Raw genomic sequence first — 141521 nt, forward strand, 5'->3', positions numbered from 1 at the left:
ACGACAGATGCTGCAGTTGAGCCTGTCATGCAAACACAGTATTTGAATATACACTTCATGTCTGTGCAAGCAACCCCACAGACATTTAGGACAGCCCTTTTGCCGTTGAACAGGACATGAGGAATGAGTAATGGCCCCCGTTGCCATAGGTGAAATGGAAATTTAGATAATGATATGACGGTACAGGAGTGAGCAAAAAGAGGCGACATGCCCGATAAAACTGGTAGCAAGAGAGAACAAAGACACTAAGACAAGTTTTGTTTGCTGGGCAGCGCTCTGGAAACAAAACATCACGTCTGATAAAAACATCTATTTTGAACAGAGGCATGCATATCGCAGCTGGTCACATACTGTGATTGAGTGTGACTCAGTGTTTGAGCGGAAAGCACAACACAGAACTTTTACCCTCCACACGCAATACTCTCCAGCACAGTAGTTGTCCAATGCCTGATCCCAAGGATATAAAGACTCGATATAATGTCACATGACTCAAAGCCTTAAAGGATTATTGAATGAGATGTAAAGGTTTTAAAGAGAGCAACCCTGGTGCAGCGAGAGGTCAATGCAGAACATTACCTCACGCTAATGAGGCACAGAGGGCCTGGAGGAAGCAGAAGCACATGCTTCTTTTATCTGTCACGTGTGAACACCTATTGAGGCACATACTGAACACACCATGCTTCTGAATCTGCACTCTGCATAGGAGTTCAAGCATCATATGAAGTACAGTCAGGGATTAATGGCAAGACATTAATGTTGATCTGCTTAATAAATATACAAAAGATCATTTTTATCTCGTTATTTCTACTTCAAGGCCATGCACACTCACTTAAAGCTATTGAGAATTCAGCTCAGGTCGATATTAGGCAGAGACAGAAATTGGACGACATCAATCAAGCGCAGTCAGTGTACACGCCCACACACAAGGTTTAACCAGGCCAAGTAAATACACCTGTGTGGATGCACCATGGGTATAAAGCTTAAAATTATGCACATTATTATTATTCTCCAACAAAGCTGATGAATGTTCATGTTATTAATGTTAGCTCATGTGCTTTTCCCATTATGACAAGTCAAAATGTCTGCTGTGAAAGCGGCCTATTCCATTTTGAGGCAAAGACTGTTATGTACATAACGTAAAACACAAAAGTCACACCTAAAAAAGGTCTGACATGTAATAATAACAAACCCACTGAAAAGTCTGAAATGAAAATAGAAAATAACAATAGTTCACTCTATAAGGATCTCCCCCAGAAAGAAATGTTATGAATGAGCCACAAATCTTATCAAAAGTGTGGTATTACACCTTTACTGTATATGCAAGTAGAGCCAGATATTTCAGCAACTGCTCATTGTGTCTTGACAATACATGTCGTCATCGAGCCAATAAAAACACACACCTGCTGATACCACAATGCATTGTGTTCACAACGACTCCTGTGTAAACACACTATGCTCGTACACAGTGAAAACCACTCAACCCATTCTATATCCTGTAATAAGGTTCCTTTCTGTAGAGACGTTGTATGAAACTTACAAACTGATATAATGGAGCAGTTAACCACTGTGCCAAATAAGGAGATTATAAATGTATCACTCTTGATCAAATGTTTTAACAAAAAAGGTTAACATTTCATAGTCAAAGCAACTAAACTCTCTCTATAATTCTCTATATAATATCGAGAATTCTTGACAGCCAGTCTTTCATTTGTATTATTCCAATGGCATTTCCTGATCTTTGAAGGACTTTTCTGCACCAAGCTCCTGTGAATTATGTCTGACCCTGTCAGTGCATCTGAGATCCAATGTCTACACTCTGCTCCACACTGAGCTATTCCAAGCCCTTAAACATCTGTGGTCTTACCGAGGCAACTGATAAGCGTGGCTAAGTATAGCTCTGATGATAGGCCACAAACAGAGAGAGTAGAGGGCAAGGAGGATCAGAGAGAAGTCAAAGTAAAATCAAGTGCACCACAACACACACAAATGAAAACATGCACAACACTATAAGCGCAGCGCATTAACTTGAGTGCCCCAGTCTTAAAGCATTTTAGGAACTCAGCTTGATCCCTCATTGATTTTGAACTATAGTCAGTAGGGTCCAGCATGTGCCAACAAAAACTCTGTACTGTTACAACAAATTAGGTGAGAAAGAAAACACAATACGCAGTAAACACAACAGTGTAAAGGATGCTAACAGCTCATGTCTGACAGTTTGAAAAGCTGTGTAACACTCTTTGCCAGACAAATTACTCAGCACTTTTCTGTGTTGTTAGTAGCCAATTTTAGCATCATACGAGCACACTATGCCATCTTATCTGTTGGCCTCAAGGTCACATTACAGTGTCTTGGAATGGCTACTAAGCACAGGGCAATGGACATAATGTGTATCTTCACAGTAGACACTGAGGGTTAGGGCACAGATAAAGTCAGGCAGACAACCGACACACAGTCTGGGAAAACCCTCACGTATTGAACTGCAATTTGGGGGGTCTTTAGCCGGCAGGCACATAGTGGAGACATTCAGCTGTTGTTGGGGGGGAATCAGATTGTAAACACACCCTCAGCCAAGGTGGCGCTACAGGACCTATATGCCAACAGGTGCCTGAGGAACACACACACATGGATTTGCATGTGTGTGTGTGTGTGTGTGTGTGTGTGTGTGTGTGTGTGTGTGTACGCAACCCCACCCAAACACTGAGCACACCAGGGATGTCCAACTTACACTAAGTGTAATCAGTCATGCCTTATCCTAATTTGTGCCGGCACGTTGATGCCATGGCGCTTTGCACCGTCTGGGCTGTAATAGATCACAGCCTAAAATGGCACACACACACGCTCACACATAGTTATGAGACTTGACTGACAGCAACTTCAGTTGCGGTATAAAAATATGAATATGTGAGGCTGCACTGCATGGTATAAAAACCCTGGTTAAATTTGAACTCCTGTCTGAGTGGAGCAGGAAAGCTTGCGAGTCATCTTAAGTTACCCTTTAATCCTGACATGTGCACGGGAAGCACACATCTCAGTGGTGCATCTACAAACACCGTAGAGCCACACAGAGAAAGACTGTGTCTGGCACAGCAAGAATCACTCCAGTAATCTCCCAATGTATCTACATTATGGTATCCGTGAGCACAATTGCTGTTAAAGTGTGTTATATAATATGCAACTTTGAATAGGCTCAATGCATAAAATGCCTGGTCATTGTCATTCATGGTACAGTAACTCTTTCCAGGGCATGTTATGACTGGTGTGTGTGTGTGTGTGTGTGTGTGTGTGTGTGTGTGAGAGGTGTGGGGGGCGGGGGGAGGGGAGGGAGGTGATGCTGTGACGTCAGAAAACACAGCCTCTTCTGCTCACTGAGGATAACTACTTATTTGTCTTAATCAGTATAATTTTAAAAATTCACAGCTAACGTTACCATCTTCAGTACCCAAACACACCCAATCATAGAAACGAGGGTTTATTACTACAATAATTTAAAAAGCAGTAAATATTGCCTCCACAATAAGTTGGATTGTTTCCCCATAATTTCACAATCATAACAAGGCATAAGTAACCTGAAACACTTACCTGAATTCAAGCATGTTTATAGCCTCAGCGACGAGTCAGCAGTCCATGTGTTCCTTCTCTTGCGAATACATGTTGTGAAGTAGTGAGAGGTAGTTAGTGGTTTCACTTTGAGCGTTAAATCTGTCTTTGAACGTGATGGTGCATTGGTGTGGTGATAGTTAACCCAGAGCAGTCGTTGCACAAGTTCAATGAACAGCTTTAACCGTGGTGCACGAATGTTTCCAACTATGTTCTGTACACTTAAGACGAGCTCACTGAGAAATAAACACACAACGTGTTGGGAATTCCTCGCATTTCCATGAAGTACTTCCACTTTAAGGTTCAAAACAGCCCGAGGCTACAGTGTCACCGTTAGTTTATCTGTCGCGACGTCAACAACTGATGATACCGAACACCGCCGGCTGAGGGAAACAAACTTGTCCGTAAAGCGACCACGGGAAAGCGTAAACGAACACGTGAACGCGGTGAAATCCTCATAGAAGAAGAAAAAACAGCCCCTAGTCTTCTTACACATGAAATGAGCGCAGCAGCAAACGAACAGTCGGCGGAGACCGACTTCCCAAAGCGGTTCACCGGTCTGACGTGACGTCGTGCGCTCGCGCCCAGCTGGGAGGAGCGCGCACAGACGTCACCTGGGTCTCAAAGGGTGACGCCGACTGACACGCACTTGTTTCGCCCGCACTTCGTGGACGTTGCTTAAAATGTCTACCGCTTATTCGGTCAGTTTATTAAGTCGAAGTGTTTCGAAAGAACTGCATTCACCGACTGTAAACTAGCTCGTGAACTAACTACGGCCATTGATGTGACGTCAGACCATAATGAGAGAGGCCACGCGTGCACGTGGTATCCGTGGCACAGCTGTCCACAGCGCAGACATGATCACAGAGCATAAGCGGTGATAGTACTCGTCATTTGTTTTACTTTAGTAATACAAAATCAAATCCACCGTGTAGAAATACTCTGAGTACAAGTTGTATCCTGCATGTAATACAGTATAGTGGCATTAACTATGGGCTACTTAAAAGCACGACAATGAGTATTGATTCATCAGTGTATATCACGAAACAACAGGTGAATGCGGAGCTCATTTAAATGTATTAATACATTTATTAATTATATACAGTATATATCAGAATGTATTTGTTGATTATAATTTGTATTATTAATCTGAATTCTCATTCACAAGCGTCCCAACAGTAACTAAAGTAATTAAAATCAACCCCTCTTTTTTCCATCCGTAACAATAAGTACACAGTATGCCATAAATATCATACAAAGATATACTATTGTTTAGAAATTGACCACACTGCATCAAAATTACTTTTAACTTTGGTACTTAAAGTAAAGGTTGATGCCAATACCTTTGTACGTTTACTTTCTTTAAGACATGTGCTTAGTGTAGAAATACAATATGTGGTATTGTTGCTATACTCTTCCTTACATAACTAAGTTGAGTACTTGAGTACTAGTAGTATCCTTCTTTGAGGAGTTCAGATGTTCTGATTACAATATGATTGTCCAATAGCAAAGGTTTTATAACCTTTTTATGTTTTACAAATTCATGTTTTTTTTCTTCTTTTTTTTCTCCTCAGTTTAATGATCCTTTCGTACTATGACAGGAGCTTACTCAGGGAAAATGTCTAAAGCATGGTTTCATTTTATATTTTAAGAGTAAAAAATAAATAAAACTTTAAATGATGGCTTCCCTTCAAGTAGAGAAACAACAACAGTCTGACTGATTACTTAGTTGCTTTAAAATTGATGTTGTGATTTTTCCTGTAGGCTCACAGAAGTTGGGCCAGTCATACAGTGAAAATGTTAGTGATCAACAAAACGCTAGAGGGCAGCCTTTCCCCTATTATTGCCTTTGAAAGTTCACACTGTCAGAGGTGTCCTTCCTCATTTCCTTTTACTTTGTATGCATGTGTCTGAAATATGAAGGAAAGTGAGAAAGACAGAGAGAAAAAGAAAAAGTGTGTGTGGCTTGTAAATCTTCCTGGAGTCCAGTGCCAACTCCAATGAAAACCACCCTCCCAAAAACTCACCCCCTCTCTCTCTGTAAGCGCTTCTCTTTGTACTTTTCCCTTACCTCAGCAACATTTAACTGCACAATGGCTTCAAGTATCACCGAGTTCAGATACCTGTGCACACACTAAGCTGCAATCACCAAGGAGCCAATGTAAATGGAGGAAAGTCAGACAGAGAGGAGGGGTTATGACAAGAATTTAAAAATAGATGGATCAAATGAAAAGTAAAGACTGCTGAAGAGGGCTGTACAAAAAGAGCACACCCTCACAGGAGCCGGTGAGACAGAGACAAAGATATTTGGCAACAAGGAAAGGAGAATAACAAGGGAATAACAAGAGAAGAAAGGAGTGACAGAGTAAGATTATTTTATTTCAAGCAGCACTGGGATGACTTGATAGACTATAATTACTTCCTCAACTTAATATCCTCTCAGTGTAATTCTACCCTCTGTTTCCTCTGTGATGGAAAATCATTGTTTTTCTGAGACTCAATGAGCTGCATTGTATGTGTATTCTTGTGTATTCTTTTTCTTTTTCAGTCTTTCAACTACAGCTATGTCTGCATGATCAGTGTGAATTAAGCAAATATTTTTCCTCCTGCAGGAACATTTGTCAATTTCTTCTTGTAGCTCATTGGATGTTTCAGCCATGAACCTGAGTTTGACCTTTGCCTTGTTTCTTCTCCCGAGTCTTCACTCTTGTACAACCATGGTGAGTCCAACTTTATCCGTGGCTTCTGTCTAAATTTGCTGAAAATTTGCAGAATATGCATTAACAACTTCAAACTAGTTGTGCACAAAGATGAATGTAAATGATCACCTGAAATAGTTTCATGAGCAGATCACATGGACATTTTGTAAGATATAGTCTTCCCCCAGATGTTTGTTCTTCCAGTCATCAGGAAAGTTTTGCGATAGGTGTGTAAATGGCGTCTCGTGACCTATTGAAGCGTGGCTCCAGTATTTCGGGTCAGCATTGCACCTGTTTCCTATCTCATCTGGACTTTGGGGGCAGATGTGGACTTGGCGTCAACTACAAAGTATATATATATAAGGATATATGGCGTATGAAGGAAAAAGGGTGTGATATAGAATGTATACCATTTTCATTGTAGTTTTGTTTGATGTTTTTTGTAATCATTCACAGCACAGTGATTGCACAAAGTTTATTCTGATTAGATAATAAACCTCTTCACCTGTGACACATCACTCTGATGAAAACAACAACATATTATCATGTGGGGACACATCAATTTGGCTCATGAACAAAAGTTTAAGACAAGTTTTACTTGTTTGCGACATGTTTATACTTGAGTTAGTGCATGCCTGTGGATTGACTTAAAGAAAATCTTGATTATGTAAGCTCTGCCTAGAACATGATAGAACACCTGTTTGTGTGTGTGTGTGTGTGTGTGTGTGTGTGTGTGTGTGTGTGTGTGTGTGTGTGTGTGTGTGTGTGTGTGTGTGTTTCTCAGGGAGGCAGAGCTCAGCGGAGACAGAGACAAGCTGAGGAGAGCCTGAGACCATATATTGGCAGAGTAGAGCCAGGTGAGACTTTGATGTATAGTACAGTGGAGGAATGCCATTCTCTGCCTGCATATATATCTTATAGAGATATAGGAGGGTATTTTTTCTTTTTTAGAAGTCCAAAAAATAAGCATCATGGGCTGCAGCAAATATTTTATGTTGTTTCAGAAAAGCTGTGTGAGCTGCTGAAATGCCACAGTCCCATGGGATCTTGGTGCCAGGTAGTTCAGGACAATGGAGTCCTCGTCCCCAAGTGTGTTTGTCCTCAGTCCTGTCTACGGTAAACACATCAAAATGTTCTGTATTTGACTGGCAAATATACTCAAACGTATCCTTTATAGTTTGTATGCATGTAAAGTTGCTTAATCACAGACTTTTGATTTGTTGATGGAACAAAAAAAGACGTAGATTTTGGGATGAAATCATGAAGGAGAGCAGTTTATTTAATCCAGCTACCTCGTATGTAAGCACTGGCTCATGTGATCAGGCAGAGGGCGCCAGTGTGCAGTGTTCTGGGCAAGACCTACGGAAATGAGTGTTTGCTGCATAAAGAAGCCTGCAGAAAGAGACGCCGCACTGGACTGGCTCACACGGGACCCTGTCTGGGTACACACACACACACACACACACACACACACACACACACACACACACACACACACACACACACACACACACACACACACACACACACTATAGATATTACACACAATTTCCACTGTGTACTGCAGCCTGCCAAATTAGCTCTGTCTTGATCAGTCCCAAAGGCTAAATGCACTGAGGAGGAGTTAAGCCAGTTTCCATATCGCCTCCTGGACTGGTTTCTGCTCCTGAGTCGTATGGGGAAGTCCTACGCACCTGCTGCCCCGCCCCAGAGCTGCCTTAGCCACGCCCACAGGACACACCTTGCACAGGTAGCTGAAACGTCATGCTCAAGTGAGCCCAAGCAGCAGATTAACAGACACCAAACATGATCCTTTAGCAAACTAAATATGATTTATGATGCACATTAAATCCACTACAAAATGTGATGCTCGAGAAACTATAGCCAGAAGAAGAATATGAGATCCCTTTTACTGCCAGTGTAACTAGACGCCTGAACATGGAGTTGTTTTTGACACCAGACACCGTCATCGCTGTCGCTCTTCATGCATTGTCCAGCAAGAAATCAATGCTAACAACCGACTGTAAGTGGCAAGTTCTTGTGTTGCGTGTGGTCGTCCACAGAATGAGACAGGGGCTCTCAAGAACACCATTTATGAATAGGATTTGGTCAATATTCACTAAATTATTCAATAAGATGACGAATGAAGGGATAACTTAACACCCTCACGCCAGCCCCCTTGACCTCCTGGCCTCCAATGCATTAAAATAAAATGCATTATTTTTGATGAAATTACATACTTCTTTTCAATAAAACCATTTTTGTGGCAATTCATACATCTCCAGCATTATGTGCATTGTGGCATAATTCAAGATTTTGTCTTTTGTCAGAAATGAGCTCTCTCTGTAAATACATTCAAACTTTCACACAATGACAATGCTAGCGTGCTGATGCTCAGCAGGTATGTTTCATAGTTTACAGTCGGCATGCTCTGATATATGAGCAAATGATCATATCATTTTGACCTGATGGTGACATTGAAAGAAAATGTATGAGAAGTTGCAATTGCAAATTTGAATATAGAATGTCAAATTGCATGCCAATCCATTCAATTGCTGCAGACCGTCAATGGCTAGCAAAGCATATTTGTTTCATCGATATGAATTCTAATATGCAGTGCAAACAATGACACATCCAACGCTTTAACTTATTTCCACCATTACTTTTTATCTTTCTTATTCTCTTTCTTTAGCAAAGATTTACCGAACTGGATAAGAACAGCGATGGGAAGCTGAGCCGCAGGGACCTGAGGAAGCTGCGTTACAAGAGGATGCCTCTGGAGCACTGTGCTTCACCATTCTTTCAGTCAGTCCCACCTTAGCGAACGCTACAGGGCACGCCTCCAAGAAGTTAGCTTTTCCACAACAAGAGCAAATTATAAGATTAACTTAGTTGACTCAACTTTGAATCAATTACACACAGGCATGTTTTTTCCTGAAAAGTCAGAAGCACATAGCATTCACATATATCAGCTAGTGATTCATTCTCAGTGTTGCATGTATTTTCAGGAAGCCAATAGCATGGGAGGGACAGTGATTGCATGGCCTATTTGCTAAGCAGGCAACATGATAACCCTCTACCAGAAGGTGACTGAGTAGTCATTAACGTCAGGGCAGTGTTGCTCACCGGGTTCATGTCACACAAAAGGTGTATAATGTGAACCTTCTGTCTCTTGCAATATGTTACGTTCCTACTAATTACTGAAACACCGAGGGTTAACACGGAGATGCATTTCGCCCCCGCTCTGTGACCAAGTTGCACCTCCCACCATGCTGTTCTCTCTGCACGCCATCTATCTATCCGTTCGCCCTCCATGCCAACACCCTCTTCCTGTGTCCTCCTCCCCTCCGATCTCATGACCGCACCATCTCTCCATCATCTTACTCCTCCTTCATGTTGAAGCACTTCTTTCCCTCTTCACTGCTTCCTACTTACTTCTTCAAATAGACTTATCCTCTGCCTCTTTCTCTTTCAATACTTCCTTCTTTTCCACTCATTTTTTCATCATTCCATCTCTCCCCCTTCTCTACCATCCGCTCTCCCAACCCCCCTTTCCCCTGCCAGTCAGCAGTGACAGGTTTTGTGGGAGTATGGCTGGCTGTGTCAATGTCAAGCCATTCCCAGCAATGATAATGTTTATTACCCACTGTGTCTCCCGCTGCCCATGGATTAACACAAATTGAAGAAGTACCCTTCAGAGATAACCGTGCAGGGTGAACTGAAAGACAATGGCTGTTGAAGAGCCCCAATGCAGTTGTTTCCATACACGTTATACCATCTGCATGTGCGTTTTTCATGTTGTGTAAGCATGTAACATGTACATGGTTCGATGAGAGCATGAATGCACGCCGTGTCATGAGGTTACCATGTGTTATACTGTGCTGTGTTTGCAGGTCATGTGACCGGAACAGGAACAGGAAGGTGACCCTGCTGGAGTGGACAACCTGTCTGGTGGATCGCTCCGAGGCCTGGTTCTACCGCTTCATGTGTTAGTCACAATGTTTGCCCAATTTTATTGTAATTCCTCATGGTGACAGATGAAGTAGATGAAGGTTATAGCTTACTTAAAGTTACTGTATTTATTTGACCAATCTTATTTCAAAAACAAGTAAATAAAGCCATTTGTCTGCAGCATTTTTTATTTGTCTCTACCAAACTGAAATTATGTGTTGTTTTGTTTGTTTTATTCACAGCAATGAGAATGGCTTCCCGCAAGCTGTGTCCTACAGTCAAAGAGAACTATCTTTGGCGTGAAAAACAGCCATGAACTCCTTCCTGCATTTCTTTTGAACTGTAAAGAACTCGCTGAAGACGACATCACCACAGTTACCTGATTTAAAAGCTACTGATGGCATCTCTACACACTGCTCTCACATCTGTTTCACGCCAGTGTTGCCGCTCGTAACATGGTGATTTATAACCTCATCAAGTTTGAAAGTCAGCTGGTTGTCTGTGCCATCATGTGTGTAAATAAATGTCTGAACAAATTGACCGCCTGTCTTGTTAATTACATTAGCTGACATTTGTATATTTGTATTGTAAAAGAGCAGAGACGATTGGCAATATTGAGTACCAAAGCATGCTTTGAATAACCAATTAGAAGGGAGGATGGCAGCAGTGCAGACAGACAGCGTGGTGTTCACTGAATGACAAACTAGATGGGAAATAACGATAAAGGGGAAAAGAATCGCTTCGTATGGGATGACGTGACCAAAGAAGAGACAAAGGGATAATAAAGAGGGTGAAGAGGAGAAGTAGAGGAAAGTGTTATAATGCACTGGAGGAGAGGAAGAGGGAGGGAAGCAAAGTGACTGAAGGAAGGAGAGAGAAGAATAAAGTGTGTTTGTGAAAGATGGGAGAACGTAATGCATTGTAAAGGGGGGTTGAGAGTAATGGAGTAATGCATAAAAAATGGATCAGAAATGAGGGAAAGACTAAGAACGGAGAGTGAGAGGGGGGAAGGGATGGCTGAGAAAGCGGGAGGAACTGAGGAGAAGAGGAAGGAAAAAGGTTCTGATGCTGCAAAACATTTCCTTTACAGTCAACTCTGTAAATAGCATCGCTGAGCACGATGCAGAATATACACTTGACCTCTGTCAAGGTAAAGAAAAAAAGAACTGCATGATTGACTGACTTTCTGTTCATGTGTGCATCTATAATACATGCTGCTCTAACAACTCTTGTTGCATCGTGTTTGTTTTGAGGGAGAATGTGTGTTTTACTCATGTTGGTGCTACAAGATCAATAGGAGGATGTGCTTGTGTGGCCTGCGGTGGTTTCTTTGGTGTGACTGGTTTCTCTGGACTAATTAGCCTTCACATTCACCATGCCTGAAGGATGAGGGGGGTGAGAGAGAAATACTTTGGGAGGAAGATGAAGAAAAGGGGTTGGGGGGAGATTTTAGTACTCGATGTGCGATGCAGATCAAGTGCAGACGCGAGGCAAGCGGGGACCGAGGACTGCTTGCTCTACATGTCGTGCAGAAAGAAAGTGCATCATCATGAATATCAAAACAAGATGTTTTCATTCCATCGGATTTTCACTCAAAAACTTTTGATAAAGTGGAGTGCCCCACTGGAGGGCTGCAGTTTGTCTTGGCATACGGAGGGAAAACAAGTCTAAACTGGGAGAAAAACAAGGCAAGAAGAAAGAACGAAAGCGGAGAGATTAACTGACATGGAACTTTATTTGCTAATGATGAGTGACCTGCGGAACGGCGAGCTGTTGGTCCTGTCCCGCCTCTGTGTGAAAATACAAAGTCCGTGCCCCCCGCTACCTCCTCCAACTAACATCTCTCCTCAATCGTTCCTTTCTTCCCCAGGAACTACTTCCTTTATCCCCAAAAATAAATAAAATGAGCTGCTGGGGCCACCCCTGGAGGTCCAGCATAGTCTACACACCACCTCCTCCTCCTTTCTTTGTGTGTCTTCATAACCCCCCTCCATGCGCTAATAGATTCCCTCTCATTACCTCTGGACCACCGTCTCCACCTCCTTCCATCCCCCCATCCAAACACAGAGAGGGCAGTTGTAGATTGATCCATCTAATCCTACCGTGCCTTTCTGTCAGACACACACACACTCCTACTGTCCTCCCATGTCACACCCCATTTGGATATTAGAGCAGAGACATATCTGTGTGCCACCCACCTCTCTAACCTTGTGCTCTCCCCTCCTTCTCCCTTTGGTGCTGATCAGAGATTTGATCTATGATGGCTGGCTTGCATCATTTCTCTCTCCCTCTCTTTCCCTCTCTCCCTCTCTCTTTCCCAAGGGACTCTGACAGCACAGGAGCAGATGGGCGGCTGGTGATGACATGTTGTTAAAAATAAGGATTCCTGTTAACCCGTTGTCAGCTCGCACACCCTCCATCATGTCCCCCCATTTCATCTCATCTCTCTCTGTCAATTTCTCATCATCTCTTTCTCTCACTGTCAGTCACTCTTTCTCTCTTTGCTTGTACACCACTGTTCATGTCGGCTATTACTCGGTGCGAAAGCCAACTAACTGTGGCAGTAAAAGCACGCAGCCGAGACCCCCCGACCCCCAGAACATGATATTTAATACATGGTTGTCATAAAGACGGCCCCGCTTGCATTATGCATGGCTTGTAAGCAGACATCCATAATAGATGAAAAGGCCAGTTTTGCAGTTTCTTTTCATGCAATTATGCCAAATGAAATTTTAACTCTCACTTTCTGTCGCTCTCTGTGCGGTTGGAGTTTGTCCGGCGACTGTACGTCCATCAATTATTTAAACGGCAACACAAGAGGAGAGGAGCTGTGCGGATCAAAAGAAATATTCAGGCCAGTCACGATGGCGGTGAAACAGAGAGAGAGACAGAGAGAGAGAGAGAGAGACAGAGAGACAGAGACAGAGACAGAGGAAGTGTGTGAGAGCTTGTGAGTGTGTGTCACCCAAGCTTGGGCATCGATTCCAGGTCTGACAGATGTCCGACAGATGTCCGAAGTCAGGCTACAACGTGTTTCTAAAATCACAAGAAAACTGCATTAAAGTTGTTAGAACGCAGCTCATACACAGAGTTGTAAGTGTGCAGTCATTTCTCAAAGGTTAATCACCATCCAATCTTCAAAAGCAGCCGCCGTATCATTCTCTGCCAGATTGCCGACTTTCAGAACTTCTTAGGGACTGCAAAGTGGGCCAGCGAAGAGAGAGGGATACAGACTGGTGGCTTTGAAAGAGAGTCCAGCAAAGGGTCCTCACTCAAAAAAAGAGAATATATATATATATATATATGTATATATATATATATATATATATATATATATATATATATATATATACCAGTTGTGATACAGTTATTAATAGCGCCACAATGTGCCACATTTTTTATTCTTTTTGAAGTAATGTTGAGGACAGAGAAAGAGAGGAAGGGAGCGAGGGGGTCTCTCAGATTTTAGCCTCCGGTCAGACAATATTCCCTCAGGGTGAAGTGGGTCCCATTCAGAGCGACCTCAATAGCCATTCACTGAAGTACCTGGTGAATGAGAGAGAAAAGGCCCCATCCCAGAATGGGAGAGGGGGAGTTAGCACACAATGTGGCGAGCCTCTTTCTATTTTCCTAATGATATTGATTAAAGAGCTCAGGAGAGAGAGGGAGCCATACATGAGGCCCACCATTGTGAAGAGATGGCTGGTGGGGTTAGGGAGCTACTGATATGAATGCTCCCAATCCCCTGAGATCTGCACTTGGCCTATAGGTGGAGGACCTCAAGCCTTCAATATGGATGTGCATATGCAGACTTTATAGGTCGTCTTTGTCCAGTTCAATACATTGTGCCCTCACGATACCATGCAGATGCACAGGTTTTTTAGTTCAACTCAACAGAGGATTCAGTCTGAAAGCAAGCTGACGCTAACTAGCTCCATGACTAGAAACAGTGGGAAACGACGAACATGGGGGCAGAAATCTCCTGAGGTTTAGGCATCAAAACTATCATTAGGTTTAGGAAAGGATCATGCTTTGGGTCCAAATAAACCCTTTCTAGCGAAAAGCCCTGAAGGCAAACTAGCATGGCACTCTCACAACCTGCCAAGAAATTGTCTTGCGCGTAACCCCCATTCAGAAGTTGTTACACTCCGGTTTTGTTCGGATTAAACAAACATATGATCAAGTGTTAATTAGTAGTGTGTTTTGTTACCTTAGGATAGAGACAGGCTAACTGTTTATGCCTGTTTCCAGTCTTCATGTTAAGCTAAGCTAAGCTAAGCATGATCTGTCTCCAGCTTCACCGTACAGATGTGAGAGGTGCAGTATTGATCCTGTCATTTCAATCTTGTGCTCAAGTCTATTAAGTTAGTTGCAGACTTGAGTTATTTAAACTATGTTTAACTGTATTTAATAGGATGAAATTAACCTTGTTTGCAAGCAAATTAATCTTGTATGCAAGATGACGGTTAAAACATTTTTTATGTTGCTGCAGCACTGTTAAACATATTAACAAAGTTAGATTTTACTCTTTTTATTTAACTTTGTACAGTTTATAATTCGAGCACAATAAATATTTGCATAAATCCATAAAGTCTCTGATTGGCTATCCTTCCACAAACAGTCTAAGCATCGATTAGGGCTCAAGGACAGTGTAACCTCGAGCATGCTGCCTGAAGCCCTCTCCTGCAGAAGTTATCAGATCAGCCAGACAATGGTTAATGTTGGCTATTTCACTTTTACATCCCCTCCCCTTTCCCTAATGCTGCTTTTTACAACTCTCTCTCTCTCTCTCCCTCTCTCTTTCTCCTCATCACCACCCCCTTTCAGCGACCTCACCGCCAGCCCCCTCACACTCACCCACTCGCTCCCTCACTCTCAGATTGCACATACAGATACACAAACACACACACACACAATCACACATGAGCCCATTTGGATTGCAAGTGAGCTCTGTTCACCACCAGTGGAGGGAAACAGAGGGAACAAGTGAAAAGAAAAGGAGGTGGAAAAAACAGTGGCGGAGGGAAAACGAGAAGAGAAGAGAAGAGAAGAGAGGAACACAGGCTCCACTGAACGGATGACATTCACAGTGTTTAGCAGGACAAGCCTCCACGTGTGAAGGACTGACAGACAGAGAGTGAGAAGAGTGTCTAGGGAGCCTTGCACGGCACCAGAGCTGGGACAGCCCCGGAGGTACACCTGAGCCCTGAAGAGACACCTCCTGAAGTAGGGAGTGAGCAGCATCCCGAGGGAGACGGAGTCAGAGGAACACCCAACAGCAACCTGCTGTCGCTCCTCCTCTCCTCACAACCGACTCTCATCCCCTTCTCCTTCTCCTCTTCCTCCTCCTCTTCCTCCTCCTCCTCCTCCTCCTCCTCTTCCCCCTCCTCCTCCTCCTCCTCCTCGTCCTCCATCCTCTCTCCCTCTCTCATTTGATCCCATCCCTCACTTCCTGCGCAGGAGAGGGAGAGCGTGCACTGAGACAAGGTAAGGATGCATGCATGTTGTTGTCCTTTCAGAGCATGTGTGTGTGTTCATGCGTGTGTGTGTGTGTGTGTGTGTGTGTGTGTCAGCGTCTCATATTTCAACTGGAAATTTAAGTCAGCAACTTGTTCTTTGAAACAGTTGTTTGTGTGTTTGAGTGTGTGTGTGTGTGTGTGTGTGTGTGTGTGTGTGTGTGTGTGTGTGTGTGTGTGTGTGTGTGTGTGTGTGTGTGTGTGATCACCAGAGGGTTTTTAAAAAGCTGAGACAGATGCAGGGCACTTTTCATTTGTTGCAGGATCGTTTTCATCTTGACAGCATGTTTGAAGGCTGTGCTCATCTGTTATGTGTATTTTATTGCTCACTGTGTCTGTCTTTTCTCTCTTGACTACCAATAATTATCTTTTCATTAGAAAGGAAGAGTATGTGGAGTGGGTCAGTGATCACAGAGCAAGAGCAGTCATACAGTATGTATTGAGAAAGGGCATGACACTGTACCAAAGTGTGAGAGATGCAGGCACAAATGGACAATGAAAGTAAGGAAGACAGGAGAAGGGTTAAAATATTCAAATGTAGATGCAGCAAGGTAGAATAGCCGTAAAATCCTATCAAGTTCCATTGCATTTTTCCCCGCCATCGTCTCGTCAACCCCCATCATGAACCACCATGGGCCAGTTCTTTGCTCATAGTAGTTTGGGGGGACAACGGATCTTGCAGGGACCACCCCATGCCATTTAATCTGTCCCTGCCCACAGATAACAGAAGGCAGATGGTCCTGCCCGAGCACAGGAAGATAGAAGATAGTGAATACAATGTGCAGACAGATCGCGCACAGCACTCAACCTGTACCTCCGAAACTGAGCCTGCATCAACTTTTAAATGAGGGGGCCAAACGAAGTGAAAAGCAGGCAGGAAAGGAAGGGCAGAAAGGGAGAGAAAGAAAAAGACAAACAGAGCAAGGTTGAAATATCAGTATTTAAAACCCAAACAGTATTTACGCAGTCTGGGATAAACATAATGGAAAGAGGAAACTCATCTGAAAGAGGGGGAGAAAAAGAACAGAGAGTGAGCGGGACCATCAAAGTCATGAGCTCCTGTGTTTAAAGGGGAGTGTGTATTTATTTATAGAGGGCGGTGGTTAAGTTCACTAAGCTCCCTCTCTCTGTGAGACCCAGCCTTTTTGCCTTATGAAAATTCAATTGGCCATAATTTGCTGAGGAGCCGTATGCATATTTCATCAGCGGGAGCGTTTTGAAGAAACAAGCCCGCCAAGCTGTTTTTTCTGTCTTCATTTTTATTCAGCCTGAATGAGGGGGAGTGTGAGGGTCTGGTAATATGTGACACACGAGACACATTCGACATGGGGGCTAAAGTAAACACCAATCAGCTTCATGTGTCTGGCTAAAACACCATAGCAAATGCATTGCGACCTTGTTGCATGGCAATGCCCCCCCCCCTCCCTCTGATTCCAATCTTCTCTTTTCCAGTTGCACTTTCTCCTCTTTTCCTCCCTCCGTCTCATTCCCTCTAATTATCTAATTACTGATCCAACATCCTCCTCTTCTTGCTCTCCATTTCCACAGCCCTCTCTTCCTCAGCCTCCCCTTCCTCTCTTCCCTCCCCTCCCATTGCAATCTGCCTCTCACCCATTGCATGTCTCTCAGTTAAAGCTTTATGGGTCGTTCACTCCCTCCCCACTCTTTCTTTGCAAGGATAATGAGCAGGCGCCTCCGTGTGACTTTGTAGCTGTGCGCCGGTTTGTGAGTTTGGATGTCTGCGCGTCCCGGGGCCCGAAAGACTCAGATGTACCTTCTGTAGCCGCCTCCATGGTTCCACTGTGATTGTCATCTGATCTATAGGGCACAGCACTGACATAATACACCGTGTTAGAGGAAGGCGGGGAGTGTGTTTGTGAAGACTCTGTGACTTTGAACAAATGTGTTTTCTCTGGGGAGAAAGAAGAACAGTGAGACCTGTAATCATCGTATCCACTATCACTAAATCACAGCCACACACAATCACACACCCGTATATAAATATACACATAAAAAAGAAAAGAAAAACAGTAAAAGAGTGTGAAATAAATAGAATAAAAGATAGAAAAGATACAGATACAGAAGAAAAAAAGCAGATACACGCTCTTGTTAGGCGTTTCATGCTGATTGGATCTGACTACATCTGAGCACCTCCAGGTGTTGTTTGTGTACCTCGCTCCACATCAGCATGGCGTCACTTTTCTCCTGATAAAATGGCTGCGAAGGCCCGTGATGAAAGATATTTGGGGAACAGACTGATTTGAACTGTACTGACTAAAAATAGAGATGTCGATGTAAAGGCATTGACTTCAGAGTGATCAGAAACCCACTTTTGCACTTTGAAAAGTTTATATTTTTTACAGTGAGTTTCAAACTGTGCTATACACACACACACACACACACACACACACACACACTCACACACACACACACACACACACACACACACACACACACACACACACACACACACACACACACACACACACACATCCCAGAGTAATATAGCAGTGGCAATTTCTATTCCTCTGCATGAATAATTCTGTCTGAATAGGAGAGGATGTTTCTTCAAATCAATGAATCATCAGCGGCCGCTACAGCTCTTTAGTGTCTGCATAGTACAGTATAAGTTTGACTGAGTGTGTGTGAGAGTGTGAGTGTGTGAGTGTGTGTGTGTGTGTGTGTGTGTGTGTGTGTGTGTGTGTGTGTGTCTGATTGATGTCCTTGACCTTTCCACCATGTGTTCTCAGAGCCCCGGAGATATCCAAGACGTGGTGACTGAGGAAAGTCAAAGAGCGAACGAAACCGACAGCAAGAACCAGCGATGGCTCTCATGTCCCTGTCCTGGTGTCTCGGTGCAGCTTTGGCTCTGTTTTGTGGCTCTCCGTGGCCCCAGGCGCACTCCGCCCTGGCCCCTGAGAACGAGGTGCCACTTCGCCCGACGACATGGTTCCCAGAAGGAAAGATCACATCTGTGACTCTCCCCAAAGGGCGAACTCGCAGGTAGGTTAACAGAGGGGATGAAGCAATGCGAAGCCAGGGGCTCTAGTTGTGAATGTGAGACTTATCTTATCCTTATACATCGTTGTTTATTTATTGATTATATTTTGGATTATTAATCAGAATCCGGAATAAGTTATCAAATAAAAAGTCAAACGTAGAACATTTCCCTCTGAAATTCGCTGGCGTAGAAATTGAAGGCACCATAAAGTACCTCAAAGCAGTATTTGTGTACACCACGAGATGAACTGTCCACCACTGGCTATGACTGACAATAAAGATGTTTTTTAAACCCAAGACGGCACTAAATTACTCCATAACAGTCATCAGATCAGATTGCAGTTCATTTAAGGCTTATGAATACATCTTGAGACCTGCTCATCAGATGTTCCCCTTTTTCCACTTCTATAACACGTCACCAGCCATCCGCCAACCACCTTTTTGGAGACGGTGGCTGATTCCAGCACCACTGTAGCGAGAGGGAGAGGAAGTGGAGCCCATTTGGCCTGAACCCTACCCAACAGTGCCAGTGCCTGCTTTCTGAAACTGGGAGCTGAAAATTGCGAAACGCAGCTCCCTGTGTGCTGCAGTCTGTCCACCGGTGCAGTCATGCAGAACCACACGGCAAATAATGGAGGGAAAACACTGATACAGAAACTAATCACTCTATTAAATAAGCCGCAAAGCGCCCTTGAGAATGACAGTGTTGCACATCTGTTTGGAACCGCCACCATCTGCACAGAGTCATAAATAATGATGTTTGTAAGGACGGACAACTAATATTTACAAACAAATAACCGCGCAGTTGCTTTTTTTCATGAAAGGTAACTGGCTGTGAAGAAATGACATGTTATATAACTGTTTGGGTCAAAGGGAGACAGGCTTTCTATTCAGGCGTCCTTTGGGGACGAGAACAGTTCAACATTGACTCATGAGTTAACAACGGTGATTATTCAAATTAAAATAAGACCAGACCACCGCAGCAGGAATGTTAAATGTCCTTTAACTGCCATCTAAAATGCAAATTTCGTATTCAACATGCAATAACATGTGATCACAAAAAGGGACATAGTAGTTTTCATGCAAAGCACGGTCCCAGGTAGTTACAGCAAACAGGCAGATATCCATCTGAAGCGGTCAATGCAGCCTTATCGTCTGATCCCCAGCTCACCTCTCCTGATCGGCTATCAAATGACTGATCAGCATGCTGGCAAATGGAAAGACAGCGACTGGCAACCGCTGCCACGTTGACATGTTCAAGCTTTTGGAAAAGAAAAAATGCTAACCAGCAAATCATCCAGCAAAATGAAAGAATGTTGCACAGTATGCACCGGAAGATAATTGTCTTCTCATCCGTCACCTCAGAGCTGAATGGAAACAGGATGTTATCTTTTTGACATTCCCTGTGATGAATCAAACAACTTCTTTGCGGTTATCTCGGGTGTTTCTCCACAGGCTATACTTCACGCTGAAGAAGAAGGCTCCGGCGATGTCGGTGACTGTCAGTCCCTGTGACCTCCCCATCGAATGGAGCTTGGCAGCCCGCACCCTGAAGGACAAACCCCTCAAGAGCCTGCAGTGTGAGTGAACAGTAAGACTACAAGCTGCACCTCCAGACACCTGCTTTACCACGGCTTAGCCAGACAATCAATTAGATATTATCATAAGAGATAGGGATTCATTAGAGGGCAAAGACCTAATCTTACTTTGTAGAAGAGCGTTTACTTTTCGGAACAAGTTGTAGTACAGTAGAAAGGATGATCAAACGATTCAACGTCTTATACGGTGTGTTGGTTTTGCATTGCTTCTTTGTCCTGTGTGTGCAGCCTGGAGGTCATAGCTTTAATTTACTGCTGCTCTTCTAACATTTATAGACCAATAAATGGATTCCCTTCATCCAATCATATAACAGCTGAGGCCTTTATTTTTCAAAATGCGATTGTCTCCAAATGTCTTTGTCACTTCTCGTAGATAAGACAGATGACACACATTGTACCAAATTGTTTAAACTCAAAAGCACAGGAAATGCTATACATTTATTCTAAATGCCAACCACTATCTCTGACAAGGACAGCTACAGTGTGATTATATCTGGTTGTCACACTGACACAAATGTTATATGAATCTTTGGATTTGCATTTCAGAAATATAACATTTAATTAAATTGAGCTCTTGGTCTGAAGTAGTTTGTACTTTGTAAATCAATCAAACCAATAGAATAAACTCAGAAAATGAAAATGTTCTATAGAGCCAGCAAAAAACAAAAACAAAGTCAGGGCAATATGTACTCAACATATATTATAGAAATCACATTTCTAAGTCGGTGCCGATTTCTGGAAAAGAAAACATACCTCAGAGTGTTCCATGAACACTTTTTCCAGGTTAACTTAAAAAGGCTTTTCTACTTGGTACAATATCATTATGAAGTTATAACATGAGACATGAATCATTCAGACAGTGGGTTTGTGGGTCCCCATCACCACCCTGAATTATTCACTTTGATTCTGTAACATTTGGTCTCATTTGAGAAGCTATTTCTCATCTCGAGAAGCGATGAACAGGGGAGACGAGTGGTGACATTTTATTTTTTTCAGGTTTATTTGATGGTTGCGTTATTCAAGTGAAGAGTGCGTACTTCAAAATGACAATGACTTTAGGTATGAATGGAAAAACTAGCAACCATTTTTGAAGTGGCATTTGACATTGCATTTATGTATTTGTTCATTTATGAGGCGTTAGGGTTTTCTTTATATCAGCCAGGTTCGGTGCGCTATGTTTATTGTTCTTGTTTTATGCAATTTGCAGTGCTTAATGTGTCATGCAACCCCCCAGAATCCTTTTTAAGTTGAAATATGTGTGATTGTACACAAGCATAACTGTGTTCACATACCAGATAACAGAGCAGAGAGAGATTTTCTGTAGTTAGGGAGGTCTTTGTCTGCACAGCGAAGACCAAGCATCCAAACAAAGTAGCAATACGCAACCACACATTGATCATTTATATGTGTAGAAATATGTTTTCAATTTATCTTTCTTTTCTCTCAGGGAGCACCAAAAAAAGTATCCCTGAGGTGTGGTGGCGAGGTCCCGGGATTGAGGAGAAAATGCACAGTTTCACGGGCAATGCAGTTAACACCTACAGGGGTCCTTCCTATCAACAGGCTTCCATCTACATCCTGAGGCTGCGCTCCAAACAGGAGAACACCAGAGCTACAGTGTACCTCCATGAAGGCGTGGGGCCCTCAGGCGCCTTCCCTCTCCTCCCAGCTGACCCCAGAGTCTACACATTAGGTGTAGGCATGACCAGCGTCACCCTCAGCTGGGCACCTAGCGCCTCCATAACCAGCCTCCCACAGACGCAGAAAGGCTATGACTACTGTGTCCTTGTCAACTCTCAGCAAAACTACCCCAGTCTTTGTGCTGCACAAGAGAGCACGGGAAAAAAGAAGGAACAGAATCAAGAAAAGAAGGAGAGGAAGAGAGTGACCGCGTGGCCGATTCTGAAAGAGTGGTGGTGGCAGCAGTGGGACTCTTATCCTGAAGCCCAGAGTCCGCCTTCCTCCCTCGCTGATGAATATGCGGATCTCCAGTGTGCGTGTCAGGGGACGGAGAGTGTTTGCACCGTCTCTGAGCTCCTGCCTGACACCCAGTATCACTTTGACGTCTTTGTGATCGACAGGCTGAACGGGACCAGCATGCCGTACAAGGGGACGTTCGCTCGAACGCACGAGGAGGCTCAGACGTCTATCGTCACTCTGAGAGAAGGGGAGCTGAGATGGGTGACCTTCCGCGACAGAGGCTCCAACTCGGAGCAGTTCTTCACTTTCCGCCCTCGTGGCCTGCAGCAGAGTGGCCTCCTCACCTTGCAGAGCTGCGCTGGAGGTGAAAAGGTCAAGGTCACTGTGTCCAGTAAAGGTCAGGTTTTGACCTCACAGGCTGTAGGGGGGGATTTAGTGCACATTTGGCTCCAGGGAAGTCTGTTCTATCTCATCCATTTGGAGAGAGAAGGAACTACCACAGACCCAGCTCTCCCAGGAGGTCTGATGGCTTCAGTCAAAATGCAGACCTCCTCAGCGTATCACCGCAAAGGGGTCCCATCTCTGCCCTCCACTTTGCAGATAAAATCCTTTAACCGGTTGCGTGGTTGCAACAGTGTCACCCTGGCGTGGATGGGCACAGAAGAAAGAAGTCTGTACTGCGTGTACCGCAGAAAGCTGGGAGACGGTGAAGCTGAGGCGGGGGGAGCATCAGCTCTAACTGCACCCTGTCTGGGACCAGAGTCCCGCTCTGACACCGAGAGGGTTCTTTGCAAATATTTCCAGGAGCTGAATCCTCGGCGGGCCGTCACTACAGCTGTGATCGGGGGCCTGGAGCCCGGGATGGCCTATGTGTTTGATGTCTATCTAATGAGACGCTGGGGGATCCCTATCAAGTATGCCAGTAAGATGGTGAAGACCAGAAAGGAATGCTGAGTTGCCGCCCCCTACAGGAAGTTTTTAGACTGTCCCAGTTTAGGGGAAAACGCATCGGCCATGGACATGCTGAAAAGACTGACCATGAGAACGAAGCCATTTGACTGTTGTGGAGAGACTGTTACCATAACAAGGAAATATTCCCCCAGGAGGACCAATGGTTTTATGCAAACTCCACTCGCACTATGCAAGTGGATGGAAAGCATATGAGAAGGATTTGCACACCAGCAGAAGTTCATAACGTTTATAATACAACTCTTGTGCTTTTGTCATTTTGTTTTTCATTGTAGACCATGGTAATGATGTGCCAGTTGTCCAAGTGCTTATTTTGTGTCGGAGTACAAAGGACAGATGAGGTTTGTGATGACAGAAAGTCAATACAAAAACAACAACAACAGGGACTGTGCCAAATATGCAACAGAAACAGATGGGGCAATAATTGGATAACATCTGAGAACGGGGGGAGGGGGGGCTTTGCAGTGTATATCTCCAGTGCTGCATCTTGTACAGGCTTATAAACACAGATGGGCGCAATCTACAGATGCTTAGTTCAAAGTCAGTGTGTATCTTTGTGTTCTGCTTTCGCATGAAGCAGTGAAAAATACTTAGTGACTTGCTTCAATGTCTTTGATGTATTCTTGTGCTGCTTCAAACGCACCAATAAACACTAGGGTATCTGTATGTTCTTGACTGAGTGATGCATGTATGGAGACTGGATTGTCAAATTAGATTTTCTTGCTACCACATTGTTTTTAGATAGCTCTCACTTTTACTGTAGTAGATGAAGCTTTGTGCAGCTCAGTGTCATATTAATATATGACATTAAATTCATTTTTGTATGGACTAAACTGTTGGTAACTAGATGGGGTTGCGTTGGAAAGACCCAGGTTGTAAAATATATTACAGGGTAACTAAAATACTGTATCCTCTGTTGCTTGAACCCTGCATTGTCAGGTATTTATCTTTCTGAAAGACAAAACTGTCCTTCTGCTGTAAAAGTATTTCTTTCTCTCTTTTTTTTACCAACAACCCTCGGCTGCAAAAGATACTTAAGTGAGTAAAGTGTGTCAGTAAAGAGTCATGATAGTGTTATAATATAGGTTACGTCATGTTCAGTAAATACGTTTAGGATCAATGTTACAAAAGTGTGAGTTTGGATTGTATTAATGGAGTCAGGAATAGGTTTAAAACAAAATAACGTTTAATTCATTAATTATTACCAGAGTCGACTGATCACATTTAGTTTCACTGAGTATAACTCCATGAAAATCAATATGAATATAAACAGTAAAGATAGTGGCGGAAACTAAATGTACACATTGTTTATTTTTAACAATGTTTAACATTTGTATTTCATTAATTAAATCGTTTTTCAGAAAACTGTTCTACAGTATTGTTTTGTTTATTATTATTATGGCGTAGTCTGACTAATGCGAACCAATAAGAGGGCACGTTCTCGTTACGTCATCACGTCGCAGGACGCACTAGCGTATGTGACAGGCCAGCGCGCCAAATTGATATCGCCAACAAAGGGACAGCAGGGGAAGAAAGAACAAAAACCTTACTTAACTTCTGGATATTTAGCCACAAAACTAAACTGTGAAACTAAATACCTTCCCCGGATTGAACTGTCGAGATGGGTCTGCTCGAGCGCTGCCACGAGCTCTTCAAGACCTCAAACCTGTACGAGGTGCTGGCCGTCAACAAAGAGGCAACCGAGGCGGAGATCCGGAGGAGCTACTACAAAGTGTCGCTGAAAGTGCACCCGGACCGGGCTCCCGAAGACCCGCTGGCCACGGAGAAATTTCAGGTTAACGCTCGTTGTCGGCGCGCGCACACAATGAACACAAACTAGCTTAAAAAGCTACTGTGAGCTAACACTGCTAAGCTAAGTGAAGCAGTGAGGAATCTCCTGCTTGCCCCTGTAAAGTCACTATCTCAGTTCAGATGATGTATCATAGAGGTTAGTAGGAAAGCAGGAGTGTTTTTGAAGGATGTTGTGGCCAAAGTTTTTATTATATACTCCTAAAATCCCACACAGCTAGATATTGTATCAACCAAAAGTCAGCAGCATATCCTTTTAGATGAGAAGATATGTAATATGGATAACATTTAAGGTCGTCTTTGTGTTTTTATATCACAATACCCATAAACTGTATAGATCACATACTCCTATATGCAGTTAAGTGTCTGGATTGTTTTAATTGTCCAGTTAATTAAATACCTGCCACATTGTGCTATATAGCATTGACAACCCTGTTAATCCAATATTGTCATGTTAAAAAATACCTGCTCACTAATTGCAGCATTTCCCACAATGTGCTAATCCAATCTGAGATGGCAAAAACAGACTATTGAGGAATTTCGAACGTCCCTTAGTGTTTTCCTCGTATCACTTAAACATAATATAGATATCAGATTAGCCTCTCTTTTTTTATGAGGCCTGCAAATGTGTATAAATTGAATCTCGCCTTTTCCCCTTCAGGTGTTGGGAAAGCTGTATGCGGTGCTGAGCGATAAGGAGCAGAGGGCTGTCTATGATGAGCAGGGGCTGGTAGATGAAGAGTCTGATGTCCTGAGTCAAGACCACTGCTGGGAAGACTACTGGAGGCTGCTCTTCCCCAAGGTAATGGAGCACAGCAAGCGTTTACTTTATTGTTATAAACCTGACTTAATAATGGGCCACTCACATTGCTTTGTCTTTGCCATGTGACACCCGGAGAGAGTCCCTTGTATTCCAAAAATTGTCATGCCATGGTGCAACAAATAAAAGCCTTAATTGTACTGCCTTGACCAGCAGCTGTCATACCTGCTTTTCCTCTCCCTCCTTCTCCCAGATTACGGTGAAGGACATCCTTGAGTTTGAGACTAAATATAAGGGCTCTGAAGAGGAGCGGAAGGATGTGATCCAGCTGTATGTGCAGCACCAGGGAAACATGGACGCCATCACGGCTTCGACAATGTGCTGCTCCCAGGAAGATGAGCCGAGGCTCTGCAGCATCATCCAGGCTGCCATTCAGGGCGGAGAAGTCACGTCGTTTCCAGCGTTTACGCAGGAGACTGACGAGAAGAAGAGGGCTCGTAGGAAGAGGGTGAGAAATGGGTTGGCGTTGAAGCCAAAAAGTTCACACTGCTCATATTCTCATTTTTCCAGATATTCTCTCACTATTGTTGGATTTTACACTCTTCTATGTATACCAATGTCCGTGATGTGATTTCAATTAACCTTCCAGGCTGCTAAGGAGGAAGAGGAAGCGGAAGAAATGAAGAAAGAGATGGGGCTCGGTGGTGAGGATGACAGTCTTGTCATGATGCTTAAGGTAACAAATGCAAAAGCACATGTATGAAGCGGTTGTTGTTTTTTTTTTTTCTCTCTAGAACCATTCTTTCATTCTTATTTTCCAGAAAAAACAGAAGTCCAGAGAGCAAAATTTCAACAGTTTCCTCTCCGACATGGAAGCAAAGTACTGCAAAAAAAGTGAGCCCAAAAAAGGAAAAAGAGGGAAAAAGTGAGACGATGTAGATGCTCTGGTTATTGCAGATGCAATGTATATAAATGGTGACACTTGTTCAAAAGAAAAACACTTTTAGGTTTGTGTTCGGCCCCATGAATGAGCAGCAGCTGTTTGACTGCTCCCTTCTGTATGTCCTTTATCTGGCCTCACTCGCTCTTCATGTGATATTTCTCAAAATGTAAATGCAACTTTTATTTCTTGTCTTTTTTTTGTCAAAATAAAAAATAAAAAAAAATTCATATTTATATACTTCATCAGTACACAGCTTTTTAATATTTTTTGTACAAAAGAAAATGCATCGAAGAAAAGCTTTGATTTTCAAGCTTTGTCACGTGTGTAACATGATATATTATTATATTAACGAATGAAGGGAAAACTACCCTTTGTGCAGTGACCCTGATGTTACCTGTCAAAGCATCCCCACATGGCTTTGCTCAGGTTATAAGGACAATTTACCTCAAATACAGTAATTTGTACAGACATGATTTAGTTATTTACAGTTTCTTCTATTCCTAGATTTATCTCGAGGTGTAGATGTAAAAGCATGTGGGCTACAGAGATGTTCAGCCACCATATTCCCTCTTCTGATTAATATGATTTTAAACTGAGTTGAACATTGTGTCCTTATAAAAGATACAGTACCAAACTCTCTGATGTAGCATCAGAGGGGAAAGAAAGTGCTTTGTATCCTGTCTAGGTGGATGTGTTGTTCCCTGCATAGTCATTTACCAACAACACACCACGGAGGATAATATACTGTACATTCACATAAATAGATATACATTCAGATCATACATACAAAGTACACATGTCCACACATACAGCTCATACTGCACATGACGTTTCTGTGTGTTTGGCAGCCACATAAGCTGATATCTGAAATACAAAAATAGGCCAAAAAATATATATATATTACCAAAGCAGCATAACATGAAAAAGAATCTGCTACTGATGTAATAAAAAAAAAAGGGGGCACAGATGCTGCGGATGGTTGCACTTTGTTGAGGTGAATAAAGATGTATGGCTGAAGGGTTTGGAAGCAAACTACAAGCCAGGTCTGCTGGCTCTGGTTGAGATGCTTCCCCTGGTGTAGGAGCGAGGTGGGAGTGACACAGGCACCAGCGTCGCTGTGGGGAAGAGGAAGGGTAAATAATAAAGTTAATGGAGATACTGACTTCAATCATCATACCAGCAGGTAAATCGTACTTGAAGCCAGCTGCTGCAACTTCTTTCATTCATAGTTAAGTCTGGAGGGGTTTCATCAGCCCTTTAATCTACTGACCTGGGACGGGGGCTTGTGGGTCTGGCTCCTCTTCGTCTTTGATGGGCGAGTGTCCCAAGGGGTGGTGGGAAAACGAGTCCAAGAAAGATGAGCTGCTGATGCCAAGACTGATGCCCGTCACACCGATGCCAAGCGAGTCTGGTGGAGTTAATTAATAAATGAATGAAGTGATTAACTGATGTACTACGAGATCCATATCTTATGCAAGCCCTGGGTATGTGCAGTACAAGTACAGGCAAATGAAAAGTAGAGGTCTCAGTGTACAGTATCAGGGATTCACAACCAAGGGATAAACATTCAAAACTATTTAGCTTAAAGTAATGGATAAATAGTTTAAATTATTTATGTTTTTTATATATATATATATATTTGGGAACCACCGTTTGTGGTATACCACATCCCATTTCCAGAAGCATTGTTCTGATTTGATATGCAACTAATGAGGATGAATTTCTGACCTGTGGCTACAGAGGCTCTGCCTGGCCGTCCCTGCCCGATGTTGTCCAACACTGTGAAGGAACGACGGTAAGGAGTGTCGGACTGAAAATAAAACCGGGGATCAAATACATGGTCTATGATACTCAAACTGCTAACAATAACATCGCCATTGATCATACAATTCAAAAGATACACTTTGCCAACTCATTACTTTTTAAAGGCCTAAACCTAATGGGTTTAGGTAATAAAACTTCTCTCCAGAGAGATACACAAAATCATTGACCTGCCTCCTGTGATAGTATGTGTATGCAGGACGTGTGACGATAAAGAGCACCTTACCCTGTATGTGTGAGTGGTGTTGGGCCGCGAGAAGACGTCCAGTAGGTGGTGACGATCCCTTGGTATTGAACTGCCGGCTTCGTCATTTATAGCACTGTGGGCGCGGCTGGATGGACCTCTCTGACGCTGATTGGATGGAAATAACGGACAAATACGCTGTTGGTCACATGTGGTTTACTGCAAGACAATAGTTTTTAGGCTGTATACTTGAAGACCTTCTGGTTACTGATTTACATCTCTTATCTATTCAGAAATCCTTCATTTAATCTGTGTATCTATTCAGGTGATGTAACACGTTTTTTATTGTCGGAGTAGTTATGCTTTAGTGTTGTTGTACTCTACCTGTGCAAGTTTGCGATGCTGCCCTGAGTGAGATGACTCTGGGTCTCCGGTGCTGATGGGGGGAAGCAGTGTGTTCCTGCTCAGAGGCAACAAGGGAGACGTTAGGCAGTCGCTGGCTGTGGGTCTGTGGAAGAAGACGCACACAAAGACAATCAGTACAGATAGATTATTCTATGGTTATTCTAACATTATCCTTCCTTCTGAAAAGGCTGTGGGAGCTGTGAAAATTCACAGCTTAGGTGTGAGGATGAAAGTCAAATGTAGGATTTTACTTTGTCCCAAAGCGTAGATACTTTTTAAATATAGAACAGACGTGAAGAGAAAATTGTAGATGTTTGTTCTTTAGTGCCGTAATGAATACTTTTGCCACAGCGCTATAAAATGTTGAAGTTATTCCTCCCCAAGATGCTACGGTGACAGTACTGTGATATTAAAGAAATAGTTTGACATTTTGGGAAATGAATGATGAGATGAGATTCAGATGAGATGATCCCACTTTCATATATGTGTGTTAAATATGAAGCTGGAGCCAGGTGACCCTTTGCTTAGCTAAGCATAAAGGCAAGAAACAGGTACAAACAACTAGCCCTGTGCCACCTAAAGATACAAAGCCACCTACCAGTGCCTCTGAAATCACTAATTAATGCTAATTAATGTGTTGTAACTTGTTTGTTTAATCCGTACAAAAACCTAAGTGTAAAATCAACAGGTTATAGTTTAACAGACGGATATATCTTTGTCTAGAGGCGATGACAGTAAAGCAAAAGGAAAGTAAAACCTCAAAGGTTTTTTCTTCCGACTCTGATCTTCTCAGCTAACTCTTTCCAGCAGAAAATGTCAAACTTGTTATTTTAAAAACCTGATGTCAAAAATGTCATAAACATGCACTCACTGAGTTCAACATTAGATAGAATAATTGACATTCCACGTGAAAGGAAAACTATGTGGCACACTTTAAACTGCTACTCTTTCACCCACAGTTCATAACAAGTTTATCTGTGAAGTTGGTTTCACACTTCCATCACGCCGCCTTCCCATGAGCCACAAGGCACACGTTGAAAGAGAGTCTGTTTTCAAAGTATTCTCACTCTGCCTCTTCACAACTTCAGAGAGCGCTTGGGAGAATGAGAGTAAAAAAGCGAGATGGCGGAGTTCCCATGATGCTAAAACTCACAGACGTGTCCCACGGATGACCTCATCCATGGATCCCGCTGCACACGACTGACTCAGACTGGGAACCAGTGGCAGGAGGGTTCGGGGAGGAGGGTTTCTACGTCGGGCAGACTGTGCCGGGCGGGACAGCGAGGAAGAGCTCTGCTCCAGGGCTCTGCGAGGGCGCGGTTTGCTGGAGGGGACCGCGCTGGAGACTGGTCTGTGAGACGCCCGCTCTTCTGGCTCCCTGTATGGGGAGGAGAGAGTGGAGCATAATCACTGAATGGTGCATTTCCACCTGCCGCCAATTGGCTGTGTACTCTGCCAAACAAGGTGTTAGGACCAGGGACAAAAACATGGCATGAGAGAGGCTATGTCTTTCTATAATGTGTTTATCTGTAAATGGAAAAACAAGGCCTACAAGACATCTATGTCTCTTTCATTCCCATTGAAGGATTGAAATCACATATTACGAATACACAAATGTGTGATTTTGCTTTTGTTTTTCCATTTTGGCACCAATGCTCATTGGTTGGAAGAGTAAAATGTGTCCATACTGGTTTCTTTCCAGCACAACAAGGTTCCTCTGCTGCAGAGGGATGCTGTGGATCACGATTAGGTCATTCAGGTTGTGCTGGGTTGTTGCTGCTCCTACTGGGACCCTTCCCGCCTGGAGAATGGTGTGAGATGAAGTAAGAAGGTCGTGTGATTGGAGGAGAGAGAGAAATGGAAAAAGATGCAAAAGGGCAGAAATGATTAGGAGAGATATAAGAGACCAGAGACATAATATAGGAGGAAAGACAGGTCAGATACAAATATTGTATTTTATTAAGGCCAGTGGCCACATGGTTAGTTCCTTTCATTTGTACAGCACATTGTCAAAGCATGCAGTGATGTCAGGAGGACCCCATATCTGCTATGCCACCAACCAAAAATAACATTCACAAAATGCAACAAAATCAATAATTAGCACCAAAAAGAAAGCATTCCAACATTATTGTTGTGACAGAAAGGAAGAATACAAAATAAATCAAAGTAGTGCATGTTGAAAACAAGTTGCAGTTAATCAATAAAAAAGCGGCGGTGAATCTTTTCTGGTTAATCAACAGGCACAAGCACATTTATTCTAGAGATAAAGATAATGAGCCAGCATGGACGGCGTGCACTCAACACACCACCATTTTGGCTCTAAGTGAGGGAGTTACATACAGTGGAAGGCCTTTTCTGCTTTTTGGATTTCCGTCTGGACTTGTGCTTTGAGCCCCTTGACTTTGTGTTCTTTAAGGAGAAAAAGGTATGACCAAAGGAAGATAGTGGATAAGGAAGAGAGGTGAGTAAAGAACATGAAGGGAAAGAAAGACATAGAGAGAGAAAGAAAAAGAGTAACATAAAGAAGTGAAAAATAGACAAAATAAACAAAAAAGGAACACAAAACATGTAGGCAAAGTAAAGGTCAGAGAGTAAAGAGGGAAGGAAAGAAAACAGTGATACAAGTTACTGAACTGGAAGCACTGAAAGACTGAAAGAGCAACAGGCAGGAGTGCAAAAAGTGTGGAACAGAGACACGTGACTAAAACCTGCTACGACCTCCCAGTGTAACGCGTCTTCGAGACGATTCAAGATCAACTTGACTAAGACGGGTCTTCTACAAACATAATTTTCTTTTCATGGTATTTATTGCAGTAACTTACAGCGAAGACATTTCAAGGTCAAATTTAAACTGTTGTTTAAATACAGCAATTTGTAGTGCATTTCATATAAAAGGTCACAATTATCATCATAATTGACTGCGTTTCATTGTTTCTTTTGAAAGCCTAAATAGACTACTTTTGTAAAAGGATCATTTTTTATATGTTTTTAGTTTAGAGTCGACCTCCTGAACTGCTGACAGTACTAAAAGTGAAATGAGGCTCCCAGTCTCCTCCCCCAGTCGCGGCCTGCTGCCTCCCAGTGCCCCTCAAACCACTAACCTGAAACTGCAGCCCAGCTGTGAGGGGGGGCACCTTGCTCTGGCCGAGTTTGGGCAGCATCGTCGGCAGTATGGAGAGCAGCATGAAGGGGTTCTGGGAGTCCTGCGGCACAGGGCTTAAGTTCCCAGAAATCTTTTCATCACCTGCCAATGAAATATACAACAACTTCCAAATACTGTGCGTAAGAATGGACAGTTGACGATGCAAGTTAGGTCCAGTGAACGCAAAATAGTTAAATTCAGCCCTACTTGAGGTGCAGCATTCCCAGTGGCGTTGAACCAGCTCTTTCGTCCAGCCAACCAGCTGCCGCCACACATCATCAAACAGCAGGTCCAGAACAGCTTGACGGCGACACCGGTATGGAGAGACGGGGGGCAGAGAGCGATGCCTCCGACCCGACCCCGAACCATCCTGCTCCCACTCATCCTCCCTGCAGAAGGCAGATGGAGAAAATAGTTTCAGATATAAATTCTGGCATTAGAACATAACTGTGCGACATAAGGTCAGTGAGTAACTCACAAGTCCCTGCTATCGAAAGCCAGGTATTCCTCCATCAGGCCTTCCACTTCAATCACTCTCGGCTTGTTGTGACTGCTGGAGCCGCTGGAGGTGCCAGGAGGCTCATCCGACTCTGCTGAGGAGGCCTCGATCAGCACCGCTCTCCGGCCCTGCACGTTCAACCTTCACACCCCAAGACAAGGGCACACATAGTTAAGCACCGAAACACGGACACATAAAATGGTACGCTCGCAGACACAAGCCCACACATCCTGCATGTTTTCTATCAATGAAGGATAAATAAACTCAACTTCGGGGGTGCAAAAGAAAAGGAAGATCCTGAGAAGAACTTTTGCAGTGTGCACATGCATGCACAAGCTCACACTCACACACTGCAGAGTGACATTAACAAAGTGGCCGTCACAAACTCCTTCATGTCAACTCAGTTTTAAACGCGACTATTCATCACAGCTACTCAACAACAAACTTGAATAAGAAGCCTGAGCATCTAGGTCACAAAACCACAGTCAGCCAGGACTCCTCTATAATTGAAGCCCTAACACCAGTCATCTGGACAGCTGACCAACAGTCACTAGAGATATAGAGGCATACTATTTCAAAATATATCAAGGAAATGTATCTAGCGGGTGAACTTGTGTGTCCTTTTGACATCAGACAGTCACCCAGTGCGGTTGAGACTTACTCTGTGCCACTCTTATCTTTCTCCTGGGACTTCACACTGCTGTCTTTGGCTGATGACGGGCAGCCAGCAGAGCTGCCTTTCCCTGAAGTAGCATACCACTGGAAGCCCTCATCACTGGGACACATCAGCTGATTCCCCAGGATCCTGAGTGACACACAGCGAATATTTTAGGAAAATAATTATGTTTTCATACAAGAGTGGATATTCTTCTGAGGTTTGTCTCCACAATCAGCGTTAATCTTTGATCCCACTTGTACCCTGACGTAAAGGGTCGGGAGGTCGGTAGGAAACCGTGGAAAACATACCGAAGATGTGGGAAACGTGTGGCCCACTGCTGACATTCCTCCTGCAGCCCCTGGAGTATCCCTCCCCCGCTGCCTCTCCCCTCGTACAGCTCTTTTTCGATCTCCTCAAACATCTGCTGCACCTGCCGTGACGCTGCCTTGTCGAACTCCTGTGGGACAGAAAAATGAAATGGAGACACAGGAAGGAAAGCTAGTCATTCCTCTGTTCTCATACACCGGCTCTAGGACAAAAGGCTGCTGCTTTTCAGTCTCTTCGTCAGTTATTGGTAACACATTGCAATTATTTATTTTTGAATCTCATGGCAAGCCTCAACATGCATAATAATGAGCCCCCATGGCCCTTAGAGATGTCTGTATGCGTTTGAGGTCAAGCAGGATTGTTTATATGCTACGACATAAAACAAGTAAGTGAGTTAGTTTGTGTCACAGAGTTTTATTTTTTATTTCTCAGACACAGCTTGAGGACAACTCACTAAATAAATAATTGTGTCCTGGAAAATGTTTGTAGGACCAGCTGAGGCTAGAAAGCACAGCATAATAACAAATCAATACCCAGTGGAACCACATCTTGCATATACAAAGAAGCAGACAAAGGAGGCATCTTCCACAGGTTTGTCAAAAGGTGACAAATGCTAGTAAGTAAACCAAAATATTTATATATTGTGTGTGTGTGTGTGTGTGTGTGTGTGTGTGTGTGTGTGTGTGTGTGGACTTACATCGTAGCCCCAGGAGAAAACAGAGCTCCTCTCTGTGGAGATGCCGGTGCCTGTAGAGCTGTGGATGCCTGACCAGGACTGGTTGGAGTCCACTGAAATGACGGTGGGACAGTCAGAGTGGCCCGAGGCAGCGGACGTCTCTGAGCTACAAAGAAAGGACAAGACGTTTTCGGAGTGTGTATACAGTTTGATAAGTAATGCTTCACCTCTTCTCATGTAGGGGATATAGTTCACAATCTTATGTTTCCAGCCATCACTCTACCCACAGCAAACCATCACTATATACCCAAAGAATTTACCAAGTATATACAAACACCATGACTCTCGATGACACAATATAAACCAGGCCTCTGGTATGTGGCTGCGTAAATCTTACTGATGGTGGTTGCTGACATAATCAAAAGGCAAGGTTTCAAAGTGGAAAATAGAGGGCAAATGTCAAAGTAATTGAATATTCCAACAGCCTGACTCATTATGTATTCTTTTAACTGCACATCTGAAGGAGGCAATGCGATATCAATTAATCCACTGCTTCTGGGTGTCTCGTTTCACATAGCGAGGGCCCTGAGAATCAGCTGTCCACTCAAGACAATATAAGATTACACACAGGCAAGAGTACATTCATTTTGGCCTTACGCTGGAAAAGGTTTGTCTCCCGGACGAACAAGTCAGGGCTGCCTGTCTGCTGAATGACCATGGACTCAGTTACCTGTTGTGAGCGGAGACAGCTTCCTGGAGGTCATGGAGGTAACGCTGAGGCGTTTGGTTATCATCGGCCTCCTCTGGGAGAGGGTGGTGATCAAGGCTGCTGCGTGACAACCCACGTCTACAAAAAAAGACAGATCGAGAACATCGATCAAAAAAGTCTATTGATAAAAGTGAGTTTGTGTACTCACCTCTTTGAGAGGCGACCAGACCGTGTTTGATCAGTGATGGATTTCCAATCCCAACATGACAAAACATCATGAAAATATAGTTAAAACAGCTGATTGTCCACATGGACTTTGTCATACTCTTGTTCTGTCTATATACTGGATCATACTGGTGGTTTTGGATTTCTTAGCTCTTTAAAACACAAGTACTTCACTTTACTTGCGGACAAAACATGACATCATGAAAACAAGGACATGTTATTCCTTCAAATAAAAGGGTGACATAGTAGTTTGGGTTTTCCTGTCTAAACCAGGTGACAGACCTTGATGTCAGTAGCTGGATAAATACAAACATGATTCCCCAGTCATTAGTCAATCACCCATCTCATTTGCCTCCAGTGTATGATACAAACCATCATCCTCTGACAGCTGGGATGCGTGTTTACAGAGCTCAGCTGGAAACGTCACAGTTACGAATTCAGCGCTGACCCCTTTTTTGTTTCTCTTGTACTCACATCTCTAGTTTGTGCGATACGGGTTTTCTATTGTACCGTGAAATCATTCTCCCTCGTCTCCGTGTTATGGGCTCAGGCCCTCGTCTCTCATACTCGGCTCCACGTCCTGGACTCGCTGGGGACTGTTCAGACAGAGGTCCAACATATTTCCTCTGGTCCGCAGATAAAACGCCCTGAGAGCGAGGCAGCTGGACGCGTCTTCGGCTAACATAAGCTCCCGTTGGGAGGACGCTGTAAGCTAGCTGCCGTTACGTGGACGGGACAGATAACACGTCAACAAGGCACGGGCAGCGGTGTGTATTCATGCATAGTGAGCGTCTCGTGCGGCCCAGAAGCTGCTAATCAATCAACGCTACGTTTTACATTTTAAAATATAACGTGAGCGGGGCGAGCTGTCGCCACCTCGGAGGCATTTCGTGCTAAAGTTAGCGCCAGCGACAACAATAATACGGCTGTCATGGATACGCAGCTCGCGTTGTCTCACGGGAAATAGATGTCGGACTCCCACCAAATAACCTTTGGATTATTGGCTATTACACGACAATTCCCAGAATGCACTGCGCAACGTGATTGGTGACCGGAAATATGAGTCTGTCAAAATAAAAGCCAAGGCAATCGAAGGGTTGTATGCAAGTGATGTAGCTCAATTAAAGTCATTTTTTAGTAATATATGTTTTTATTTTTTTACCACCGTGTTGTGCTGATTCTTGAACGATCAGAGCGGACACGGACCGTGATTGCGTCCCAGAAATGTACTCGCTCGCTGTTAGTGAATTCGACTGAACTAAAACTGCGAATAACAAAATTAATCATTGCATTTTTATTAACTTCAGTAGTATTCTTTTTTTATTTGGATGTACATTTGGTGGAGTACAGGTGGCTTTTTCATCGGCAGGGCAGCGAAAATAAGTTAATATAAAGTGTAGGAACTGTTATTTGTCACACGGTTGTTGTAGTCGAGTGGAGTTCACTGTCGGACCTAAACAGTGACAGACGGCGTGCTAGCAACGTCCGGGGAAATGAGAAAAGTTTAGTTTCTCTCCCGAATTGAAATCTCTCCGGACGAGATTGGCCTACCTTTTCACATTTAAACAACAAAATAAGGTAAGAATGAGAATAGATTGTGCTGTAATATATCGTGTGTAGTTAGCTGTTACATAACGTCGGCCTTTATTAAACGAATACTTCTCTCCTACTTGTTATTTGATCAGTCATTGAAACACTACAATGGACGACCTGCAGAGGAGGGTGATTCAGGAGGACATGGTTCAGTACAAACTCTTCTGGATCCAGACAGACAGTTCAACTTCGCAGCAGACTGAGGAACATCTCACACATCTAGTAGAGGAGATTTTGGCAAAGGTTGCCTCACTCCTGATACAATACATCTGGCAGCATCAGTCATTCAACCTCAAGTATCATCCTGAGAAAGGTATTGTGTTGGCAGCATCTCAGAGATTAATTTATTCCAGTATTGGTACCCACAATGATCTATACGTGCACGTGTTGTATTGACAGGTGATGTACCTGCTCACATTGGAGGTAGCACTCAGTTTGGGGACAATGTGGAGGACGAGTGGTTTGTTGTTTATCTCTTGCAACAAATCACAGAGGCCTTCCCACAGCTCGTAGCCAGGTAAGACACAATGCACTCTGAGTTTATCTTTTTAAAATAAAGAATAAATATTAAATGATTTCATTGCCATATTACAGTGCATACAAATGGGATCTGTTTCAGTTGTTTGTCATTTGATTCTCTGCTTTTAACTTCCATTTTGTGTTTGTGTGTGAAGCATTGAGGACAACGATGGAGAGTTTCTTCTGATTGAAGCAGCAGATTATCTTCCCAAGTGGCTGAGTCCAGACACCAGCAAAAACAGGGTGAGACGAACACGTGAGATATTTTTATTCTTAGCCTTTTAAGTACAAACCATCTTCCAACACATACCTTAGATTCGTTGATTGATATCACACTTGGGTTTTCAGTTATTTTGAGTAAGATGTAAAACATACATTTGAAACCTTGACTTGAAACCTTTTGGTCTGATTTGTAAATGCATGGTTAACATTAGTGTAAAGTATTTGTAAGTAACACAACCACTCATATGGCCCATTAAAAATATATTCCTCTTGTCTGAAGTGTAACCTTTAAATTGTTTCACTAATTCTCTTTGCAGGTCTTCCTCTATAGGGGAGAGTTGAATATTCTGCCGTGTCCCTCCAAATCCAGTCCAGTGGGGATCTCAAAAGATGAGGTTCCAAGTGTGGCACAAGCTATAGTACTGCTCTCCGCCCACCCAGGTGCCTGTCAGGCGAGCCCCAAGATCTGTTCAGCTCTAAGGAAGCGATTAGAGGGGTGAGAGGATGTCTCCCTGTGTTAAACTATATTTTTGAGACACAAATGTGTTGCAAAAACTTAATTGACAAGTTTATATGCTTTCCAATATGTATGCGCTAACCTTCATGACCTATTTTCTAAATAGTGGCTTGTTAACGGCCTCATAAATATCTTCTGCCGGTGGATGAAATAATAATTGCCTACGGTATCACCAGGTACTGTAAATGCATCACAAGAAAAAAAGCTAAATCAATCTCTACTCTCCACTTAGGTACCCGGAGAAGATTGAAACTGGCCTCCATCGTGTCCACTGCTTCATACCTTCAGGTATTGCCACAGTGTTGGCACAACGACCAGACCTGGTCGCCCCTGCAGTCTCTGCGTTCTACCTGCGGGATCCAGTAGATCTGCAGGCGTGTCGAAGTTTCAAGACCTTCCCTTCTGACACAAGAGTCCTCGCCTCGGTAAAAGGACTTAAAGATTCATGATCATGGCGTTCTTTTCAAAGAAAGGGAATAATTTCAAGATACTGCTTCTATGTTGTTTACTGTGATCACGTTTGTGTTTGTGTTTGAATTTTTTTAATTATTATGTTCAGCTTTTGTTTACTGTCTTCATAACCTTTATACAAACTGTAACCGTGTACTGTATTTATATGCATTTCCAGGTGACATTCACGCGTTGCCTGTACGCCCAGCTGCAGCAGCAACAGTTCTCTCCAGACAGGAGGAGCGGCTTCACCCTGCCTCCTCCCTCTCATCCCCAGTACAAATCCCATGAGCTCGGCATGAAACTGGTGAGCCATCAGCTGTTTTTCCTCTTTATTCTGATGTGTCTTTTGGGTTCATGAATGTATTTATTTGGTAGAATGCAAGGCAGCCCTTTAGTGATTATATGTCTGTTTCTCTGTCATTTCACACCCAGGCTCATGGCTTTGAGATCCTGTGCTCGAAGTGCAGGCTGCCCTCATCGGAGCCCGATGCCCCCGTCAGTTGTAACCCTCAGTGGAAAGGCTTCATGGACAGTCTGAAAAGAAACAGCTACTTCCGGGTTAGTCGCACTTTTTGAATGTTTAGGAAGCGGAATGGTAGCTACCTGAACACGCAACTGTAATATTAGGTTGGGCATAAAATCACACATTCTTAAACATGTAATATACATTTATCATCTGTGAAAATGTAACTTTGTTGTTATCAAATGCAGGAAGAACTGGAAGGTTCGGCTCATTACAGGGAACTGACGAGATCTGCGGAAAACTTCTTCAAACAGTCTGTCGCCTCAAAGTCAAGGTGAGGGCTTTGGCTGTGTGTGCGCGTGTATGGACATAGAGTGAATATGCCTGCCCGTGAAATCCAAGTATGTCTGCCTGAATCTACGTATTGTGTCTCAGTGCTTCGTCCCCGGGTGAGGAGGTTCTCCAGCTGCTGCACAGATGCAGTCCGATCAACTTGGAGGAGCTGAAGAAACAAGAGTCACAGCTCCCCCAAGAGGACAGTGAGTACAAATCTGTCTTTTGCGTTATGAAGCGCTCTTGGCAATAATTCGTCCAAAGTGAATAGATGCATCTTTTTAATCCTGCACATTTGTCTCAGTTATAATGGGGTAGAAAGGTGACCAGTCCTGAAGTATCAAAATGTCTGATCATAGAAAATGTTGACCTACATATTCAGTGTGTTGGGTAATGTTTGCTCGTGGAGATTGTACTACTTTACTAACTTACTAAAGTAGAGCTTCTTTATGATGTTGCTAGAAAGGATATGGCCGTTATCTCTGCTTCTTGGAATGTTCTGCCCCCTGCATAGTCCTTTTAAGTGTCTGCCCTTTTGGCATGCGTCCTCCATTCTATACTCTCTCACTTTACAGCATTTCCCTTAATTATGTTTTCCTTGTGCCCATCTCCAGGTGACAGCTGGCTGGATATCACAACTCAGGATTTGGAGCGTATGTTGCAGGAGAGGTGTGGGGGCAGAGCTGATGTTGGCAGCCAAAACACCAGTTCTACCAAACGGGCAACACAGAATGTCGGGGGTGCAGAGGAGAGGAGGAAGGAGACGGAGGACGAGAAGGAAGAGGAGGCAGGTTACAGCCTGGTAGCAGTCAGTCAAGGGATGAAGAACTTCCTCAACGCCATGTCGTCGCATGAGGGTGCTGAACTTCCCTGGTGAGACTGACGCTTTGGCCAGTACACAATATTTATTTTGACAATATTAAACCAAGATCATCAAAGGCACATTTGGGTCAATGAATACAATTATTTTTGGATCATTTATGTGTTGTTGTTTTTTTCTATGGGGATACTAAAAGGTAATGGACATAAAACATACCCACACACATGTTTGGGAGTACAGTAAATGGATGTTACACATGCATCGTTATCTCTTCATGGTCCATCTGGGCTCCAGATGTTCGTGCAGGCGCACTATAGTCAGTCTAGCTAATGTATTCAAAATGCATTGTCCCACCAGAAGTGTTTCAGTTCAGGTTTCACATAGTTTTTCTTTGTATTCCAGGAGCAGCTCAACTCAGCCTTTTAGTTTTGAGCCTGACTCCATGGCCAACGCACTGGACAGACTACTAGGTATGTTGACGTTTTGAAAGATGTGAAACGAGATGTAAAAATAACTATCAGAAACTTGCCATATCTTCAGACTGTTATTTTGTAGGAAGCAAAGAAGAAGCGCTAGATTCAGATGATCTTGATGATGAGGATGATGATGATGAGGATGATGAAGAGGGTAATGAAGAAGAGGTTGAGCAGGAGGAAGAGAAAGAGGGTCACACAGAGATGAACGGGACAGACACGTTGGACGGCCTCAGGCAATACATGGATCAAATGGATCAGGAGCTGATGGGCACTAATATCGGACAAAGCTTCAATCTGACGGTAAATTATATCATTACATATCCACATATGTTTAGCCTCAATTTTGAAACATGATTAATTTTCAAAACACGTGAAATAATGCATGTGTGTCATCCTGAATCTAGTTATGGAACTATATTTGTCCTTTCTGCAGAATTACAACAATGCGGGCTTGAGCAATGGCTCCCCTCATGCCTCTGCTCCTCTCCATGAAGAGGAGAGGGAGGAAGAGGAAGAGGATGAGATCCAGCCTCTGGACGTCGACCTGAATCTGATCACAAACCTGCTGGAGTCCCTCAGCTGCCAGTCGGGGCTGGCCGGACCGGCTTCTAACCTGCTGCAGAGTCTTGGTATACACCTACCACCCAACTCTGACCCCTCATAAAGGACAAGCAGCAGACTCCACTACTGAAACATGCAGCAAGGAGGAGCATCTGCAGGGGGCGAGGCTTCCCCTCCAAAGTCGTTTTGCCTTCATTCGCATTGACGATACAATGCACTCATGGATGTCGAGGATGTCCTGTAGAGCTTTTATTGAAAACAAACGGTTTACATTACATTTTTCTCACTGGAACTTAATGTGTGTGCTGTAAAACTGCATTCTTTAGGAATGAAAAACAAGTTGGGTGTGTTTCCTACATCACGAAACAAGAGCAAAAATTGTATTGAATGAGTTAAAACCTGCTTTGTTTGAAGTTTACAGTCGTTATAACATTTGTAGGATGTCTCCATCAATTATGTACGATTGGGACACGTTCATGGTAGCGTAAAAAGAAATGTATTCATCTTCAGTTTTGGTTGTAGTATAAATACCGATTGTATGTCGGTGTTGCCATGAATCTTCATGTGGAGTTTTAATTCACGTTCCTTAATCGAACAAACTAAGTCTGTGGCAGTGTTGTGTTGGTATTTAGTTGGACAATAATTTGGGGAACAGCGCATGCCATATAACTTCAAAGTCTCCAGTTCTATTTCAGCCGTGGGACCGTAGTGGCATGTCAAACCCTCTTTCTCTTTCCACAATTTACAGTCTCTCCTTCACTTAGCGTCATCAGATAAAGGTGAACAATGCCCTTTTTATAAAAATGCAACTGTTTGTTTGTTTGTTTTTTGACAGCACTTAGAAACAATAAATATTTTTGGAAAAATAAAGTTTATTTAAAATATCAGTTTATTAAATGTATACAGAGTCTTTATTAGAATATAATACATTATTTTATATTTTTGAAATACATATATTTTTAAATATAATGCATAGTTTGAGAAAGGTAATTGGTAAAATAAATAAAAGCATCTTATTAGATTAAGACAACTAAGCTTCTGGTAATAACTTACAGTAGACTCCAAGAGTTTGGTGTCGGCACATTGAACTCTTTCCCTTCTCATCTGACCAACAGTACCAGTCAGATTCATTCAAGGGCAACAACATCTACACAACTCTGGTTAAAAATGTATTCAGTCAAGGATCTGAGTTTAAATATGTTTAACACCGTTAAAGGAAGGCATTAAAGCGTGTTCAACACTCCGCCATTACAAATAAACACGTTGTAATTAATAAATCACTTCTCATCCTTCAGAATCATTCAAGGTTTTAAATATGTTAATCTTAAATACGGTTCAGTAAATAATGTCACATGTACAATTGGGTCCAAAAGTCTTTGTCTAATGTCACAAACACTTATCAGACAAAGATGTTACAAAAAAAATAGCTCCCTCGGTTTTTCGTGAATAGACATAAAAAGGATGCTTGTTAATATTTGGTTCAGCTCTAAAAGAAAACGTGTGTTTGACTCATGCTGCTGATCGGCTGACTGGTTTTATTGTCACTGATTTGGGAGCGGCTGCTCTCCCATTAAGGCCACAGTCCATCGATCATTGTTTAAAAAAAGTTCCTTAATGTTCTTTTTCTAACTGGAACAGGGCGATCTTTATTGAGGCGCTTTGTTCTGATGTTGTGTTGATACTGCGTCATATCCTGTGCAGATTAGGTGCAGTTATTTCAGTCCAATTGTCTTATCTCTGGATATATTTCACTAAAAAAGTCCTCAAAGTTCTTGCTCAGTATAAGCAACAGCAGAAGTGACACTATTGTGTCTAGAGAAATGTATAAAGAGCATATGGAGTACATGGTGGTGTTTAAAATAAATAAGTAGAGCAAAAAAGTATTGCAATGATGTCTTGAATACGGTAAGTACATCCTAAACCAGTTCTGTGTTTCCAATATGCTATTGTGTTTACTCTGCTGATAGTCTTTTTTGTTTTTTTACGTGGCTCAGTAGTCCAGGTTTCGTTATTGTAAACGGAGGAAAAAAACAAGACGTACCTTCAGTTTCCAACTACTTCTCATTCCAACTCGTCACATTCGGACGCTTCATGGTTGGGTTTAAAACACCTGCATAAAGTAATACATAAACGACATAACACAATTACGTCACAAACGCCAGAGAGCAAAATGACACGGTGGCCATTGATGTGGATTAAATAACAATGCGTGTATCTTGCGTTGATACACTACTAAGCAGTCAATCATTGTATTAGTCTTTTTTGAGTGAAACTACAAAAGCTGGAGGAACGGCTGCACCAGCTGCCTTGCTGAGTGCAGCAGCACAGCGGCAAACGGTGAGACGCACAGGGTCGACATCCCGACCAGGAAGTTCAACACCATACCCAGCAGGAGAATAGCAAACAGGTATCCATGGAAGAGGAGGCTTTGCCAGCTGCTGTGACTCAACACCTGCCAGGGACTCTCCGGGTGCAGCAGCCACAGGAGGCCCAGTACGCAGCTCTGGTTGACCAGCTGGGTGTAGTAGATGTCAAAAATGGAGGCTTGGTCGTCGGGGGACTGGCGGCGCTCGGCCTCAGACACTTTAGCCATCCAAGTCAGAGACAGACTGTGGAGGATTAAAGCCAGAGGTGCATACATGTACTCCAGAAGCCCGACACCTGACAGACCCCGGGAGGCTGCAGAGAGAAAGAGAGAGACAGACCGGATGTTAAATAGAGGCGAAGGACCGTCAGTTTCCACTCGAAATAACATCTACATTTTTTACCTGTGACGACAAAAGACGTTCCGCCCAGGATGGAAATCGGAGCCGAGATGTGCAGGGATGGAAAGGATGCCAGCTTCTGAGAGAAACTGAAACCCAGAGTTACCATGGGCAGCAGAGGCAGGATGAGAGAGAACAGGCCGACATTCGAGCTGTTAGCCTTGGCCCACATGGCCAGCACAGCATGGATGCTGCTGCAGATGGAAGGCACCAGCATCTTCTCACCCAGGGACCTGGAGTAATGCCTCAGAGGCACCAGGTTCAGGACATGGAGGAGATTTAAGACTAAGATAGAGACCAGGACCTGGAAGAGATCATGTAAATATAAAGAGTTACAGTATCTATAAAAACCACAAAGCACTCCAAACTCAAATAGAAGGCAGAAGTATTTAACTACTGAAATGAGGCTGCTAATGTGATGCTTAATAGAAGTTTGACAATCGATTTGAGCAGACTGTCTGGGAGCGTTAAGCATAGAGCAATCTCTCTTTTCAGAACTCATAAATCACAGGTGTACATGGCTTTGTTGGCCCTCTATAGTTACACCAATGGTAAAGGGGTAATAGGCATCCACACCCTTTTTTACTGACTGCTATTATTATTTTCTTTTTTTATTTGATTCACTATTATTCTTTATCATTTATATATGTATTTATTAATGTGTACATGACATGTATAGTCATAAGTATGTACTTTGTATGTTCTCAATTGTTTCCATGGTAAAAATCACATTATCCTTTTTTTAAAGCACTGCATTTACCTCATATCCACAGATAATGTATGTTTAGTTTACTGTCATCTGCACCCTGACACAAAGTATTTAGCTTGTTTCAACCTTTGAATGGGGCCACATGTTTCAGCCCTTGGTTAAACATCGTGGGTCCTAACTGTTAATCAACACTGAACCCTTTCTGTCACTGCCCACCACCAACACTATCACATGATGTGTCCTTCAAACCAGCACACTCACACACACACACACACACACACACACACACACACACACACACACACACACACACACACACACACACACACACACACACACACACACACACAGTACAAATACAGACAGAGTTACAATAGCCTGCAGCCAACACTTCATTGTAATTGTATGAAGTTAACTGCCCCAATGATTAACAGCAATCCAATAGAATTATTATTATTTTTCTCGAACAAATTGTCAATGAATGACACGTTATAATCGTTATTATTATTAATAGTAGTAGCATACTTTTTTTGGTTCAGCATTGTTTACCTAACTGTACATACAGTATGTGTGAGTTTGTTTTCATATATGTGGTAACAAACTAGTTGTTGTTTGACTTTTGCCTGTGTTGGCAGAAATACTAAAAAGGCACATGTAATCGTAGTATGCTCTGTCATGACACACAATACTTGTGTATACAGTACTTAACAGCAGATGAGCCATTGTGTGCAGTGTTGTCTTTCAAATACTAATTAAAATACGCAGGTGCTGGTGCTTAGACAAGGAGTGCCTCCATATTTGATTGATTAATTCAGAATAAAATGTGACTCATCCTTAGAAAGCAGCCAGACCTGGGCAAAGCAGAGCGCCACTGCGAATGGGAAGTGGTACTGAGGGATGAAGATGCTGGCCACAAAGTTTCTGAGTTTGTCGGCCAGGCCGTACACCATCACCACCGCCAGGCACAGGGTGGGAAGCAGGGCCTTCAGAGCATGAGTAACCCAAAGACTCTTCGACGCTGAGGCACACCATCCACTCCTCCAGCTCCCTGAACTGTGCACATGGGAACTTATTGTACAGATCACATAATAAACAACGGCACAGATAAAACATGTAACAAATTAAAACAAGAAAATGTCAAAACCAGCTTGTGCTTTAACTCTTTAACTCTGCTTTTGAAGGTTGCTTTTGTTTGGATGCCAGGTTGTCTGACAGGTTTACATATCTGCTGTAATAAATCAAACACAAGTAAAGTGCGGCTATAAAGTTTAGCTATGAAGATACAGTCGGCTTTATAATTTGCCTGCGTGGATCCCAGAATACCAGAAATATTCAAATAGATATGATGTATAAATAAAAGCAAGTTAGATTACCTTTTGCCTATAGACATGCTGTCATTGTGTTCAGATGTTGCTGTGTGGGAACAAAATGAATTCACATGAGTGTAACATTACAGGCATAGGCAATCCATATGTCCTCCAAAGAACAGGAATAAAAACCTGGGTTAACCATTAGCTGTCTCTTCCTCACTAGCTACTGCAGCTGAGCTATAAATAACCAGGTGACCTCTAAAATTATTTCAACATATATTCTATATTTATATATTCTATATCCAGGACTAAATCTACAACATTACCAGCAAAAACAGCTCCTGACTTATTGTGGTCCTGGTTTTATTTGGTTATAGGTGTTTTAATTAGGTGTATCTTAATGCTACTCATTTCTAACGTGTTTTCCTTTTTAATGTGTCCTTTTTAAAGTCTGTTTTATTGATGGATGTATCTGTTTTTCCGCCAAACGGAAACCCCGTTTATGATGACTAAATAACAGAATATCCGTGCTCTTTATCGAAATATACCGATTCGTTTTAATGTATAATAGCAAGGCTATATGTAGAGTAAATAATTTTTTTTTTTTTGTTGAAGACATTTTTTAAAGAAGATTTTTTTAAAGATGATCGTAATAATAACATCGGGAAAAGCACATAACACAAAGGCTATCAGCTTAGCCGCTGCTCTAAAAAGGAACAGGCATTTACAGAAAACACAGTTTTATATATATATATATATATATATTTACACTATGCAAAAAAAGCGCGATAGACATGAACTCTTCTCACCATTTGAAATGCGCCATGAATCCGTATTTCATCTTCAAACTGCAACCATCCCCTCTGACGGGGCTACTTCTGCAAATAATAAAGACGCTTATAATAATATTACAAATCCACTTTGGTCTGAACAGACTTGTCTCTCCGCTCCGTGAGCCTCTCTGCTCTCTGATGCGGACGTTCGCCTCTCTTGTTGTCTCGCCGTGTCCAGGTGGACTTTGGTCATGCTGCTCTGTTTATCTTATCTCCTTATTGAAGACGCTATCTCGGTGGACAGTTATTAAAAATCTGCTTCTACCAAAACACACAGGAGTCCATTGGGATCATTGTTTGCTGACACATTTCATTTCATTGAAATGTGAAAGTGACAGACAACATGTAATAACAGATGTTTAAGTTTATTGATGTGTTCCTGCTGATGAGAGACTCCCGCGTTGACACCTGTTTGTGGCTGTTTGCCTGCATGGCATCATGGAGTCCATGAAGGTAAACAGACTCCTGAGGCTGAGAGGGTGCAGGTCTGTACACTGGAGCAACAAGCCTGTAAGATGCTGTCTGTAAAGGCTCTCAATAAGGATTTCAAAGAAACTGTAGTGACTACAGCACACGGATATGTGGACATACTTTTACTTTAATACTTACTTGTGTATGTATTCTTCCCGGACCGTTCACTAAGTGTAGACCAGGCCGTTAGCAATACGTTCACAAGGAGCCCAGCAGGGGGCAGTCATGCTTTGTTGTGATGTTGGCCTTCTCATCTCACAAAAGCGTTGGAAGCATATCATATCATTAAAATAAGACAACAGCGTTTTGGGGGAATTAGATTATCAACAATATTTTCTAAAATAAGTCAGTTTGATGTTTAACCTTAACCTTGAAATCTGATTAATTTTCAAAACATGTGAAATGTGTGTCATCCTGGATCTAGTTATGGAACATCTTCTTTCTTTTGTTGTCTAACTACGACAGTAATCTTTGTCTGCTTTGTTTTTTTAAAGAGCAAATTAAAACATCGTCCTGACCGAATTTCCATGTACACTGCAACTATCGGGAGTTAATTTGTGTGAGGACTCCTGTCCAGGTCTCTCATCTATCAGCTGTCACAGCCAGCTACCTTGGTGCTCTTTAGAGCACTTAACTGTTACTGTGTTTCCAAGACTACCAGCTAATTTAAGGGCAAGGCTGAAGCGACGCGGAGGAAGAATCACAGCTACAAGAAATAGAAAAAAATAAAAGCATCTTATTAGATTAAGACAACTAAGCTTCTGGTAATCACTTACAGTAGACTCCAAGAGATTGGTGTCGGCACATTGAACTCTTTCCCTTCTCATCTGACCAACAGTACCAGTCAAATTCATTCAAGGGCAACAACGTCTACACAACTCTGGTTAAAAATGTATTCAGTCAAGGATCTGAGTTTAACGAATTTAAGGAAGGCATTAAAGCGTGTTCAACAGTCCGCCATTACAAATAAACACGTTGTAATTAATAAATCACTTCTCATCCTTCAGAATCATTCAAGGTTTTAAATATGTTAATCTTAAATACGGTTCAGTGAATAATGTCACATGTACAATTGGGTCCAAAAGTCTTTGTCTAATGTCACAAACACTTATCAGACAAAGATGTTACAAAAAAATAGCTCCCTCGGTTTTTCATGAATAGATATAAAAAGGATTCTTGTTAATATTTGGTTCAGCTCTAAAAGAAAACGTGTGTTTGACTCATGCTGCTGATCGGCTGACTGCTTTTATTGTCACTGATTTGGGAGCGGCTGCTCTCCCATTAAGGCCACAGTCCATCTATCATTGTTTAAAAAAAGTTCCTTAATGTTCTTTTTCTAACTGGAACAGGGCGATCTTTATTGAGGCGCTTTGTTCTGATGTTGTGTTGATACTGCGTCATATCCTGTGCAGATTAGGTGCAGTTATTTCAGTCCAATTGTCTTATCTCTGGATATATTTCACTAAAAAAGTCCTCAAAGTTCTTGCTCAGTATAAGCAACAGCAGAAGTGACACTATTGTGTCTAGAGAAATGTATAAAGAGCATATGGAGTACATGGTGGTGTTTAAAATGAATAAGTAGAGCAAAAAAGTATTGCAATGATGTCTTGAATACGGTAAGTACATCCTAAACCTGTTCTGTATTTCCAATATGCTATTGTATTTACTAATTAAAACATCGTCCTGACCGAATTTCCATGTACACTGCAACTCTCGGGAGTTAATTTGTGTGAGGACTCCTGTCCAGGTCTCTCATCTATCAGCTGTCACAGCCAGCTACCTTGATGCTCTTTAGAGCACTTAACTGTTACTGTGTTTCCAAGACTACCAGCTAATTTAAGGGCAAGGCTGAAGCGACGCGGAGGAAGAATCACAGCTACAAGAAATAGTGCAACATGGGATTTTTCAAATCTGTGTGTGTGTTTAACGGCATCTCTTTGTTTCTTAGTTTAGCATGTTTTTCTAATCAGGGGTTGCTGGGAACAGCTGATGCGTCTTCCAAATGACTTAAACAAGATGGGTGTACTACTGTCCAGGTAAAGAGTCCTGCTGGTTATTTAACTTGTGAACAACAAAAGTGTCTTAAATTGGTTTTGTGTTTGGTCTCCGATAACGTTGCTGTATTAATGTACTGAGATCGCTCTTCCCTGTGTGCATGTGTCTCTGTGTCCGTGTCAGAGTGAACAACAGTCGTAGGGGAAACTCCAAGGAGCCTGTCAACACATCCCAAACAGTGAGCCGCCTATGTGTCACAGAGGTCAACAGAACGGACAGCGACCATTTCTCCATCATACCTATTCAGAACAAAGGTAATGGGAGTATTTGTACTTCTAACTTCTCACTGTCTTTACTCAGACTGCAGACAGACCATATACTCTTTGTATTTGTCTTCTACCAGCGTGTGAGCCCAAGGGGGTGCTAGTTCCTGCTCCTCCAGTAACGGCGTATGTGGAGAGAGGATATGTCTCCCCACAGCAAGTGTACAACCTGCTGAGCGCAGAGGATGGCCAACCTGCCCTGTATGATCCGTACTATATCCTTATCCTGGACTGTCGCAGCACAGAGAGGTCGGTGCTGCACATATATACTGCACATATACTGTACGAGTCAGACACAATATACCAACGCCTGTACAGTGAAATGCATCCCGTCGGCAGCATGATCTGGCATCAAACGTTATCTGCTTTGAAGCAACACATCTGTCTCACAAATATAGTATTTATTGCAGGGGTATGTACATTACTTTGCATAGCTGTTGCTTTTCTTGTTTGGACGAACATGATACTGGAAAGTTTGTTCTTTTTTTCAGCTATAAGGTGACCTCAAAAAAGAATGGAGGGACTAGTTACTTGAAGCACAGTTTTTGGGACTTTTCTCAATTTAAAGGATCGCTTTGGCGATGTTTTTCTCCATGAAAAGATGAAAACCAACGATGAATTGATTCTACTAGCAAGTATTTTCTGTGTTTTCAAATCCTGACATGCTGTGACTTGTTGCTCCGTGCAATACGGCTCCATTGTTGTCCATCGTTGAGCCACGTTGTTGCACCGTCCGACATGTTCCCTAGGTCAAATAAAGGGAGTTCATTTCGAGTCAATCCCACATAAATACAATTCAATTCAGTTTATTTTGTATCGTTCAAAATCACAAATCACATATTTGCCTCAGAGGCCTTTGCAATCTGTACATACCGTCCTGCTGCTGGAGATTCTCATCAGAACACCAACTGTGAATTAGTCCGCTACAGAAAATTGATTCATTGCCTTGTGTCAATGAAACAAAAGCACTATTGAAAACTAGTGCCCAGCTGTTTTTAAGAAATTACTTTTTTATCTTCAGGAGGAACAAATGGGCTGATTTGAGTCTTTTTATGGAATTTATTGCCAATAGAAAAAAAAAGTATACTTTAAGAAATCTATTCGAGAAGAACATTGCGCGAAGCTGATGTTGCAGTTATGATATACTCTTTACGAATGTGTGTGTTAGGTACGAGGAGAGCCACGTGGTGACGGCGCGGGCCGCTGTGACGGTGATCCACCCCGTGCTGGGCTGTCTGATCAGCTGCATTGAACTGCAGAAGTATTCTATAATCCTGCTGTATGCAGAAGAAGGACGCAGCCCAGGTCAGAAATTCAGACATTCAGACATTCATAACAAGCTGACATTGTAGGCTTTTACTGAACCGTCTTGATGAATTGCCTGGGTCCAGACCTTTGAATCCGCCCACTCCACCAAGTTTGAGTTGTCAACTCATCAATCAAAAGGTCAATAGGTCAATATTTTGATTCATGACCAACTGGTGAAACTGATAACATTCCCATCAGTCTCAACTGTTCCTTATTATTTGACGCAACGCTAACGTGCTCAATTAACCCAGTGAACATAGTAAACATTATATCTGCTAAATTTCAGCATGTTAGCATTGTCGATGAGCATGTTAGCATGCTAACCTCAGCATTTTGCTCAAAGCACTGTGCTGTATACTCTCCTGACTATCTGTATTGACTCCTTCTTGCTGTCTGTGTTCTGTCGCTGTCATTGTTTCTATGTGCCTCTGTGCATATTTCAGTGGGGAGTGTGAAGGCCAGGAAAGACTCCCCAGACCTCCTGCACTGTTTCTTCCAGCTCAGTGGTTTGGGAATGGACCCCGTTATCCTGCTGGGGGGATTTTCAGCTTTCTGTGCCTTCTACCCTTTCCTCTGCACACCACGTATGGTCCTGCTGGAACCTGAGCGGCACACTCTCACCATCTACCCCTCAGAGATCCTGGAAGAAGCTCTCTATCAGGGCTCTGCCTCCCAGGCCTCCGACTACCGCATCATCAATAATCTACACATCACACATGTGGTCAACGCCACTACCAACTGCCCCGATGCTTTCCCCAACATGCTGTGCTACCTGAGGCTGTGTCTGAGCGACGATGCCCAGCAGGACCTGGTGGAGGCACTGCCGCTGGCCTCCAGGTTCATCAACGCCGCCCTGAGGGCTGAGCCTGCCGGCCGCGTCCTTGTCCACTGTAGCGTTGGCAGGAGTCGCAGCTCGGCACTAACGCTGGCCTTCCTCATGGAGCATCGACTCTGGTCACTGCTTCACGCCCTGCGCTGGTTAAAAGAAAGGAGGGCGTGCTCGGCACCCAACGTGAACTTCCTGCGTCAGCTGCTCACCTACGAGGAGCTGCTGTTTGGGAGCAAACTCACCTCCCTGAGCGACATCTGCCGATGACTGGAGTAAGGAGGGGAATGGAGAATACACTGGACCAGTGGATTCAGAAGGTGGCTTATACCTGGAAACATTTGGATGGGACAGAATTTTCTTTCAGTGTAGGAATAAACAGTTATGAGGAGAAAAAAATTGCCGGACTGGTAGTGAATTTAAGTATGCCCAGTATTCATTTTATTGTTATTCTATTCGGGGCACTGGTGTTAGGATTACTTCTTACGCACTTTTTAATATTTTTATTCCTGCTTTATATACTTGTGTTACAATAATTGACCTTTTCGATTTCAGTTTACTTATCTTGTATGAATGAGCCAGTCAGATTAATCTCTATCTCATCTAAACATAAAGCGTAAAATATGAACTTTTTTTCAAGAACATTGTGTTTAAACCGGGTATTTCTGCACAGTTGCAGCTCCAGTAATATTGTTGGTGTTATATTTGTAGAATTAGATTACAGTGATGACTGTTTAGGGTTGCTTCTGACTTGTGTAATTTCCAATTACTCAGTAAAGTCCAAAAGTCAAAATGTATTGAAAAAAGATAGATGCATTTATTTCCCAAATTCAAAGCATATTTTTATGAAACCAAATATTTTGCTTCACTTGTTTTCTCTCCCGCTTGCTACACAAAAAAGGGGAAAATATCCAATGACTGGACTTTTTTCTCCCTAAAGTCTCTCGAAGCCGTGATATAAGTATTTCTCCCACACATTTGACATTAATCTCACTCCTCCATCAAATCTCCTCGAAATGTTTCTTGTGCTATGCCTCAATAAAGACAATACTAATAATACAGCTATTTAATTTTGTGAGCTCAGCATAATATGATCTCTGTTGTGACGTTTTGCTTGATGAGGGTTGATAGAAAGTATTCATTATTAAAGTGTAATTATCGTGTTTTACATGAGAAGGTTTTTCTTCTTCAATTCTGTTACATGCTGTGATGGTATTATAATATTCAGAGGCATTATTCATGTTCAAACAAGATTTAAAAGCAGAATGGAGGTTTGCAAATGGCCTTTGTTTATCACAGACATATACATTCTCTCGAGTTTACACAGGGCATGCCATTGAGATTTGTTGTATTGCAGTCAAATTAACAGTTAGCCTCTCTCTCACACTCTCACACACACACACACACACACACACACACACACACACACACACACACACACACACACACACACACACACACACACACACAGCTTATATTTCTACATTAATTACGTGTTATCAACTGCAGGACAGATAAAACAGGTCAACCATTTGTCTTAGAAGAAGTTCATGGGCAAAACTATTAAGGGACATTGTTAAGCTAGCTAAACATTAAAGCCACAAAGTTAGCCTTTCCAGACCATTAAAAAACTGGTGGGAGGGAAATGAAGCAGCTGTAGACACCTTAAAGCTGATTGGCCAAGACTTGACACGCCAAAGATCTTCTATTACTAAGATGATCACAACCTCAGCTTTTTTCCGTGTCCCACTCGTATCTCAGAAACACCGGCCAGTTGACCCCCCCTCCCCCCCTCCCAAAAACAAAAACTCTTCGGATCTACACGATTCACGTGGATGACATATTTTCATTTCAAAACGGCGAATTTCGCCGAAAGGTGACAAGTTTGCAGGTATGGAGAGAGCTGGAGAGAGGAAACACTTTTTACAACACGTAATGAAGAGAATGAAGAGAAACTATATTTATATTGTGGGTTATTTCTTAATGATGTCACAATCATAATTTCAAAACATACCGACGTAAATAATAAATAAATAAATAAGACGCATTCCGCCGGTAGAAATCGATCTGTGTCGATGACTGAATCTGTTTGTTCTGATGTTTACTTCTGAGATAACCCAAAATGCGGGGCGTCGCGGGACCGGGGACCTGTGGTGTTTAATGTACGTCATTTTTTCTGTGACTTCCTGTGTATACTTTGAAGGCAGCTGACAACTGTCCGACTTGATTGCAGTTTTTTGTCAACGCCTCCTGCTTTTGGATTTTTTGTAGAATGTTGCCTGACAAAAAAATGTGCATTTCTCATGGAGTAGCAATACTGATTATGTGGTGGGCCGACCTTCCTCCAGCTGCTACCATCCAGCACCCTAAAACTCCACTCAAGTATTAAAAGCTATTAGCTTCTTCGGCAACACAGCGGATGTCTTAATTTCTACCTATACATGAAAAATCACATAATCATTGTTCTAGTTGCCAGTCAATTGTGTACTCACGCAGTGTAGTGCTGAATCTGAAGCTGAGCATGATTGTAGAAGATCCAGGCTGTGGTGAACCGTGATGATTGCTGGAACAGACACACCTGTATTCATACTGCCATGTCCAAGAGGTGTCTTCACCTCAAAACAATAGCTTGATCTTGCGCAACTGGCGTATATCTGAAAAGTGAACAAGCAATTAAATCATTAAAGACAATTGTTTATTAAATGTCTTAAAGACAAAGAGCTCTCCTTCAAGAAAGAATTTTACAACTGTGGGAGAGACGACTAGAGATTTCTCAGAAATGTGAACGAGGCTTGTCAAACCCAACAATTGCCTTTAATGATTTAATTGCATGTTCACTTTTCAGATATACGCTAGTTGCGCAAGATCAAGCTATTGTTTTGAGGCGAAGACACTCCTTGACCGGGCATTATAAATACAGGTGTGTCTGTTCTTGCAACCATTAATTATGTATTATGCGCAACTGGATAGACGCCAGTTGCGCAACATCATGCTATTGTTTTGAGGTGAAGACACCTCTTGGACATGGCAGTATGAATACAGGTGTGTCTGTTCCGGCAATCATCACGCAGTCCACACCCTCTCTTGTTATTTTCTTTTTGTCTCTGGACTTCGTGGATGACCCCGAAAACATCGCTCACTAAGAGTCACTGCAGTGGAGGTTTGCTCGTCTACATTTCTGTAGATTTTGGTTTAATAATCATTCGCACAATAGCAAAACAATAAAACTGAATCCCAAACCCACGACAAGCCACATGCTGCTGATTGAACATATTTTATTTAATACATGTTTATTGTGATCTTATTGTGGTTACAGCATGTTTATGCAGACTCCTTTGGAATGGTAGATGGATCTGTAAAAAAAAAAAAAGATGAAAGATTCAGATAAATATAATATCTAAGTGATTGTGCGAAATGTTGCGTTTCTGCAGGATGGCAAAAAAGACTGCATTTTACTCTTCATCAGCACAGCTCATTCAACCTGACTCGGTGTTTTACAGCTCATATGACCTTCATATGAATACCAGACCCTATTGTCCTTGATCTCTAAAGAATCCGCAACTCCTTGCCTTTAAAAAAATAATAATAATGATAATATTTATTATTTATTTTCTGCATAAATATGATCAAAAGTCAAGAGTCTGATAAAAAAATTACTTTTCGATCACTCCCCAAGTTTTCTTAATTGTATTTTCGGTGCCTTCCCATCATGCCACAGAGTAATATTGCACCTCTTTAGAAATATTAAGGCAGGCATCTTATTTGTGTTGTTGTATAAATGCCGTTTAGACAATTTCGAAAGTATGTTGAACTTATGTTTAAAATGTCATCATATGTAATGTAATCATACAGTCCTTCCACTCTCTAACAGTGTTTGCCAACTGGACAAGCACCCCAAACCCAGAGGCAGAGGAAGCTGTCCATGTTCTGCGACTTCTATGAGGAAAATGAGGACCAGCTGAAGACAGAGGTAAAGGTGTTCCACTTTAGCTTTCCTCCAAGAAATCCTTGCCATTGTGGAGGAGAATACTGGCCAGCTCATCTTTTCAACGTTTGTGAAGATGGTAAGGATCTATGCAACACTGCTAGTGACAACAGCTTCAGTGGAAAGATCCTTTTAAAAACTGAAGATAATAAAGAACAGGATCAGGAGTCTCTGTGGGGAAGAAAGACTCTACGACCTTCTCCTGCTTGCCATTGAGCAAGACATTGAAATAAATCACAGTGAAGTAATACAAATCTTCCAAGAGATGTCACCAAGGAGGATGCTCCTGTGAAGATCCTTTAATCCTTCAGAGCAGAGTTTTGATAAGTTTTAAGTTAGAATATTTTTTGATTGCATTTGGTTATACAATATGGCCTTGTTTTGTCTGTTTTTGCCTGTTATTCATTTATTTATTTGATAATTTGAGTTAGTTTGTTAACACAATAAATATATAAGTTGAAAATATCCTACTGTGTTTTTTATTTAATATTATTATTTTTAATGTCATAAATAATTTTGGCGATGGGTGCCCTTTTTTTTGGTTTGAGCACCTGCCCCCCAAAATGTCTGTGCACGTATCACTTTTTCCATGGTAGTGGAAATTGGATTAATGAAGCAGCAGTTCAGCTCTCCTGTAGTTTTTTTGTATTAATACCATGGTCCAACAAATAATGTAAAGGTTAAATACAACAATAATAATCCACTTAAAAGCAGAAATAAATAAATAAAACATTTTAAACGTATCCCACTCTTCAACAAAGAGGCATATTGAACTAATGTTTACATTTGTGTTAACTTATTTTCATAGCCTTATTGTTACATGTATTCTTACCAGTAGCAGCTCAAAACAATATAATTTACAGTTTTTTAATAAAGTAATAACATTCATATTGAGTTAATTTAATTAAATTCAGACTATTGGTTCGGCCCTCCACAACGGTCCAAATTTCTCATGTGGCCCCTTGGGAAAATTAATTGCCCACCCCTGGACTAAGGTATGTTAATGACATGTGGTTCCCAAGCGCTCTTTGGTGGCGTGGTGATTACGTTACTGTCATCTGTCCATCATCGTATAAAGACCGCCCTGACAATTTGATTGGTCCGAACAATTTTTGATTTTGGATCATTTCTCCCCAACACAGCAGTGTCAGACCGAACTTCCTGACCTCAAATGTTGTGGGCGGGGCTAAGTTTGGCTGGTACCAGGCTACATCTTTAGCATACCACCCAAAAATCCACTAGAATGTATGAAATAACATCTACTTAAACCAAAATGTCCTGGGGGTGGACCATCAGCTATGTCTTTGCTTCACAGAATTTAACCAATGTTGTCCATCTCCAGTAGGCCGCCCATATCAACGACTTTAGGCCCCACAAACCACCAAAATGCAGGGTACAACGCCAAATTAATTCAAATTTCCTGATATTTGAGCCACCAACGTGTGTGGCTGCGTGCGTGGCTAAATTTTGGTCACCCCCGACAAAATCTCACTCCAAGGTTTTTTTTTAAAGTTGGCAGCTCTGCTCACACACACACACACACTTGGCTCCACCCTGTTGAACTCAGTAGCATGCAGCAGGAATTCCCTCCCTCCAGTCACACTTTTTGGTTGAGAGGAAGGAATCTTCTGGAATGTTGTAGAACGAGGAAGAGTAAAGGCAGGTGAAACATACGGTTTTTTTGGCCAAGTTAAGCAGTTTTAAACTGCAAAGAACCTTAGCTTGAATGGGGCTATTGAATCTATGAGAACACAACATGTGCCTTGTGTCAATGAAAAAATGAAGAAACTAAAGGATTTTTTTTTATTGGCAGACATATTCAGAGTAAAAAAGAAAGAAAAGAAAGCACTTCACATTTTTGCAGCCCAATTTCAACACGTGGCAGAAAGGTGACGTTCGCTGGTCGCGTTAAACACACATACACGCACGCGCAAACACTTTTTTGACATTAAAACCTCGAGCAGCCTACTCATCCATGGCTGTGTAAGACAAGAAGAGACGCCTCCCCTAGCAAGTCCAACGCCAGCCCCCACAGCCTCTCGGAGCGGGGCGACCTTATGCATGTGAGGTTCTGCACGTAGCATTCAGGCTTTTAGGAACCCAGCCCTTCTTACCGCCAGATACCGTCCCAGATAGGTCCCAGTATCCTCAGTGTTCACCTCCGCACTGCTAACTGATCCAGAGTCAGAGGACCGGGACCACAAGGAGACACACACTTTTGCCACAGGATGCTCTCGTTCAGGTAAATATGGACTCATGAGTCAGATAAGGTATTTTTTAAAGATTAAAACCCGTTAGTTATTCGGTCACATTGTTGTGACGGACTGCTGTTTCATAGTTAAGTTCATGCTAGCCAAGCTAAACTAACGTTAGCTTAACCGGGGAGAAACTTTGATATTCACGATAGTTCGCGGCAGCAGCAAAGACTATTTACACGCCTTTTGGTGAGTACAATGAGCTCAATTTAGTCGGGAGAAAGTCGTAAATGGCGAGAAAAGACAAGCGAGTCTGGTTTATCCTCCACCCCGTGAATGCAACTTCGTCTATGTTGTGACATTCCGGTGCAACGCAGCGTGGGATGCTGCTGCTCGGCTCCAGCGTTACACACACACACACACACACACACACACACACACACACACACACACACACACACACACACACACACACACACACACACACACACACACACACACACACACACACACACACACACACACACACACACACACACACACACACACACACACACACACACACACACACACACACACACACACACACACACACACACACACACACACACACACACACACACACACACACACACACACACACACACACACACACACACACACACACACACACACACACACACACACACACAGGATAACACACACTATACACGGGCTGTGTGTCTGTTCCCTCTGTGCGTACACCGTCTGCCATGTTGCACACCGCAGTGAGCCCGTGGCACCGGGCTGGTATTTGGGGGGTAAACGCTAACATTCACTAGAAAGTTGGTAATCTTTGAAGTTACAGTCTCGTTGGTTTGCGAGTAAACAGACGCCGCTATCTGCTGCCTTTCCCCATAAAGCACGAGCCCCCCTGCTGTCAAGTGAGCTCGCGGGGTTATTGAGGGGTTATTCCTGGTGAAATCTGTCCCGACTCCATTGGGCCGTGTGTGTTCTCGCATGAGTTCCCCCCGGCGGGGAGGGGCGAAGACGTGGCAGTCCTCTGCGTCCGTCCACATCCTGTTATCTGACTCCGCAGCTTCGCTCCTAGCAAAACGCTGCAGAGCTGAAGGAAGGCAAAGCCTCTGCGAAGTATGCGCTTAATAAATACAACGCGACTGGAGGAGTCTTCCCTCTGCGTACACAGCACCAGATAGTCTGTGAGGCTTTGGGGCTGCAATGTGGCAATGCTGCTCAGTTTGTGGGGAGTCACACTAATCTGTGAATGGGATCATTTTAGCAGACACATGTTATGTCAGTTTTATTTTTTGGGATTATATATTCCTTTATTAGTCCCGCAGTGGGGACATTTTAGGATTACAGCAGCAAACAGGGTAAAGTGCACACAAGAGACATAGTAAAACAAATCTAAACAAGTAATATAAATAATAAACGGTAGAAAACAGTACAATCTACAATACAGAATTTTTATATATATATATATATATATATATATATATATATATATATATATATATATATATATATATATATATATATATATATATATATGAGACAGAATAACATATAACTATTATTATGAACAGTTCATCTAGATAGATACTTTATTCATCCCCTGGGGGAAATTTGTTTTTAGCAGCAGCAAGCAAGTTACAGAGTAAACATAAATATATTAAGTATAAAAATAGTCAATATATATAATGCAATAATATAGCAGAGCAGAACATATTACATGTTACAAAGTGTATACAGTGCATATAAAGTGTATTTAAAGTATATACATTGAAATAGAAGTATATACAGTGACTAACTGAATGACAAAAGCGGTGCTAGGGTTATTGATGATTCAACTGGCCGGTTGCGATTTATTATAAAGTCTTATTGCAGTTGGCAGGAATGTTATCCTGTATCTATTGCTTTGTGTTGTATTATTGTCACAATTCCATACATTCATCATTTTATGGAAATGATATTGATCATTGTATTCATAATTCTTTGCCTTTCTATTCTTACAGACTGTAAGGCTACATTTTTTTCAGCGGTACATTTCAGTTGGGTTATTTTTCATAGCTTCTTTGTTTTTTGTGTAATTTCTTTCAAATCAAAGACCAGGTTTGTGAGCTATTTGTCATAGTGGTGTTTCAAAAGAAAATCTACAGAGGGAAATCAATTTCATAAGAAGTAGAAATGCTCCATTTATGCTCAAAAGTAGCCTTAAGAGTATGAATATATAATTAGAGTACTAATATTAGGTGGCCTTATGAAAAAGGGGTGAAGCCCCTACCCCCCCCCCAAAAAAACTGACTCCACTCCTTGCCAGTATTTCTATGGCGTTTGCTACTTTTCTAGCCTCCATTTAAATTCCACAACTGAAAGGTAACTGGTTTGTTGACAGTACTTATATTCAAATTAGACAATAGTAGAAGTGACAGGAAAACAGTAAATCAGTAAATTGAATGCAAGGAACATTACAACTCATGATTTATCAGGGTTTTCTGAGGGTGGATCCTTCATAAACCCGCTTTCCCCACAACAAACATCATGTCTGAACAAAACCAATGCACTCAGCTCTAAAGGTCAGAAAACCAAAACTTTCAGGCAAGTTTAATGCAAAATAGTTTTCTCTAACGGGTTTAAAGAAACAACCCCACACGTGTCTGTCAATGTACACGTTAAATGGCCATCAGGAATGTGTTGGTGCCTTCACATGACACGTACAAGCATGTACACATACAAACACTCTCACTACCACTCACTGTCATGTGTGACATGACACATAGATCCTAAATATAAGTGGTGTGCTTACAGCTTTAATCTTGACATTGCACTTAAACAATATTATAACAAGAGCAACACCTTTGCTGACCCCTGTCATTATAATAATGATATTCTATTGAGTTTTTAGCCTGGAAATGTAAGTGGCAGAGGCATATTTATGGTATCATGGACTGAGTGGCACCGTTGCAGTTAGGGATTATGGTAATTTGTATCTTGCCAATGGAGCTTCTGTTTAAATATACTTTCATGCAATTTAATTATGCTTTTACCAAATACATAGGGCACTGACAGATTTATTTTCCTTCCTCTCTGCTGCCTGCGTGCTGCTGACCTAAATTGAAATGTCACATGATGTCATTCTTTTATTTTCACTAAAGGCTTGGCCTTGTGGCAAAGGCAGAACCTGCCTGAGCCTGTTGTCTGCTCCCAGTGAAAGAAAGCTTTAGAAATCTGCATAGACGCACATTTCATGCATGACCTTTACTTTGCCACTAGGTGTGTGTGTGTGTGTGTGTGTGTGTGTGTGTGTGTGTGTGTGTGTGTGTGTGTGTGTGTGTGTGTGTGTGTGTGTGTGCATTGCAAGCCTGAAGGTGTATGTACTATGTGATGCTTTACAAGGGTTTTTCTTGTTTGTGCAAGTGTGTTTGTTTTGGATATTTACAGTGGTATTCTTATTATTGTACCTGGCACCTCTTGCGTTTGTATTTCATGCCATATTCAGCTATTTTACAGTCGAGAAAGACTGTTGAAATTAAACTCTTTGAATTTCCCCCGGAAAACTTTTCTCTTTCCACCAACGTCAGTGGTTGATGAAGTGTTTTTGAACATTAGCAGTTCACTTATAGATCTAGAAACAATATAACCAAGGTGGGCCTGCCACTAATTATTATCTTCATTATACATTCAAATGCCTGCTATTTTCTCAATATTTAATTGGTTTAATTCCTCATTTTTTCCAAAAAGTTGAACAAAGTACTATAACGTAAAACGTAAGGCCAAAGAAAAGCAGCAAACTCTGACATGTGAGAACTTGAAAACCATCAAATGTTTTACATTTTTGGATTCCCTGAACGTTTACAGCCAATTCAGTCACGTCAGTGCAGTTATACACACACACACACACACACACACACACACACACACACACACACACACACACACACACACACACACACACACACACACACACATTAAATCTCCAAATCAAAGGCATCAGAGTAGTGTGATAATTTGTTTTTAAATGACCCACAACATAAATGCCTTTTTGCTGTGTGGTAGTTGGGAGGCTGCACTTGTAAAACGATTAAGGAGATGCTCCCAAGAGTTTTGGTTCAAGGCTTTAATTAATCATTTTGCTTTACCTTTTATTGCATCTAAATATATATTTTAATTGTCGTCTTTGTCACTTTTTCTCACTTTATAAATCCAATTATCTCTTTCTTCAGGATGGAGCTGCCGTGTTTATGTTTTCTGTTGCTGAGCTGTCTGCAGTCGCTCTCAGCCAACCATGACTTCTTCACCTCCATCGGTAAAACCCTCAAGCAACACACCTGTAATGATGTGATAAGATTATTGATGGCCGATGTTATTTATTTTGATGTTGAGGTATTTCTGGTTTGTATATTCCTCAGGCCAGATGACAGATCTGTTGTACACAGAAAAAGACCTCGTCACCTCTCTAAAGGACTACATCAAAGCGGAGGAGAACAAGCTGGAGAAGGTCAAACGGTGAGTTTGACATGTGGATTAATCATTAATCCATTAGTACATCTATGTACACGAGCACACATGCAGTATCAAACGCATGAATACACTCAAAAACAGATACACACAGTTCTTAATATTTATGATTAATAACGTATTATTACTTGTAGATTGTATGCAATGTAACTAATTACATATCCTTGTGATAGGTGGGCTGAAAAGTTGGATTTGTTGTCAACCACAGCCGTACAGGACCCCGAGGGCTTCCTGGGGCACCCGGTCAATGCCTTCAAACTGATGAAGAGGCTGAACACAGAGTGGGGGGACCTGGAGAGCCTTGTGCTCAGTGACACCACAGACGGTACAGATGAAGCCGACCTGGTTCGGTTCAAATTATAACCTAAGTGACAAAAATTTTGAAAATCCCAGGAAATTATTTGAGTATGTATGTGTTAGCTTGTTTCGAGCAATACTCTGTGCTGCTCATTCATACTTGATACATCTGAATAGAAATCAAGTTCCTCGCTCAGTCACGAAAAGTCAAGAAAACATTGCTCTATTTTGCCACATGTCTGGTTTAATGCAGTATAATCCAGATTAAAGTTGCTCGACATAGTCTCACTGACCATTAAGAGAGAGTATTTGTTGTCCACTTAGTTGTTATGTATCCCATACATAATCATCCAATTGTATCTCTCTCTCTCTCTCTCTCTCTCTCTCTCTCTCTTTCTCTCTCTCTCTCAGGATTTATTTCCAACCTGACGATCCAGAGAAAGCACTTCCCCACAGATGAGGACCAGACCGGAGCGGCTAAAGCTCTCCTCCGGTTACAAGACACCTACAGACTGGATGCTAACACTATCTCTACAGGAGACCTACCTGGTAAGGGCCTTACATCTGTGCATACCACATCTACATGGCACACATCTCCAATTTATTTTTACAAAGCATTAAAATACACCTAAGTGCCATGAAAGTCACAGTAAACAGCTGGCCATGTTTCTATGTTATTTACATTTTAAAGAGGATGGTTTAGTTTTCTTCTATAACAATGTTCCTCTTGTTCCCCTGTATCCTCTGCATACCAGGAGTGAAACACAAGAGCCTCATGACAGTGGAGGACTGCTATGAGCTGGCGAAAATCGCCTACTCTGATGTCGATTACTACCACACAGAGCTGTGGATGGCCCAGGCCCTGAAACAGCTTGACCGGGGAGAGGAGTCCACTATAGACAGGGTGACACTGCTCGACTACCTCAGCTACTCCATCTACCAGCAGGGGGAGTTAGAGCGAGCCCTGGAGTTCACCAAGCAGCTGCTTGAACTGGGTGAGTCCCTCCACACCATGTTTTTGATTTTTTTAAAGTGTACCGGGAGGCATCTTTTGCGATGTGAAGTGATAGTGTCACTTTGGATTCTAACATTTCATACATTAGGAATTGATGCTCTTTTCTTATCGCTTTTTGTCACAGACTTGCAAGATACCAGATTTTGTAAATATCTCTAAATAGCCTTGATTTACTTGAAGACATTATGAAGAAAGAAAAACACATTAGGATTGATCTAAACTGTTAGAATTAAGTCTGAAAGTACTTTGGAGAAATTAAGCAGCGATCAACAGCAAAGAAGACGTTCTTTCTTTAATTTGAACTGAATGACATATTTAACAGAGGTGCACCAGAGAACCGTTTTTACGACCTACAGTCAGAGATTGGCCTGATTAAAAATAAATAAAAATCTCACTGAACTTTGTTTGGGTTGTTTGTAGATTTGGCCTCAAACAAAACAGTCATTCAGAGATGTAACCTGCTATTGATGTATGTAGGAACTGTGCCGTTTGTCTACGTATATTTATTATGATCTGTGCTTAAACTGAAATCAAAATGGTTTCATTCATTCAACATTGCGTCAGATTAGTTTCAGCCAGAATATTTTGAGATCCCTCTTGAGAGATACAGACTGGGGATATTATCTGGTATAAAAGGTAAAAGACGGTCGTGTGTCTGTGTTTTTTCCTTTTTCTGAAGTTACTGCAGTAACATTTTCAGAAAATACTCTTACTCAAGTGGTTATTTTGATGAGTACTTTTAATTGAGACATAGACTGGCGCAGCCGGGATCAAACGGAAGCCGATCCGCTTTACCTCTGAGCCACAGCGTCCCCATAATACTAATACTACTAATACTAATGCTGCAATACATGTCATTACCTCTGAAACAATGTTTGGATGAAGGCTCGGACGTGATCGTGTTTCCTTCAAATGATCCCCTGAAGGATTCTTGTTTCTGTGGGTTGGACAGAGTCAGACTGAATAAATAGCATTGGTTATGTCACGTTGGAAGCTCAGCTATTTGGGTGTGATAGTCTCAGTTGACCTCACTATTTTTAATCACCCCTGTTATTTGTGTTGGTCTCTCATTTTGCCATTTTTAGACCCAGAGCATCAGCGCGCCAAGGGCAACCTGAAGTACTTTGAGTTCCAGTTGGAGAAGCAGAAAAAGGCTGAGGAGGAAGTAACTCAAAAAGAGAAGGAGGAAGGGAAAACAGAAACGACTGAGAAGAAGGAGAAGCTTAAAAATAAGGCCTCATTTTCACAGGTCCCAGAGAAGAAGAAGTATGAAAGTCTTTGTCGTGGCGAGGGCGTTAAAATGGTGAGGAAGACGAAAAGATACAGAAAAACATAGTTTCTAACTTAATGGGAGACATCTCCGCCTCACCTCCTTGGTTCCTTTCTCTCTCCATCAGACCCCCCGCAGGCTGAGCCGGCTGTTCTGTCGTTACTATGACAACCATCACAACCCCATGTATGTGCTGGCGCCCGTCAAACAGCAAGATGAGTGGGACCACCCCTACATCGTCCGCTTCCTGGACATCATCTCCGACAAAGAAATGGAGAGGGTCAAGCAGCTGGCGAAGCCCCGAGTATGTGACTCCCCGTAGTGTCGGTGCTCCCACGATGCACTTTGGTGATTATGTAGGACTTGCATTGTTAGACAACAGCTTGGGTCCCATGTTTACTTCCTGTCAGCTTCTGTCATTAACATTCACTGCAACAGGACATAGACGGGGACACATTTGGAGCAGTGAAAACGGTCTCATGGGAAAATTCGTTCAGCCGTTTCAGTTTCTGTTCTGTGGTTTAATGTGTTGAGGGGTGGGAGGTCCAAGCTGTGAGGCTGGTTGATGTGATTCTGCTAGTTTGGCAAGCACACAGGCACACACATATTTATATGTGTGTGTCTGTGTGTGTCTGTGTGTGGGTAAATCATGTCCCTGGCTTCACAGCTACGCAGGGCCACCATCTCAAACCCCGTCACAGGAGTGCTGGAGACAGCATCATACCGGATCAGCAAAAGGTAAGGCCTCCCCAGGAGCCGCCGAGAGCAGAGGATATAGGAGAGAGAGAGAGAGAAGGAGAAAGTGAAATTTCTTCCTCCTTTTTACCCTCAATAACTCATCCAATGTATCCTCTGTTCTCCCGTCCGTATATATTGCTCCATTTCTCCGCCCTTCCAAAGCTTAAAAGGCTCTTGAGCTAAGGCACAGGATCCAGCTAGAAACATTTGTAACACTATTATTGGTCTAAAAAGCACATTCCTTGCAATATTTTCTCTCCTAGTAATATCACCAGAGACTTAGGTGAAAGGAAAAAGTAAAGACTGCCCTTTTAGAGCCAATGGATATTTATTTATTTGGATAAAAAGTACGTTCAGGATTTTTGGTGGATACGTCTCTGCACAGGAGTCTGCTAAAGAAAGGGGGAGAAATGTGTTACTTTTTCTGCTAGTCGATCTTAACATAGTGCATTGAGCCAGGTAGTGTATCAGAGGCATATTTTATTAATTTTTATTTTTTTTTAAATTTTTTTTTTAGCATTGCCTCACGGAGCACTCTTGGCTCTGCTCAAGAATAACTTGACAACTAGTGACCGGATCTGCTTTTCTCTCCTCTCCCTCTTTCCTCTAACTTTCCACTCATTCTCTTGTGCGTACCACTCTGTCATCTTTTTTTCCTCCTTTTATTTCTCTGATTTTCTCGACGGGGAACTATGGTAGTTAAGGCGAGCCACGGTGCATGACCCCCTTACCGGGAAACTTACCACGGCCCAGTACAGAGTCTCCAAGAGGTAAGGGGTCACAGGTCACGGGAGGACCACAAGGCCTCCTACATCCTTCTCTCCATCTTTATATCTGTTCTGAGCCCTTGCTGAAACACTTGTTGAACCCTGCACCCAGTTAACAAAATAGAATGTTGAGCTACACTTGGAAAACTAACACCAGAGAAGGTTTTAATTTGGTTTAAGTGAAAACTTCTGCCGCAACACGAAATTGAGCTGAAATATGGTTTAAAATGGTTTCAAGATGAACAATCCTTTATTGTTTGTTTTTTTGGTGTAGCTGAAATATTCTCTATTTTCTCAGTTTACCCAGTGAGTTAAAATCCGCATCCATCCTCCCCAGGTTATTTGCGATCCGGAGCACTGTATCTCTATTCCCCATTGCACTTTCCAGGAATGAATCTGTCACAAGTTCTCTCGTGTGAACTCTCTACAGCTGCTGCAATTCTTCTCTGCTTCCTAAACTAATGAATCAGCAAGAGAGATTAAGAAACTTCCTAAATCTGGATGCACATGCTCAGAAACACAAACTTAGAGATTTGTATTCCCCTGCCTTGTTGTTGATGTTAAAAAAGTATTATCCTGTTGCCTGTTGTCAGTTAAACTTTCACCCCAACCTTAAAATTTGCAGACGTCGCAAATTACCAAAAGAACCCACGTTTCTTTGGTTTTGCAGTTCTTAATGGTTATGGTAGAAGGGTGTGGTGGTCCTTTGATGTTTTTATACGCGTACGTGTAAGCCAGCATGTATTTCCAAATTCAGTGAACATCAAGTGGCGAACAGAAGAGTCTCACTGAACTGTCTGCAGGACACATCAGAACTAATTGGTTGGCTCACATTTGGTCCAGCATTCCTTAAAAAAAAAAGATTAGATAACGTCAACACAAAAGCTTAATAAATACAACTGACTCTCTCTCTCTCTCTCTCTCTCACATACACACACACACACACACACACACACACTGTTCTGTTGAAGTCTTCTGAAACTCGTCCACGAGACATTGGGGTTGTGAGTCATTTCATAGACTGTGATGTCTTAAAAAAACCTAATTCTGTTTTTGTGCCTCACATACGTATGAGTTGGTGATGTTATCTAAATTACCTATAAAATGTCTTCAATTCTCTCTTTTTAGTTGTGTTTTTTATGTGGATACTGTGGCTTTTTATACCAGTTTGAATGTTATGACGTGGCCTGCAGAACTACAGTTGTTGAGTCATGTTTTATTATTTCACGAGAGAGTTCATTGCCGTGCTCTGTCGAGAGCCTGTTTCATCAGTGGGCCTTCTATGAGAGCGAGTATGAAAGGCAGGTAGTGTCAGGAAAGTAAAATCCATGAAAACATCTTTGTCGTAGTTCTCAACCAGACTCTCCTATGAAATGTTCCCATTCTGAAGTGCACGCACAGCTTGAAATCAGAACAACCCTGTACCCACAGCTGATTGGAGGTTCTGAATCTCGGCCCGGTTTCCTATTTTTCATTTTCTTCATATCTGCACTCCCTTTTCCAACATCGGATTGAAATGTCCAACTTCACTTTCCTTTTGAGCTTTTCCTGTTGCAGCATGACATGCCTCTCTGTCGCCTATTTCAGGCTTTACTGCCATCTAGTGGACAAATGTGTGACTCACTGACATGCGGCATAGCATGTACGTCTTCTTTCTCAATTGCTCTGCTTTCCCTGCTTGTATTCCAGTGCTTGGCTCACTGGCTATGAAGATCCAATGATTGACACGATCAACCAGAGAATTGAGGATCTCACCGGGCTAGAAATGGACACTGCAGAAGAGCTGCAGGTAAAGAGTTGGTTCTTATGTTGACATTCAAAACAGTGTTCTTTCTTTCTTTCTTTATTTTTTACAAGGCAAAACCTTACTGAATCGTTCTGAAATACATGTGATATAAATTCTAACAACCCCCTTGCCCAGCTGTTTGTGTATATGTCTTTTGGAAAACTGATTTGTAGAGTTGTAAGACTTAAATCATATTTGAATGCTCTCTGTAGGTTGCAAATTATGGCGTTGGAGGTCAATACGAGCCTCACTTTGACTTTGGAAGGGTAAGACCCTTTGGGATTCACACAAATTAATTGATCTGCATGTACAGAAGTGTCAATATGTTAGGACATTAAACCTGATGTTGACTCTCTCTCCACAGAAAGATGAGCCAGATGCCTTTAAAGAGCTGGGCACCGGGAACCGCATCGCAACATGGCTCTTCTATGTGAGTGAGCTCTCCCTGGATAAACCCGGAGACCCGTGTTGTTGACTTTAGATTGAACATACACTGTGGCCAGGCCATTTTCACTCGTATCCGAAAGCTTTGTGGGTCCATCTTCACAAATGCAGAGCATTATTTTAATTGCTAGTCTTCTAGCTTCTAATGTCAAGACACTAAATCTCAACTATGGTAATTAAATTACATCATAAAGTAATGGTGCAGCATCCATAAAAACTTGGTGTCACAGGCTTAAATAGATCACTCATTATATTAAACATGAAGCTTCGGTAAAGTGTTGGATCAAGGAATAACATTATATTCAGTGGTGAAATAAAATGTGTGTCTACTTTTTAATTTCTTAAGCAAAATCATGTGAAAGATTAGGGTTCATGGGTCAAAGGTCCAGGATCATTTCTGTATTTTTTTCCAAAGAAAATGTTCCATGGACTTTTACTACTTTAGGTGCATGTCTCAGTCAATCACACACTCATTATCGACATGTACATGTTGAACAGTTTATGAAAAGAAAAGAACAGCCATCATGAATCTGAAGGCCAACATTACGGGTAAAAAAGCAGATTGTTATTTGAAGGAATGCCAGGTTTTAACTTTAAAAAGTTGAGGATAGATTACTGAAAAACGAGTCACTGGTCGAAAAGCTATGCCGCAAAATCTAATTTAAATATTTACGTGAAATAGTTTGAGACTTGTTTGTATTGTAACCACGCCGAAAACAATGAATGTCATCTTCCAAAAAATGTACTTAGTAGTGCGACAGAAATATTTGCTTGAACAGAAAATGACTGAACTCTCTTTGTCTCTCTGTTGTAGATGAGTGATGTAGCAGCAGGTGGAGCCACAGTATTTCCAGATGTCGGTGCAGCAATTTATCCCCAAAAGGTAACCGCTTATTTTCCAGCCCTTATTACATGCACTACATTATGACTGGCTCTGTAGCCGAGTCTGAATTGGTCACATTATATAACCAACAAATCCTCTGGTGTTTTTGTTTGTTATGAAGTAAAGTACCCGCTGAACATATGAATTAATAACTATGATTTTGTGCAAAAGGTTGTTTTTGCCACATAGAGGGAAACAACACCAATTATTTAGCACATTCATGCTGTCTCTCTCCCACTCAACACAATCCTCTAAAAGGGCCACCATTTAATGCAAAACAAGATCAAGTACTCTAAGCAAACGTCTATTTGTTCATTCCTGTCATCAAAGGAAGGATTTCTCAAGTCCAGGTGCCGTGTTTAACCATCACTTTAACGATGGCAAAACGTGTATTTATTGACTGTGTATAGTCAACTGAGGCTGGCATCCTGGCTATTCCGGGAGCTTTAGCAACACCAGCTAACCTCTGCTGCCTGCTGTTTGTGTGTATTCCAGGGCACTGCGGTGTTCTGGTACAATCTGTTTCCCAGCGGGGAGGGAGACTACAGCACCCGACATGCAGCTTGTCCAGTGTTGGTCGGCAACAAGTGGGGTGAGCTCCTCTTTGTCCTGTTCCCTCTAAAAATGTCTTTTCAAGACTCTTCTGAGAATGTATTCCAGTGGAATAAGCTTGACACTGCTGTCCTGGCTCCTTTATGGTGGAATGAGCTCCCCAATGACAGCAGGAAGTCTCTACATCTTAAACTAAAAACAAATCTTTTCCGACTATAGAGAAATAAAAAAGAAATAAATAAATAAAAGTAGCACTTTAGTGGCACTTAAATGGCACTTACTTATAGCACTTTGTAGTTTGGCTTTCTTGAAGAAATTGTACTTTCTTGATTCTTGTTGTTTTGAGTTTATACTCATGGTTGAATGCACTCATTGTGAGTCACTTTGGATAAAAGCGTCAGCTAAATGAAATGTAAAGTAAATGGGTATCTTTTTTTCTGTCTTTAGTATCAAACAAATGGATCCATGAACGAGGCCAGGAGTGGCGGCGGCCTTGTGCCTTAAATGAAACTGACTGATGGCAAAAAGAAAACCTCCTCTTCACCTCCTCGGCCCCCTCTCTCTCTCTCTCTCTCCTTCCTCCTTGTGAGCCGCCCAGGTCCAAAGAACACTGCAGCAGATCAGACACGACACAAACACGGAGTCCAAAGAGTTTACTCCCTTTCCACAAAGACTCCCTTTTCTCCCCCAGCTGTTCTGCCCTGAGCCCAGAGGTCGTTTCGGGTTAACGTCGAGCCCCTGGACAGTTTTAGCATCACTATGACAGATCAAGTATGTTCTTCTGATTGTTGGAATGTTTGGAGAAACATCCTTTTCACTCTAATGTGTCCGTCTTTGAACTCTTCTCTCTGAGGCGAGGTTATCCTTCAGCGGGGACTTTAGGGACCAGTTTGAACCTTAAAGGAACAGCTCGCGTTTTCGCCTATCTGATTCGTCACATTGCTTTCATTTCCTTAGCACAGCAATAGGACCTGTGTTAATTTTAAACTATGGAAATTCATTTTGGGTTGCGCACTATTTCTTTGTAAAATGACTTTCCACCTTCAAAACAGTTTAATATGTTTAATGGCTTATTCTCCAGAGGGATTGAATTAGCATCACTACATGTCTTTCTTTCCTTTATTCACATGTTGTAGCAATGTCTCCATCCAATAACTTGTAAAAACCAAAGTAAGTGATTAATGGAAGGAATGAAAAGACTCCAAACATCTGACAACAATTCAGTGTAGTGTTTTGTTTGAAAGAAACACTTTATTGTCAGTTGTGTAACTAATCAGATCGGGTTCATGTCACATGGCTACATCGATGTGGTACATTTTGACATGTCACATAACTTGTTTGTCTGCCTCAAAGACAAGTGGTTTTTTTTTTAAGTCATTTGAATGGTCACACTATGAGCTATTTTTAGATGTGTTGTACTTGAACATAGGGTGATTACAGATGCATGTGCACACTTAAGACCCCGATGCTGCATATGATTTAGTATTTGTTCATCCTGATTTTACCAGTGTTGTGTAAGGACCCGAACGACCACCAGCTGCCTGCTGCCGTTGAAATAGTAAGAGCGCCAAAGGAACAATGGTAATGGACATTAGGAAAAGGAAGAGTGGACTGTACACGCACCATTGTGCCATGACAGGTTTAAATACCCAGTTTTTTTTACAGAGTGAACGATTCTGCTAGGTTTTTAACGGTGTCCCAGTGCTTTTCAGTGTGAGGAATATATGTTTTCCAAGGAAGAAACATTTTATTTATATGTCCCAAGCCAATTTTGTGTTATTTTTCTTTGTCTTACATGAAAGTCTACTTTTGTTTTTTTTTACAATAAAGGCTGTTTTATTAAACTCAAGTTAAAAGAAACTGCTCTGCTCGTGTTTGTGGGTGTGGTGTGTGGGTGGTGGTGGTGGTGAGAGAGAGGTATGAAGGCGTCACGTGACTGTCCGGTACTAATGATAACGTCGCTCGTTCATCTGTGGCATCCAGGGGCCAGACGACTGTCGGGTCGGGAGGACGAGGGCAAGCGTGAGAGAGAAGAAGCAGCGGCTCACAGAGGAAGAATAAGAAGAAGTCAGGAAACTCCCGTCGTTACAGTCGATCAAGCAGTTGAGTTTCACAGAAAGTAAAACGGCACAATGATGATGACCCAGGTTGAGACCACGGTGCACTATGATAACGGCTACGAGGAGATTTACATGCCCCAGGAGGATGAGTGGGACCGGGACATGCTACTCGACCCGGCCTGGGAGCAACAGCAGAGGAAAGTAAGTCAAACTAGAAACGCTGATTTCAAATTAAATCACATCCTAGATAGATATTTACGCACTGTGTGATGGAAACAAATGTGACAAATAACCAGCGTTCGCTCTGTTAAAATAAGATCAGAAGTTCTTTCTTAAAGTTAAAAGTCTGTATTTGATATGTTCCATTTAACGTGAATACTCTGCTATCAAAGTTTCTCACCGTTTGGACCAACGTCAAGCTCACCACAGTAAAGAGCGCAACATCCGGTTATCACTTTCAAAATAAAACACGACGGTGAACATAACGTTTTTGTAATCGTTAAGTGGATTAAACGTGGCAAATAAACTCACATTGTTGTTGCTTTCTCGTACACGCCAATTTAATGAGGTATTTACCATTTAGCCAATTCACATAAACTAGAAGGGAAATAAAGAATGACGGCATCCACTTGACTTTAGCCGGTCTATCTAGCGCTGACGTAACCTATTGTCAGACAGCTGTGGAACAGGAGGTTATATCACTGCATCACCAACTGGAAGTTTCACGCCTATGGTTTCATGTATAGTTTTATTTTGCAGGACCGCATCACTTAACTTCCGGTGTGGTTCTAGTTACGTGCTGCTGACTTGACGTAGCCGTGGAGGGCGGCTTGACGGACGGATGCGGCAGGTCGGGTGGTGGGTACCAGGTGTCTAACAATAGCTCTGCCTTCCAGCGGCTCTCCAGACTGCTGCCTCCCCGCTGATACGCGCGGAATGCGAGCTGTCAACAGATGCTTCTAACTCACGATGACGCTCTCGGGATTAGAATGAACGCTGCATCTAAATTTAACCTCGGGACCAAAAGGCATTATAGTAGGGTTAATCCAGTGCCCTTGGTGCGGAATTCTTTTGTTTATAGAAACCAGGCAGAAATATTGTACCAGCAGCATCGGCTCAACTCAATATAGCCTCGGCCTCCCACATTGTCAATTGGTTTTAGGGCTTTAAAGAGTTGGCCCGGGCCTTAAACTGTAGCCCTTTGCACAACTGGAGGCCGCCAGCTCCATGGGCTCATAACCTTCTTTGGCCCCCCACAAGGATGACAAAACTGTGTATTTCTGGTAACACGAGGCAGCAATAGGTCCCTGGTCTATGTACACGGCTATTTTCACATCGTTTATCTTCTCGCTGATTATAATCTGAAGTTGACAAGTTGCTCATTGGAAAGTGGTCTGGTTCTTGGAGCAGCTGTTTAAAACATCAGAATAGATAAAGCACCAGTGGTGGTTTCAACACAGTGTTTCTTTTTTTTGTTGCAAGGTGGGATGTGATGACCACATACCCCTGTTTGACCCTATCTTTACTTACTTTTGTAAGTTGCTTTTTCCAAATAATTTCCCTCCAGTAGCCATAAATCTATCATCTCGCTCAAGCCCTGGTGCAGCAGCCTTCATTCACATCCTACACGCTGTCCTTCATTATTAATGGGACTTTCATGAATCTATTAGCTGACTCAGACTGATACTCCTTGAGTGCTCATTGGTGCTACACAGGTCCTGTCTCTTCAACATGTTAAACACTTGGTTCTCATGTATTTTTCATCCACCTGGACACAACCTGCCAGCCTCTGACCTAGTGAGGCCCCAAAGGCATCAGTCAGTTCAGTGACAGAGTCGGTCCTTTCTGGATGTGATTCATAATTATTTTTAGCCTTAGCTGTCACTGATTGGTTGTGCTGGAAAGGGAGGCAGGTGGCTCGGAAAGTGGGCAGCAAGGATCGGCGGCTGTGGGCGAATAAAATTTGGAGAACCAGCAGGCCACGTTTTTCAAACAAGGAGGGCAGCGGTTCAATGTCACATACACTCTGGGGACTCACTCTGTGTGGAATGTGATGGCCTTTACTCTAAAGCCTGTCATATTCCGTTCTTGCATGGCACCCAGAGGGGAAGCCTGAGTCGCTGGCTGGGCACCCACATACACCCGTACTGAGCACAAGAATGTGAGTCAGGGTCGGAAAAAGTGCTAAACCATCTTCCTCAAGTGATGCATGTGCCTTTTGTTTAATTTATATATTAACCAATACGTATACAGGTGTTAAAACACTCATTTAAAAGTTAAGTTAAGGTTTGAGATATAAAACATTTGCCACATTTTATATTGTTCTCTTTAATCTAACAGAATGATGAGAATACAAATTACAAAAAAAGTGAAGCCCAATGTGAACATGTTTAAACCAGCAAAATTTGACCCCACTCTTTCCTGACTATCAACTGCTAATACATGTTTTAAAATGTACTGTAAGCGTCGTACTTCAACCACAGACTTTAAAAGTACTTCAGAAAGTAAAAGTACTCATTCAGACCTATCTGTTTTTAGGAAAAGTAAGAAAAGAAAATAGCAAAATGTCAAATCTACTTAACTTACATTATAGACCATTTAAGTATCAATGAAAATAAAAATGTCATTTCTATTTTAGAATATTATTCAAATGTCTTTTCATTGTGGCAGGAGTCAACATTTCTGACACCTTGACAGACCCATTCATTCGCCCTCCGCATGGTAATGAGCTGTTGTACTGTGATAAAGCTATCTCCCTGCAGCTGTAACCAATCACATTGTAAGTGGCAAAATAGTGACGGAAAGTGACGTGAGGCAAAAACTCTCTCTGTATCCTCGTGACATTTTCACTCATGTTGACAGAGTAAGACGTTTTGACGTTTTTTTCCCTCTCTGTCTCTTATCATGAGCCACAGCAGAGCGGTCTAAATTTAACGCCTTGTATCGGTCGGAATGTGTGGTCGGCTCCCAGCTTTCATCCATGCAGTGTTGAGCGCCCCTGAACTCTGTGGCTCGCTATTGACAGACTTTATAAAAATAGGAGTAGAAAGACAATGAGCCTGTCTTAACTTGATTTACAGTATTTCAGTGCCCCATATGGAGTACGGTTGTTCTGAGAGGTTGTTAGCTGTGGAAATACAGGAAGAAAAAAAAGTTGAAATCGGACACTAATGGGTCACTGAAGGTTAATCTGCAAATGTAGCAGTGGTCAAACAGGTTAACATCGATTTGGCATAACGTCTTGTTGAGAAGACTTGTTAAGCTGTGAGCTGCCTCAGTTTGTTTAGGTCTACAGAGAGGAATACCAGGCTTGGAGTGTAATCCAAATATAATGGCGATTTAAAGTCCAATTTGTGCATTTCATACGTGGTATTCTTTTTTTTTCATCTGTGGTGCATCAGCGAAGCTTCAGAACTTTTAATGCGCAGAGTGCCGTTCATTTGTTTGGTGATATTTGATCTAATCCCCTTTTAATTGACCTGTGTCTCCCTTTCCTGTTAGACATTCACAGCCTGGTGCAACTCCCACCTGAGGAAAGCTGGCACTCAAATTGATAATATTGAGGACGACCTCAGAAATGGACTCAAACTCATGCTGCTTCTGGAAGTTATCTCAGGTTAGATCACAAAGGATTATGCTTCCTTTATAACTTCATGTGTTCGTGATTTATTCTTTCTGATACTACACCAGTAGAATAATGTGCACATTTTATTCACCGTTAGCTGAATTTTCATCAATGTAGTATTCATTTTGGTGTCTATTTTGCTTATAATGGGATATCATTGTTTCAGTTTGAGCACATAAGGCTACTTGCATATCTGACACATAATGTTCTGTTTGCAGGAGAGAGGTTACCTAAGCCAGACAGAGGGAAGATGCGATTTCATAAGATCGCTAACGTCAACAAAGCGTTGGAATTCATCACGAGCAAAGGAGTGAAACTGGTCTCCATTGGAGCTGAAGGTATCCACACCTTCCTGTATGTATGAACATACTACAAGGAATCAGATGTCCAATATGAGCTCACAAACATAGAACAATAATATTATTAATCACTCGAGTGCAAATTGATTGCAACATGTTGTTTGCCTTTCAGAGATTGTGGACGGTAATGCAAAGATGACTCTTGGGATGATCTGGACTATCATCCTCCGCTTCGCCATCCAGGACATTTCTGTGGAAGGTGAGATAAGAAAATCCAAATGATCCAAATCTAGTTAATTTTCGTTGTGTCCGCTGAATGTCTAAACATTGAAAAACTCTTACTATGTTATCATGAGTATGCAACAAACTGTGAATTAATTTCCTCCTTAGAAACCTCTGCCAAGGAAGGTCTTCTCCTGTGGTGTCAGAGAAAGACTGCCCCCTACAGGAATGTCAATGTCCAAAACTTCCATGTCAGGTAGGTGTTCAACACATCAAATTGTAACATAATCAATACTGCAATAGTGTATGTGACCGATAGCTAGTCTAGGTTGTCCTCTCATTTGATACAGTCTTGTAATATTTCAAGAAAAGGGATATTAAATGCCAATTTGGCATATAGAGAAAATGATTATAGCAGTAGATATCACATTAATGTGGAGTTTGTAAAGTGAATACATGTATTTTATTCCATTAGTTTGTTCTTCCTGTACTTTAAAAAGTATAAAATATCTCGACTTGAGTATGGCATCTGCAAAATGTTGCCACCAAGTGCTGTTGCACCTTTCACAGTAAATGCTAGCGCAGGACTCCATTATCTGTGAGTTAGGTTAGCATGTTACGTTGGGGCGTCTGGGGCTCAGAATGGGAGCGGGTCGTCCGCTGAAGATCAATGGTTCGATCCCCGGATCCTCCAGTCCGCATGTCGAGGTGTCCTTGGGCAAGATACTCAACCCCAAATTGCTCCCAAAGGTTTAGATCCAGATGGATCTAGGTCGTGTGTGTGAATGGGTGAATGTTGACATGTTTGTATGAAGCGCTTTCGGGGAGAGGGAAGATGAATGCCACTCCACTTCCCTTTTGAACTGACATGTTGGTTCTCTCTGCTCTTTGGCTTGTGAAGCTGGAAGGACGGCCTGGCCTTCTGCGCCCTGATTCACAGACACAGGCCCGACCTCCTCGACTACTCTAAGCTCAACAAGGTGTTGTGTGGTTTCACGTGTAACAAGGATGCTGTGTTTCAGACCCCAAAACTAACATGATTGATTTCCACACAATTAACACCTCACAGCGTGAACTGATTAAAACAAATACAGACTCAGGATCATTTCTCTTTTAATAGGACTTAAGTTGTGAAACACTGAGGAAAACTAGTCTATATCTAGGACTGGAGGTGTGTGCCTTCTTTTTGGTTCTGAGCTGGAAGTAGTTTGTTGGGACTGTTGCTCTTACTTGTGGCACTTTTGGATACACTCAAAATATGTGGCATGTCATGGGAGTTATAGTTAGTTAGATTAAGTAAGCTGTCTATGGGAAGTCCACTCTGTTGTCATTGGCAGAAGCTGTGTGCAGTAATGTCATGTTTGCTGTAGATAAACAGTGTGTTGTTTGGCTAATGGATACCATGCTTTTTTAAATCAAGTTCTTTAAAGCGTAATGTTTTTTTCCTAAGTGCATTCCTTTAGTGTTACATCATGCTTCATTATTCTTCACAACTTTAGCATAATTAGCATGCTTTGCCGCAGTGTTGTGCCAGTAATAAGGAATAAATAATGGATTTAGTGGTGAGATTCATATCGCTTCATATCCAAACCAAGGGATGCCTGCCCTCAAATTATGACAAATGAACGCACAAGTTGACTTTTCTCATCCTGCATATTGGTGTGTGCATACTATGTGAGCTAAAAGCGTTTTCAGGGAAAACAAGTCCACAGCTCATTTACATATTCAGGGTTAAAAGGACACCCAGGATTCTGACTGTTTGAGCATAAGCAGGCGAGGGCCTCAGTGAGCTGGGCTCCATATTTGCAGAGCTACAGAGCCCAGCTGACAGCCCTCCAGTGTTAGTCAAGTAACAATAACGCAACCTTTCCCTACTGGTAGAAGGAGCTGTCTCAGACAGGAAGGCTGTCTTGTGGGAATATTTTCGCCTTCTCTCTTCCACTGCCGAGTCTGTTTTGGTGTCGGGCGGCAAGTTAGGGGGAAAAACGACAATAGATGTTTGGTCCGTAGGGTTTTATTGTGATTTTTGTATTATTTTGCACTGCAAATACATTGTTCATGGCCTAAAAAAATCCGACCACGTATTCATGAGAAATCAGATTGCGGAGCTCAAATAGGAACATTTATTTACCGAGGCCAAATTAGACCCCGTACCTTATATGTACAGTAGGGGAACGCCGTGGCCGATTCCGAAGAGTGACATTTTCATTTGTTTTGGAAACAGAAGCGCTCTCTTTTCAGCACACAACTCACTGGCCCGGCTTGGAGTTGACCCTGAATAGTCACAGAAACATGAGCCTAGTCCCCGCAGAGCTCGGGCTTAACTTTACCTCTGCTATTGTCCATGATGTCACGTTGCGATCCCCAGTTATAGTTTGCCTGTCCTCATGAAAGGCAGGAAGATGTCTATGAGATGGGTATTATCATATTCATCAGTCACACCTTAAGTAAGGATGGTGTCGATTTTCATTATTTGGGAAGGGCACTCGGGGCAAATATGAGTGATGAGGCACATGAACAATCTACCATATGTATTTCTCTCTACTGCTTTTCCCTCCCTCTTTAAATCTCTCTGACGGACATATTCACACACTTGGTCACACCTCGACTTTCATGCCGCCCGGGAGACAGTTGCATTGTGCGGCAGGCAGCTGTTGAGTCTGGCTCCAGGTGAGCATGTGTGTTAGGCTCGCAGTGTTACAGCGTGCCCAGACAGCTCTGGTGTGGAGCGCACACACGCACACACACACACACACACACACACACACACACACACACACACACACACACACACACACACACACACACACACACACACACACAGAGAGAGAGAGGCATTGGGGTAGCCTTCTCGTCATTCATCCTTCCCACCATCCCATCATCAATTTACCACCCTGTACATCCATCTATGTGTCCTGCACTGGATCTGTAAGCAGCTGGTCCTGTCATGCAGTGTGCCACTCCGCTACTTTTATGAAACAGCGGTACAGAGATAGGAACAATAGCAGCAGCATGATAGCATGATCCCTTTACCCCCCTGCACTCTCACTGACTGGCCCATTAGCAGGGAAGGGTTCACCGTCAGCTGTTGGCTTAATTTAATGCACCACTGTCACTCTGTGCAAACACTAAGTTTCTCCTGTCACTCACTTGTGTGTACATTTCAAGAACAAATATTATGTATATTGTAGGGATGCAATGTTTTCTTTAGTAATCTGTGAGTAGATTAATTTACTGACTGATTAATTTATAGTAATTTACTTGTATTGTATAGTTGTTCAAGAAAATTATGAAGTAAAGATTACAAACATTTGCTAGTTATGAGTTCATAAATTCAAAGTTTTGCTTGCTTCTGTTATCTTTCCTCATCTCAAAGACCTTTCTTTGACATGATACAAACTAAAAGATAAATTGGTTGAATGAAAGATAATCAAGAGTTGTCATAATGATTTGATGTAATCTGTAGTTGCCGACAGATAAAAGCTCAACATGTGCTCGCCATGGTTTTGAGAAGATTATAACAAATCATTTTCCCCATTGTGACTGGTTTTATGGGACTGATCACGTTTAGTTCCTAATAAACATCCAGCTCATGTGAACTCTATAACACTAAAATGAATGTTCTTAAATGAATGTGCATGTACAGGAGGTAATCGGGGAGTATGATGTGTCCACCATATCATGGAGGTCAGTCAAATCCAGTGTTGCTGTTCAGTGATGTAGAATTGTGCTTCTTTATTTAGGATGATCCTATGGGGAACCTGAACCTGGCTTTTGACATAGCCGAGAAACACCTGGACATTCCCAAAATGCTGGATGCAGAAGGTAATGTTTAGAGTAGAGTCCAGAGTAAAAAGGTTAGCTTTCTCATATACTGTACTTTGTAATATGTGTTTGCGATATGAACGTCACTGTATGTGTCTGAGGATATTTTGTCTTTTGGAGGTCTGTTTTTGGTTTGCATTGTTTCAGTTTTTAAAATGTTTCCTCCATCTCGATGCCATAGATATCATCAACACCCCCAAGCCTGATGAGAGAGCTATCATGACCTATATGTCCTGTTTTTACCATGCTTTTGCTGGAGCTGAGCAGGTATAGTGGTCCCACCTATAACATTCATAATATCTATTCTTAGATGAGTTAGCTAACCCGATCCACATGCATTTTGAGAACAGGTGCACAAATCTATTGCCAATTTTGTTTCTGACATTTAATTTTGATTAACAAATCCTTAATGAGCATAATGTTATTAGGGAAATGGAAAGGATCAGTGGGAGCATGGCCCCCTGTTTCTTTGCTGATGTAATTACATCATTTTGGTGCCCTGTGCTCTCAGGCGGAGACGGCTGCCAACAGGATCTGTAAGGTGCTCGGCGTGAACCAGGAGAATGAGAAACTGATGGAGGAATACGAGAGACTGGCCAGTGAGGTAAAGCTAAATTAGTAATTTTATGAAAATCATCTTGAATGGTGATGACATATTGTGCAATGCAATCTTTTTCAAAAGAAAATGTAAAACTTGTGGAAACTTTGTGGATCATGATTATATGCAGGATATTACACTCAAGTTAGTCTTGAATCTAGTTCAAAGTAAAAGTGCAGATTTTAGTTCCTGTTAAAAAAAATTCTGTCCCCCCTCTTATGTATCCCATTGAAGTGACAAGCTGAGACCCATCTGCTGAAAAGAATCAATAATTCATCACAGTCTTCCTAAAACACTGCTCTCTTAACATGGAGCGTCTCTTGGCTCTCTCCACTTATTCCCATGTCGTCCATGTGGTTCCCAGCTGCTGGAGTGGATCCGCCGCACCACTCCCTGGCTAGAGAACCGGACTCCGGAGAAGACAATGGCGGAGATGCAGCGGAAGCTGGAGGACTTCAGGGACTACCGACGCCAGCACAAGCCCCCGAAAGTGCAGGAGAAGTGCCAGCTGGAAATGAACTTCAACACCCTGCAGACCAAGTTGCGCATCAGCAATCGCCCCGCCTTCATGCCCTCTGAGGGAAAGATGGTGTCTGTAAGTGATTAAAATTCAAGTTTTTGATATGATATGAAATTATATTCATCTACGGTTCTTATAATTTTCACAATCAATATCTTCGGTGAGTTTAGACTGTGATTTTGTGATTTCCATTGTGTGTAAAGGACATAGCTAGTGCATGGCAGGGCCTGGACCTGGCAGAAAAAGGCTTCGAGGAGTGGCTCCTGACAGAGATTCGTAGGTTGGAGAGGCTCGACCACCTGGCTGAAAAGTTTCGCCAAAAAGCCACAAACCATGAGAACTGGGCCAGCGGTCAGTTGTAGTTGTACTTTTGTGACTTTGACTGTCTGCATGCTTGCTTTTCTATCTACATCTCTCTGTTAAAGTATGTCTATAGGTCTAAATGTCTGTGTACTTAAAGTAGCTCCCTGGAATCTGTAGTCCTGCTCCTCTGCCTCCTTTTCAGTGTTCAAGTGTTTCCACTAACCTCTGGGTTTATTTAGACTGGTTCGCAATGAGATTTGACTGAAGGTTTTAGATTCTGTCCAATGCAATCAGCCTGTAGTGGACAGCAACAGGTCATGACCAAATAAGGCCTGTTTTTAGACCTAACCTATTAATCATCTTGTTCTTCCCCTCTCTAATCTCATCCCTCTCTCTTTGCACATGTGTGATATTCAGGTAAAGAAATGTTCCTCTCCCAGAAGGACTATGAAACAGCCACCCTGACCGAAATCAGAGCACTGCTTCGAAAACACGAGGCCTTTGAGAGTGACTTGGCAGCCCACCAGGACAGAGTGGAGCAGATTGCCGCCATTGCACAGGAACTGAAGTATGCACTCCATACAGCAGACATTTAGTTGATAGCAAAATCGGCTACTGCCATCTTGTTTTCTTTTTCTTTCTTGTAAATATGACTTTATCTCATATATCATGAATAGCATTTATGGCTTCAGACCCTCTAGACCTGCAACGGCACCTGTCTGGATATATTATTGAATAAGCATCAAAATACATAAGCACAACACTGCACTCACAAAGAAATGCTGTCCGTCAGTGGTCCCAAAACATCTATTTTCTGTTCATATTTGTAAACGGTAGAAGAAGAAAAAAAGGGAATGGCAGTGCAGGAACAATTGTAAACAGCATGGATTTTCTGTCATTTGAATGTGATTTGCATGCGAGAGGATTTTGAACCACTTTGAAAAAAAAGTATTCATGAAAATGACTTAAACCCTCTTCTCCTTAGTTAATAACAAGTCACTCTATCTCAGAAGAAGGGTTAAGGGTGTAGTTCACGGTCATTACCTTTTCAGTCTGGGATTGGTCACAGAGTACTTCCTGTTTCATATTAAATCGGTGCTCCAGGACCAGAAGATGTCATTTCAGCTGACAACAGCAATGTCTACTTGGGTTCTTCCAAGGTATGTGACAGTTAAATTAATATTTTTGCTTGTTTATGCCCTATTCATGGCATGCTTATTTGACTGTTTTTGACTGTGCTGTTTTCCTTTACAGTTGCTCCTTATTGCACTGTGCACCTGGAATGTCCTTTGCTTTCCTGCTAAAAAAGGTAAATCATTGAATAGACTCTACATGTACTTGGATGTTCACAAACTTATGATTTAAATATTCTCACACCGTGGCTCACTAAATTTTTGCCACACAAATGTTTCTCCCTTCAGCCACCGTGATCATTCTGAAGGCAGTCTGTCTAACATCCTAGCTCCAGACATGTCCAGTGAGGATTCATGGATTGTTCCTACGGTTTGGGTTTCTCTGGAAGGGTCTACCACCGCATCCAGAAACTCTCAGCCCACGCTGTACGTCGGCCCTCCCTCTTTCCTTCAAGCAAGCGAGCCTAACCACTATGAAGCGAACGTGGAGACCGGCAATACTGACGGAGAAACTGAAGAGCTAAACCTTCCTGCTCCTTCTCTCACTCCACCTTTTCCATTTGCCGAATTCCAGGCTGGGTTGAGTCGGCAAACATCGGTCCTTGAGCATGGAGATCAAGAGTGGGAAACGGAAGAACAAGGTTTCATGCCACCACCTCCCTCTGCCTCGGCGCCGCAGGGAGTTGAGGTGTCTACTGCTTCCACGTCGTTCCCCGCGCAGCCAGTTCCACGAGGGATGACACCAGTTGACTGGCGCCAGCACTACCTGTACTTGGCTAGTCAGTTTCCTACTGACACGTAAAATCACTTTCTGTTGGACTATGACACCGGCAGAGGCCACTTGGACGAAGCCCATTATGAGAAATACCACTTCCCCACTCAGACGTGGCAGACCCAGGACTATAGCCAAAGCTTAAGCAGCCCTGTAAGTCGTTAAAACAACCTGAAGCGGATCAGGTCAAAGGCAACTCTAGTAGTCTCTGCACTTCACTCGGATGTGTGTGTGCAAGTTTGCTTGTGTGGATGTTGAATAAAAGGCTAAATAACTGACTTGTGTTTGTTCTTTTGTATTCTATGTAGCTTCAATGAACTGTTTTGAATCTGACGTGGGAGTTTATTAACCAGACTTGAAGCTAATTGCTCAAATATCTCCAGTCAAAGGCTTTGGAAACAAATCAAAAAATACTGGTGTTCAACTGGATGCCTGTCCCAGGGTCCAAACTTGACGCTGTTAGTCAAGGGAAACCAATTGTGTGGTACCTCGAGGTAACCTCAGTCAAACGTAATGCCTGCTTCTTTTTACTTTACTCCTGAGAACACTACACACAATTTGCAGAGCTGCACGTTATTTTATTTTGTGGGTAAGTCTGACTTTGCTTTGTGTAGTACCCTCTAAGCTTTAAAGTTGGTTTTTGCTCGTCTCTTAAATGCCTGGGGAACAATAATGATGTAAAGTGCTTTTCCACAACTGAAACTAGTTGTCTGTGCTTTTTTTTCTCCCAGTGAGCTGGACTACCACGATGTGGCTGCTGTAAACCAGCGCTGCCAGAGCATCTGTGACTTGTGGGACAAGCTGGGAACCCTGACTCAGAAGAGGAGAGAGGCATTGGAGGTGAGGGCGACGTAATAGTGACTGATGACGGAGGAAGGGCGTTCATATCCACTTTACAGGTACTCTCATATAGTTATTTCCAATTAAGACTGAGTTCCTAAAACTTGAAGTATGTATTTCTTGGCATATTTTAGGATAAGTTGGAGTCTCCACAAGAGTGTGCTAATATTCCACACAGACCCCAACATATGAAGAATGAAGTTGCATTAAAAACTAGCTTAATCAAAATGTCAGTGTAAGCATATTTAGTGTCCGTCAAATGACATCTTAACAGTGAGGACATAAATGATTGATGGAGAACTGGATCCCCTCTAAAGTCCCTGACACAGATAGAGTGTAGGGGATAAAGGAGAAATGGATGTAAGCGTCCTGTCCAGGAGGTGATTGGCTGAGAGCCCGCTAGCCACTTCCTCTGATCCATGCTAGCCATTTCAGACCTGCAAATGTGTGAGGGCCCTGGGAAAGGGCCAAGGATTAAGTCTGAATGACAGGGACAGAGGTCTGTTTTCTGTCCGGCTCCCCGCCGTCTGCTGAGGGGAGGGGTTCTGTCAGGAACAACCAAGCCTGGGTAGGGGTTAACGAGGCCACACTAATGTTATGCACCCTCGGATTAGCCATCAAAACAGGTGAGGAGATGTTTGTTTGGGATTTGTATGTGAGATATGAAGACGATGGCTCCACCTTAGTTCAGGGTAGATTATAATGCTGAACTATTGGCTGGATATTTTGGGGTTTTCATGATGTACAAATATACAATTCAGATACGTGATATCTTGTAACCAATTCAGCGGACTGAAAAGCTGCTGGAGACTATTGATCAGCTGTTCTTGGAGTTTGCCAAGAGGTCGGCGCCTTTCAACAACTGGATGGAAGGAGCCATGGAGGATCTGCAGGACATGTTCATTGTGCATACAGTTGAAGAGGTCCAGGTACGCACTTCAATAGCACTGTAAACTCTCACACTTACTGCAATTCTACCGTCATTTCACAGTATAATATAGCTAATGTTAAAGTCTAGTTATGATTTACCTGCACAAAATGTTCCTGTGATTGATGTTTGAGTGTTTAATGTTGGGATACCTGTCATACCCAAAAAGGAAACCAGATGAATGTATCACTTTTGACAAAATTGAAATTTTAATAAAATTTCAGGACTTCCCTTTTTAACCATTGCAGAGTCTAATCGCAGCTCATGAGCAGTTCAAAGCCACTCTTCCTGAGGCGGATGCAGAGAGACAGGCCATCTTGGGAATTCACAATGAGGTGCTGAAGATTTCCCAGAGCTATGGGATCAAGGCCATCATTATCAACCCATACAGCACCCTCACAACCGAAGAGCTTCTGAACAAATGGGAAAAGGTAGCGACGGCTTTAGAACTCTCTTAACGACTCAAATAGCGAGGACTAAAGTCATTATTCAGATAGTGTTTCTTTTTCATAATTAATGCTTTTATATGGGCGGACAGCCAAGAGTGCTGCTATCATGTTTTATCGCTGAGTTGAAGGACTCGGCAGCCAGAATGAACCCAAAGCATAATACTTGTATAATTCAGTTTAATATAAATTACTCTTTTCAGTGGGATCCAGCTTCTTACAATTCAACCCTTTGTGTGTGTTCTAGGTGAAGAAGCTGGTTCCTCAAAGGGATGGTGCCCTCCAGGAGGAGATGGCAAGTCAGCATGCCCATGAAAGGCTGAGACGACAGTTTGCTGCCCAGGCTAATCTCATTGGACCCTGGATACACACCAGAATGGAGGTCAGACATACAGGCTTTATAAGACATTTGACAGTCGCTTCATCTAATCAAAGAGACATAATATGGAAGATGATTATATTCAAATGCATTGTATAATGGTGGTTGCTGCCTTGACGATTTGAATATTACGAAGTATTATAATGCACATAACATATTGTAGTCTTAGCCACAGGAAGATTACTTCCAGCAAACTATTAGAGTTTTAGACTCAGTGCATGATAAGAATTGGTCCAAAAATGGAAGTTGACCTTGTTGGGTGTGTTGCAGGAAATTGGGCGCTGCTCCCTGGCGATAGGAGGCGCCCTGGAGGACCAGATGACACAGCTGAAGCAATGCGAGCACGTCATTGTTGCTTACAAGAACAACATCGACACGTTGGAGGGAGACCACCAGCTAATCCAAGAGTCCCTGGTGTTCGATAACAAACACACCAACTACACTATGGAGGTACAGGGCAACGGCAAACTGTCACAAGACCATACATACATTTTACACCCAAAAAACCAACAACATACATATAGAGCTTTTTTTTTTTTTTACATATTCGTCACACCCCTCAAGGTGTGTCTTCTGTGTTAACGTGCCTGCTCTTGTCGCCACAATGACAGCATATTCGCGTCGGGTGGGAGCTGCTCCTCACGACCATCGCCCGCACCATCAACGAGATAGAAACCCAGATCCTGACCCGGGATGCCAAAGGCATCAGCCAGCAGCAGATGAACGAGTTCAGATCATCTTTCAACCACTTTGACAGGGTACAGCTCATTTACAGTTTCACATCACTGGAGTCTTTTTTTTTGGGCCAATTTCAGTGACTGATCTGATGCAGTCAGAGATTCAGAAGCAGAGCTGGTGGGGTGGTAGCCCTGTAATTAGAGATTGCCCTGTAGCTTTCATTCAAGCTACTTCGGTACAGTAGGACGTCAGCATTCTGACTCACCATGACGTAACGGCAAGGATAATACATCTGCCAAATACAAACTTTGTGAATACAATAACTGTGTGTGTGTATATTACAATTACTTCTTTCTGAAGTTTTTAGGCTCTCGGGCATCAGCCATTATGACATTTTCAGCATCTTTAATGTCTTATCACAAAACATAAGGTGCTTAAAGTTGAAAGTGTTCCCATTTAATTTATCACAGTGCAAACATCTGCTTGTCGGTGTCTATTTGGAAAACGTTATTTTGGATGTGGTCTTAAAATATTGCTATCATTTTTATGCTATATTGAAAGCATGTTGTACTGTATAAGAAGCATGTTGTCCTGTAATCTCCTTATGTATTATGAACCTGACAATGTGCTTCTGACTGTAGAAGAAGAATGGAGCAATGGAGACTGATGACTTCAGAGCCTGCCTCATCTCTATGGGTTATGACTTGGTACGTTTCACATGTGGATGGGGCTTTGCTATCATTATGTTACGCATGTACTGTACAAACTGTTCATTCTTAACCCATATCTTTCTCAGGGGGAGGTGGAGTTTGCCCGTATAATGATCCTGGTGGACCCCAATGCTACTGGAAACGTCTCTTTCCAGTCTTTTATTGATTTTATGACTAGAGAGACTGGTGACACGGACACAGCCGAGCAGGTTGTGGCATCCTTCCGGATCCTCGCAACTGACAAGGTACATGTGTGTTAGCGTGGCTTACTGACATGCGGGCAGATATTCTTAGACGGCACTAATCTTTTATTTTCCTGTCTTTATTTGCAATGGCATGTTGATTTATGAGCTACAATTCTGTTCATGAGCTCAAAATGAAAAAGGGGACAGTATTGGCATGAATGTTTGTGGAAACACGTCTGACGCACATTTTTCTCACCACAGCCCTACATACTAGTGGAGGAGCTGAGGAGAGAACTTCCCCCGGAGCAAGCGGAGTATTGCATTATGAGGATGCCGCCTTACTCTGGCCATGGAGCACCACCGGGGGCACTGGACTACACCGCCTTCTCCACTGCCCTCTATGGAGAGAGCGACCTTTAACTGACTAGAAACATCCTTCATCTACTGACCGTGTACCTAACCTCCCCCTACCCTCTCTTGATGAATTTAATGAATCGATCCAAAAGTTGAATCCAATATGTTTAGTTAAATGTTTGTGACCCTACTAGATTTTATTTTGTTGTCTAGTTTTTAGACATTAGACCATCGTCAAATGTCTTGGTACTCTTCTTCTGTCCCCTTGAATGAGAAATGTCCCGAAACAAATAGAACTTGCCAAGTTTAAATTATAATGAGAGAAGCAATGAGTTGTCCATTTTGTCTTGTGTGTTTTGTGCAGAAAGTTTGGTTCTGTGATGAAGGTAAACCTAGAAGAGAAATTCAGTCCAACAATCGAGACACTGAGTAATAAGCCAAAAGCATTGTGGTGTTTCTTTGGTTTCAGCTGAATAAATTAGACAAAAGTCCGGTTTTATTGAGCAGTGTCATGTATTGTTTCCATGTTTCCTCACAGTGCCTCCTTTTTTATTTTTGGGAATACAATCATCTGATAAGGGGTTTTGAGATGCTTTAAAGTGAATTCAAAAGAAGCAATTTTAGACCTGCTGCCATGCATTATTAAAGTTTAGAAAACGGGTTCCCAAAAGTCCAAGTACACCAACCAACAGAGGGGAAGAAGTGGGAAACCACATGAATGCAAAAGTAAATGTTGACAATTGCTCAGTGGTTTAAAGGCAGAGAACACCGGAAATGAAATGTGCAGTATTAAAAACAAATTAAATGCACAAATAAGGAGATGAAATGAAGACCACAGGTCCTGCTTGATATTTTGGCTTAAAAAGCAACCACATTTTTACCCATCTGTGTGTTGTATGCCTTTAATGTGTTTGCTGAAGTTGTTTTCCTTTGACACATTCAAAACCTTATTTTTTTTTCCTAATATATGAATTCCCTGATTTGTCCATATTATACAGCTGTTTGACGACATGTTTCCTTGAGTATACTCAACTTCTATACCAGTTTAGAATAACATTAATGAATGTTATTTATCGTCCATACTATCATACAAAAATTAAGTATTTAAATATACCGTAGTGGCAATACTTTAACCAGAATATGCTACATGTGCATAACACTATTTTCTTATGAAAATTGCTTTTTGCTAAAAACAATGTAATGCTCTCAATGAAAGGAATGATAAATCAAACGTTTTGGCAGTTTGTAAAAAGAGTGCTAAAATACTGTGGAAGTTATCAAAATGATGAAACTTTCTGTGAAGAGGATCATTGGCCACTTCACACATACTGAAGGCACTGGAGCACATTATTTATTTAAAATCTCAGTTTATATTGCAGCAATCCCCTTTAAAAGAAAAGTACTCTTTCACTGCAACAAAAGAACATTACCTTAGTTACCGCTGATCTCAAGAGATGTTCTCATTTTTGGTGAAAGTTTTGAATCGTATTTTGGTAGGAGAATAAAGGTACTCAGGCGGTACTGACACCTTGGAAGATGTTTGCTGGCTCTGATAACGACTTCAGTGAGTTGAATGTTGTACTTGAAGGCAATGGATGGATTACATTGAAATAAAGTTCATGATTTATTCAAATAAATTAAATAAATCCTTACTTGTACTATGTCTTTTATTTGCAATTTCTCACAATATTAGAAAACATATTTAAAGCCACATGCAAAAAAAATCCACAAAAGCTCAGTCACAAGACCGAAAGCTGCTGTCACACCCATACTGATTGTGAGACTCATGGCTGATGCTGCGGAAGATGTATTTACAGCAGTAGTGGTTGCTGATATCACTATTATTCTACTTCACCAAGTAAAATCACAGGGACATCTTCTGAAGCTGCCATTTTTCCTCCTTTACTCCTGTTTGATTTAAGAATGTTCTACTTTTAGAACATTCTTAAACATGAACATTGAAACTTGAACATTGCCTCTTGGGGTAAACAATATAGAATGGGACATCTGGATTGCCTTTCAGGGCAGTCAACTTTCTACATTATGCAATATCTTCTACTGTATATGGAAGTGGTAGTTTGGTGAGAGGGTGCATAAATGAAAAGGTCATGTCACCAAAATGAGTCGGAGGCCCCCAGGGGATAATGAAGCCATCAGTGAATGTTATTGCATTCATAGCCCATTAGATTTTGATATAGTTTGTGCACAAGTGGAACTCGTATCCTTAGGGTGTGCTAGCTATGAAAACATTGAGGAGGTCATAATAAAACATTGTATGCTATTAGTCTTCCTGGCACCATGAACATCCAAAAATCAAAGAAATCTATCTGTTTGTTTTTCAAAGAGATACAGAGGGGACGAAAGAATTAGTCGAGCAAAAGTTATGAAATGTTGGGAGGTCATTAAGTTAAAATACCCAGAGAGGGAATTTGAATAAGCCCAGGGGCGTTTCTAGGATTCAATGACAGGGGGGCTTAGCGGCAATTTTTTTTGGGGCCCATTTGGGGCCGTGGATATCCATTGTTTCAGACAGTTCATAGATTGGTTCAATCAGAAAGAGTGTGATTTTGCTCTGTAGTTTTGCTTGCATTCATTCAGTATATGATAACAGAAGAGACAGAATTTCAGGGTCATAGTGAACACAAATATTAACTTTTGTCAAATAACGAGAGAGAAATACTTTTGACAGTGTCAACGTTTGAGTTGTTTACTTGTTTTATTATGAGCACATTTCAAGTAGATCTTAATTATCGAATGATAAATATTGTATGATGGTACTCCTTGGTATAGTTTACTTGGAGTTAAACTCCTTGGTATAATCCTGCTGTGGTTGATGAGAGATGTTACTTGGCAGAGTGGGAAAGCCAGCGCAGCAGTTAAGTAGGCTATTGGATTGTAATTTGAAGTGGGAGAAAAAGTACAAACCAGAACGCATGCACATATGTAGCATTTTAGAGTTATAAATAACTTGTCCATGAGAGAAACAATAGTTTAATTTAATGACATCACCAAAATAAAAATACAATTCAAAAGAAACATTCTTTTTTTTTTCAAGCCAAATTATTTGGGGGGGCTGAAGAACATTTTAGGGGGGCATCAGCCCCTGAATAAGCCTATCTATGGCAATACTTTATATTACGGATAACATATCTCCTAATAACTTCTAAAATAATTCCTGGGAAGAACTGTGTCATTTTGTACAAGGGGAAACAAATGGGAGAAACTAAGACAGTTGGAACACTTCCACCTTATTAAGCTCACAAACATGGTTTAAGGTAAAGTTCAGCTAAACATACACAGACGTGAGCTCTGTCTATGTATACTGACAAACACAACTCAACATATATGAAGACTACGGTATAGGTTTAAAGTAATAAATGACTAGCACCTAGCATTTCAATTTTATACAAAATACTTCTTGTTCTGCCCCATATTTGCATGTGTTGCATTAGAGACTCCAAGTGGTGTAGAATGTAATTACATCTTCGTTCATAGATTTGTCCCTCCTCTCTTACCGTAGTTAGTTCCTTTGTTTCTGATTCTACTGAGTGGACATGCTGCAGCTACTTTTCACTCTTACTGTTTGATAGCCTTTGAAGATCTAAGTCTGTAAGTATTTATGTATGTAGCATGTGAAAATATCTTCCTACAATATATTTATATATATATATATATATATATATATATATATATATATATATATATATATATATATATATATATATATATATATATATATATATATATATATATATATATCTTTACTGTTTTATTATAACCTTTGTGTTGTAGCAATATATACTAATCATTATTAGCATGTAACCATTAACATCAATGTTAAAATGAGCTTAGATGCTAACTGGTCAGGCGAGTCTCATGTTAATAGTTATTTACTTTTCTGGCATAATGGCTTTATGCTAAATTATAGCTTTATATTCATGTATATGTATATGGTGAGATTGTAAGGTCGTAAGGTTGTAGTGTTATTTTCCCACAGTTTTACAAAATCAAATTTATTTCATGGATCTGCTGTTAGCTATCTGCTAAACTAACGTGTAGAAGCAAGAGCAGAATACTTTTAACCACTATTACAATAGTTACTTAGAAAATTTACATTTTCAATACAAAATATAAATTTGTGAGGGTTTCATCCCAAACCCACACTTTGCCCATTTACACCCCTCACATCACTTGACATAAAAGTCTGCCGCCAAAATAGCAGTCAGAGGGTCCCGGATTCAAACAGCAGACTCCTCCCTCACATCAACGGCTGTACACCTTGTGGCCCCTGTTCCTCAGTCCTCTTCTGTCGCCCTCAGTGCCAACAATGTTCCTCAAGTGTGTGTAATGTGGCCAGTTTGAGTCTCATAATGGCCGACACTGGAGAGCCCGATGACGAATTCCAGTTTCTACGAACGGTGAGTCACCCATTTGTCAAACTAGCTTCAATGTAATATTAACATATTTGGTCAAGCCAGAAGGGATGTGTTGGCTGGCTTTAGCTCCAGGGGTGTCACAAAGTAACTTTGCCAGGGATTTAATGTCATATCTTTTTTAGATTTGAAAACCGTTAACGTTTTATTTGTCTAGGGCGGTATCCTTAAAGTGTAACATTATTCTCTCAGTATATAAAAGTGATGTTAGCTGCTCATTAAAGTTCAGCTAAGTTACATCTTTGTATTACAGACTTAAGTTAACTGTCTAACTACTTATTAAAAGATTAACAGATACCCGAGTAGCTCTAGGATGTCTTATTTTATTATTGTATCACCCAAATTTTGAATATTGTCTATTTTTAGTGAGGTATTGTAATAATAGATAAACACAGCTAACTTTAGTGAACCATCAAAATGAAGTATTCCTTGTTTCATTGAGATTTTGCATTTATGTCTAACATATAATGTATGCAGGTTAAAGTAAATACAAAAACATTTTATGCATAAGTGTCCTCTACTTTAACGCACTTCTCGTAGCATTTTTGCTATCTTCATCAGTTTAGTTTAATCACTGACATTAAGGGAAGACCACAAATGGCTCTTTTCCCTCCTCACTGCAAGATGTTATCATTGCTCCCCAGTTGTGAGTTGTGCCCTCACAGCTTGTTATCTTTAAACTCTGATAAGGGCATGTCACAGGGAGAGTGTCTGGTGATGCAGGCAGTAATGCAGATGGCTACTGAACCCAGTAATGATACACAGATTGAGATGTTGAGTCATTTTTGCAAGATCAATCCACAATATGAAATTGCACAATATATCTGTCATACATTATTATATTAGATTCTGGTGAAAATTGTTCAATCAAGGCTAGAAGCCAACGCTCACGTTAGTTAGTAGATGACAGGAAATAAAGCGGTTAAATTAATGGCATTTTTTAAAGACTATATTTTCTTTTGTAGGTCAATGTTTTATGTGAGTGTAGGTGTTCTGCCTCCTATTTAATATATCACACTGAAATATACGGATTGGAATATTCAAGACTTTTTGCAGTCAAATAAACATGTTTTTTTCAATTGCCAGGTCTTTTGACATTTGGATTAAGTCTTGCAGCACAGTGCATTTTCATTTGCCAAATGTACCTTGAAGAGTCCTCGAGCCATCTGAATGCCCCACAGTGCCCCGGCATTGGGCAGTGTGTTTGACTGATAGCAGAGTGCTGCTGATATGAAGAGTGGAAAGAAGGGCGAACCCGGGCCAGCCAGACTGCAGTATCTTTATAGAGGGGTGTTGGTAGTAGATCTTGCTGGACTTTGTAGACCAGTCGTCTGTTGTCCTTCTCTGGAGCTCTTTAAATAGATGTGAAAAGCCTTATTCCTTTGACGTAGGCCATTTGGCATTTCGATAAGATGAGATACATCTTAGGTGAGGGAGATCTACTGTACAAGCATCTACAGTCAGGCTAGGCCATGTTTTGCTGATGTATAAGCAAGGCTCTACTCTTCGGGGCACAATTAATCTTTTTATATGTACCGTCAATTTTCATTTGTTTGTTCATGGTTTCTATAATTTAGGATTCATAAAGGATTATTCATAGCATTAATGGGTATGTTGGGTCACAATACAAAGACACTGTGAACTCCCCGAAATAATTGTGTTTTAGAGGTAGAGCTGAGTGCTCAGATGTTTTTCCATGATGGTCTATAATAGATCTGGCCTTCACAAACAAATCAGTAAAATCTTAATTTGCACTCATTTCCTAAACACACTTTTTAAATGTGTGGTAATGTATAACTCTTGTGCACTTGAGAGTTTGTGCTTAATGATGGCATCTCTCTGTGTGGGTTTTTCTAAGGGAGATGAGGTGGTTTTGCAGAGTACCTTCACCTCCCAGGAAGAGCATGTGAAGCTCTGTCTTGCAGCTGAGGGATTTGGCAGCAGACTCTGCAGGCTTGAGCCCACTTCTAACTGCAAGGTAAGGAGCTCTACATCAATGAGTGTCTTTCCTCGCTGCCAGAGCAGTCTGTTTGTCAAATATCGTCATCTCTCTTGAATTGTTTACTACTGAAAGAGAGATGTAGAATTATGCAAATATGTCCCTAAAGCGTTTAGCATATGTGATGTGTACAGAAATACTAAGTCATCTGTTTAAGAACAATATAATCAAACATTCAAACTAAAACATTTGACACCTTTAACAACATAAAAGCTTGTGTTGAAGCTTTGTCTTTCTACATTAAGTTGTAATGAATGTCTGCTAATTGAGTCTGAACAGTGTTATTGTTAAGTTCCTAAATGTTTTTTTTAATAGTTTCCCACTACAATTTCTCCTCTCATGAGTAACTAATCACTTTTCTAACTTATTTATTTAGCATCTTTTTTTAATGAATGTATTTGTCTTATTTCGTGTGCCAGATGTTGCCTCTATTATCCACGGTTTGCCCCATTCACAATTTGCTGTGGTCTTTATCACTGCTAACTGCACTGTTGGCCGGTTGATGGGGTAGACAGATATGAAGCTCCCCTCAATGACACATGCTCTACTGCCTTTAATTTCTACCAGAATGTGCCTCCAGACTTGTCAGTGTGTAGCTTCGTCATGTCCCAGTGTCTCTCTGTTCGAGCCCTGCAGGAGATGCTGGCCCATAGTGAGCACCTGACTGCAGAGGTGAGAGTCTTCTCTTCCCTTCTTTTTATTTCTCTTCCATTATTTCCGCTTCTTTTCTATTCTCCCAATGCATCTCAACACTTCTAAAGCAGATATTATTTGCCATTTATCAATGTTACTCATACTATAATTTATGCCATGAATTGGATTTAATTGCCACAAGTAATTAATTGGAATTTCAAGATGCCACAGCCCCTTTCAAAACACTGTCAAAACAACACCGCCACAAAAAGTTGCTCGGTTAAACAAACCTCATTTCAGCCTTGCTTTCAATTGGAAGTAAAATAAATGTTGTTGGACTAAATTGTGCTATTCTGTGAACTGAATTGATTTGATTTTTAAATCGTCTGGAACAACAAGATTAACTCAATCTTGTATCACAAGAGACAGATGAAGCCATTGCAAATCAACAGCTGCTGTTGACCAGAGAAATACAATATAGGATTAGGAGGGACATTCCCATTCAAATCAACGTAGCTGGATGGTCAGAGCGGAGGCCATTTTTGTGTGTACTCTTCCCGTATAACCTAAACAGACTTGTGGCAAGTTGCGGACTCACTTAGGCGATGTTTTGCAGTAACGACTAAAACAAGTAGGAACGTTTCAAAGCATAGAAAGCCAGAGTAAATTAGTAAAACGTAACGACGCACTCTTGTCAAAGCATGAGAGACAATTTAGTTTGGCTCATTTTCTTTAACCAGAGCAGCATTTAAGTACCGTGACTATATGACGGCACTGATGTATATAATTGCCTGTTTTTGTACTCATCAAATGATAAATGAAAACAAGAAAATGTCTGTTCTACTTTTATGCTATTTGTATGGTGTTGACAAAGTAACAAGCAAACACATTTTTATATTCATATATTTCTGTTTCAATATATTTCTTTTTCAGTGTATTCACTTTCCACACTATACTGTTTTGTTTTCTCATACTCTTGAGCTCAATATTGTTAATATGAGTTACAGGTGGAAGCCGGAGGAAGCCATCGCACCCTTCTCTATGGCCAGGCAGTGCTGTTCCTACACTCATACAGTGGCATGGTGAGTCATCTTGATATGATACTCAAATAAATCACAAGGGGTGAGTCTTGCTTTGCCAACAGTTTTATTAACTTTTTCAAAAAATATTTGTTCATATGTTCATTGAGATGTACAATCACATATCTATTGTTTATTTCACACCCAGTATCTCAGCTGCTTGTCCTCATCTCACGCTTCAACAGACAAGCTGGCTTTTGATGTCGGTTTGCAAGAGGATAAAGCAGGTATTTAGTGTTTAAATAAGTCAACATACTCATAGTTTTTATTCTTTATTCAAGATACTTGATTATAATTGTTTTAATCACACTATGTATCATATGGAACAGCAAAAACCTTCCTTGGTATGTATTCTGTATGTGGCTCAGGTGAGGCCTGTTGGTGGACTGTCCACCCAGCGTCCAGACAGAGGTCAGAAGGGGAGAAAGTGCGTGTTGGAGATGACCTCATACTGGTCAATGTTTCCTCAGAAAGATATCTGGTAAATCAGTATAGAAGTAACATCTTTTACGGTTAGATGATCTATTAATCTCATGTGTGAATAAAACCATGATACAATCAGAACCCTGAGTTTTGTGATTCGTTGCATTCTTAATAGTGGGCAATCTGTGTTTCCTCTGCCTCTGATGAAATGAGCATAATTGATTTTGATAACAGTTATTATAGCCGAACAATCAGAAGTTGTATTCATTCTTGATCAGCCCATTTTTGTTTCTTCCCAGCATCTGTCTTTTGGCACAGCATTGGACAATAAAAGCTTGAGTGAAAGCCTAATTGTTAATGCAGCCTTCCAGCAGACTCTCTGGAGTGTTGCTCCCATTTGCTCTGGAGGTGGGGTTGCTCAAGGCAAGTTTCTTTCATTTTTTGTGTTGGTCTTTAAGCATATTGGAAAAACAAACTCTCAATTTCTGAAAAAAGATATAATTCGGATAGCTGTGTCAAAGAAAAGTGATTGGTCCAAGAAGTATTGCAGCCACATGTAATGATGTGATTAATCATGAATTGCAGTATTAAAACACGTTTATAAAGCACATGTTAACATAGTCCCAAACCATTACTGCATATCTAAATCATTACATGTATAAATAAATGCATGGATAAATGCCATTTAGTTAATTTTTTTTATCATTTACTAACATTTTATAAATTATCTTATTAATCATCAATAAGTCCCTAATACTTAACTTACAAATGGGGAATTCATCATTTATAAAGTATGAAAACCCAATCATGAAACGCATAATAGTCAAGCTTATTAATCAAGAATAAAACAATTATTACTGTGTTTATGAATTGCATACTAATGAGTGTTCATGTTGGAACAATGCTTTATAAATGATGAATTAAGTGTTTACTCATGCTTAACTAATGCTAAATACTGTGTAGTTATTATACAGTACTACCACAATGTCTCTTTTACTGTATATTTTGTCTGTTAATTGTAGGATACCTGAAGGGGGACGACACATTGCGGCTTCTCCACAGCCATAGTGACTCATGTCTGACTATTCCGTCCACAGAGCAGGGAGAGGAACTGCAAAGGTCAGTTAAAAGGACCAGTCTTCTGTCGTGTCAGAGCACAAAACGCCATTTACATCTGTCGTCATGTTGTTTTTTCTTAATTTAGGATAATGCATTATGAGACTGGATCAGTTTCCAGCCACGCCCGCTCTCTCTGGAGGTTGGAGATTCTGAGAGTTGTGTAAGTATAAGTGACGTGATGATCCGCCCACTTTCAGTTTAGAGTAATATTGGAAAACTATAATAAAGAAATAAATAATAAGGCAGTAATTATATTATCTATAAGAAAATAATGCACTCATGCGCACAGTAGTTGTTTGTTGTCACTGTTATGTTGCACACACTGCTGCTGGTTTCAATTGTTTTTGCCCACAAAGGCTGGAACCATATCTGATATCACTTGCCCAGAATGGAGTTAGGGTTGCATGCAACCTGCTTGCTCCCCAGCCATTTCAACAACAAAGCCAAAAATGAAATGTTGTGGACTGTTCAGTTTCCTTCAAAGGAAAACAAAACCAACTAAAAGCACAATGCTCTTGATATTCCTCAGTTGGAGTGGCAGACATGCATGCTGGGGGCAGCCTTTCCGCCTCTGCCATGTGACTACTGGGAGGTACCTGGGACTTACAGAGGAGAAAGGCCTGCATCTGGTCGACCGACACAAGGCTGATGTCAACACAACCTCCTTCTGCTTTCGATCATCAAAGGTCAGGAGTCATGTGAAAAATATCCTGATGTTTTTTAAGGCTGCATTTATCGATCCTTATTACAAAAGAATCTACAGAAGACTTTAAATGTAATATTTGAAAAACACTGTTTGGGAAACATTCAACAAAGGATTTTCGCCCACAGGAGAAGCTCGACACTGGCACGAAGACTCATATTGATGGCATGGGGATCCCAGAGATCAAATATGGAGACTCCATCTGTTATGTTCAGCATGTTGAGTCTGGGCTCTGGCTCACCTACCAAGCTATTGATGCTCAATCCACACACATGGGATGGGCTCAGCGAAAGGTACACTTTTAGATTAGATTAAAGTTTATGTGTTGGCTTTCTTATAAGAATGTTGCATGTGAAAATGTACTAAATTGCACTTAAATATAGTGAAAGACTCAATAGCTACTGATTGCAAATGATGTGTTTCCAGGCCATTTTGCACAGTGAGGGTCATATGGACGATGGGCTGACGCTGTCTCGTTGTCAGAGGGAAGAATCTCACACGGCCAGACTCATCCGGAGTGCTACTCTCCTCTTCACTCGCTTTATCAGGTACTGGATGGCAGCCTCAGTTTGTGTAACAATGTCTCTATTCAGTGTGGTATCCATGAATCAGTGAAGGTTGTTGTTCCCCGTCATTTAGCTGTCTGTGTTAGTACTACGCCGATGAATCAGCCAAATTAGCTTATTGCAGACATATTGGTTTTAGTGTATATGTCGGCTGATCTGTAATAGGAGATTGCAGTACAGAAATGCCAAACTAGGTTTGAAGTAATTCAGAAACTGAAAAATGTAAAATGTCACATTTAAAAAGCAAATGTGTTGTGACTCTCAAATATTGGGCGGGCTTCAAAGGCTTTAAAAATCCAGATGCGCCATTGATTTCCACGTCAGATGCACACACACACACACACACACACACACACACACACACACACACACCCACACCCACACCCACACACACACACACACACACACACACACACACACACACACCTAGTTACACCACCACATACTTTGTCTGTTTTTGAGAAACTTTAAAGACATTTCTTTTGATATAAAGTTTGATATCAATACTTAAAGGACATTTTCAAATACCATGGGAAAACTACCTTGCTTTTAAAAAGCTGGTATGGTATAATTACTGAGAGAAAGCTCAGAGGTGAAATAACTTGCGCCTCAGATACTCGTGCTTTCGGGTTTCTCTTTTTAAAGACCCAACAATTTATATATGATACACTCTATCCTTAGCGGCTATGATTAATATCATAGACAATTCCCAGCGTCAGTCATACCGGCCAACTTAAAATCAAAATACATTTTTAAAGATAGCAAAACGATTTGAAAGTCTGGTAGTGTCTGTTTAGGCCAGAAATATAATACATATATAGATTACACTTAACCTTTAGATTAGACTTAACCTGCAGTTTCTTCAAAGCTATTGTAGAAACCTTGGACGAAAGTGGCAGGTTTTGGTTAACTTGCGACTCTCCTCACAGTATCTTTAAACACATTAAAAGTCCTGCTTGGAGTATAAAAGTGCTCTATCTATTTGTATCCATCTTCAGGAAACTGGATAGTTTTAGAAAACAAGGAAACCTCACATCTGTCAGCCTGCCAATGGAGATAGTGACATGCAGTCTGCAGGATCTAATAAACTATCTCCAGCCTCCGTTGGAGGGGCTTGGCCACGAAGCTAAACAGAACATCATGACAGCACTAAAGAATCGGCAGAACATGTTTCAAGAAGAGGTAAATCTATGTTTGAATTATTAAACTGACCCTACATGTGATATATTTGTCATTGTTCAATAAGTTTACCCTCTTTTCTTCCCAGGGTGTGATAGATTTGGTCCTAGATTGTATTGACCGTCTACACCAATATAGTAGTGGCACTCATTTTGGCGCTCAGAGTGACAGAGGAGAAGAGTGGGTGCACATCCTCAACAATTTCTATGAGCTACTGGGTGAGAATTAACACACATCTTCTCAGTACAGATGGCTCAATACCACATTTTCATTTTCATCTACTGATACAGATACCAAACAGATGCACTTTTGTCCTGTCAATAACCCATTCAAATGCATTTTACTGAGAATACCTATCTTGTAAATAATCCATAAATTGCCAAAACATGGTTTAAATTCTGCCCTTTTGCATGACATTCATTGGTTGTCCTGTGTGTTGGTGCCAAGTCTTGTGAATCCTGAACATTTGATCTTCAAATAAAATCTTTCTTTTTCTCCTTCAGCTGCTCTGATCCGGGGAAACCGTCTGAGCTGTAAACATTTCTCAGCTTCCCTCGACTGGTTGATTAGCAGGCTAGACCGTCTGGAGGCCTCCTGTGGTTGGTCGAACTTTTGTACATGTCATTAACGATCCTAATTTTAATTTGCAAAAGTTACAAAAATAAAAATAATGTTGATGTTATTTTTTTGGTACAATTTAGTTTGAGTTGTTATGACATCAGTGATATTATGAAGTGAAATTCCAGGTATACATTGTTATCTGCTGTACATAGTTTCTAACATTGGGTATGATATTGACAGCAAATATAGGGTTTCTTTCCTATGGTAATCCATATACAGGAGTCTTGGAGGTTCTACACTGTGTCTTAGTGGAAAGTCCTGAAGCACTCAACGTCATCAAAGAAGGACACATTCTCTCTATCATCTCTTTTCTAGACAAGCATGGATGCAACCACAAGGTAATGCTTGGGGGGATGTTTTCATGAGAAGTATATATCATGCTTTACCAATAATGGAAACACTTTTTTTTCTCATTTATTTCTCACGGACAGTGCATATTAATACCCATTACTGTAAATGTGCCAGAAGTAGTCAGGAGGCTGGTTTTCGTCCCGTTTCATTACCACTGTTATGGCAGATTTTGATCATGTGTGGGATCATTTTCACATGTTAGTCAAGCTTCTGCTGGATGAAGTGCTGACAGGTTGTGTTCCAGGTGCTGGAGGTGCTGTGCTCCCTGTGTGTGTGTCATGGTGTCGCTGTGCGATCCAATCAGAACCTCATCTGTGACAACCTGATGCCAGGCAGAGACTTGCTGCTTCAAACACGTCTGGCTAATCAGGCCACAAGGTACGATTTGATATTGCTTTATTGTACTAGTTACTGTTTTATCTTTGAATTAGTTCAAAGATAGATATTTATATTTGTCTCTAACTTGTGCAGTGCCATTGCAAATCATGCACGTTTGGAACGGGCTGAATGTTTGGCCTGTGCTATTGCTGCTCGCAGCTTTCTCAAGAACTGTTCATTGCTGGCTCCTGAACCTGTCATGACATAGTAGCGTCACACAACCAAGAGGTGGCTACTCAGAAACACTGGTAAAATACAGTCGGTCAAATCCAGATCCTCTCTGTGCTCAGAAACACAGTGCTTTGACATAAACTCCACGGTTATGAAGTAGAGCAGGGCTTTAATCAGTGCTCGTATTTTGCCTTTGCCGGCAGCAATGTTGTAAGTTGCAAAAAACATACCCATTATGATTTGCAACGGCAGAGTGCTTTGGAGCTGTAATTGTAGGCTTTCAGCTCGCTGACTCAAGGGAAGTAAAGAAGAGTTCAGAATAGCCAGCATCAAAAGTGAAAAGCAGTCAATGAGCTTTTTAGTTGGTGTTTGTCTGCCTTTTACTATACTCAAAAATCCTACAGACAAAAGTTACACAAAAGTTATTGAAATCGGAAAGCAGCGATGTCACAAACCGCTCGTTGACTCCAGGGAAGTGAAGAAGACTTTGGTCGGTACATTAGTAGGGGTGACCTTGAAAAGTCAACAATTAAATCGAAGGTGACTGATTTGACACAGTCGAGTCGTCGCAGTGATGGTAATATGTGACAATGGATTAAAGGATTATTCATCATCCAAAAATAACAACGTGGCTATTTCATAAGCAAAGATTAAGACATTCAAAGGACATACCCACATCCATGCAGACAGAGATGCTTTGCGTTAGAGGTATAGAGCTCAGGTCTGTGGGTGAAGGTATATCTATAATTATGTCCACATCCTTGAGACAATAAATACTTGAGATTTCTCGGCAGTGCAGCACTCATGTCTTCTCCAACAGACTTGAGTTAATTGAAGAATTATTTGTGTCCTTCTGTCAAGTCTCTTCATTTGCTTTTTTTTTTTTTTTAACCTTATCATATTTCATCTCTGAAAATTTTGGCCGAGTATGCCAGTCTGATCTTGGAGGCAGTTTCCATTTCCTGTTTCCTTTGAGCTTGTTTTTTAGTTGTTTTTTTTTACTCCATCTGCCCTTTCTTTCGTAGCAGCTGCCTTCTTTTATCAAGCAGCCCATTTTGTTCCTCAGGCCCTATAGCTTATTTTGTTTCATATTCTTTACACCTGCTCAGTCAATTCCCCTGCTCTCCCGTCCTCCTCAAGCCATTTCTCATTCTATCACTTTTACTCCTTGTTCAACTAACCTAAATGTCTCATTAGTTCACCTGCTTTCCTTCATTTCGTTAATTCCTTTTCTCTTTTCCATCTTCTCTTCCTTGTCCACCACATTAAGTCAGTTCTTCCAGATGCCCCTTTTCCTATTCTTCTTTTCTTTTTCCATTCGAATGATCCATTTCTATCCAATCTCTTATAGCATCTTATCCGAGTCACACATTTATCTCCTTGTCCTTCCCCCATTCTTTCAATTCCCTCCGTCTCGTTCCTCATGCCTTCACTGTCATGATAATTTTGTCAAGGGCAAGGTTAGTGTCACGATATAAACTGGCGTTTCTTTTTCTCAAGACACTGTGTTGGCCAGATTGAATTCAAGAAACATATTGGTGATTTGCTCTTACACATACCTCATCTTATTGTTTTTCATACTTAGCTTCTAAATTGACTCAGGTAATTCTGTTTCAGTGTTGATATTGGGTGGGCAAAAGGAGAACCTCTTCAAGAGCTTGGTTCTGTATTTGTTCATTAATGCATATCTTCACAATGCCTTTGAGATTTGAGTTATGTTCTGAAGAGACTGCAGAGAGTACCACATGCCAAATGCATAGGGAAAATGCAGTGTGTGGACCTACACAGGGTAGTATGGTAAATAAAAACATAAAACAAGCATCTAGCAGAGATTAAACTAATGAATAACTTAATTTAATACATTGTGTAAAATAAAATAAAATCTGTGTTGTTTCTCTCACTCCAGTCTTACATACTTATCCTATCTTTCCAACTCAGCACCTGAATATTTCAGGTGAAAATACATTTGTCCCAAGACTTTCATACACTGCATTTAATTCTCTGTGATTTCTCCTGCTCTTCTCAACTTTTCATTTTTTCATGTAGTAGTTATAATCATATTGCTGTATACTTTTAGAGACCTATTTATGTTTTTGAAATTAATATTGTACTAAAAACACAACGTAATCAAACAATATAGAATGGAATGTTATCCAAAGAAATGCAGCACTATTGTCTGTCTTTTTTCCCCCTCTTGTTTATCTTCGGTATTCTCTGCACACCGCAGCATGAGACCAAACATCTTTTTGGCTCTGGGCGAAGAATCAGCCCAGCATCGGAGGTGGTACTATGAGCTTGTTGTAGATCATGTCGACTCCTTCCTCACATCTGAGCCCACCCACCTGCGTGTTGGCTGGGCAAGCTCTGAGGGCTACCAGCCCAGGCCCACAGGAGGGGAAGGCTACGGGGGCAACGGAGTGGGAGACGATCTCTACTCGTACGGCTTTGATGGGCTTCACCTCTGGTCAGGTGAGGATGAGATCAAACAGGATCCACTACCAACAGAGCAAACAACCCAGAACACATTTTTTGGTAAGCTGCAAACCCACAAATGTAGAATTCAGGCAGTAAGACTTGAGACATCAGCAGGAGGAATGAAAACACTCAGTGGTGGGCCGTGGTTTTGGACGTAGGCCTGCTGTCTAACCGGCGCACAGATTGAGAGACAGGCATGCTATTCATTGAGCCAACAGTCAGAATGGAATGGAGGACTGACATTACTAGAGATATTGTTCAACTGGCCGTATTCATTCATGGTGTTGTTATGATTTTGGCGGTCCCAGAGGAGTTCCTTGTGACCAATCACAGCCCATGTTAATGATCACGCGGGCCCTGTGGCCAAACACACGTTTCATAATGCTAGCAGGCCTCTCCATATAGTTTAACCAGCTCTCGATTGCATAGAGAAACAGAGGTGAAATGTGATTGGATGAGAAGACCCTTAACAAGCAACGGCGCCCCACACAGCATGCTGAAGGCTGAAGAGAAGGCAGACAACAGAGCAACATAGGAGCTGGGCAATGAGAAAATAAGATAATAGGGAACAATGCTTTAGCTAACTACAATATCTTACTAATTCATAGCTACATTAGCTCACAAACATCTAGCTTAACTTGTCCCATAACATACTGGTTTGAGTTATCAACGCGGTAGTTATAAGGTGCTAAAATAATCATTTGGAATGCTGGAACCTAATATGTTTAGCTAGTTAAAGATATTTTGTTAGCGGGCCACTCCTTGGTTGGGCAAAGTTTTCTCATATATAATTTAGGGTATGATATCACTTCCACAGGAAATATTTAAAGGAAAAAAACAAAAAATAAGAAGTGACAGTACATCAGGTTTTGATTTAAATCCTGTAACCTTGTTAGCAAAGGTACTTTTGGATACAAACGGTGTCTGGAGATGTTTCAAATTAATCTTAGTGCATTTAATGTAGTGCCATAAAGGACATAAAGGACAGGGATTTATTACGCCTAATAAAAAGGACCAACAAAGACATTTTCTTAAAAATGTGTTGCTGCACTTAAATTATGTGACATTTTTAGTTGAGGAGAACGCAACAACCAACTTGCATCATGAATAAATCGGAACATGGATGACATTAATTAAAGGCTGTGTCTCCTTAATCTCAGGCTGCGTGGGCCGCAGGGTGAGCTCTCCCTTCCCCCACCTGCTGAAAGATGACGATGTGGTCAGCTGCTGTCTTGACATCAGTGCTACCTGCATCTCCTTCCGAGTAAACGGCCTGCCTGTGCAGGGCATGTTGGAGAACTTCAGTGCAAACGGACTTCTTTATCCCGTGGTCAGCTTCTCTGCAGGAGTCAAGTCAGTAGTAGAGATATGTTTTGGTTTAACTTGCTTACACGGCTCAAAAGTTCATTTTGACTCAACCTTCTGTATTCGATACTATTTGAAATGTGTTTTCAGTGAGCAGCCTCTTTTCCATAGTAAGTTAGTAATGATACATTTGAAAGATATCTCAAAAGTAGAGAAAACACATTATTATCATTATGCATTTTTGTCTGAATTCACCCTGTTGTCTCTGTGAGGACCGCAATACATGCAGTAAATGTCTTCCTTGTCATTTTTCTGGAATTCAGGGTTCGTTTTCTGTTTGGGGGACAGCATGGAGAGTTTCGCTACCTTCCCCCACCAGGTTTTGCTTCGTGCTCTGACGCTCTGCTCCCGAGAGTCAAGCTGAAGTTGGAGCCATGTCAGAAATACATCTTGGATCGTGGAGAGGGGACACAAGAGCTCATTGGCCCCTTAGTACCTGTAACTCCATTGACCTTTACTCCCACACCAGTAGACATCAGCAAGGTAAAACAATGTGAATTATGTTGAACGATACCATATACATGTAGTTTAGTTACTCTTACTGTACTAATATTACTCTCCATAGGTGGTATTGCCCCCACAACTTGAGGATATCAGAGAAAAAATGGCTGAGAATATCCATGAACTCTGGGCAATGGATAAGGCTGATCTTGGGTGGACACATGGACCTGTAAGAAAATAGAAAAAACATCAATAATTTAACTACATTACATACAAGAAATCCCCTTGTCACATAGGATGTAAGAGAATAGTAACATCGAAACCTCGACTATTGAAACTTGTCCAGCTCTCTTTGGTTTCATATGCGGCTTAAAAAATATTAACTTTTGTCAAATAGGGGAGAGATGAAGTTAAGAAGCATGATCCGTGTCTGGTGGAGTTCTCCAAGCTGTCGGAGCAGGAGAAGAACCAAAACCTTCAAATGACTCAGGACACCCTCAGGTGAGCCGTCTACTAAATGATCTGCATCATGCGATACACAAAGCTTTGAAACTTTTTAAACTGTACATGCCTTCGAGGCTCGTCTTCATGGTTAGTGAATGTCTTTGTTTGTTTTTCTACTGGAGGACTCTCATTGCCCTTGGTTTCCACATTGGTTTGACTGACGACCACGCTGAGGAGAGCGTCAAATACATGAGACTAGCCAACAAGTATGTGCAGGTTTAAGTGCATTTTGCACATATGAAACATTTGGGGGTGGATGAACAATTTTTTATTGAGTTTGCATAATGTAGCTCCATTTCTGATGATCTCATTCATGAATACTGTAAACCATCAACTACATCATAACCACAAATGTAACAATATTCTTTGGAAATAGTTTCCGATCTTGACACACCCATGTTCAATTTTCAAAACTCCCCTTCACAGGTATGAGCAGCCCAGTGGCTATAGACCGGCCCCAGTAGACTCGAGCCAGGTTTTTCTGAGCCCAGCCCACAAGGAAGTGGTAAACTTGTTGGCAGAGAATGATCACAATGTATGGGCCAGAGAGCGCATCAAGCATGGATGGACCTACGGAGCCCAACAGGTTTATTACTGCATTGGTCAACATTTCATTTGAACAACTTGTTGCCCAAATGCAATTCAGCTTGTTTTCAGTCTTAATCATGTCTGGTAACCTTACTCAAAAGGAGACTTCTTGTTTGTATAGTATACGAAAATAATATTCCCTGCACATGGCCTCCCAGTCACAACATAGTGATGCACATAGTAACAGCACACGCTGATACTGAAACAAAATGTAGTTTCCCATTTTTGCTCTTTGCATCTGTACTTTTAGGACGTGAAAGTGAAGCGTAGCCCGTATCTCGTGCCCTACAACCTCCTTGATGAAAGGAGGAGGAGAGTGGGCAGGAAGAGCGTCAGAGAGGCTGTCTGCACTATGCTGGCCTATGGTTACAGCTTGGAGCCCCTCAACCAGGAACGCAGTACGTTTCAAAGCCCTGTCATCGATCTTATCCGTTAAAGCTCGGTCCATTTCACTTTTGTTTGCTGTAACCGTAAGGAGATAAGTTCAATTAAGATTAGGCTCTGTTTGTTATCAACTAAATGAAAGTTAGTTTCACCATTTTACAGAATACTCACAATACTGCAAAATCTCTCAACGTTGTATGACAAAGATGCGCTGTATTTAATGGGAATTGTATGCAAATCAGTTATTATTTAAGACGATAACCATGTTTTTTTTTCTCTGTTTCTTGGGTTCACAGCCACATTATCAAACACATGTCTTTTCTCTGCTGAGAAGTGCAGAGTGTTTCGACCAGATAAATCATACTCTGTGACCCGGGGGAAGTGGTACTTTGAACTTGAAATAGTGACAGCTGGGAATATGCGAGTGGGCTGGGCCCGACCAGGCTGCACCCCAGATAAAGAGCTCGGCTCAGATGACCAGGCATACGTCTTCGATGGATTTGAGGTGAGAAATTAAACTTTGATAGTTCTCAATATGACCACATGACAAGCATTTTTGTTAAAAAAAAACAACACATCCAATCTCTTTACTCTCACAATATACATCATTATAATCTAATACAAATATTATAAAAAGTCAAAATCTGTTTAAACACTTCTGTAATTTGGCTGTGGCATCATCAATGATGTCAGAGGATGTTTAGTAGAGCAGACGGAGACAGAACTGTTTCCTTAAGCTGGTCTGTAATACATCCATCTAATGAGATGAATTTAATATAAGTATTAGAAAGTGGAACAGAATAGCTAACTTCAACTTCCAGGAACTATCATCTGAATTTAACTTGTTGCTTGACCAAAAACATGGCTGTAATTAAGAGGTCAAACCCTGATTGAAGAGTGTCTGCTGGATTATCAGGCATCACGTTTTCTGGTTGTCTGTTCGATACACGTACATGCAACATCTCATAAACGCCTGACAGGAATTGGATTTAAGGATCAACTGATTAGAATTGGATGCCCGCAGGATACTGTGATCTCACAAAACAGCTTTTTGGCCATAACTCAATAATTAATGTGCTCATTATGACACTTTCTCACTAATGTCAAATAGGATAAAATGATGAAGTGATGACATTTTTGACAGATAACCTTGAGGCAGTAATTCTTGTTCTTTCTAACTCATTTTCTTCCTTTTGCTTTCAGGCTCAGTGGTACCATCAGGGCGTTGAGCCCCTGGGTCGGCGGTGGCAGAGAGGCGATGTGGCGGGCTGCTTGGTGGACGTGGCTGAACGCACTATGACTGTCACGCTTAATGGAGAGGTGCTGTTTAATGACAGAGGATCAGAGCTGGCTGCCAAGGACTTTGATATTGGAGACGGTCTGGAAGAGTTTTACATTTGTTTCTAACTTTATACAGTATATTTGATAGACTTAGTTACTGTTAATTTAATTGAAAGATTAGGCATAGTTATTTTTAATGTGGCAATACAATCCCTTTCTTGAGAAAAATACAAACTAAAGACAGAAAGATATTTATTTAAGTTTTTTTTTTCTTGTCTACTCTTATTGCACAGGCCTGTTGCCTGTAGTCAGTGTTGGGGTGAACCAGGTGGGAAGGCTGAACCTGGGCCACCAAGTGAGCTCTCTGCAGTACTTCACTGTGTGCGGCCAGCAGGAGGGCTATGAACCCTTTGCTGTCAACATGGCCAGAGACCCAGCCCTGTGGATGAGTTGGAAACAGCCTCAGTTTACCTCCATATTGCCAGATGATCAAAACCTACAGGTTAGTTTACCAGTCCACAGGCTTTCTATTACCTAGCAGCTGATCTTATATGTCTTCTCAAGTATGACGTATATGGTGCAGTGGCTCTCTGGGACCCAGGGTTGCTTATGGCACCGGTTAATTGACAACACTGATCCTGAAAGTCTTCTTCAAATCTTCTTCAAGGTCACCAGAGTCAGTGGCTCAAAGGATTCCTTATCCAGTCTGAGGGTTTCTCAGCGGTTGTTTGCACACCACGGTGGAGGCAGTGAGATGGGCTTTTACCGGCTCAGCATGTCCATCGAGTGTGAAGCCATCCTCACTAGCCCTGCGGGGGGCGTGCTTCCTGTTGCCTCCAGCTCTCTCTCGCCAGGTTCAGATGCGATTATATCATATCATATCATAAACAGTGTGTTCAAGTCAGCCACACAGAACTTGAGACCACTTCAATAAGGACTTGTTTGGTTCACTATGAGCTCAATAAACCAATGACATTACCCCTGATGCAGCATGTAAAACTTACGTGTACGCAAGTTTTACATGCTGCATCAGGGGTAATGTCATAGGGTCATAGCTACAGCTATTAAGCGATGAAAACGGAGGGAAATAATTAGTGTGAGATATTCTACCATTATGACCTTGATGTGTTGTTCTGTTTAAGCTCCCCAGGGTCCTGCTGTAATTAATTCCCATTGTCCTTTTAGGAAGGAAAGAGCAGGAGGAGGTGGACTCTGACTTTGAAGTGCTGATGAAGTCAGCCCACAACTTTGCTGGCTCAAGAGATGAGCTCAACCATAAGGATCATAGTCACGACAAAACATCAAGATTGAAACAACGGTAGGTTGGAGAGAAACTAAAACTGGGATAATATGTGATGCTATTTTAGAAACTTTAGAAAATGGAAAAGTAAACATGAATATTTTAGTCAATAGTGTTACTTAAATTAGAATAATAATGTACCAGTTATATTAAAATGTTTTGTATTGTATGCCATATTTGTCTGCTAGGTGATTAAAATGACAAAAGCATAGTTATGACTGAAGTTTTCCCAAATGAAATGACAAAACGGGAAATGAAGATTGTTAAAGGAAACAAAGAGAGCAGACAGGCTCTCCGTCTCACCACAGTCACAATTAATCTGCAAAATTATTTGTGCTGGGTATAAATGAATATGAGTTTCTTTTCTAAAAAGGTTCATGCTCAAGAGGACAAAACCAGAGCTAATCAGCAACAACTCATCTGCGCGGCTTCTAGAAGATGTCGTCGTCGACAAGGATAACTATGATCACCTTCTCCAGAGCTCCAGAGTAAGGCTTTCATTTTCTTATCAAATCTCATTATAACCGGAGAATCACACAACATACAAATACAACGCTAATAAGAAAACCAAATATCATCTACGTTTATTTCTGAATAATGAATAATGATTTGGAATAATGTGGATAGATAATGATAGAACAGACTAAATGTATTTGGACACCCCTGCCGCATGGTGCACTAAAATGAAACAAATTGCACTGCAGGGCTTATGCACATGCATTGTCAGCTCCTGGTTGGTCGATGTAATTATCAGCCACAATAAAAAGAGTATTATTATGCAAAATGGAAAAACCAAACAATGACACCAGCTGCCCTTTTTGTTTCAGTATCACTACTCGGTGAGGGTTTTTCCAGGCCAGGAGCCGTTTAATGTGTGGGCAGGCTGGGTGACCTCTGACTTCCATCAACACGACATGACCTTTGACCCTGACAGCGTCCTCACTGTAACTGTCACCCTTGGAGACGACAGTGGAAAAGTCCAGGAGAGGTTAGTAAACAGCAAGAGCGTTGTTATATTGTCAGTATCGTTGACTTTGTCAAGATTTGTATTCAATTCAATACTTATTGCCATCAGAGATGATGATGTCATGATAATGCTTTTCCCACCATAATTATAAACTGAAATTATATTTACTGTATTACTGGAACACTTATTATGACTTCAATGCTATCAACTCTCAGGATTTTGAGTTTTTATGACAAATTAGCGGCAAACTGCCAATTAAATGCACTCCTATCATTTTGCACAGTGTGAAGCGGTGTAACTGTTACATGGTGTGTGCTGGAGAGGCAACAGGCCTGTCGCAGAGTCGCAGAAGTACGGGTTTGGAAATTGGATGTTTAATTGACACAGCCACTGGGCTGCTCACCTTCACCTCCAGTGGCGTGGAGATGACCACCTTCTACCAAGTAGGTCCTAAAGGAATCTATTTGATTTGTTTATACTTATTAGTCTCTTATTCTCTATTCAGTATTTGTGTTACATTAAATGCATTCTAGTTAAATGAAATACACATAAAACCTTACTTTGAGCTTTGTCTGTTACAATTGAGAAAAAGTAATTATAGTGAGCAATGTTTGACTTGGAGCATTGCATTATTTAACTGAGGTAGTATTGTTCTATCTTATCAGGTTGAAGCCGGTACAAAGATGTTTCCAGCTGTTTTTGTCAAGCCCACTACGAGCAACATGTTTCAGTTTGAGATGGGGAGCATGAAGGTAAAATAACTCTCTATTTGTTATCTTGTCAAACACAATAGAAAGACGTGTTGAAAAGGGCAACATAATTAAGAAATTTGGGCGAATTGTTGAAAGACTGGATCAGTAATTCAATCAATCAGGTTAATTAGGTTGCAGCTTTGCTTTCAATCAGTGTTTCAATCAGTTTGATTCTCTAATAATGTTTAGTAGTCTGTTACATCTTTTCCTGTTTCTCTCTTCCTCTCGAACCAGAATGTGATGCCACTGTCAGCAGGTTTGCTTCGCAGCCAAAGAAGAAATGCAACCCCTCAGTGTCTTCCAAGGCTTCAGGTCCAGCGTCTCAACCCGGTTTCATGGATCAGAGTACCAGACTGTGCGTTAAAGGTGGTGGTGGATCGACCAGATGAGCGCCACGGCTGGAGAGTCCAATGCCATGAGCCCCTACAAGTCATGACCCTTCAGATTCCTGATGAAAACAGGTAAAATAGTGGAAATAAATGTGTTTTTGGAATTGGGCTTGCAGACTTTAAGTGCACAGGAAGTGATGCATGTGTTGTTTGTATTGATCATCCAGCATGCCTGAGCACCAGATACCACCTATAACTTTAATTTGATCTTGACCAAGCAACACCACTAAAATTGTCATTACCTTTTGATTCCATCCTTCAAGGTCTGTTAACATTTTGGAGCTGTCGGAACTTGATGACCTCTTGACCTTTCACCACCACACTCTCCTTCTCTACTGCTCTTTATGCGCCCTTGGAAACACCAGAGTTTGCCACGCCCTCTGCAGTCACGTGGACCAATCACAGATCCTTCATGCTATTCAGAATCCCCACCTCCCTGGCCTCCTTCGCTCTGCATTTTATCAGCTCCTTACTCAGGTAACTGCTTGTTGTACTTCATGTTTTTCTTTAGGTAATTCATTCATAAATTAAACGATAAAGAAACTTTGGAGAGTGAATGCATTTCGTATTCTTGTTCTTTAGGTTCACCTCAGCAGCCACACCACAGCATGTCACATGATGAACCACGAATATATTGTGCCTATGACTGACCAGACCAGAGAAATCACCCTATATCCCAGCCCTGCTAATGGTGTTAATGGGGAGAATGGTCCACCTCCAGAGGGCATTTCCAGCACTAGGCTCAGCACATCCCTGAAACCACAGATGCATTTCTCATCTCCTTGTTTTGTCAGGAGTGTTGGGATGGAAGGAGATGGGACAGGGGATATAGCCTGCACAGACAGCCCAGAAATCCCTCTGGACTTGTTGAAGAACCTGACTGTGGAGATGCTGACTGCTGGAGTATGGGCTGTGGGTCAGGGTGTGAGGGATCCTGTAGGAGGCAGCATTGAGCTTCTGCTGGTTCCCCTAATTAGATTGTTCTACACCCTACTGGTGATGGGGGTGTTTGGGGATGAGGACCTGGGGAAAGTTCTGAGACTGATAGAGCCGGGAGTCTTCTCCATAGATACCGGAACCATTGAGAAGGAAGAGGAGGAGGAAGGAGCTAGTGATGATGAAAAAGAAAGCAAAGGGGGCAACAAAAAAGAAGATTACCCCCTGAAACAAGGACTTCTTCAAATGAAGCTTCCTGAAGCTGTCAAACTTGAGGTGAACAAACCTTTCACATTTGTCTTTCTTCTCCTTCCTTTTTATGTCATTTTGGATTAGCTTCAGACGCTATGTTTTTATATTCCTATATACTACGTAAAATGAATCGTAAAGGAAGATTTAATGCATTTCTTTCTCCAGCTCTGCCATCTGCTGTCCTACCTGTGTGATTGCCAGGTGCGCCACAGGGTAGAAGCTGTGGTTGCGTTTTCGGACAACTTTGTGGGTCAGCTGCAGGAGAACCAAAGCTTTCGCTACAACCAGGTCATGCAAGCACTCAACATGTCTGCCGCTCTCACTGCCCGCAAGACCAAGGAGTTCCGCTCACCTCCACAGGAGCAGGTGGAATTTGCTGATATATGCTTAAAAAAAAAACATTAAACATTGCTCTACTTAGACCATATCTGTCATCTGTGCCCCGTCTTTAGATCAACATGCTGCTGCGCTTCAGAGAGGATGAGCAGCAGGAAAACTGTCCGTGTCCAGTGGAAGTCCAACAGCTCCTCCACGACTTCCATCACCTTCTCAGCACACACTGTGGTTGGAACACTGTTTATATTTGACTTATTCATCAATCTTCATTGAGCCAGGGCACTATGAAATATCTACTAAAAGCCACTTACCAAGATTGCCACTTAGTAAATCTCATCTCATTGGCTGTTATGCAGGCATTGAGTTGGACAGTGACACAGAGGACGAAGAGGATGCAGAGACGTCTCTTAAGGACCGACTTCTCAGTCTAGTAGCGAGAGTCATTGGACTGATGAAGACCCCAATACAAGTGGAAGGGAGTAGACCGCAGAGCACCAGTAAGTGCATTGATGTTGTCAAAGCCCCTTCTTTGTCTTACTTCGTACATTTTGGCCTATTTAATTCCATGCACATGAGATTGTGCAGCCTTTTTTGGTTCATTATCAATACCAAATATGTAGAAACATAGCTAAATTGTAAGAGAAGATGAGATGGGTTCAAATCAATGTGAACATCAAGTATTAAACTCCCATCAAAGATGCTGTGTTCAATACAGCCAACTGAACTTTGTGTTCGACAACCACCTAAAATGTAACATAAAATACATATTCGGTCTCCACTCTTCTATTTTTATTACTACTTTTCACCTGCTATTTCTTCAGAGTCCCTCAAAACGCTGATCTCTGAGACGATGGTGCGTTGGGCTCAGGAGACTGAGATGGAGGACCCTGAACTGGTTAGGGCTGTGTTCTCACTGCTGCACCGCCAGTATCAGGGCCTTGGGGGCCAAATGGAAGGATACCTCTGCAGAGCCTATACGATCAGCCAGGCATCGGTAGAGGACACCATGGCTCTTCTCTCCTCCCTGAGCCAAATCCGCTCCCTCCTCAGCGTCCGCATGGGAAAAGAAGAGGAGAGGCTGATGATCAGAAGACTAGGGTAGGGGGACATTTCTAATGGGACGTGGGCTTACTTCATTTGACACCAATATTGATATTTGTATTGATTCATTCCTAACATATAAGAATAATAATATACTTTGTTGTGTGTAAAAAGTATTTCATTTTTTTCCTTCATTTTTCTTTCACTGTTTTAGAGACATCATGAATAATAAAGTATTCTACCAGCACCCTAACCTAATGAGGGCATTGGGGATACATGAGACCGTGATGGAGGTGATGGTTAATGTTCTTGGAGAAGGGGAATCAAAGGTGAGGGACACATTTACATTCATAGTGATGATATGGACAAAATGTGTGTAACAAAGAAGCAAGTCTTTTCATTAGTTGCTTACTCAAACAGTATCTGTATTCTATAGGTCTTGTACTAAAGGTAAAGGGTATACTGTGTTGTAGCTGCATCATTATTTGAACAATACTCCCTGCAGGGCAGCCAGTTGTGCCATAACCTCTTCACATCTCGCTTTTCTTTATACCCATGCATTGATTTTTCCTTGTTAGGAGATTACCTTTCCAAAGATGGTGGCCAGCTGTTGTCGATTCCTGTGTTATTTTTGCCGCATCAGCCGTCATAATCAGGGAGCCCTGTTTGACCATCTCAGTTATCTGCTGGAAAACAGCAGCGTTGGTCTAGGTAAATCTTATTTTTTCATTCTGGTATTTTCTGAGGCCATAGTTTGTTGTGGTGTTGCAAGGATGGCATTCCATTTTTAAACATGCAACATTGAAACTTTCAGTAAGTTTACTGAGTAAAGATGTATTGCAGGACTGTTGTGTTGAAGTGTACACCGATGCAGTATTGTTTTTGACCCTCTTACTATATGCCAGGACATTATTTTGCACTTAAGAAATTAACCGTGTGAAGGTGTAGGCCGCAATATCCTGATATTATTTATAGTTTATGAGTGGGCGTGTTGAGATTGTTTAATGACTTCGTCCCTTAGCGTCACCATCCATGCGTGGAGCCACTCCTCTGGATGTGGCAGCAGCCTCTGTTATGGACAACAATGAACTGGCCTTAGCGCTGAGGGAACCTAACCTGGAGACGGTGAGTTCATATTTGCTGCCTTCCTCTACAGAGTTGATGTTAATAGTCTCCATTATGTCTATAAATACTCTGGGGTCACATTTATGATCTTTGCAAATAAACAAAATGGGCCCTGAAAGAGGCGTAGGTTGCTATCCATGCACAAGTTGTGATCAATAAAAAACAACTTGACTGGAGAATGTTCGCACCAGTACGGAAACTCTGACGCATGTGTATCCACGTTATGGAGACGGGGGAAACTGGCAACGCAGATGGTGAGGTGGTGAATTGTAACCACTGTCAAAATGAAATGTGAGATATTTTTAATACATTTCATTTAATTATAATCACATTACTTCTAGATCCACTTTTAACATTAGCAATCACATTTGTGATATGTGTGCTTGTCGTAATCAGCCATAACTATTCAATAAGCACCTTTCAATTCTAAAAGTACTTACTCACATTTCAAATCAAATTCCACTAATTATTTCATCAGCGCTGTCTGCACCTTACAGTGGAATTATCATCATCGGCTGTAAAAAGAATAACATCAAACAGCGTTAAATAATTGCACAACAGAGCATCAATAGTCTCCAGTGTCAATTATATATTCTAATAAAGTACATACAACACCAAGTACAATTTAAGTTTTCATATAGTGTTTGTGCGTGAAAAACATGCAGTTGTAGAGTTGGGAAACAGTGAGACAGTAGGCGTAGTTGCAGTCGAGATAGTTTACTCAAGCTCCACATAAAATGTACAATACTTGTGCAGTACTATAGCGGCAGCGCAAAACCCCACGCTTCCCGGAAACCAAACCAACAAAACCAACCCAGACCCCGGAAACCCCACCAGCTCTTAAAGGCACAGTAGCCCTTAGGTGAATGTCTCTCACAGTCCGTATGTGGGTCACCACACAGTGAACTTTATTTATATATGTATGGTTTGTGCAGCACACATCTCCAGTAACCTCACCTGGAACATCTTCACCACCTGCACAAATGGATTGAAAAAATAATGCCAGCGAGAGCTCTCGCACATTGAGTCCTAATCATGATGCTAGCTAAGTTCACCATAACAACACTAACATTATGGAATATATGGTGTTCCTCTGTCAAACCTCCATTTTCAAATGATAAATGATATCCAGGGTGTGGGGGATAAGAAGCAACCAGTCTGATGGCTGAAACCAAATACATATTGTGATGACACTGCACTGGCACTGCCAGAGGACTAAGTGGATGAAAGAATAAGCAGGGAAAGAGTGTATACATGTGAATGCTACGCACTGTTTTATAAATGAGACGCCTGGTCTGTAAGGAACCAAAACATTGTTTTGCTGGTCACTCTCCTTTCACTCATCTATGTTGTTTATGCCTGTGTGGGTCTGTCACTGTCTGTGAATTATTTGTTTTCTTCGTTGCACTCCAGTTGTTCAGTAGCTGCAATGAACCAGTATCTGTACAACTAATGTCATTTACTATCCAGGTGGTTCAGTACCTCGCTGCCTGCGGTCTCCAGAGCTGTCCGATGCTCGTGGCTAAAGGCTATCCTGATATTGGATGGAACCCTGTGGAGGGCGAGCGCTACCTGAATTTTTTACGTTTTGCTGTCTTCTGCAATGGTAACCCTTTTCCTTCTACCCATAGTGATCTTTTCAGAAGACATCATGTGATCATTTGTTTACATTTATGTTGGCATGTGTGTTTATATCATTCAGAATTAACCTAATTATAAAAACTTCATGGTCCTTTTACAGAATCTGGCTTGATTATTTTATTTGACTTGTCTTTTAGGGATTTTTGTTTCACAAGCTGCATTATTTATATATTCAGTTAACCCATTCAGGGCATTTATCACTTCTCAGATATTCGCTGCTAGAATAGCGTCATCCACGTACAAAGATACAAAGGTACAAGAGGCTGCATCATGTCAGGCTTCCAATTAAGTAAGCTATTTGCAATAGAGGTAATTAAGTCTCTGGTTCCTCTACTATTGATTTTTCTGACTGAAGCGTTGCCCAGAAAGCATCAGTTAAAATTGTCCTTGAAGGTGCTGACAGTTCAGCCAAATGGCTGGAATTCTAAACCAAGTGCCTTTCGTGTTTTGTTGTCGTTGCTCTTTTCTATACATGCCTTACAGCTGTACATATAGTGACTTGGGAATCAATATTCCATTGATTGTCTTGGTTTGTTTTTGAGTAATCTTTATCTTCTGTGCGTTTCTTAACCACAGGCGAGAGTGTAGAGGAGAATGCTTACGTGGCGTTGAGGTTGCTGATTCGTCGGCCTGAGTGTTTCGGCCCTGCCCTGCGAGGCGATGAGGGAAATGGCCTCCTGGCAGCCATGGAGGAAGCCATCCGGATCTCAGAGGACCCTTCTATGGACGGACCTCGCACCACCTGCCAGTCCAACAGAACACTGTCAGTGTGAGATGTTGAGTCCTGCAAAGTTTTTTTTTCATAAGGGCCAACCTCCCGGTTCCGGTTTATTCTCTCTGCTGGCCATCAGGGGGCTTCCCTGAGATAATGACCCTACGTCTAAGTTGATTTATTACCTCAGTTATAAACATTGTAAACATGATTTATGGTCTAATTTGCTAGTTTGATGTTTTCCTCAATATATCATGATGTGCATTTAGTAAATTATGGTCCGAATTAGAGCAAAATAGACGATGAAGCAGGGTATGCTTTCGGACGTGGCTACCTTGTGATTCATAAGTCACGACCACAGCTTTGTCTGGTTTTGGACTTTTCCGTGTTATTGTCTTTCAGCTTTAACCCTTTCGCATTGTGCTTTCAGTTCATGAAAGTTGATTGTAACATTTGGTAACATTGTAACCTACAATTATACTTAGCTCCACCCTCTCTTGTCACTGCTAGTTCCAAAAAAACAGGATGGCGACGGGCCAAACATTTTAAATGTGTACTACACTAGTTTTTGCTGTTGGTAAGACCGCAGACAGTTTTAGTGCATTTTTTATTTCGTAGGGTATAGAAATAAGATTTCTATAATTGTTTTGCTCCATTTCAGCTTCATCACTTTCTCACACAATAGTAAGTTCATTATTGATTCCCTTTTCCAGTGAACTTTCAATGCACATAGTTGAAATTGATTAAACTTAGCCAACGTCAAAAGATGTTGTATGTGGATAAAGATTTTATCTAAAGGCTACGCTTTCTGTAAACAGCATTAATTAAAAGATAATATAAATGTAGTATAACATTGTATTGGGTATAAGCCTGTTTAGCTCTTTGTTTTTATGCCCAATCATAATAAGTCCCAGGATTCATTTTCTCTCAGGCTTTTTGGAGCAGTTCTTGGCTGGATTGCAGCATCTGTGTTCAGCCAACCTTCCCTTGGTAAATAGAGGTTAAATAAGCTATGTACAACAGTGGAACAGTTTAATGACACTGATTATTTTTAAGCTGCTTAATTCAGAATTTATGTGGAGTGGGAGCTGACCACTTATCTAGCTGCACTTCTTCTATTGTCATAATTTTAAATAAATATTGAGGTCATTAGAAATGAGGAGGAAAGATCTTATCTTATCCTTCTAATGGGCTGCTTTGTTGAGGAATAATCAATCATTAGATTCTATTAAAAATTATGATTGATGATATATTTTAGATGATTGTCCCCTGTAACAGAGACGTTGTCCAGGACAATGATGACGACCTCATTCATATGGGACACGCCATCATGACCTTCTACTCGGCCCTTATCGACATGCTGGGGCGCTGCGCTCCAGAAATGCATGTGAGTGTTTTTCCAGCTTTCAGAAGCCCGTTTGCTTCAATACCAGCTGATGTCTCAAACAGTAAAGCTTAAAGGAGAAATTCTGAAAACGGACTGGACCTCATACTCTTTATGTTTAGACATAAAACTGAGAACATCTAACTGGACATTTGATGCTTCAATACCAATGATAACTGTATTCATTTCATTAAACTCCACAGCATGGGCCATACTGTATTAATATGCACTGCATGTAGAGAATATTGGAGACACTTGCCATTAATTATACATAGTATGTATGTTGTCATCCAATTGTCAGTGAAATCTAAACTCTCTGGTGCTGTTTACTAGATATTGACAGAGTAATTTGCTTAATTATGTTTTTTTACACACTTGGCCAGCTTAATGAGTGAGCATGTGTACCTGGCTGTCAGCATAAGAGCCTGATTAAAAAAAAGCCTTTTGAAAGGATGTGATTCTTTTTGTGTATTACAGTGGTATTGAAGTTTAAACATTGAAGACAAAACAAAACAAGGACAATTCCTATGTTGCATCGTTCAAACACAAAGGCTGTCAGTAGTCTTAGAAATGCATTTAGTACTTTAAAAGATAAAAGCAAACAAAATAGTAAAAACCAAAAGAAATGTTTAAAAAGACAAAAAAAACAGAACTACAACACTTGTAGAAATAAACCAGCAAGCGTTAATACACAATTTTCAGAAAAAATAGAACGAAAAAAGTCTCTTCATAGTTTCTGACCTTGACACAAATTACATTTGTACTGCAAAATGGGCTGCAACTCATCCTAAGGAAGATCCTTACACTGATGATTCTATTTAATAAAATAGGAATGTCTTTTATGTTTGACTGTATCATCACATAATGTTCAAATGAATCCCTTGTAAACTGTGAATGACTGACCAATAAGAGTGTTTTGTTCTGAATTGTTGTCCAGTTGATTCATCAAGGCAAAGGAGAAGCCATCCGGATCAGAGCCATTCTGAGATCGCTCGTCCCCATTCAAGATCTTGAGGGAGTCATCAGCATCTCCTTTCAAATCCCTTCAGTGTCTCAAGGTCAAATGAACCAATCAGCCGTGCTACAAAACATCAGCTTGCATTAAGTAATTGCACAGAAACCTGGCTCGTTTGCTATAGTTGCTTTTTAAATGATATTCTAAATCCCCACTCTGAGATCTTTGTAGTTACAGGGTTTGTTTTACTCACCTGTCATGCACCCTAACCCTCTGGACGAGGGATCCAGAGCCACACACAGGGATCTGCTTCCATAGTATAGATCCATGTATACTACATATATGTCAATATGACTTTTGGTCTTAACATCTAATGTTTACTTTTTATTTGTCTGTCCAGGTGGTCTGGCGGTTGAGCCTGACCTGTCTACAGTGTTCTGCCCAGACCACAAGGCAGCTGTGCTTCTTTTCCTGGACCGGGTTTACGGCATTGAGAACCAGAGCTTTCTTCTCCACCTACTAGAAGTTGGCTTTCTGCCTGACCTCCAGGCAGCGGTCTCTCTTGACACTGTGAGATATTTGTGTGTTGTTTCCCCGTTCACTTGCTCAACAGACCCAGTTACACATTGTAAGAGTGACCTGGGACTTCTTATTAACCCAAGCTGCACCCTGTCACCATGAAAAATATTCACTTCTCTCCCACCATCCACCACCCACCACATTGACTGTACCATATCATGACACGACTGAGATCGTTGAACACTCCTGGCTAACTTGAATGAATGACACTTGGTTTTCTCAATTTGAATATGAATAATTTTCGAAATTCACTAAGATTTATTCTAATAAATGAATGTATACCTCCCTCCTGGTAAAAGTAGATTGTTCTGCTTCATTTTTAAGATATTTTTATGTTAAATCTGAGGACATATTTTGCCATTCTTGGTTATTTGGACTCTGTAATTGTAACCTGTCTTTGTCATTGCAGGCTGAATTAGGATCTATCGATATGGCCCTGGCCCTCAACAGATACTTATGCACATCTGTTCTTCCCCTGCTCACCAAATGCTCAGCACTTCTTTGCCCTTTAGAGGACCATGCTTCACTGGTGGATTCTCTCATCCAGGCCATCTACAACCTGTCCAGGGCTCTTAGCTTGACCAAGGCTCAGAGAGACACTATTGAAGAATGTTTGCTCGCTGTGTGCAGGTATAGTGCTTTTTGTTAGTATGATTAAGCAACCTGGTTAGGGTTCTCCATCTGCTCGTTATTATTGTAAAGGCTTGTTGCTAACTGCAGATAGGATATGGATTTTTCATCAAGTCGCTAATGGATTATATATTTTATGGTACAATGTTATCTTTGGAAGCTGCATCTTATCTGATGTGCCATTGTAATGCATGCATTATTGCATCATTAGCTTCCTGTGTCGACTGACCTGACCGCATTTTTTATTTTGACCAAATCATACGTTGAAAAGCAAAAAGAGACACAGTAACACATTTATTGATGCAACCACATACGTGCACTCTTGTTCCCACTAACTGTATTTAATGAATCACTATAAAGCCTGTTTTGCCCAGTTTAGATGTTGTTTACCAAAGTCAATCAACAATGTTACCAAACTAATTGGATCTTGCCCATGGCCTCTTCTAAATTATATGCGACATTTTTTGGAGACATGATAATTAGTCATAACATCATTCATCTGTTGTGTGTGTGTGTGTGTGTGTGTGTGTGTGTGTGTGTGTGTGTGTGTGTGTGTGTGTGTGGTTGTGGTGTGTGTGTGTGTGTGGGTGGATGTGATTTGTATCTGCTCATCTGTGACACATTTTGCCCTCATTGGTGTCCTCAGTGAACTCCAACCATCTATGATGCAGCCTCTTCTTCGACGTCTTGTCTTCGATGTTCCTCATCTCACAGAATACAGCAAGATGCCATTAAAGGTGGATACAAATAAAATACAGTTTACTAAAGTATATGTGAAAATATACAATTGTACACCAAGTGAAAAATACTTTTGTATTTGATCAATACTTTCATCAACCAGCTCTTGACCGGTCACTACGAGCAGAGGTGGAAGTACTACTCACTAGCTGGCGGGCCGGATGACCACGGTTTGGCCTCTGAAGAGGAGCTCCACCTGTCAAGAAAGTTGTTCTGGGGTGTGTTTAAGGCCCTGGCAAAGAAGGTAAACCATATTGAATATGTGTCAATCTCAAAATCACATTGAAATTATGTACAATTGGAAGAACTAGTGCACAGCCCCTTTTTGGGACTGATTGCTTGGCCCTCGGTAGAGTTCGGCTGTAACGTTTATATCTAGTATGTCCAGCAGCAAAAGTAAACTGCAGGCCATGGCTGCGGCCTGTAAAGGCTCACTGCGGACAACATACTAGACTAGTCTGTAAAGCGCTGGAACGCCACCCCTCTGAGTGCTGTTTGCTTGTTTATTCAAAGTTAGATTAATACTGAATATTGCAACAACTCTCACACTGCACATCCTCGGGACCCCAGAAATACAGCCGCCAAGTGGGAAGTAGATCGGAGATATCTCGAGATATGCAAAGGACATACACACACACATACAGTACATACACAGAGTCTTTGCTTTATAGGTGGGTATTTTCATGGAGCACCAGAAAGATTGCAGAAAAATGATAAATGTTAGATTTTTGTTATGTTATCGGACCATTGATTTTTCGCCCCAGCCTCCTCAAAGTTCAAGAGAAATGCCAAAATCTGTTTTAGATTTTCTCTACTTCGAAACTTATAGAATCACTTGTGTGGAGGAAGATAAAACACACTTGAGATTTAGAGAACGTTTTTCATATCCTGGTATGAAACATCCAACCCCGGATCAGAGTTGTTGGAAATGTGAGAATCTCTCCTCAGTTGTCTGCATGCCGGTACCAGCAGATTTCTGAAATGATACTTAGCCGACAGATGGAGAACATGAAATGAAAAATAACTTAGTTTATAAATAATTCTGGTCCTGCTTGTAACCCACATCAAACTGCTACAGAAACTGACTCAACAATGCACAGAAGAATCTCTTCAGAGAAATACTACAGAGTGTAAAGTGTAGCTCAGGCTTACAGTATATTATTTATTGTAATTTGCTTATTAGCTGCAACTAAAACAAACTCGAGAATAACTTAATTTAAGTTACTGTAACAAGTAAAATGTTATACCAGTTGAACATTCATTGTGGTATAGTTTTTAGATTGTATTAGTTTGTTACTGCTTGTTTCATACACTATGTTTACAATAACTTAATTAAGCTTGTTATTATTGGCTTCCTGCAGGAACCATATTTCTTAGACATCATGTAAACACGATACTTGAAGGATCACCCAGCTAGATTTCAGCTGGAAAACTGTGATGTCTTGGCCTCTGAACTAGGTTTCTATCTGGGGCTTTTCAGCCAAAGTATTTCTCCAGCACTTATAAACACAAATAATTTAATCAAATGTGTTACTCAATTGTAATTAAAGCTTGTTTATTCAGCTGATTAGTGTTCTCTTTGTAAAATTCAAACACATGCTCAAAGTAAAACCATTAATAAAGACACACGTTGCTGTTGCAAAGCTCCCACAATCCAACCACTATTAACCAACTGTAGAGTAGTAGTTAGTGTGAGTCCTGCAATTGAATGTTTCTGCAATATGCCATATTTGTTTCAAATAACCTAGCTTCATGTGTGCGTATAAACATAATGACAGCCCTTAAAGAAACAGACAAATAAAAAAAAGGTGCAAAAGTAGAAAGGTGCATTCTGTCCCAAATTGTACCCGATCAATGATATCGATGATGTATCGTTCCCTCTTCGTGAAATCGCTATTTTACAGATAACAGAACAGGAGGAAAGACTGATTTCCATGTATTTTATCTCAGTATTATTTATCCCACTTTACAGTATTGCCCGACTTCCCTCGGCCCAGTCTTATCATGTCCCGTGCTGTCTCTTTTTCTTCTTTCCCTCCTCCAACATAATGTTTCCCAAACCCCCTTCCTTCTCTAACGCTACAGCCCTACGAGGCTCAGTTGTTCAGGCTGTCGGTCCAGTGCCTGGCTGCAGTGGCCATGGCTCTGCCGCCTGACCACATGGACTCAAGCTGTGTGTCCCACACGGAGAGAAACACCTCGATGGACACAGAGGGACACTTTGACCCCCAGCCTGTAGATACCTCCAAGTAAGATACCTATAGGGATATCTATTGATTATGGATGAAGAATACTTTGATTCTGGATGACATGTTAAGCCCCAGGAAAAATGTAAGCAGTAATTTGGTTGACAGAATTAACTCTTGGACAAAGTTTGTGGAAATGAAAATGTATTTCTTAATGATCTTGATCAAAATGTTCATTGATTATGTGCAGGTGTATCTAAAGGTGTTTTTGTGCTCTGGAGCTAAATTATGTATTTTTTATTTCCCTGCTCTAGTGTGTCAGTGCCAGAGAGACTGGAGTTTGTAGTTAACAAGTATGCAGAGCATACTCACGAGAAGTGGTCACTGAACAAGGTAATACCACAAAAGTTGTTCTTTAAATCTGAACGGCCTGTTAAAGAGGACAAAGTAGAGTTGTTTTGTGATATCCTGGCCAGGACTGAACCACTTAAGAATACATTTACGAGATGTTCTCTGTCTGAAAGTGTCAAAACATCTGTCTGTGTTGTGTGTTGAGCTAATATGATGTCTGCATATTTTCTAACGTGGGATTTTTGACTGAATCTGTGTATTATCTCTGTCAGTTTGCCAATGGCTGGGTTCATGGGGAGCAGCTCTGTGAGAACACCAAGGTTCACCCTCTCCTAAAGCCATACAGGGCTGTGGCTGAGAAGGTAGAGTGAGAAGTCAAACAAAAAGAAAAGAAAAAGAAAGCAGTGAACTGAGAAATCCCAGAGGCACTTTCCTGTTCAATGCGGTGTGTGTAATATAAAAGATTAAAATGCCTCTGTTCGTGGTCTTCGGTGGATGGACAGACTTCTTTTGAAGTTTTTGGAATTTGATCATGTTTTGCGTTTCTGCTGTCTTTCTCTGACTTATAAAGTGTATAGTGTAGTTTTATATGAAGAGTATATTTCACCTGTTTCAGGAGAAGGAGGCTTACCGCTGGGCAATTAAAGAAACAATAAAGAGCATGCTGGCCTTCGGATGGACCATCGAGAGAACCAAAGAAGGAGATGCATTTGGCCTGCAGACCTGTACACGCACGGTATCCCAGTCAGGACAGGTATGTGTACTCGAAAGCCCCTTCACTGCATCTCTGGGCACCAAATGTGTCTGTTCTAGTAAAAGTTTTATCATTCACAACTTAACGTCTCCTTACTGGCGTTCAAAAGTTTTTTTAAAACGAAATAATTTTCTCCTAGCTGTCTTTTGAAGGAGCATCAACCTTCAGCCCCAAACCTATGGACATGAGCAGCATCACCTTATCATGGGACCAGTGTGTGAGTAATGCTGCATACACAAAGTAGTTACAACTTTTCCTGGCACGCAATCTCCATAGGTCGTAACACTTGCCTCTTACTAATGTTGTTTAATCAGGAAAATACATTTGAATAATTCAAACATTATCTTGCATGTAATCTGGGCTATAGTGAGTTGTCAGATATCCTATAATCTTCTCAAAAAGAGAGATCATCTACCATTACTAACATGTTTGGAGTGCTGTGTCGTCATATTTGGGATACAGGACTCCTGAACAAAAATAGTTTCCTTGTTGGAGAAGTGGGCCTGCTTTGAAAGTGGAGTATGATGAGCATGTGCCAGACAGAAAATAGATTTTTACTTTGTGTTGTTGTTGCTGTAGGCTATGGCTGAACAGTTGGCTGAAAACTACCACAACGCCTGGGCTAAGAGGAAGAAATTTGAACTTGAGAGTAAAGGTATCATACCTTGCTGTCAACTATTCTGTTATATTTCCTCCGATCCTCTCTTTTTATTTTTCTCGTCGTAAGGACACAACAGTTAACAAAATTGCAACCATTTGACCCACTTATGCTCGCCGGAGGGGGTGGCCATTCAATGCTGGCACCCTACGACACCCTGACTGCCAAGGAGAAGACCAAATTCAGAGAAAGAGCAAAGGATATCCTCAAGTTCCTTCAGCTCAATGGCTACACAGTGTGGAGGTGAGCACAGAATGAGAAAATAATTGCAAAAGGGTAATGTGGAAAAATATGTATGAGGTGAGTGTTAAGTCAGGTGATCCATTTGACATTTTACAATGCTGTGCAAGCAATATTTTATTCTTTAAGATTTTTTTGTGATTAAAGGTGAATTTTCCCCGTTTGATTTCCTTTCCTTGACAGGGATCGGAAGACAGTGGAGATGGACTTTCCAGCTATAGCCAACTGCTTTGGCTACACTCTCCTTCAGCGGCTGCTGTCGCACACCGAGGACGCCCAAGAGCACATGTTGGAGCTGGGTAAGATGACAGTGTTCATGAATATTGAGGCCCAAAACAAAAATCAAGGAAATGAAATACATAAAAGAACTTTCACGTTATATATCCCAAAGGTATGAGCACTTTATGTAGCTGAAACTATAAGATTTTGAATATATCACTGGGGCTTGGATCTCCACATTATATCAATAATGGCCAGCAGTCTCTTGCGTCTACATTCAGCGAGTCTGCCTCAGGGTGGTTTGGATTTGAACCATCAGAAAACAGCACACGCCAGAGTCTGAGGAGAAAATTAGAGAGAGAGAGACTTTTACTGTCTATATCGCTCTGTTTTATCTGTGGTATCATTGTAGTTTAAATCTTTGATTTTTTTATTTCATTGTGCTTTTCTCTCCAGAGGTGATGCAAGCCAGAGGACAGATGGCTAAAGGAGAGAACGCTCCACACCAGCAAGCAATTCATTTTTTTTCCAAGGTTTGCCTCAGATCAAATGCATATCTAAACACAGTAGAAATCTTCTGTCTGACATGGAATCTGTAACATTGACTTTAGCCCCCTTCCGATTGAATTTTTTTCCAATGCCATTTTCTTTCCTCCCCGTAGCCTTTTTTCCCATTCACGTCATCTAATTAGTTTTGTTAGATGGTTGCCGTGGGCAACCCCTCTAAGTAAAACCCTTTGTGGCGGTGTAATTTATTTAACCATTTTGGAAATCCATGTGGGCGTGTCGATTGCCATCAGGACACTGATTAAAGCTTCCCACACAGTTCTGCCTCTAAGGAGGCAGCGAATCAAAAGGCTTTATTTCTCATTGATGGGACCCACTTAGTCAGACCCAGTCAGCCAATACCATCAACAGTCATGCCTCAGATCTTTACACCCCACAACTCCCACTCAACCACACACACACACAGCCGTGCACGTCTGTCTGTTGTGCTTCATAAGAAAAGCTATTAAAGTGAACAATGTTAAACTCTATCTCCCTCGGGTCCCTGTTGAGCCTGTCATTACAAGTGCATGTTAAACAGGCAGGCGCTGCTCAGACCACTAACTTTTTTCATTCTAGTCATGATCACGAGGCTTTCGAATCGGCTGAATTAAGGGAAAATGTTTTGAATCAACAAGTGGGGGAAAGAAAGTACTTCCAGAGATCTATTTGATGCAATGGTGCGGTCATAAGAAATGTGTCTTCGAATGTTATATTTTTCTCAGCGTGTGGGATATAGCTTCAATGAGGCATCGGGACAAAGTAACTTAAATTACTAAATGAATTTAGTAATTTAAGGGGAATATGCAAAATAAATGTATCCATTACTATTTTCCGCAGGTTATCCTTCCTCTTTTGGAACAATTTGTGAAGAACCACTGTCTGTATTTTCTGTCCACTTCTCTCTGCTCGAGAAGCTATGCGTCAAAAAAGGAAAAGGAGATGATTGCAAGGTATGTCTCACCCTTAGCGAAACACATGCTGTGCTGATTACACTGGAAGTATTTTTAAGTTTTCTTCTGCTCTTGCTCTTTGTCGTGTGCTGGAACAATCCCTCAGTCATGTTTTGCAGGATAATCAAAGTTTTTTTTAACAGAAGAAGCCTCATTCTTCTGATTGCATGTGCTGTAATTTTTCTCTCCTCATTTCTGCGCTTCTCTTTTCTCCTTACCTTCAGCCTCTTTTGTAAGCTTGCAGCTCTGGTAAGACACAGGATTTCACTCTTTGGTAAGGATGGTGTGGAAATAAAGCTCATTCAGACAGCAATTGTCGCACTTGTTCTCTTTTTAGTTGATTCCTTGGTTTGCTCTCTAAGATGTTATTGTGTGAGATTCCAAATCATTGTGTGTTAATGCATGTTCTGTATTTTACTTTATTATTGTCTGCGTGTACTGAAGTCCTGGATTTAGTGTGTGTGTGTGTGTGTTTTTTTCCAGGAAACGAGGTCTCATCAGTTGCAAGCTGCCTCCATGTTTTGTCTCGGGCTCTGGATGCCAGGTAGCTAGATGACACTACTGTCTCACTCGGCCTGAATTGATCTTTCTTGCTCTGCCTGCGGTCACATCAGTGTCACACCAGCGTGTCGGGGGATGAGATGACGGGTGTAATTGAGCCACTGATGATATCGAATTGTTTTCAATATCGCTTTTACTCCTTGAGGACAATGCCTCTAAACTGAAGCATGATGCTACAAGTAGAATCTAGGCTGAACAAAGATGTGCGTCACTAGTGGAGAGATTAGCAACTGTTTTAGTCCATGCAACCTCTTATTTTCTAAATGTTCCATTTAACATTTATATATGTTGAAAAACAACCCATTATTTTAATTCCACATACTTTCATTTTTGCTATTCGCAGAAACATTAACTGCCATTTTCTCCTCTTTTGGCCTCAGGGCATTGATGAACTCGGCCCCGGAGTCCATCCAAGCATCTCTGCATTCATTCTTTGAGGCAGCCGCCACTGATCTGGAGATGACTGTGGAAAACCTGTCGGTGAATTTGGTCTGTTTACCTCAGAGTAGGAATCAATCGGCTAGAGGAGTAGCCAAGGTTCTCGGCTTCACAACCGCCGTTCTCCTTCCCACCCTCACTTCCCTCTTTCAGCATCTTGGCAACCAAAACTATGGCGTGGACCTCCTGGGTAAGTCCTTGATGTTGACCACCATTAAGGAATACTGTCTCAGATTATTAAGAGCACACTAATCACACAATTACTCATGTAATGTGTGCACATACCTTCCTGTACCAGTAGTTCATATACAAGCAGTAGTCTCAATCGCTTCCCTCTGTCTGTTATAAAGCTGGAGGAACAGCTGGTTTCCACATCCTTGAAATCACTCACAGGGATTACCCCTCAAACACCTACCTTCTTCATCTTTGAAACCAGCTCTCATTAAGTGTCTCAGTGATGACCACAGAGCAGCAGGAACATGTCGTCTCCTTCACTAATACCCTGACCTTCTAGGAATCATTCATTACTTGAATTAGCAGCCATCCAGCTAGTCTGTCTCTCTGTGATTGTAAGCTTTGTGCCCTTTGCGGTGTCTGAAAGAAAGCGAACAAGGATCTCAGCTTTATCCATCACCTTATCTTTCCAGTGGGGAGTATCCAGCTGTCCTGTTACAGGATCCTTAACAGCCTCCTCTCTCTTGGCACCAGTAGCAGCATCTACATGGAGGGGTACTTCCGATATAGCTATTTCATTGAGTTTGTGCTGATGACCATAATATATTATATTCATCATTTTCCATGTCTATGCTTTTATTTGTTTCACATTCTTTTTTTTTATATAAAAAAAAATGTAATTCTTACTTTGTGTATACTGTACATACAATACTTGACCGTAGAAATCATTGAAATTCTCACATTGTCCACCCTCATTGATAATGTATTATTGTTGGGCCTTTTAAATTATGTATTACGGCTATTGTTAAGTGTATTAAGGCCAAGGTAAGGTAGAGGTAAAGAAAGTAGCTGGCCAGTTAACTGGTAATCCAAACCCATAGAGTTTGATAAGATTTTGACATTAGCCAGCTGCCTATGTGCTAAAGCAGCTTTCCGATACAGGCAGAGGCCAGCAGCAGGTGCTTGTCTTGCAGCCTTGGCTGGGACTTTTCCTGTATGCTTCCTAGAGCCATCCTTAAACCAAGACAATCCTTACTCCATCTACAACACCATGAGTGCTGCTCAACGAGAAGGTAATAAGCAAACACACTGCACACTGATATTGATCTGTGTTGCCTGTACAATCTTGGTCTTCTTTAATAGCTCTGACCCTCACATCTTAACCCTCCCTGGTTCTCGCGGCATTATTGTCTATATTTGTTTCTGTTAGACCTGGGGCTGCCAGATCAGGTGGAGGACATGTGTCCCCTCCTGCCCTCTCTGGAACAGGCTCTGGGGGAAGTGGAGAAGTTGGCAGGCGCTGGGGCTGGAGCTCGCCAGGCCCACTACATCCAGGTCACGGAGGTCACTTTGCCCATGCTGTGCAGCTACGTGTCCCGTTGGTGGTACTGGGGCCCTGAGGGCCATCCAGACAGCCCAATCTGCACATCTGTCACACCTCAACATGCTAGTGACCTTCTTGGCCACATCCTCCGTATCATCCACAACCATGTGGGAGCTAGCCAGGGAGATTGGATGAAACAGCTGGCAGGTATTGTGATCATGTGCAATTCTGTGATTGTTGTCTGGATATCTTTATTCCACCATCAGTTATGCCTTTCATTCCTTTCCACTATTCATGGTCATATCTTTCAGTTTTTTCTCAGCCAATTACATGTAAAGCCGGCACTGAGCTGTTAAAGAGCCACTTCCTGCCACTGATGGAGAAGTTGAGGAAGAGGGCCAAGTGTGTGCTACTGGAGGAGGAGCAGATGAAAGCAGAAGGGTGTGATACCTCCGAAGCAGAGTTGCAGATACAGGAGAAGTTCACTGTACTGGTGCGAGACCTGTACGCCTTCTATCCCCTCCTCATCCCCTTTGTGGATTCTAATCGGTAAGGCATGCTGCCAAGGGGATAAGATGGGGAATTAGGCTTATTCTTTTAGGCCAAAAGCTTGTGGAGTAAGTTGGAGAAACTCATTTTACAATATTGTATGTTGACATTACCCCTCTAGTAATCATCATCTGGCCTTTTAGAAAGAAAATGTTCCATTAATGTTTGTGGAACAACTATTGGGAAAGGATAAATTCATTGAAGATGCAATGAGAGTACAATTGAAGTTCATTGAGTGTTTATTTAAGTTATTATGTCATGTTAAGCTTTACATGAATACACTCTGCAGTAGAACTGATGTGTTTTGGTTTGCCTTGTCACAGAGCCAGCTGGCTGAAAGATTTGAACCCTGACGCTGAGCAGCTGTTCAGCATGGTGGCAGAGGTCTTTACATTCTGGGCCAAATCTCATGTGAGGACGACATCTCGTGTTTTTTAATTTATTCATCTCATTTCAGGGCAGTTAAGTGAATATTTTACCCTACAAACATTTCTCTTCATCCTTGTTTGCTTGAACAGAATTTCAAGTGGGAGGAACAAAACTTTGTGGTACAAAATGAAATCAACAACTTGGCTTTCTTGGTCAACAACAACAAAATGTCCAAGGTCAGCCATATTCACTAATTGGCCTGATCCCATTATGCTTACACTGATTTGCAAGTGCAATAAATCGAGACACTAGTGGTTGTATGGTAATCACAAAAAAGTGGTCAACTGTTGTTGAAGTCTCAAAGTTAATCTATTTTAATGGCTTTTCAATGCTCAGTTCGACCATGAGCAGAGGAGGATGAAGAGGAAGGGGGATCGTTATTCCACTCACACCTCTCTCATTGTGGCCTCTATGAAGAGACTGCTCCCTGTGGGACTCAGGGTTTGTTTTCCAAGCGACTACAGCCTCATCATGTTAGCAAGGAGCGGCTTTACTCAGGTCAGTTGGAAATGTGCCATTATTAATGTAGTCCTCATGATGACAAAACCCTTGTCTTGAGTGCATTTATATGATAATCTGCAGTGTAGTATGGTCGTACTGAAGGTGAGTGTCTGAAAACCTCCTTGGTATATATATATATTTAATGTTGGCCATTCTTTGCTTTTCACAGAAGCACACTCCAGATGAGATTCGAGAACACATTTCCAATTGTCTTATAAATCTTCAGAATCAGGTAAAGGCAGTCACTGGGGCTTTCATTTCTTTGGGTTTGCACAAAAATCCTTTGACTTCAAAAGTAAAGTAAAAAAACAAGTATTTATTCATTGATTAATTAAAGGTAGATGTCTTCTCTACATTCTGCATATTCATTGCTATGCCTGAGTGCATGTGACTTTTAATTTGTGGAAGGCATCAAGTGTGTGGTAAATTAAATTGAAAAATGCTCTCATAGTCAGTTCAATCATAATCTGTTTAGTTTTTTTGTTATTGTTGTTCACCAGAGACATCAATGTGACACACACACACACACACACACACACACACACACACACACACACACACACACACACACACACACACACACACACAATATTGTTCAGAATATGCATGATAAATATGTTTATTCATAAGTAAGTGATGAAAGCATAAATGCTGACTTTTCATTACCATAAAGAAACTTTTCAATAAACATTTGAGATTATCTTCTCACAGCCCATGATCTATTCTTTGTTGGTTGTATGTGAATCAGTTGTAGTCGCAGTGAAATGGTCTCCATTGTTGTCGTGGTTCATATGAGAATTCAAGCAAAGACATTGAAGGCAATAAGGAAAGCAAGTTTCAACTTACATTCCTTAATGTTTATTAGGCTACCCATTGCCAATTACATGTGTTTTGAAGGTGCTTGCTCTGAATGATTGCTGATCTCATTGCTGTAGCACATTTTTCCCCCTAAATTTGGGACCTCTCCAGCAGCCTTTTTAAAAGTATATTTAATGGAGTAGCTGAGATCCGAAAGAAAGAAAGAAAGAAAGAAGCCCAACGACAGCCATTCTTTTTTTTCTCTTTTCAGGCATCAGACTGTTTGCGACAGGAAACCCTTCATGCAGAACACCTGAGCCAGCTAGGGGCCATCCCCGACGCCCAAAAGACTGTAAACAGGATTCTGGAAGTAGCTCAAGTCCTTTATTACCTGGACCAGGTGAGCTTTCGAGCCGATAGAAAAACATTTTCAGATTGTTATGCCTCTGGCAGCCGTAGCTGGATGTTTTTGGGTTGTCTGTTCTCGTCCATTCTCGTGAAAGCAATATCTCACGAATGCCAGGAGAGAATTTAGCATAAACGTCCACTCGGAGCTGATTAGAATTTGGAGGTCATTGGTAACCGAGACCTCACTAAATACTTTTCTGGCCATTTCTCAAGAATTGATGTGCAGATTATGACAATTTCACACAAATGTCTTCTAGTGGAAGCCATTTGAATGTCTTTTTTTTTTTTTTTTACCAACGCTGCTGAAAATGTGTATTACTGTGGTTCTCTGTATTGGAATTTTTACAGAAGACATATTGACATGTCACAGAAGGAAAAGCTCAGGTGTGAATAATACATGAATAGTCTTCTGGTCCTAATTACAGTAGTGTTGACGAATAGTTTTTTCTCTTCCAACATGATTAGTTCATAATTTCCAAGAGCTGTTAATACAAGTTAGGGTTTACCTCCTTATCAGCTAGTGGATATTACAAGGCCTGGCTAAAGGGATAAGAAATATCGTTGTGTTATTCCAAACACTAATTTATTTTGTGTATATTACATTGAAAAAAGTAATGCCTACTACGTGAAAAATGCAAGGAAAATGCATGAGGATGAACCTCTACAACAGCTATCAATGAAATCTCTTCGAGTCCATTGGAGGTTCATGTGCTCTACCTTGTTTCATTATCTATGCAACATCTTTGTTTATCTTTGGCTGTGGGTTCAGGTGGAGCATCCGCAAAGAAGTAAAAAACCTGCGTGGCACAAGGTCTTGTCCAAACAGAGGAAACGAGCTGTGGTGGCCTGCCTGAGGATGGCTCCCCTCTACAACTTACCCAGGTACAATCACATGCTGACAATATGTATGTTTGTGTCTCGTGAATTATAGTTGTGGTGTAACACTCTTTACTCTGTAGTGGATGTTAAAATCCTCACCTTGTTTAGCCATAAGAGGCTTTAATGAATGGACAATAATCATAGCTCTTTTATGTTTTAATAGTGTCCTTCTGTGCTGCCTGTTTTTCAATCTCTCATTTACATTTGTCTATGCATATGCTAATCTCTTGTTGTCTCCTCACCCTTTCCTCTTCCTCCCCAGGCACAGAGCTGTCAACCTGTTCCTACAAGGCTACAATAAATCCTGGATATCAGCTGAGGACCACAATTTTGAGGAGAGGCTTGTGGAGGATTTGGCTGTGAGTTGAAAAGCAATATTGACTAGGATCAGGAGTTTAAAACAATTCTGTAACATACGAGTTAAGACAGGCATATATGTTGAATTATGATCAGGTGAGAGACACACATTGCTACTTTTACATCTATAACTCTGATTGTTTAATCCTGAATCTGAATGTACCTCAAATGTGGCCCATACTTGCTTTTGATATATTTGTTCATTAGCTAATGCACACTATAACGATTACTGTATAATATTTTACCTAGACCAAAGCACCAATACTAATGTTTTAGTCTGTGCACATAAACATGATCATGCTATATGTATTTGTGTGTGCTGTATAGTGTGTGTGTGTGTGTGACAGAATGATAACATGCTGGGTGTAAACATTAGTCACCAACCATTTACTCTCTCTGGACTGCAGCAGGGAGGAGCGACAGAGCTGTTTGGAGGTGACAGAGAGGGGGAAAAAAATGTGGAAGAAAGTGCCAAACCAATCGATCCCCTCCTCCAACTCATTACACACTTCAGTCGAAGCGCCGTGATGGAAAAAAAGTGTGTGTATATTCTAAAAGATCACATGCAGAAACAAACTCCTTTTCTCCTTCTATTACCTATCCAACCCATCACCAAGAGCATCAATATTACATTTTTCAGAAGGGATTTTTTTCAGTCCAATATCTGTGGCCGTTCCTTTCATAAAACCTGACATCTGTAATCTGTTTCAATTCTTTGTTGGTTCACTCTGCAGAAATGTTTGTTCCGTAGGGCTCTTTTTAGTCATGCATGATTTGGTGCACCAATCCCATTGAGGTACGCTATGATATTCTCATGATATTCCTGCAGAGACTTGCATGCCCTCTGAGAGCAAAATATTTAATTAACGCTTTCTCTCCGCCTCACTGTAAAGACATTAGGAGTGGGAGGGTACTGGTACAGTCCCTGCAGAGATGTAATCAAATCAGCCAGGTTCCAGGTGTTCTGTTGTGGTCAATAAAAATGTCCACTACCACAGAGTAGACTTGTGAATAAAAGGATCTCTCTCAAGATGCACATACTGCTTAAAGGCGTTTTGATGGTGATGCATTTAACTTTGTAATCAAGGCTCGGTTAAATCACGTGAATGGATCGGCTACGTATTGTCCTGGACCCGCTCATTGAGCAGCTATTTTTAGAACGCTGCATCTGTCCACCTTGATTATACACTAATATGATCTTCTCCATCTCCCTATTCACAGTAAGCTTGAAAATGACAGCCTCTATAAGTCCTACGCTGCTATTATGGCCAAGGTAATAGAACAAAAATAATTATCTCATGTGTGGTCTCTAAATGTTTATTAATATGTTTAAATAATGTACCATGCATTGCATTTTATTGCTCTCTTGTCTTTGTGCATGTCAGAAGCAATATATAATAAGTGTTTGTACCTCTTTTATATTGATTTATTTTCTTCTTCTTTTAACACCTTTTGTCTTTATTACACTCCCTGTGTTGTATGTTTGTGCTCTCAGAGCTGCCACAGAGAGGACGATGATGATGAAGAACAGGAAGTGGAAAGCTTTGAAGTAAGAGAATGGGCTTTTACTTTTTTTACATATTTTAAGAGCCTTTTGCTTCCACTGTATATTTGTAATTTACTTAACTTTTTTCATCTTAATGTTTTCCATTGCAATAATTACAATATAAAGTAATACATTTTATTCACATTTGAGTTATATTCCATGAGCAAAGTAGTCGCGATACAGTAGTGAACTAACCTTTCTGCGGCTCAGGAAAAGGAGATGGAGAAACAGAAGTTGCTGTACCAGCAGGCCCGGCTGCATCGCCGTGGAGCTTCTGAGATGGTCCTGCAAACCATCAGTTCCAGCAAAGGTAAAGTAGCATCACGCTAAATACTGATACATTATTTATAATACTAATTCTTTTAAGGTTATTCTTAAGGGGCATTCTCTTTTGGCAGGTTGTTGTCGTTACTTTAGATGAGCCAGTCGTAAGCTAAATACTTTTTATTTGCTGAATACTGAACCAAAGACGAGCTCTTTCCTGGACTCGGTAGTTGAGAATGAAGTAAAGCATTTATTTGTGCTTTGCCCCCTCTCTTAAAATGTCAATTATGATCTGTCATAGGCTATTTATATTTTTGTTTAATTTGCTTTCTCTGATTGTGATAACATTGGCATCCTATCAGGGGCCATGGGCTCCATGATTGCCCCGACATTGAAGCTGGGTATTGCTGTTCTCAACGGAGGCAATGCCACTGTTCAACAGGTACAGTATTGCATTGTCAGATGCTTTATCCAAAACATGGTAGCATAATCACAGATCTCCGATATTGGCTATTTCTACCTCTCATGCAGGTACCAGGAAGTTTAATATCGTGAAATGAAATATTATTTTAAGAAGAAAAAAGAGTTAAGATTAGATCAGGTGACACAAGGGAATAAAGTTATTGTGGTAGCTAGATGGGATAGCTCGATGTATTGCATTGAGGGGAAGAGATATGAAATATTGTATTAAAAAGTATAGTAATGTGTAACTAATCAATAACTAGAAAAGTGAAGCTTTAAAATATAGTGTACAGTAAACTGTGGAAGATGAAGATGTGGGTTGCTGTTTTAGTCGCTGCATAACACATTATATTATTTGTTATGAATAGAGACAGATGTTCTCGTTACAAAGCCCCTCACTTTAATAGAGGGCCTTGACCATTGCTATACTTGTGAAAACATTAAAAAAGAGACCATTTTTCAACATGTGCAATTTTGCCCTATTCAGAACATATCACTTTTATATTCTGTGTCTCCTTCTGATCATGAAGCCTTGACACAAAGACACTGCAGCAACACATACGGTTATGAAAAAAATGATTTTAAGTTCATCATATCTGCGACAGAAGAGATCCTCCTTCATTTATCACACCGTGACTTTGATGCTCTTGTGTGATAGCGGATGCTAGATTATCTGAGAGAGAAACAAGACGTTGGCTTCTTCCAGAGCATGGCCGGACTCATGTGGTCATGTAGGTGAGTGACTGTCGGAACATTTTCTTGATGAGTCCCATCAACTGATTGATGGAAATTGATGAAAAAAGGGCAGCAAGGTTTTTTGTAATCCTTTGTGTGTGTGTGTGTGTGTGTGTGTGTGTGTGTGTGTGTGTGTGTGTGTGTGTGTGTGTGTGTGTGTGTGCGTGTGGTTTTTTGATATCCAGTGTTCTGGACCTGAATGCATTTGAGAGGCAGAACAAAGCTGAAGGATTAGGCATGGCCAAGAATGAGAGCTCAGGTACGGTTTTTATATGGAAATAGAAACATAATTATATATATGTGTCTGTTAAGCCATGTCATAGCTGAAAAGCCAGCTACATACTCTAAATCATACTCTAAATTCAGAAAATCCTATTTCTTTCTCTATATTTCTCAGTGTAAAATAATATGAGCAGCTGTCTCCCTTCACTCCACAGTGGTCCCATTCTGTGTTTTCTCTCACCTCTTTCTAAATTCTTCCTTCGTTCTCTCATCCATTCTGTCGTACCTTTTTGACAGTATTACTCCGTTTCGTGCCCTTAATCCTTTTAATTCTTGACAAATCTTTTTTTCCCCAGGAGAGAAGGTGATGCCTGACAAAGACGTCACCTGTGACCTATTCCGGTTCCTACAGCTGCTTTGTGAAGGACACAACTCAGGTCATTTGCCCGGAGCTGTATCCACTTACACACGGTCACAAAGTTCACACAGATTATATTCTAGTCGAAGAAAAAAGGGCCGCATACTGTAACACATAAGAAAGACTTTATAGTTTTTTTCACACTAATGCCACTTCAAAATTATGGTATTATCAGTCATTCATAATTGCTGGGCAACACATTAGCTTTGGCAATTGTCAACATTGTCTGCACATGATATATTTTCATTGCAATGCTCTTTTCACATTTTATTCAGTATGCTCTTCTTCCTTCTTGTGTTAGATTTGCAGAATTACTTGAGAACACAAACAGGCAACAACACCACTGTCAACATCATAATAACCACTGTGGACTATTTACTGAGAGTGCAGGTACGTCTACAGTCATTAACAGATGAACAACTAACCAAACCAAACAATATACAGATGTTCCAGTTATTATACAGAAATATTTGTCGGACCACAGTGGTTTACGACACATATCTTTCTGTGCCTCTGTGTAGGAGTCAATCAGTGACTTCTACTGGTACTACTCGGGGAAGGATGTGATTGATGCACACGGACAACAAAACTTCTCCAAGGCCATCGAAGTTGCCAAACAGGTCTTCAACACACTCACTGAGTACATACAGGTCAGTCAATTAGGTGTTATAGTGCCATCAGGTGTTTAATGCATTCTGTGAGCTCCTTATGAATATAAAATATTTGACATAAAGTTGAAACGCAGCTCACATTATCAGTGTGTTCATCCAGGGCCCATGCAGTGGAAACCAACAAAGCCTAGCTCACAGTCGCCTGTGGGACGCTGTTGTGGGTTTCCTCCATGTCTTTGCTCACATGCAGATGAAGCTCTCTCAGGTATAGTATATCATTTCCCCTTTCATAATTCATAACATTGTTTCACTCAATGCTCTAGGTGATAGTGCACCGTAGTGTTTCTTTCCCAGACGTCTCATTTTATTCTGCTGGCAATGCTATTGGAAAGCATTTACTGTTGATATAGTGTTGCACTAAATGTAAACTGCCGCTGGTTTTGTGTCTTGTAGATATGTAAGATGTGAAATGAGTTTGTGACTATTCTGAAAAATGTAACTGTAGAAATATTTTCTTGCATACAGGATTCAAGGCAAATTGAGCTTCTGAAAGAGCTCATGGATTTACAGAAGGACATGGTGGTCTTCCTGCTTTCCATGTTAGAAGGTGAGCTTTTCACTTATTCTAATGTTTCTTCACAATTAATGGTTGTAATTGGTTCATAAATGATCACAAATTCTGATTGTTATTTCTCTGCTGGTCACTCTACAATACAGGTACTGTCGTTAATGGAACTATCGGAAAGCAGATGGTGGATATGTTGGTGGAATCATCAGGCAATGTGAAGATGATTCTTCGTTTCTTTGACATTTTCCTCAAACTTAAAGACCTCACCTCTTCAGATGCCTTCAAAGAGTACGACCCGGATCATAAGGGCTGCATCTCCAGGAAGGACTTCCAGAAAGCCATGGAAAACTGCAAGCGTTTCTCCCAATCTGAGATTCACTTCCTCCTCTCCTGCATGAAGACAAACGATAGTGACGTTGTGGATTATGAGGCCTTTGTGGATCGCTTCCACGAGCCTGCCAAAGACATCGGCTTCAGCATCGCCGTTCTCCTCACCAATTTGTCCGAACACATGCCCAACGATTCCAGACTTAAGGCATTCTTGGAACTGGCAGAGTGTGTCTTGACGTACTTCCAGCCCTATCTCGGACGTATTGAGATCCTCGGCGGTGGGAAGCGCATTGAACGTGTCTACTTTGAGATCAGTGAATCCAGCCGTACACAGTGGGAGAAACCGCAGGTCAAAGAGTCCAAGAGGCAGTTCATTTTTGATGTGATCACTAAGGGTGGAGAGAAGGAGAAAATGGAGATGTTTGTCAATTTCTGCGAGGACACCATCTTTGAGATGCAGCTGGCGGCCCAGATATCCGGCTCTGACACTGGAGAGAGGCATGCTGATAAAGGAGAAGAAGAAAAGAGTGAAGATGAAGATGTGGGCAACAAAGGGATGTTTTTCCTGCATTATTGGTTGTTATTCCTGATATCTTTACTTTCCGTCAAAAACCTGAAGACAGTGATGAAGATGACCCTGAAGGATGTCCTCATGTCAGCGGTTCTCCTCTTCAGATTCATTGTAATGGCTCAGGTCCGCTGTATTCGTGTTGTAATTAGCAGCATCTCATATGTACTGTACATATCCTTCATCAGTGGTGGGCTCATAGAGGCAGCCAAAAGGACGAGGGTATCGGACTTACTCGGTGGTATTGTTGAGCCAACTCTTGATGAGGTCATGGAGGTGCCAAGTGGTGTGGGTCGGCTCAGGAAGGACTCTGCCAGTTTCTCTTCCCAGAGAGAATTGAGGGAGCTGGGGAATGTGGCAGCTGTGACCTCCCCCAGGGAGATGGATGCCCTGTCAGACATATTTGGCCTCAAAGTGAAGAAGGAGGGAGGTCAATACAGACTTATAACACAAGACCTCACTGCAAGTTTGACTCATCTGTTCAACAGCTCCAAAACGATTGCCTCTGCTGATATTTCTGAGAAGCATCAGGGGACGGTATGTATTCATTTGTATCTTTGGATATGAGACGATGTTCATAACTTATGTATGTTGTATTTCACACAAGTGTTATTCAGCATCATTTTCTTTAGTTTTGTATTGCTTTGATACTGTACTGATTGGTATCAATTTTTAATTTCTATTTTCCAACTTAAGGCCCACTCCGCCACAGAGGAAAAAACAAGAGATGAGATGATGCCTGAATTACAGAACACAAAGTGAGTCTCTTGCTTCCCTATTCAATTCTTAAAGAGGGAATATGTAACTTCC

At 41.5% G+C, this 141521-nt stretch overlaps 10 protein-coding genes across 11 annotated transcripts in view; 8 read left to right on the forward strand and 2 right to left on the reverse strand.

Annotated features, from left to right (window-relative positions):
- The first annotated feature begins 5887 nt into the window (after positions 1–5887).
- On the forward strand, positions 5888–10761 carry sparcl2 (SPARC-like 2). Its single transcript, XM_079230101.1, has 9 exons — positions 5888–5962; positions 6210–6317; positions 7081–7153; positions 7301–7412; positions 7620–7738; positions 7892–8046; positions 8989–9101; positions 10190–10284; positions 10490–10761. Exons 2-9 carry the CDS (start codon positions 6255–6257, stop codon positions 10561–10563), a joined length of 804 nt encoding a protein of 267 aa, XP_079086227.1. The 5' UTR covers positions 5888–5962; positions 6210–6254; the 3' UTR covers positions 10564–10761.
- A 7826-nt stretch (positions 10762–18587) lies between these two features.
- On the forward strand, positions 18588–23235 carry ndnfl (neuron-derived neurotrophic factor, like; the record flags this gene model as incomplete). The annotated part of the gene is made up of 3 exons (XM_079229980.1): positions 18588–18766; positions 20219–20343; positions 21809–23235. The coding sequence occupies 3 exons, from the start codon at positions 18588–18590 to the stop codon at positions 23233–23235; spliced, it is 1731 nt and encodes a 576-aa protein (XP_079086106.1).
- A 1636-nt stretch (positions 23236–24871) lies between these two features.
- Positions 24872–27002, forward strand: dnajc9 (DnaJ (Hsp40) homolog, subfamily C, member 9; the record flags this gene model as incomplete). Its single annotated transcript, XM_079229316.1, has 5 exons — positions 24872–25045; positions 25721–25861; positions 26073–26327; positions 26469–26555; positions 26641–27002. 5 exons carry the CDS (start codon positions 24872–24874, stop codon positions 26746–26748), a joined length of 765 nt encoding a protein of 254 aa, XP_079085442.1. The 3' UTR covers positions 26749–27002.
- Positions 27003–27141: 139 nt separating this feature from the next.
- On the reverse strand, positions 27142–35929 carry fam149b1 (family with sequence similarity 149 member B1; the record flags this gene model as incomplete). Its single annotated transcript, XM_079230068.1, has 16 exons — positions 27142–27877; positions 28033–28170; positions 28491–28572; positions 28810–28935; positions 29152–29275; positions 30326–30550; positions 30861–30973; positions 31513–31581; positions 32274–32416; positions 32522–32703; positions 32793–32954; positions 33475–33618; positions 33780–33928; positions 34496–34640; positions 35205–35321; positions 35883–35929. The coding sequence occupies 16 exons, from the start codon at positions 35927–35929 to the stop codon at positions 27795–27797; spliced, it is 2049 nt and encodes a 682-aa protein (XP_079086194.1). The 3' UTR covers positions 27142–27794.
- Positions 35930–37109: 1180 nt separating this feature from the next.
- On the forward strand, positions 37110–42196 carry ecd (ecdysoneless homolog; the record flags this gene model as incomplete). Its single annotated transcript, XM_079229740.1, has 13 exons — positions 37110–37314; positions 37401–37518; positions 37676–37763; positions 38060–38238; positions 38492–38684; positions 38888–39016; positions 39145–39270; positions 39424–39509; positions 39611–39714; positions 40123–40381; positions 40731–40798; positions 40884–41104; positions 41238–42196. 13 exons carry the CDS (start codon positions 37110–37112, stop codon positions 41466–41468), a joined length of 2007 nt encoding a protein of 668 aa, XP_079085866.1. The 3' UTR covers positions 41469–42196.
- Positions 42197–42312: 116 nt separating this feature from the next.
- On the reverse strand, positions 42313–44347 carry LOC306746556 (uncharacterized protein; the record flags this gene model as incomplete). Its single annotated transcript, XM_079229483.1, has 2 exons — positions 42313–44044; positions 44134–44347. The coding sequence occupies 2 exons, from the start codon at positions 44345–44347 to the stop codon at positions 43638–43640; spliced, it is 621 nt and encodes a 206-aa protein (XP_079085609.1). The 3' UTR covers positions 42313–43637.
- Positions 44348–49469: 5122 nt separating this feature from the next.
- On the forward strand, positions 49470–52175 carry LOC306746557 (serine/threonine/tyrosine-interacting-like protein 1; the record flags this gene model as incomplete). The annotated part of the gene is made up of 5 exons (XM_079229484.1): positions 49470–49489; positions 49632–49762; positions 49852–50020; positions 50940–51076; positions 51523–52175. 5 exons carry the CDS (start codon positions 49470–49472, stop codon positions 52173–52175), a joined length of 1110 nt encoding a protein of 369 aa, XP_079085610.1.
- A 5816-nt stretch (positions 52176–57991) lies between these two features.
- p4ha1b (prolyl 4-hydroxylase, alpha polypeptide I b) lies at positions 57992–72209 on the forward strand. Of its 2 annotated transcripts, none has more exons than XM_079229269.1 (15): positions 57992–58132; positions 62309–62391; positions 62495–62591; positions 62777–62928; positions 63312–63449; positions 63656–63895; positions 65001–65218; positions 65313–65489; positions 65853–65923; positions 68380–68479; positions 68689–68742; positions 68841–68906; positions 69735–69803; positions 70299–70395; positions 70803–72209. In XM_079229269.1, the coding sequence occupies exons 1-15, from the start codon at positions 58119–58121 to the stop codon at positions 70871–70873; spliced, it is 1647 nt and encodes a 548-aa protein (XP_079085395.1). In that variant the 5' UTR covers positions 57992–58118; the 3' UTR covers positions 70874–72209. The 2 variants fall into 2 exon arrangements, with proteins under 2 accessions (XP_079085395.1, XP_079085396.1); XM_079229270.1 differs by lacking the exon at positions 65853–65923 and adding an exon at positions 66623–66693.
- A 253-nt stretch (positions 72210–72462) lies between these two features.
- Positions 72463–89884, forward strand: actn2b (actinin, alpha 2b). Its single transcript, XM_079229618.1, has 21 exons — positions 72463–72616; positions 75917–76031; positions 76259–76378; positions 76512–76598; positions 76730–76817; positions 77463–77541; positions 80305–80386; positions 80568–80653; positions 80898–80990; positions 81349–81579; positions 81708–81855; positions 82225–82375; positions 84444–84552; positions 85341–85481; positions 85729–85911; positions 86174–86308; positions 86576–86755; positions 86917–87063; positions 87625–87690; positions 87780–87938; positions 88140–89884. Exons 1-21 carry the CDS (start codon positions 72488–72490, stop codon positions 88296–88298), a joined length of 2688 nt encoding a protein of 895 aa, XP_079085744.1. The 5' UTR covers positions 72463–72487; the 3' UTR covers positions 88299–89884.
- A 2718-nt stretch (positions 89885–92602) lies between these two features.
- ryr2b (ryanodine receptor 2b (cardiac)) overlaps positions 92603–141521 on the forward strand; it is a gene marked incomplete at both ends in the record, with an annotated part of 59393 nt that continues 10474 nt past the window's right edge. The window contains 90 exons of the mRNA XM_079229485.1: positions 92603–92650; positions 94524–94643; positions 95232–95336; positions 96305–96379; positions 96525–96603; positions 96745–96857; positions 97099–97222; positions 97822–97918; positions 98004–98078; positions 98448–98604; positions 98750–98914; positions 99048–99169; positions 100186–100369; positions 100455–100584; positions 100870–100965; positions 101207–101325; positions 101583–101716; positions 104115–104356; positions 105523–105715; positions 105991–106210; positions 106293–106397; positions 106566–106669; positions 106795–106878; positions 107099–107258; positions 107511–107658; positions 107941–108149; positions 108848–109022; positions 109219–109427; positions 109593–109815; positions 110111–110243; positions 110599–110713; positions 111053–111213; positions 111476–111635; positions 111858–111944; positions 112179–112405; positions 112597–112810; positions 112916–113545; positions 113687–113887; positions 113974–114085; positions 114214–114354; positions 114679–114955; positions 115113–115227; positions 115477–115609; positions 115920–116023; positions 117494–117629; positions 118241–118427; positions 119655–119763; positions 120698–120818; positions 121116–121285; positions 121704–121924; positions 122571–122661; positions 122766–122906; positions 124748–124911; positions 125163–125241; positions 125472–125561; positions 125816–125953; positions 126093–126170; positions 126533–126608; positions 126734–126854; positions 127035–127150; positions 127527–127603; positions 128457–128569; positions 128794–128843; positions 129053–129113; positions 129511–129758; positions 130216–130297; positions 130685–130815; positions 130953–131273; positions 131378–131615; positions 131939–132026; positions 132134–132220; positions 132381–132542; positions 132715–132777; positions 133615–133743; positions 134521–134633; positions 134893–134989; positions 135395–135525; positions 136209–136260; positions 136483–136536; positions 136744–136843; positions 137160–137239; positions 137918–137994; positions 138180–138253; positions 138573–138653; positions 138936–139024; positions 139156–139284; positions 139406–139510; positions 139771–139852; positions 139963–141248; positions 141408–141469. Of these exons, the coding sequence (XP_079085611.1) occupies positions 92603–92650; positions 94524–94643; positions 95232–95336; positions 96305–96379; positions 96525–96603; positions 96745–96857; positions 97099–97222; positions 97822–97918; positions 98004–98078; positions 98448–98604; positions 98750–98914; positions 99048–99169; positions 100186–100369; positions 100455–100584; positions 100870–100965; positions 101207–101325; positions 101583–101716; positions 104115–104356; positions 105523–105715; positions 105991–106210; positions 106293–106397; positions 106566–106669; positions 106795–106878; positions 107099–107258; positions 107511–107658; positions 107941–108149; positions 108848–109022; positions 109219–109427; positions 109593–109815; positions 110111–110243; positions 110599–110713; positions 111053–111213; positions 111476–111635; positions 111858–111944; positions 112179–112405; positions 112597–112810; positions 112916–113545; positions 113687–113887; positions 113974–114085; positions 114214–114354; positions 114679–114955; positions 115113–115227; positions 115477–115609; positions 115920–116023; positions 117494–117629; positions 118241–118427; positions 119655–119763; positions 120698–120818; positions 121116–121285; positions 121704–121924; positions 122571–122661; positions 122766–122906; positions 124748–124911; positions 125163–125241; positions 125472–125561; positions 125816–125953; positions 126093–126170; positions 126533–126608; positions 126734–126854; positions 127035–127150; positions 127527–127603; positions 128457–128569; positions 128794–128843; positions 129053–129113; positions 129511–129758; positions 130216–130297; positions 130685–130815; positions 130953–131273; positions 131378–131615; positions 131939–132026; positions 132134–132220; positions 132381–132542; positions 132715–132777; positions 133615–133743; positions 134521–134633; positions 134893–134989; positions 135395–135525; positions 136209–136260; positions 136483–136536; positions 136744–136843; positions 137160–137239; positions 137918–137994; positions 138180–138253; positions 138573–138653; positions 138936–139024; positions 139156–139284; positions 139406–139510; positions 139771–139852; positions 139963–141248; positions 141408–141469 (13325 nt within the window). The remainder of the gene's footprint in view (positions 92651–94523; positions 94644–95231; positions 95337–96304; positions 96380–96524; positions 96604–96744; positions 96858–97098; positions 97223–97821; positions 97919–98003; positions 98079–98447; positions 98605–98749; positions 98915–99047; positions 99170–100185; positions 100370–100454; positions 100585–100869; positions 100966–101206; positions 101326–101582; positions 101717–104114; positions 104357–105522; positions 105716–105990; positions 106211–106292; positions 106398–106565; positions 106670–106794; positions 106879–107098; positions 107259–107510; positions 107659–107940; positions 108150–108847; positions 109023–109218; positions 109428–109592; positions 109816–110110; positions 110244–110598; positions 110714–111052; positions 111214–111475; positions 111636–111857; positions 111945–112178; positions 112406–112596; positions 112811–112915; positions 113546–113686; positions 113888–113973; positions 114086–114213; positions 114355–114678; positions 114956–115112; positions 115228–115476; positions 115610–115919; positions 116024–117493; positions 117630–118240; positions 118428–119654; positions 119764–120697; positions 120819–121115; positions 121286–121703; positions 121925–122570; positions 122662–122765; positions 122907–124747; positions 124912–125162; positions 125242–125471; positions 125562–125815; positions 125954–126092; positions 126171–126532; positions 126609–126733; positions 126855–127034; positions 127151–127526; positions 127604–128456; positions 128570–128793; positions 128844–129052; positions 129114–129510; positions 129759–130215; positions 130298–130684; positions 130816–130952; positions 131274–131377; positions 131616–131938; positions 132027–132133; positions 132221–132380; positions 132543–132714; positions 132778–133614; positions 133744–134520; positions 134634–134892; positions 134990–135394; positions 135526–136208; positions 136261–136482; positions 136537–136743; positions 136844–137159; positions 137240–137917; positions 137995–138179; positions 138254–138572; positions 138654–138935; positions 139025–139155; positions 139285–139405; positions 139511–139770; positions 139853–139962; positions 141249–141407; positions 141470–141521) is intronic.

The sequence above is a fragment of the Taurulus bubalis genome, assembly GCF_910589615.1.
Source record: "Taurulus bubalis genome assembly, chromosome: 14".
Lineage (NCBI taxonomy): Eukaryota > Metazoa > Chordata > Actinopteri > Perciformes > Cottidae > Taurulus > Taurulus bubalis.

Coding starts and splice junctions, on each gene's coding strand:
- sparcl2 (XM_079230101.1), top strand. CDS start 6,255: ATGAACCTGAGTTTGACCTTTGCCTTGTTTCTTCTCCCGAGTCTTCAC. Junction 7,154..7,300: donor TATTGGCAGAGTAGAGCCAG/GTGAGACTTTGA, acceptor ATGTTGTTTCAG/AAAAGCTGTGTGAGCTGCTG. Junction 8,047..8,988: donor ACAGGACACACCTTGCACAG/GTAGCTGAAACG, acceptor CTCTTTCTTTAG/CAAAGATTTACCGAACTGGA.
- actn2b (XM_079229618.1), top strand. CDS start 72,488: ATGATGATGACCCAGGTTGAGACCACGGTGCACTATGATAACGGCTAC. Junction 81,856..82,224: donor CCATGAGAACTGGGCCAGCG/GTCAGTTGTAGT, acceptor TGTGATATTCAG/GTAAAGAAATGTTCCTCTCC. Junction 87,691..87,779: donor TCTCTATGGGTTATGACTTG/GTACGTTTCACA, acceptor TATCTTTCTCAG/GGGGAGGTGGAGTTTGCCCG.
- p4ha1b (XM_079229269.1), top strand. Junction 62,392..62,494: donor TGACTTCTTCACCTCCATCG/GTAAAACCCTCA, acceptor TATATTCCTCAG/GCCAGATGACAGATCTGTTG. Junction 65,219..65,312: donor GTGGCGAGGGCGTTAAAATG/GTGAGGAAGACG, acceptor TCTCTCCATCAG/ACCCCCCGCAGGCTGAGCCG.